The following is a 143,298-nucleotide window of genomic DNA, read 5'->3' as shown; positions in this document are numbered from 1 at the left end:
AAGCTTGAGTCTTCTGTTAAGGCGAATAATGACTTTAAGGCTCAAGTTGAGCTCCTCCAGGGTCAGCTGTCCGAGATGGGGGGAAAGCTTAATGCTGCTGAGGAGAAGTCGTTGTTTGTTGCGGAGAGGCTGAAGGCGTCCGATGAGACCGTGGCCCGGCTTCTTGAGCGTGAGATGACATTGGAAGGTCAACTGAACGCCGCTCAGGGTCGAGTTGTCGCTTTGGAAAAGGAGCGGGAGCAGGCCGTCTCGGAGGCGAAAGCCGCTAAGGCAGAGGCCGTTGATCTTAAGAAGAAGCTTAAGGTGGCCAAGGAGCAAGGGAAGAATGCCATCTTGATGACCGAAGATGCCCTGAAGGCCCAGCTGAAGATTGCTGCTCCTGATTTCGAGACGTCGTCAATTGGTGTTTTCAAGACTATCCAGGACGGGAAAATTGTCGATATGTCGAGGAAGTGAAGTCTCGTAACTTAGGATATTTTGTAATGCATTTGTTGAACAACCTGTTGATACTTTGTCATTTTGTTTGCCTTGAACAATTTTACTTGTCCGTTCTGTATTTTGACGCTTTATAAGTTATCGTCGTTTGATTGCTATGATTTTTGCTTGTTTCATTATTTTGTCGTGTTGCCGTTATCGTGTTACCGTTTATTCTGGGCGGGCTTATTTCTTGTGCCCGTCTCGCCGTTTTCGCATTTGGTAGCAGTTCGGACCGATTTGGTCGCGTAGTCGTCGAATTGGTTGAGGCCTATGAGCCGTCTGGCTCCCGGGGTGATCAGTCCCGGGGTGCCGTTTTAGGTTTTGGTCACGAGGAACAGATATGAAGTAAGAAAGTTTTAACAAGTAAAAAATTTGAACAAGTGAAAATTACTCGTCAGTTGGGTAAGTATTTGACAAAGTAAGTAAACGAGATGAATTAACATGTGGATGGGGCAAATGCTAACTATCTGGCTAGGCTCCCTGGTCGGTGAGCCGGTGGGTCAGGAGTAGAACCTCTTTAGGTTACCTGCGTTCCATGTTCTGGGTATTTCCTTGCCGTCAAGTTTTTCGAGTTTGTAAGCGCCCTTGCCGAGTACCTCCCTTACCCTGTAGGGACCTTCCCAATTTACCGCCAGCTTGCCTTCCCCTGGGGTCGGGACGCCGATGTCGTTGCGTCGCAGGACGAGGTCCCCTTCTTCGAAGTCTCGTTTGAGGACTTTTGCGTTGTAACGCAGGGCTATTCTTTGTTTCAGCGCCGTTTCTGTTAGGTGAGCCATCTCCCTTGTTTCCTCGATCAGGTCTTTCTCAACCGCTTCGCTCATGCCCGCGAGTAGTAGTCGGGGGCTTGGTTCGCCGATTTCGACTGGTATTACCGCGTCGACCCCGTATGTTAGGCGAAAGGGGGTTTCCCCCGTGGCGCTTTGCTCGGTTGTCCGGTAGGACCATAAGACGGAGGGGAGTTCGTCGGCCCAGTTTCCCTTCTTACTGTCTAGGCGCTTCTTTAGACCAAGAAGGATGACTTTGTTTGCGGCCTCTACCTGCCCGTTTGTTTGGGGGTGTTCTACTGAGGAGAACTTTTGCTTTATCCCCAGGCCAGAGAGGAATTCCATGAACTTCTTGTCGGTGAACTGGGTCCCATTGTCCGAGATAACGACCTCTGGGATGCCGAAACGGGTTATCACCTGTCTCCACATGAACTTCCGGCAGTTGGAGGACGATATCGTGGCTAGTGGTTCAGCCTCTACCCATTTGGTATAGTAGTCAATGGCTACAATGAGGTATTTGACTTGACCTGGGCCGACCGGGAAGGGTCCCAGGAGGTCGACTCCCCATTGTGCAAAAGGACGTGTAGTCGTTAGCGAGCTTAGCTCGGAGGCTGGTGCATTGTGGAAGTTGGCGTTTTGTTGACACTTTGTGCATTTTGTGACAAATTCCTTCGAGTCCTTCATCATTGTTGGCCAGTAGTATCCTGCTCGGATGAGCTTCCTTGCCAGGGCTTTGCCCCCGATGTGATGTCCGCAACACCCTTCGTGGACTTCTCTAAGCACGTAGTCCGTTTGGTCGGGGTGCAAACACTTCAATAGGGGCTGGCTGAGTCCCTTTTTGAATAGTTGTCCCTGTATGATTGCGTATCTGGCCGCCTCCCTTCTTAAAGCTTTGGTCGCCTTCTCATCTTCAGGCAACTTGCCGAGTTCCAGGAAGTTGGTAATGGGGTCCAGCCACGAGGGGCTCGACTCCGTCAGGTGGAGGGCGACCGTTGGTTCCTTCACCATGCCCTGGATGAGCGACCGGTTACCCGATCCTGGCTTTGTGCTCGCAAGCTTCGACAAAAGGTCTGCTCGTGTGTTCTTTTCTCTTGGAACGTGCTGGATAATGACCTCCTGGAACTGGCTTGTTATTTGCTTAACCTTTTCCAAGTACTTTTAGAGGAGTGGGTCCCGGGCTTGGTAGCTTCCGTTTATCTGCGAGGTGACGACTTGGGAGTCACTGCATACTTCGACCCTCGTCGCCCCGACTTCCCGAGCCAGCATTAGTCCGCCTAGGAGAGCCTCATATTCTGCTTGGTTGTTCGACACGGGGAACTCGAACTTGGTCGATTGCTCATAGATGACCCCTGCTGGGCTTTCCAAGATGACCCCTGCTCCTCCAGACGTTTGGTTGGAGGCTCCGTCCACATGAAGCCTCCACCGTGTGCCCGTTTCCTCGGGAGGGTCGCCCGTTACCTCCACCAAGAAGTCTGCCATTGCTTGGGACTTGATTGCGTGTCGAGGCTCATACTGTAGGTCATATTGTGAGAGCTCGATGGCCCAGGTCATCATCCTACCAGCCAAATCAGGTTTTTGTAGTATTTGCCGAATCGCCTGATCTGTCCTCACAACTATACGATGACTCTGGAAGTATTGTCTTAACCTTCGGGAGGATACTAGGAGCGCCAGCGCCAGTCTTTCCAGTTTGCTGTACCTCAGCTCTGGTCCCTGGAGTGCCTTGCTCACGAAGTAGACGGGCTGTTGTGTCCTTGCTTCTTCTGTAACGAGGACCGCGGCAAGCGCTTCCTCGGTTACTGATAGGTAGAGGTAGAGCGGTTCTCCGGCTCTGGGTTTCCCGAGGACTGGTGGTGCCGCCAAGATTTGCTTGAAGTGGTTGAATGCCTCTTCGCACGCTGGTGTCCATTCGAACGTCATTCCCTTTCTCATTAAATTAAAGAAAGGTAGGGCCCTTGCTGCCGATGTGCCGAGGAAACGGGACAAAGCTGTCAATCTCCCAGCAAGTCTCTGGACGTCTTTGATGCAACCCGGACTCTTCATTTGAAGGACCGCTTGGCATTTTTCGGGATTGGCTTCCACTCCTCTTTGAGTGATCATGAAGCCTAGGAACTTTCCGGCCTCCATGGCGAACGCGCATTTGAGTGGATTAAGCCTCATGCCGTGTTGTCGTAGGGACGAGAAACGTCGTTAAGGTCGCTCAGGAGATCGTCAGGTCGGGCGGTCTTTGCAAGTATGTCATCTACATAGACTTCCACTGTTTTGCCCAGGAGTTCACTGAATATCTTATTCATCAACCTTTGGTATGTGGCTCCTGCATTTTTTAGGCCAAATGGCATTACCTTGTAACAATAGATGCCCCCTGGCGTTATGAACGCCGTTTTTTCCTCGTCGGGTCGGTGCATCGGTATCTGATTGTACCCTGAATAGGCGTCCATGAAACTCAGATATCTGTACCCTGCCGCTGCGTCGACGAGTGTATCAATATTAGGTAGGGGGTAGCAGTCCTTGGGACAAGCCTTGTTGAGGTCAGAGTAATCTACGCACATTCTCCACCTCCTGTTGTGTTTTTTAACCAGAACCACATTCGACAACCAAGTCGAGTAATCCAATTCCCGGATGAATCCCGCTTCTAAGAGGCTGGCCGTTTGCTTGGCTACCTCGTCCGCCCTTTCCTGCGACATTTTCCTCCTTCTCTGGGCCACTGGTTTGGCTCCTGCCTTTACGGCCAGGTGATGCGACATGAGCTGGGGTCTATCCCTGGCATGTCGGCAGGTGTCCAGGCGAAGAGGTCGGCGTTAGCCCTGATCATCTCCATCAAAGGCTCCTTTATTTCGTGTGGGAGGTTTCTGTTTATGAATGTGAACTTGTCGTGCTCCTCGCCGACTCTGAACTTTTCCAGGTCTCCTTCTGGCTCTGGTCTGGGTTTGTCATCTACCCTGGCGTCCAGGTCGGCCAGGAAAACCCCTGACGCCTCCTTGGATTTTTTTCTGAGAGAAAGGCTGGCATGGTCGCAAGCGACCGCCGTTTCCAAGTCGCCCCGGAGGGATCCCACGGATCCGTCATCGGTGATGAACTTCATCACCAGTAGTTTCGTACTGATAGCTGCCCCCAGGTCGTTAATGGTCTTTCTCCCCAGGATGATGTTGTAAGCCGTCGAATCTCGTAATATTACAAAGTCTGCCATGATTGTCCTTCGTCTTTGCCCTTGTCCCACAGAGGTCGGGAGTGTGATGATTCTGTCTGGCTTGATGAAGTGGTCTCCTAACCCTACCACACCGTGCTGGTGGGTCGTCAGGTCGGAATCTCTCAATCCCAGGGCATCGAAAACGTTTCGGAACATGATGTTTGAGTCTGCCCCCGTGTCTACCAGGATTCGTTTGACGAGGCCAGTTCCGACCCTAGCCGTGATGACCATGGGCGGACTTTCCGGCACTTCGTCAAACCATTGGTCCTCCGGGCCGAAAGAGATAGGTGGGAGACCCTTAAGACTTCTAACAGGTGGGGTGGAGACCGCTAGGACCTTGGCATCTTTCTTCTGCGCCGATTTCGACCTCGGGGCGGTATTCCTGGCCGTCACCACGTTTACCACCGTGAGACCGTGGTCGTCACCCTCTGGTTCCTGTCGTCGTCTTGTTGGTCGGGATCTGTCTTCGTTGTCGTTGTCCCGGTTGCGTCTCCTTGGTTCCCTTATAAGGTGGGAGAAGTCGGCGAGTTTGCCGTCCCTGATAGCTTGCTCGAGGGCATCCTTTAGGTCAAAGCAGTCTTGGGTCTTGTGCCCGTAACCCTTGTGATACTCGCAGTAGAGGTTCTTGTTTCCTCCCGTCCTGTCCTTCAGTGGTCGGGGCTTCGACAGTATCCCCTTTTCTGCTATCTGTTGGTAAACTTCAGTGATCGATGTCGTGAGGGGGGTGTAGTTGGTGAACTTCCCAACCCGGGGGAACGGTTTGGGTGGTTTACTCGGACCGCCGTCCCTGGCGTGTTCCTTTGGTCTTTCTCTGGCTTCGAAGTGCCGGCATTGGTTGTAGGCGGGCTGCCGTTTATTGGCAGCCACAACCCGGCTGACTTCCTCGTCATTAATGTATTCTTTGGCCACGCACTGGATCTCTTGCATTGTCCAGACGGGCTTCGTGGTGAGGTGTTTCCTGAAGTCCTCATTCGAGAGCCCGTTCGTTAAGCACAAACTTGCCACTGAGTCCGTCAGACCGTCAATTTCCAAGCACTCGTCATTAAAACGGTCCAGGTACTTCCTGGTCGGCTCTCCGGGTCTCTCTGTCACCCCCAGCAAATTGATTGGGTGTTTGGCTTTGACAATCCTAGTTGTGAACTGAGCCAAGAAGGCGTGGCTGATGTCGGAGAATTGGGTCACCGAGCCTTGTGGGAGGTTGTTAAACCACCGTATTGCCGGGCCCGCTAAGGTGACCGGGAAAGCGCGACATCTGACCTCGTCTCCCACCCCTTCTAGGTTCATCCTGGCCTCAAAGGCCGTCAAGTGTTCCAGGGGGTCTTGCGTTCCGTCATACTTCATGTCTGTCGGCTTGTCGAAGTGTTTTGGTAGTCGGACCTCGAGTACAGAGCGGTGGAAAGGGGTCGCTCCTATTATGACGGGTCCTCGGGCAGTTCTTCTCGACTCATTGTTCTCGCGGTGGGCTTCCTCATCGCCTCTGTTCGACGCGCGCCGCCTTTCGTGTCGGGCGTAGATAATGGGGTCGCGACTTCTTCTTCTGGGGCGTACCCGTCCCCCAGTGCTCTCCGACTCGTATTGGGGGCTCGGCGTGCGCCTCGAGCGGCTCCTTGAACGGGAACGGGTGGGGCTCCGCTCTGGGGAGCGTTGGTCGCGCTCTCTTTCTGCTAGCCTGCGCTCTAAGTCCTGCATTCTATGACGTAGTTCTTGCATTATTCTGGCGTGGTTATCACCCGTCCCCCCGAAGGGGCGTCTCTCGTGAGTCTGCGTCGCATCCCTCGGGGGCGACCGTTGCTGCTGCCGGGATTCCGTCGCAACGGCGCCTCCCCCGAGCACGGGAGGCGCTACCTCGGAACCTGTCCCAGTCTGGACCAGCACGAAATCCATGGACGATCCCCACAGACGGCGCCAATGTTCGGTAGGTCGGGTACCGGACGGTTCGGGTTAGGACCCTGAGGTCAACGTTTCGGATGGTGGAGAAGCTCGTCTGGTCGTGGTTTCCTGGTCCCGGATGAGCGAGATCCCGAGCACTTCAGATGGAGAGGGAGGTGCCACCTGCAAAGACACTCCGATGCCCTTGTCAGAATATGTGCAGGCGGAGAGGAAATGGTGTGTGAATGTGACGTACCTTGGGGGGAGAGCCAGTCTCCCCCTTATATACATGTCAGTAGTGGGCCCCTTCAATGGCCAGGCCCATACCCCCAAGGGCGCTGTCCTTCGGCTGTGTGCAAGCCGTACGGGACGCGTGTCCGGGTCGGGTGGAGGGCGTATTATATGGCCGGCGAGCTCGGGTCGGGTCGACCCGCGCGAGTTTGGACCAGGCCGTAACACATGGTTACATGCCTGCTCAGATTTTTTTATACCTCTCTATGCACTACAAATGCATTTAACTCTGGATACGTATTATATATAAGTTGGTCAACTTATGCCACATATTGATTGAGTGTTTTCATATTACGGATCTACTATATATGATAGAGAGATTTATGTCGGTTTAGAATTTTTTAATAAAAAAGAATTTCATTACAATAAATATAGTTTAAATTTGTAATAAATTTTTAATTAAAGTTTAATTTATTTGTCACAATACAAATTAATAAAAATTGAGAGTATTTAAATCTCAAGTCGTTTCTCAAAGAAATTGCAGTGAGGTATGCGTGTTATCAGTTATGAGTATAAAAGGGAATTTGCGAATAAAAAAACAAAAAACTAAGTGATAAGAAAGTAAAACTAACAACTAAGAAAGTATAAATGCTAAAAGACACTCTTGGTAAGAATTGAGAATTAAAGCTTCTTTTTCAAGTCATTAACCACGAACATGGTGATTATTCAAAATTAATTCTATTTAGTCATCTCTAACATCGGGAGAAAGTCAAATAGGCATAGTCAGTCTTATAACAAAAACAACTAACAACTCTAAATCACCAATTAATATCGGACATCAAAGACATCAAGGTCGCCTTAATTACTCAATTCCAAGTCAAGAGTGTAGAAATCTACTCTAAAACTAAAAGAGACATTTCTACAAACACTTGAAAAGTGTAAAAGGAAAGCATGGTAAAATTGCAATAAAAATAAAATCTAAAGCTATCAATTGCAAGATAACAATAAGAACAACTCAACTAAACATCAATAAACATGAAAATATCAAATTGCATTAATAGAAATCAAAAGTAACAAGAGTTCATCATGAAACTAAAAGTGACAGACATGAGAAATTAACAAGATAAACTAAGAGAATCAAGGCAATTAAACAATGAAAAGTGAATGAAACTAGATCAAAATAAGAATTAAAACCTAAATCTAAGAGAGATTAAACTAAATCTACCCTAATTCTAGAGAGAAGAGAGAGCTTCTCTCTCTAGAATATAACCTAAAACATGTTACTAAACTAAACCTAATCGCTCTCTCCTTGTTCCTTCTTGAATTTGGCTTCAAATACTTCAGAAATGAGTTAGATTTGGGTTTAAGAAGGTCCAGAAATTGCCAGCCACATTTTTCTTAAGTGAATCACGTGCTTCATGTCATGCGTACACATGAGGCATGCATACGTGCGACATGACAAAATCCCAAAGCATGCGTACGCGCAAACGCATGACCATGAATTACTCCAAAATCTCATTTCTTCATGAGCTCTCCACTTTGCATACTGTTTTCTTCACTTCTTCAATCCAATCTTTGCCTTTTAAGCCTGAAATTACTCAACAAACACATCAAGACATCGAATGAAATTAAAGTAAATTAAATTTAGCAAATTAAGAACCTAAAAAACATGTTTTCACTCCAAAAATACCCAACCCCGCTGCTCAATCTGGTGCGCAGTATACTTCCGCAGCTCGAGGGATATCTACAGTTTTCTCTCAACATGTAGGCTCCCCTTTTCCAGAAAGTGCGAAAACCTCAACTCTGAATAAAGGTTGACGAACTTAATCAGGTCAGAAGAGGGTGTATTCTGATTGACCTTATCCCTCTCACTTTCTATTAGTAGCTCATTCGTTGTTTCGGCGGTCTATGGCGTTCGCTTCCTCTTGCTTGAGATAGCCTTAGCTTTGCGCCTTTGTCTTTTTCTTTTTTGTCAGTCATCCTAAAAAATTACAAGTAACGGGGATATGAAATTTAATCTAAAACATACAAGGTAAAAACAATATGACAAGCAAGCAAGAAACAGAAAACAAAGGATAACAATTAAGTGCATGTGAAATGAGAATAAGAATTGATTGGAAGTTGAAAAAAAAAGTCATAAAGCAAAAATCAAGCAGAAATTCCAATTAATCGGAATCAAGTTAAAGCAACTAAGCTTGCTTGTTTAATCAAAAGGAAAGTAAAGGATGACGGCGTTATGCACTAAATAAAGAAAACAAAATAGTTAGTTAAACAAGAAAAAATGTTAATTAAAGAAGAAAAAAATCAAAGGTTAGGTGCATAACAATCAAGATCATAAACCTTGATGAGAAGTTTAAAAAAGAGTATCTCACAAACAAGCTTAGTTTCACATTCACAAGCAATACACTATGCTTAAAATGACCAGATTGAATATGTGTAGTGCACATAATAACTCAACCAAGCATTACATGTCATTCAAGCATATACACAAAACATTGATGACGAAAAAGGTGCCAAACGAGGTATAATCATCCATCAATGCTTTTGATCACTAAAATTGCAAAATTGGTCTGAAAAGAGCGAGATTAAAACTTAATGTAACCAAGAATCATTTAAGATGCAATAGTGTAATTGAATGGTTACAAAAGTGAAAATGCACCAATATTCTAAATATAGTCAAAAGAAAACCTCAAATAAGCAAATTTACAAGCTTTGGCCATTTGAAAAATTTAAAAACATTCACTTCAATGGTTGATGTACAAAGAGTTGAAAACAAACTTTGAAGAAAAAATTTGACCAAAACTTGACAAGGAAGTCATAGAGGTAATTCAAAACCAGTTTAGCAAACAAGAGTCTATTTGAGACAGAAATCTGTCAAATAGAGCTTTGTTGCTCCAAATCAATCAATGCAGCATACTAAAACAGAAACAGGATTCTCAACTTTCAGCAACAATCGATGAAACAACTAGCCGGACAATTGATTAATTGAGCTTAGTGACAATTCAAAACAAAGGTAACAAAACACCAAACTCAATCAATCAACTGGAAAAATTCGGACAGCATTTCAGCAGCAATATATATAGCATAATTCCAACATTTATTCAATCAAATCAATATCCATATGAATGCAATAACAATTAAGCAAACAAACCGCATATTAATTCATATGAAATAAGCAATGAAGCAACTATTGAGTGAACAAACATTATCAACAATTCACAATTTAATCAACAAACCAAATAATCATCATCATTCAACAAACAATATTCATGAAATAATCCATTCCAAACAACAACAGCAAAAATAATCAGGCCTAAATCCACTACAAACTATGTTCAAACCTACCTAACTACTTAAAATCAACTAAAACATGCATATCTAACTAGGGGCGGATTCATGCTTAAGGAAGTGGGGGCAAGTGCCCCAGTGGATTTTAAATTTTTTTATCTAATATATAGTAACAAAATTTATTTGTCCCCATTATATAATTAAATTTGACCCCATTATAATTAAACTTCACTCATCAACTTTTATATAGAAACAAATGGTAATTTAAGATTTAAATAAATTTGTTACAATAACCTTTAAAAAGGATTGAAATAATTATAGATTTGTTATTTTATAATTACAACTAATAAATAAATTTAAAATTTGAAAAAATCTGTTTGTATACTTAGTGAATATCACTATTTGTATCGTGTATGTATATTATATATATATATTTGATTATTTGTTCAAAACAGAGATAACTACCAATTTAATATCCAAAAGATTCAATAGATAAAATAATTATTGAATGATTTAAAAATTGCAATAAAAATAACTAATATATATTATATTTATTAAAAGTGACAATTTTTTTTAATATTTAATAAATGACATATCCATTTAATCTAACTATTTGATAGTTAATAGAATTCAGCCCAATATTTTATTAGATTTGATTATAAATATATAAAATTATCCTGTTAAATTAATTTCAAATTAAACATATTATCTTATTAAACTAATTTTAATATTAAATTTAAAATGACTAATAAAAATATTAATCTTATATTGACTATTAAATAAAAATAGTTAAATAATAATAATAATAATAATAATAATAATAATAATAATAAGAAATTAAAATAATACTGTTTATTCATTGGTATTTTTTTAAAAGTCAACTTTAGTTTTTTCTGGAACAATATCAATTAAAAAATTAATATTTTAATTTATTGGTTAGATAATTTAAAGACTAATTATATTTTATAATAACAAAGTATAGTTATAAAAATTATTATCATATTATGTATATTTTGTCCCCACTCACAAAATTTTCTGGATCCGTCACTGATCTAACTAATTCTAATTAAGCTAAATTAAACTAACTAACATAATTAACTAAACAGAAGCAAAGAGGGAAGAAAATGGAAAACCTGGAACAGGGCTGAAGAACAGGGAAGACAAAGGGGGTGGATTGGTGGAAGAGGAGCGGCGTGGCCGGCCTAGAGGCGGTGCCGACAGAAGATGGTGGTGGAAGAGGAAAAGAAAACAGGGGTGCCCTGTTTTGCTCCTTCGAAGACAGTGGAGAATGGAGAAGTAGCTAGCAGTTGCTATTGGTGTAGTGAGAGAAGGAGTTTAAGGAAGGGTAACGGGAGCTTGTTGTAATGGCGCCAGCGGCCGTTGGTTGCCACCGTAGTGGCAGTGAAATGGAAATGGAAGAGAAAAGAGAGGGGAAGAAGGGGAAAAGGGAAAGAAGATAGGAGGTGGGAGAAGTAGAAAGGAGTTGACGGTGACGCAATGGGTTCGCCGATGGTGACTGGCGGTATGGTGGTGAAGGGTGGCAGTAATGGAGGTGGTGGATTGTGGTGTGAAAAGGGGGAGGAAAAGAACATTGGAGGGAAGAAAGAAAGGTTGCGCGAGGAGGGATTAGGGCACTCACGTAAAGGGGATAAAAATTCAAATTCGTGCGTACGCTTAAGGCATGCGTACACGCGAGGTGGGGTAAAATTAGGTATCATGCATACGCATAAAACTCGCACAATGGTGCGGTATTTATAACCCACAAACTAACCGGCAAGTGCACCGGGTCGTACCAAGTAATACCTCAGGTGAGTGAGGGTCGATCCCACAAGGATTGAAGGACTAAGCAACAATGATTGATTGATTGGCGTAGTTAGACAAACAGAAAAGAGTTTTGAGATGTTCAAAAGGTTTAAAAAGTGACTTCAAAATATCAGAAGGCAAGCACGCAAGTAAATAAGTTGAAAACAAAATATGGGAGAAAACAATTAAGACTTCAGAGTTATCTATTTTCCTGATTGACTTTTCTTATTAACTACTTTAATCATGCAAGATGTAATTCATGGCAAACTATATGTGACTAGACCCTAATTCCTTAGACCTTCCTAGTCTCCTCTAAAATTCATTAACTGCCAATTCCTTGGTCAATTAATTCCAATTAGAAGCTGCATGATCAAATTCCAGTTTATATGCCACAAGAATCCTAATTATCCAAAAATAAAGGGATTATATGTCACGTATCCCGTTAAATACAAACAATTAGAAATTTAGGATAATATGTTTTCAAACTGTTGTTCAAGTAAAGAGCTTTTCCAAGTTATACAAGAACTCAATTAGAACATGGGTCATACTTCCGTTCCACCCAAATTCATAAAATAAAGAACGAAAATAATTATTGAAATATAAATTAAAACATGAATTAAAATAGAAAAATATAGTATCAATCCATACAATAGACAGAGCTCCTAACCTTAACAGTGGAGGTTTAGTTGCTCATGGTTCAGAGTGAAAAATAAGGATTGTAAATTGTAAATCGGAATAATGTTGTGTTGGAATCACCCTATTGGAATTCCCTTTTATATCTAATCCTAATTAATTTAAAATCTATCTTTTTAAAATTAAAATAATATCTTTTTCTATTTTAAAATAAAATTTAAATTTAAATCAGAATTAATTAAATAATCCGCGCCTTGTAACGTGGGGACCACTTGGCTTCACTGGATCCACGCCTAACTTGGCTAAGAGCTACGCTTAACTTCATGTTGTTCACCACACAAGGCGCCTTACTTGGACTGAAGAGGAGGCAATGCAGCTTACTTGGAGCAGAGCAAATGTTGTGTGTTGTTGTTGTTTCTTGCGCCTAACTTGAGAAATCTCAAGTTAGGCGCAGCCTTGGCAGAGTTGATTCAAAAGAAGTATGGACTATTATATATTGTTGAAAAGCTCTGGAAGTTAGCTTTCCAATTCCACTGAAATCACGTCATTTGGATTTCTGTAGCTCGAGTTATTCAGGTTTGAGTGCAGAGAGGTCAGGGTTGACAGCATCATTCGCCTTCTTCTCTTTTTCTGCAGAAACTCCATCAAATCCAGCCAAATGCTACCTAAAATAAACCGAATTGCACAAGACTCAAAGTAGCATCCATAGTGGCTAAAAGATAATTAATTCTTGATTAAACTCAACAATTTAAATGCAAATTTACTAGGAAAAGATAGGAAAGATGCTCACGCATCACAACACCAAACTTGAATTATTGCTTGTCCTCAACCAACCAAAATAAGTGAAAGATTAAGATGTGAATTTGCATGAGAAGTGAGAGTTTAGTCATGTTCAAGTATATTCTTAAAATGGGGTTTATTCATTGTAACTCTAAATAGTTTTGGCATCTCACTCTCCTTTGAATCAGAGGAATGTTACTGTCATTCGGAATTCGAATCCGAATAATATTATGAATTCTCTGATCTTTTGTAACTCAATTTAACCCTTGAACAAAGCAATTTTTATTTTCTTTGGTGCTTTGTACCTTGAGTCTAGCCGTGACTTTAAATGTTTTGTCTCAAGTTTTACTTGATACAGAAATACCACAAGCACTTAACAAGAGAAATCTTTTGAAGTTCTTATTTTTTTTCCGTTATTCCCAGACAGTGGTGCTCAAAGCCTTTGGCATACTCTGTTAATTGCAATTGATCTCGACTCTAAATGTTTTGTCTCAAGGATTACTTGACACAAGAACACCACAAGCATATAACTAGGGACATAACTCTTTAAGCTTTTAATCATGTCTGACCTCCCTAGTTATTGATGCTCAGAGCCTTGGACCTTGTTATGTCTGTCTTTTTTTTTTTTGATGTTTCTTTTGCTTCAAGGATTAAACTTTTACTTATTACAGAGACTTCATAATAGTTCTCTAAATTCCTGTTCCTTGTACATCAACATTCTTTGATTCAAATTTAAATATGCATTGTTCATGTCATGCATTCAGAGTTACAGAAAATACCACCACATTTAAGTGAATAAGACTACTCTTCAATATAAACTCAATTTCTCATGCAATATATCACTTCTTTTTCTTTTTTTTTTAGATTCAAGTTCAGTGAGCAATACATGAGACATATAATAGAACGAAACTAATTCTAAGAACTGAAAGTACTAAAGATCATGCAGGCAATCAAAGCAACAGAAAGTAGAAAACAACAAAATAAGAACGAAAGAGAAATAAAATGAAAGGAACTTAACCACCTCAGTTATGCTAGTGGCCATTTCATTCCTCCATGAAGAATATTCATCTCCCTTTGGTGCTTTAAAAACCATCAGCGAAGTGACAACACCAAACTTAAAGGTTTGCTTGTCCTCAAGCAAAGAAAATCTGAAAAATAGGGAGGGACATAAAAAATGCACGGAGGAGGAAAAACAAAAATAAAAAGAAGAAAATGATAAAAAAATAAAAAGGTTAAAATAAAGAATATATATATATATATATATATATATATATTGTATCTTTATTAGAGTGTTAAAAAATTTTTGCTAAGTGTCTGGTTCCTGTTTTAAAAATTTTGCATGATTAAAACACAAGTAAAGTAAAGGAAAGCAGTAAAAACTCATTAAAAATCAAACAAATAATATAATCAACTCAATGGAAAAATAACTAAGGATACAAAATCATCGGTTTGTCTCCCGACAAGCGCTTCTTTACCGTCACTAGCTTGACGGTCAGCTCCTCTAAGGAGGAGGATCATAGGGGCTCAGCTCTTCACCCCTTACTTTGAACTTCTTTCCTGTGTCTCCACAAAATAGCTCAATATGCTCTAGAGAGAGGATTCTGTTTACTGTATAAATCCACACTGGATTGCTAGTCAACACCACTTTCATTCCTGGGGAGAAACCTTCAGTGGGGATCTTTTTGTTTCTCCATCCTCTCGATACTTTCTTCTTTTTGGGAACCTCCTCCTTGGTGGATGATGCATTCTCGACACCAAACTTATGTTTGATGTCAGGAGGAGTTTTATTGATTGCCACCAAAGGAGGTTTGAGCTGCATATTTTGCTGTGCATCATCAGAGGGTTCTTGAAGGTTTGGATCAATAAGCTCAGTCTGCATGCACCTTTCTTCTTTACCTGCTGAATGTATATCTTTGAAGACATGAAAGACCAGTTGCTCATTATGCACTCTGAGCACTAATTCACCCACTTCTACATCAATTAGAGCTCTCCCCGTGGCTAAGAATGGTCTTCCAAAAATTATAGAGGCATTCTCATCCTCCCGTGTGTCAAGAATCACAAAATCTGTTGGAAGGAAAAACTTACCCACTTTGACCAAGATATTCTCCACTAATCCGTATGTAGGCTTCATAGATTTGTCTGCCATCTGTAATGCTATCTTCGTGGGTTGTGCCTCTTCGATTTGCAGCTTCTTCATCACAGACAAGGGCATTAAATTGATGCTTGCTCCCAGATCATATAACGCTTTCTCAAAGATTGTGCTCCTAATGGTGCATGGAATTTGAAAACTCCCTGGATCTGGCATCTTCTTTGATAAGTGATTCTGAATGATGGCATTGCATTCTTTAATTAAATATGGTTATTCTTGGGTTGTTATGGTGGAGATTGGATTGTAAATAGAGAGATTCTCTATGGCTAATAATGATAATTGCTCGAATGGCTATATTCCACTAAGAAAAAGTTGTCGCTAGAATATTTGTCGTCGTAATAAGTTGATGCTGTGTTGTAGAGTAGAAGACGATAAAATTAACATTCGTTGTTCATAAATGGGTAGCTGAAGGGAATAAATTTTGGAGGTGTCCATTGTTAGTGGTTGGAAATGTAGCGTTAATAAAGGCCATTGGTCTCTGAAATGGATCGCGAGTTTCCATGTGAGAATCAGAAATCACCAATGTTGCCGTAGTTAATCCTTCGATCAGTCTTCACTGGTCACCGCTATCCACCGGAGTTCGATCTTCTCCGACCACAAGTACCCGCTCGCTGTTACTATACCAGTTGCTACCGGTAATTTTGTTGACGGTGAATTTCTTTCGATAGATGCCCCTCTTTTGAGTTATCCCAAATGCGCTCCAAATGCTCAAGCCATGGTGCGATGCGCCGTCAACAAGCCAAAAACCCTAACTTAGTCATCCCTCATCCTTCATGAATTTTGGAATAAGATTAATGTTTTTTAATTTTTAAATTTTCTAGCACAAATTAATTAAAAAAGTATAGGTAGACAATGAAAATATTAAATAATATAAATAATAAATATATTGGATATTTATTTCACTAGTTATACGAATAATTATTTTAATATTAAGATTTAGATAGTTAATTTAAAAGTATAATATATTTTTATTTGATTAATAGTTGTTCATATTATTCAAAATAGTCATTGTTTACCTAACACTTTCCAAATTTATTTGATTTTGTAACTAATAACCTTTTAAAGAGTTTACTTTCTCTTTTATTGTTTTTTATCATCATTAACAATTTCAAATTCAAAGTCAAAAATGTTAGAATAAATTAATTTTAATAATTCAATATCCCAGATCATCCATATTGAATCACCAAAAATATAACATAACATAATGCGGAAGCGTACCTGAATTCATAAACATGAATCATACGATCGGAAGAGTTTGGATCTTGTGGTTCTTTCGATCTTCCTCAACCAAAGCCTTCTGTATTCCTAGGAGGCTGAACTGCAACTCTTTTGATGGGGAAAGAGTAACAAAGGCGGCTTTGGCATATTGGGGACCGAAACCCTGAAGGTCTATTTATATTTGAGCATGGCACCCATTAAACCCTTAAACCCAAATAAAATAGTATCTAAAGCCCAAAAGATAATATATCTAAAATCCATAAAGATAATTATCTAAGGAACAAAAGATAATATTCGATTTTATTCTCATTTAATTCCAAATCAAAAGTAATAATGACTTATTCAATTTAGCATTTATAACAATAAATGATATCACCATTATATAAGTCATTTAATTTGAAATAGCATAATTTGTGATTATAATTAATATATGTATTGCCCACAAATAAGTTAGGAAATCAAATAATTTCCTAACAATCTCCCACTTGGGCTATACATATATTATTTCTTGACATAATCACATCTTTATAAACTTTATGCGCGCATCTGAATGCTATTTCTCTCATTACTTTAACAATCTGGTCCGTCTCATACATTAGATATGGAACTACCGCAGCTTTTATCACATTAAATGCCGTGACTAAACCACGCCAATCACCATCCTAATATACTCAACGACATAGATCAAATTTGGATGAGTAATATGGAAATTACATGCCAAGTGATCTCATGCATGTCTATTTCCAGCTGGTCCAACTTTATTGAGATCAAACACAATACAAATATTGTAAAATGAACATTTCACATAATATGAAATAAACCATCAATTTAATTCTGCAGAAAATAACTCAATATCTGTCATAGGACATATAGCATAAACTCCCACTAAACCAAGGCATCACAAATATTGACACCCATCCGAGCAGTGTGCTCATGAAAAACTTTAGGGGTCAATCCCTTGGTAATGGGTCTGCTAGCATATACTCTGTTCCTATATGTTCTATGAAAATCTGTTTTTCTTAAACTTTCTCCTTGACAACTAAGAACTTGATGTCTGCATGCTTCGATTTTGTCAAGATCTTATTGTTATTGGAGTATAGTACTGCTGACTTATTGTCACAAAATATCTTTAATGGCCTTTCAATGTCATCTACTATATGAAGCTTAGTGACAAAGTTTCGCAACCATATGCCATGAAATCGAAATCGGAATCAGAGTTCCTAATGATCTCCAAATTTTCTGATCTCCGATAAATAAGCATGTAATCATTTGTTCTCTTTAAACAACGCATTACGTGTTTAACAGCTATCCAATGATCCATATCCGGATTGCTCAAGTATTTACCCAACACTCCCACTATAAATGATATATCGGGACGTGTGCAGACTTGAGCATACATTAAGCTCCCTAGTGCTGATGCATAAGATTTATCATGCATTGCTGTCTTCTCAAGATCATTTTAGGGCATTGCTTGAGGTTGAACTTGTCTCCTTTAGTTACAGGTGTGTCCATTGGTCTACAACTTTCCATGCCATATCTACTTCAAATCTTTTCGATATAGTTTTTTTTTGTGATAATCCAAGAATACCTTGAGAGTAATCTCTTAGTATCTCGATTCCTAATACAAAAGAGGCATCACCAAGATCTTTCATTTCGAATTTGTTCGATAGAAATTTCTTAGTTTCATGCAACAAGCCTATATCGTTGCTGGCAAGTAGAATGTCATCAACATATAAGACCAAAAAAGTATTTACTCCCACTGAACTTGCGGTATACACATTTATCTATAATATTTACCTCAAAACCATGAGATAATGACTTAATTAAACTTGTGATACCATTAACGAAAAACTTGTTTGAGACCATAGATGGATTTTCACCTTTCTCTATTGGATCTCCTTAATGACACTTCTTGAGGTTGTTGAGCTTGCTGTATGGATTGGGATTGAGGAGGATTCCCATTATTTTCCTGTGCTGTAGCAGTATCTTGAGAAACAACAATATTCTCATTGTTCTCTTGTACTGTAACTAGATCTACAGTAGAACTCTCATTGTGCTCTTGTACTATAACTGTGTCTTGAACAATAATAGATACAAAGACCAGATCATTGTCAGTTACAGAATCCTCATCAAAGGCAACATTCCTAATATTTCCTTCCCCCCAAACTCAACATCCTCAAGAAATCTCGCATTTCCCGTTTCAAAATAGACCTTGATGCAGGATTGTAAAATTTGTACCCCGTGAACACTCAGCGTAACCAACAAAGTAGCAACTAATTGTCCTTGGGTCCAATTTTCTTTCATGCGGCCTATAAAGTCGCGCCTTAGCTGGACATCCCCAAATATGCAAATACTTTATACTGGGCCTTTTCCCAGTCCAAATTTCATATGGGATTTTGTTAACTGCTTTGCTTGGCACCCTATTAAGGATGTACACTGCGGTCTTTAAGGCTTCTCCCCAGAGTAATTCAGGCAAGGAAGAATGACTAATCATACTTCTCACCATGTCCTTAAGAGTTCGGTTCCTTCGCTCTGCAACACCATTCATGCTAGGTTTGCCTGGCATAGTGTATTGCGGAACAATACCACACTCCTCTAGGAAAAGAGCAAAAGGCCCAGGACGTTGCTCACCTGAACCGTCATATCTTCCGTAGTATTCACCACCACGATCAGATTTGACAGCTTTAATTTTCTTTCCAAGTTGAAGTTCAACTTCAGCTTTGAAAGACTTGAAAACATCCAAGGCTTGGGACTTTTCATGAATTAAATATAGATACCCGTAACGAGAGTAATCATCTATGAACGTAATAAAGTACCGTTGTCAATTCCAAGAGACAGTAGGGAATGGGCCACATATATCGGTATGTATTAGTTCTAAGACATCTTTAGCTCTCTCGGCACCTAATTTCTTTTCGTTTGTCCTTTTCCCCTTTATGCACTCAATGCAGAGTTCAAAGTCCGCCAAATTTAGGGGTTCGAGAATTCCATCCGACATGAGCCTCTGAATTTTCTGTTTAGAGATGTGGCCTAGGCGTTTGTGCCATAATGATGCCGAATTCTCATTCAGTTTTTGTTTTGTACCTGTTTGCAGTATTTCATTATTATAGGAATTTAAGTTAAGCCCATATAGATTATCCACCAAATGACCAGAGCAAATATTATTCGAATTGTAAAAGAGACTGACTTTATTGTCTCCGAATGAACAAAAATAACCTGATTTGTCCAAACGAGAAACAGAAACCAAATTTCGTCTAAATGACGGTACATAAAATGTCTCTAATAAATCCAAGTAAAATTCACTCGTGGAACATAATCTAAAGGTTCCTATAGCTTCGACTGCAACTATATTGCCGTCTGCCACGTAGATGTATCTTTCAGCATCACTTGGCGGTCGGCTCCACAGGCAACCCTGCATAGTGACACTTACATGAATAGTAGCAGCAGAATCTACCCACCAAGTATCAACAGGTGCATAACTTAAACTAGCCTCAGAACAAACGAAAGTAAGAATTATACCCTTCTTTACACTGGTACAATTCTTCTTCATGTGTCCCACCTTCTTACAGAAGAAACAGGTTGAAACTTGATCCTGTTTCTTAGCCTTTTTCTGCTGAGAAGGCGCATCCGCAGTAGTATCACGCTTTCTTTTATACTGAGAAGATAAAGCCATGTGAGCACTGAATTTCTTAGTAAAGAATTTCTCAACATCCTTTAGGAACTGTTTGGCATCTTTATCCTCAGTAATTGAGCCCCGAAACGCCTCAGAAATTGAGCGTTTCATGATCATAATGCTCATTCGATTGGATCTCTCCCACTTCTCTATTTTAACCTCATTGAGATTTTCCGGAGTGGAAGTGGGTTTCTCCTCTCGAAGAGCTATATCCAGATCCATACAACCGAGGACAATTTCCATGATATCCTTCCAAACTTTAAAGTTTGAACCATTCAGCATAGGAATACTGCTAATTTGCGCAGAAACATTGGTAGCTAAAGCCATAGTTTCTGGATTAGAACAAAAAGAACATGCAGTAATATTAGTTATTAATGGGTAAAAATCCATATTGAGATATCTAGCACAACATTAATTTTCAATCTTTGGATAGAAAAATTAACTGTAAGTGATACTCTCATTGCAGTAATCAAATATTGTCAAAATTCCTGTCACACATTAAGCCTTTCTTTGGACCGACTTAATGCGCACATGGAAACTTAAACTTCGCAACCTATTTATTATCGCATATATTTTCTATTAATTGGCCAAACAATAACCTTCCTTTGGGCCGATTATTGACCGCATAATTAATAGAAAATAAACAGAAGTATGCAATGCTTATTATTTGGCCAAACAATAAACTTCCTTTGGGTCGATTATTGTTTGCATAAATAATAAACATTACTTTATTCTTAATTAGTTACCCAAATATGTATTTACCATCAATATGTGTATGTAATTCGGCCAAATATAAACCTTCCTTTGAGCCGATCAATATTCGTATGAATTACATAGCACCATATTCCTTATGTTTTGAATAAATCAATTTTCATAAAAGAGGCTACTTTGGCAGCATAATGTTCAATCAATTTATTCCAAAACCAAATCTTTATAAAATAGATGGGTATACTAATCCAAATTGTTACCAATTTTCTTATGTAACAACAAAAAAAAATACTTAAATCTCAAAAGGAAGTAAATCTTAATGATGTCTTTTGAGATCTTAAAAAAAAATATGATTATAATTCATATGCCAAGAATTCTTGATCCATTAAAATTAGAATCAATCTTTATAAAATTAGTAGATATAATAATTCTTATATCTCAAAAGAATAATCCATTAATTTTATACTAAATTAATGACACACATAAAAAAAAACCCGAGACCATTATAATAATATTTTTGTGCTAATGTTTCAGAATAAATCAATTACTATATCAAATAAAAAAAATTCGATACGGTAAAATATATATATATATATACTTTCGGCTGCTTTTTATATATATATATATATATATATATATATAAAGCAATCCAAATAGCAGTAATAACATGTAATCTGAAACAATACTAAAATCATATATATAGGCACAATCGTATATACATAATACACGCATATATTGATTAAGGAACACAAAAATATATATTTTTTTATATTTCTTTATATACATTATTGTCATCACGTAAAGAACACAGGAGGGCATATCGATGGATATATATATATATATATATATATATATACGTATCAATTTATATATACATTGACGCACACATACAAACTCAAACAAGTTCACATATATGCGTGCAACAATTTATATCGTAAACAATATATATATATATATATATATATATATATATATATATATATATATTAATTCGATAATAGAAAAATAAAAAACTGAATATTTTTGATGATTAAATTATGAATGGCTCTGATACCACTTGTTAGAATAAATTAATTTTAATAATTCAATATCCCAGATCATCCATATTGAATCACCAAAAATATAACATAACATAATGCGGAAGCGTACCTGAATTCATAAACATGAATCATACGATCGGAAGAGTTTGGATCTTGTGGTTCTTTCGATCTTCCTCAACCAAAGCCTTCTGTATTCCTAGGAGGCTGAACTGCAACTCTTTTGATGGGGAAAGAATAACAAAGGCGGCTTTGGCATATTGGGGACCGAAACCCTGAAGGTCTATTTATATTTGAGTATGGCACCCATTAAACCCTTAAGCCCAAATAAAATAGTATCTAAAGCACAAAAGATAATATATCTAAAATCCATAAAGATAATTATCTAAGGAACAAAAGATAATATCCGATTTTATTCTCATTTAATTCCAAATCAAAAGTAATAATGACTTATTCAATTTAGCATTTATAACAATAAATAAGATCACCATTATATAAGTCATTTAATTTGAAATAGCATAATTTATTATTATAATTAATATATGTATTGCCCACAAATAAATTAGAAAATCAAATAATTTCCTAACAAAAAATCCAACTACCCTTGCACGTGTAGACTTATTATTGGAAAACACCTTGTTGCCATTATAGCTACAGAGATAATACGGTCACCACAGGGGAGTGGATCTCTCCAGTGGAAAAAAAAACTGGATGGTATCCAGTGGAAGATCTCACCCTTCATTGCATTCTCTCTCTTATTTATTTTCAGTCCCACTTGTAGAATTAAAGGTGAGAGATTACACTTTATTCTCTCCAATGACAAAAAAAAATGGAGAAGATCCATTTCCGTCACCACAAAACGCAGCTAGGGTCAACATATACCATTACATTCTTTAGATGCTTATATAAAATTGTTTAATTATTTTATCGCTCTCTATAATTTTATCAAATTTTTATTTATATTTTTATATTTTTTTAATTAAATTTTTGTATCATTTAAGTTTTTTTCAATTAAATTTTTCCTATAAAAAAAATTAAAATAATAAAATATTTTATTAAAAAAATAAATATTCTAAAATTAAAAATAAAAAATTTAACCAAAAACACTTTAATATTTTTAAAATTTCAAAAATATCCTTATTATTTTCTCTGACTAAAAAACTCCAAACCCTTGTTGTATTTTTATTGAGAAGGAAAACTCTGATTTTCGGTTTGATTTTCCTCAAGGTTCCTTCAAGGTTCCTTTCCGCCAGTGGTGGAGATGGACCAGCAACGCCAAATATGAAGTGGTTCAGCGGCAAAATTGAGCAACAGCCGCAGTTAGTGCTTCTTTGTCGCTCTCTCTCTTTCTGTTAGTACATTTTGATTTTAGATGTAACAATTATTCTAATTTTGAAGGTGGTTTATTTGAAATTAATCTGTTTAAAATTGTTCTGGATTGATTTGTTTGAAATTAATCTTGTTTGTAGAAAGTTGATTTTTGTTTATTTTTTTTTGGTGACTTAAAAAAATAAACAACAACTAAAAAAGAAAAAATAAATAAAAAACTGTTTAAGAAATACAGTTTTGCTGAATACTACTTTCAAACTCCTTCCAAGCTAAGGCAACGGAAGCTCCACTTGGAGAGAAATAGTCCTAATTACAGTCTTTGCCATGATGTCTATTACTGTATTTGCATCTCTCAAGATCAACAGAAGATCAGCACGCCATTTCCAAAATATGATATCCCAAATTTTTAACACAAAAAAATCAATAAACCTAGAGTAATCCTGTAAATTATTGTCAATAGTAAAAACCTCCAAAAATACCATTCTCTCTAAATGGTATTGAAGATGCTGTTTGAATTTTTTTTAACTTTTTTATCCATATTATAAATGTATCATATGGATAAATAATTTAATTCATACTTCATTAATATTTTTTGATATTTAACATTAATAGGAACTTAATTAAAAAATAAAATAATATAAAAATCTAATTAAAAATTATAAAAATTTAATTAAAATTTTGGTAAAATTATAAAAACCTCCAAAAATAATTAAATCTATAAAAATTTATGTATCATTTAAAATACGGGCTCTTATGTTGAAAGCAAAAATCAAGTACACATCTTTATAAATTTTTAATCCATTTCTTATCAACATTTTTTTTGTGTGGAGAATATGTAAATATATGGACAAACTTATATTCGATTTTTTATTCAATTTTTTTCTTTTGGACAGGGTTCTAGAGAAACTTGAAAGGACATATTTGGATTAATTTGTAATGAGATAGTGGTAGTTAGCGTGTAGTCATGTTAATTTTTATTAGTGATTGTTAGTTTCATGCATGTATATTCTATTTATTAGAGTTAGTTTGCCCATTTTTTATTCATTCTTTTATTTGTATATAAATCTTTTGATATATTGATGAATAAAGATTCAACTAAACTTCTGTCCGTTCTTTGTTAAAAAAAGATATTTGAATCTTCAACTTTTTTATTTTAAGACAACATGACCTTTGTTAAAAAATTTATTAAATAGTAATAAAAATTAATTTTATGAAAGTTCTATTTGTAATTTTGTGAGGAATTTAAACTTTCACAAACTTTTTTTCTAATAATATAATTAACTATCACCTCTACTATTATCACCTTTTTTATTTTTATTATTATCATTTTTATCTCTGCTATTTTTATTGTGTAATCATATTTTATATTATTATTGTTATCTCATTTACTGTTATCATCACCATTCACCAATACAAATATTATTAATATTAATGTTATTATCTTATTTTATTTCTTGTTCTATGTTATTTTTTCTTTTTAAAATATTTTTGCACTGCAATTACTTTTTTTTTGTCTTGCGATATCCTTTTTAATAATGGTCTTTCTCTATTTAACCATCATTGGCGAAGGAATTTTTTAAAAATAAATTTATTAATAGTTTGTGAAAGTTTAAAATCCTAAAATTGCAGATAAAATTCTTATAAAACTAATTTTTATTATTATTTAACAAATTTTTTAGTAAAGGAAACATATTATCCTAAAATAAAAAAATTGATGGCCGAAATATTTTCTTAGACAAAAAAACATTTTATCTTTTCTAAAATTAGATAAAAACCAAATTGAGTCCTTTTTTTTTTATATTGATTAGGTTGAGATTTACCATTAACAGAATGTATAACTTTGTTAATAGAGAAGTGATAGGGTGCTAGTAATTTTTGTGTTTTGTAATCATCAATTAGTCATCAATAATATTTTTAATGGTGGGAAATCACTCACTAGAGAATGTGTAGTGTAGTGGGAGAATTTATACACCAATTTGTCTCCATAACTCTTTCACACTGCCACCAAAATAGTGGATTGAATTTGCAAAGATTACTTCCCCTTTTTCCTCTACAACCAGATCTCAATAGTAATGAACGTGCAGACGAGGAGGATGTTCCTGGTGATGTTGTTATTGCGGGGCATGAGGCTGGGGCTGCTGATGGTGCCACTGAGGGGGTTAATCATGGTGCTGTTAACGACGTTGTTCCACTGCGCAGGAGGTGAATGCATTCATATTCTGTTTTTAGTTCCTTTGGAATGTGGATAGGAAGAAGGCTGTGTATTTTTTTAGTAACTCTTTTTGTAGTCCTTTGGTGCTGTCTTTAGTTGATTAGTATTTTTGTGATAAAATGTAAGCATGCTTTTGTGATCGAATGTGTATCTAGTTCTTATTTTTTCAGTCTTTGTTTCTCGTTTTTCATAACTGAAACAACATTTGAATTGACTATTATTACAAATAAATTGTTTGGATTAATGCATTCATCATATACTTTGATGAGAAGAATGATCACTATGTCTTTATATTCTGAGTTTTTCTCTTCACTACTAGTAAGTACTTTAAATATTTTGATAAGTATATGTAAGAGGTGGCTGTTACAGTTTCTAAATGCATAAAATTATACAACTAAGTGAGAACAAGTAAGATAAATGCAATGGCCAATGAGTTATAACTCAAATGGCATAGTCTTTCCATACTCAATTAAGAAGTTGCGAGTTCGAGTCTCATATCTTTGGTAAAAAAAAAAAAAAGTAAGATAAATGCAATGGCTGGTTGGAACAAAACTTAAAAGTGCATATAAAGAGACTAAGAACTTCAGAGTTCTTAATTAATTGTTAATAGAGCTGCATCAAAGTCTTCAGCCTTGAAGTTACTGCTGCTATGAGGCCTACTCTGAAATCAACAAAATTCTACAGTTTACATATAGATGATCCAATAATAATTCACAAGTTAATATATCATTGTTTAAATTGATTTATCTCCGTGGTAACATTAGTAACAATATGGAGCAAGCAAGTTGCAAAAATTAGAGGTAAGCTTTGTTTTAAGCACTCCTTGATAGCAGCTGCTTAGTTTGCAAATTGTATTTTTTTTTCTGCACTAGAAAAATCTTTATCGCCAACTAAGGAAGCCTTTTTTTTGTTTTCATAAAATTATTTAGAAGTTATCATGTTATGTTATTTTCTTTTCCTTTTCCTTTTCATAGGAAATCATAGAAGCAGTTATGAATTTTTGTTGAACAATCAGCATGAAAGTAAATGAAGAGTGAGAATGGCTAGAGAAGTAGAGATAGTAGATAGTACTATACTAGATAATAGGATAACCTTACAAAGAGATCAAGGTAGCTTATTTTGCAAAAGATATAAACCACATTTATCAAACTAAACAAAGCACTTTGTTATATACAACTTCTAGAAGAATGAACAGAGAGAAAAATAGTACGAATATTATTAGAATAAATTGGAAAACTAAATGTGGAATTCGTTATCATGGTTTTTTACTTTTTTTTGTTCTGATTGACCACAGAAAATGCAGGTTGTACTAAATGCCTAAATGGGTTGGTAATGGCCCTACCACTGCCATTAAACGAAAAAAAAAAGTAAAAAAAAAAGTCTTTAAAATAGAAATATTTCTTAAGCATAATCATGTCTAAGGTATTATTTATCCACCATAATTATATTGAAATGATCAAGTAGTTGCAGATTTGTAGTGAGTGTCCTAATCGCTCGTGACTTGAAGTTTGGTTTTCTTTCCCCAATAAAATGCAAGTAAAAATCAGGAGTCCATAAAGTCAAGGTGTGCAACCAGGACACTCCACCGTTGACTGGAAAAGCGATGAACCACTTCAAAATTCAGATATGAGGATCACAAAAAATGTTGACCTACTTATATATATATAATTAATAATTAAAGTAAAAATTCACGTATAATTATCTTCATTTAACTTTAATAGTTGAGATTAACCGTTAAATAATTTGATCTATTTGACTAAATTATCATTTAATGATGATTCTCGACTATAAACTTCATAAGAAGACAACAACATGTAAAATCTCACCAAAAATTAATAAGCACTAGCGTGCAATTTTCTGTTACAAAAAAAAGAAAATATTATTTTCATTTTTAGAAAAAAAATACCAGGTGGATAAAGATTGGAGTTTGTTACAAGTTTGTATAAGAGCAATATTTGCAAAATAAAGTGTGACAAATAGCAGATTTTTTGCTTCAACTCATTAATAAAAGTAAAAGATAAAAGATAAATACTTGTACTACACACAAATTATTGACATTCACATATTCAGAAGCATTTCAGAGTCATATATATGATAGATATGTCATAGACTAATGATTTCAAATATAAACTACACTACACTATTGTGTTAAGCAGCCACTATTTCAAACAACAATCTCAATCAAGGGATCCTTTCATGGATTTCTAATCTGAGTAGAACTCTTGTGCAGCTTGATTTGCACGGTAACTTTCTTCAGGGTGAAGTCCCTAAGATGCTATCAAGAATTCAGAACTTGCAGAGTCTTGTCTTACAAGAAAACCAACTCAGTGGGAACTTGCATATTCATTAGGCAAGCTTGAGCATCTTGAAGTCTTGGATCTCAGTAACAACACCATCACAGGTCCTATTTTCCATCATCATTGGCGAATTTATCATCCTTGAGGACGTTAAATCTCGGTCACAACCAACTCAATGGGACAATTCTAAAGAGTTTTGGATTCTTGAAAAACCTTCAGGTATTAAATCTTTGCTTCAGATTCTCTAACTGGTGGTATGCCTGAAACTCTAGGAATTCTCTCAAATTTGGTGACATTAAAACTTTCATCAAATTTGTTGGAAGGACCAATGAATGGATTGAATTTTCTAAAACTTTCCAAATTAAAGGAACTTGGAATGTCGTCAACACTCAACAGAACTATTTTTCAGTGTCAATTCTAGTTGGGTGGCCCCTTTCACGAGCTCTTATGTTGAAAATGAAAATCAAGTACACATCTTTATAATTTTTAATCCATTTCTTATCAACATTTTTTTTTGGTCGAGCATATGTAAATATTTGGACAAACTTATATTCAATTTTTTATTCAACTTTTTTCTTTAGGACAGGATTCTAGAGAAACTTGAAAGGACACATTTGGATTAATTTGTAATGACCTTTTTCACCTAAATAGGAGGAAAGCATGCCGGGGAGCTATTGTTTTAGGTCATTATTTATTTATTTATTTTATGCTTTTGCTTTCTTGCTCTGGGCTTGGTTCCAGGATGAGTTCTTTCCAATTTTTTTTCACAGCACACACATAATATATGACTTTTTAATCATTTTCCAGTGTGGTTGGAGGCTTAGTTGAGTCACATATCATATGCCTCCTTAACAACCACACTTGAATTCAAGTCTCATGAGAAGAAAAATGAATCCAAAAATAAACTCATATAGTGTATGTGATACTGTAATGCATGGGTAATGCCTAGAGACTGTCGTGGCACCTTTGGGACAAACAACTTCTTAGCCACAGATGAGTTTCTTTTTGGGATAAGTATGATTTTGGTTCTAACACAGAGGCGCTGAAAATTTATTTCGTCTTCGACTTTTTTTTCACTATAAAATGGTTTCCAAAATTTTAGTTTGTTTTAAAATCGTCCCTTTTATCAATTTTATTTTTTTATTACTAAATTATCCTTCATTAAAATAAAATAAAATAAAATAAATATAAAATAAATAAATAAAAAAAGAAAGAAAGGGATAGACATCATCGGCGGAGGAAAGAAAGGGGGTGGGGCACGAGAGGGGAGGGGAGGGAAGGGAAGAAGGGGGAAGGGAGAGAGCACTACGGCACCGCCGCACCGCCGCACCGCTGCCTGTGATCTGCCACTGCTCCCTACACTAATGGCAAGAGAGGAGAGAGCAGAGGGAGAGAGAAAGAGAAGAGAGGAGCGCGGCAACCCCTCCTCCTCCACCACCGCCGCAACCCCTCCTCCTCCACATCGTTGTTCACCGCCGCAACCCTTCTTCCTCCACATCGTTGTTCATTGTTGCAGCCCCTCCTCCACCATCACCGCCACAACCCTTTCCATCTGTTTCAATTTTTTATTCTTTTTTCTTTAATTTTTCAAATTTAAAGGATTCTATTGTTGTTGTTGTTGTGGTAGCTTCTGTTTATTCCTTTTATTCCTGTTGTTGATGCTTTGGTCGCTTCTGTTTCTGCTGCTTTGGTTTTTATTATACTTGTTCTGCTGATTGTTATCCATTGTTGCCTTTTTTTTTTTTTTGCGTTTGTGCATCTGCTTCTGCTTCTTTTAATATTGAAGAAGAAGACGGGTGTTGAGGAAGAAGATGGGAGGGGAGGGTATTTTCGTCCGAAGGATGATTTTAAAATAAACTGAAACTTTGGGGACCATTTTGTAGCGAAAAAAAGGCGGGGACGAAATAAATTTTTGGACTCTACATTAGGGACCAAAATCATACTTATTTCTTTTTTTTGTTAAGTCAAGTTACAGAAGACGAGACTAAAACCTATTTTTTCTTTGGATGGTTAAGGCTCATACAAGCTATATATTATAAGGATTTGTATTTTATTTTTACTCTTTTTGAAATTATATGCTTTGCTTTATGTATTATGATATTTTTGAAAGACATGGCAGCAGAAGATGATATTAGGTCAAAGTTTTTATGATAAAAAAAGTGTGAAAAATAACAAATATTAATAATCATGTTAAATACTATTTTTACTCTTCATCTCAGAGCGTTGGTTAGACATGATGAATAAGATTTGAAATTACTTTTGCTCATGTTTTGATCTGTGAGAGTATGCATTAGAGTATATATATGTTTGTTTTCTTTTCAAATTAATTTTTTTTATTTGTGATTGAACTTATGTAACATATAATGATTAATTCAAATAATCACCCTATATTGTTGCACGGAGAGGTTTCGGTTAATTTTTTTGGATATTGGATAAGAATTGGTGTAATTCTTTAATATTGGAAATTATGGTATTTTACAAAATTTTGGGGCTATAGAATTCATTGTCAAATCAAAATTTTTTTAATTTATAAAAATAATACACAGACTGCTGCGTATTGTATTATTTTACAGTACACCTCCAAAACACTGTAAAATTCTATTTTTTATAACATTAACGTAAAATTCTATTCACTCTTCTATATTAAAATAAAAAATCCAAAAATTTCTTCATTTTATGGTATTATGAGTTTAAATATTTTAGTGATTAAATAATAGATTAAACAACATATTAATTATGTATTTGTTTTTTTTGGTATTACTCAAGAAAAGACAATGACAACTTTGGGTGAACAAGTGTGTGAATTTATGGTGATAATGTTGGAAAGACTATAAGCGCGAACCATTCACTGTATGCAGTTTTTATGCTTTCCATATGTGGTATGTGCAAGTCTTCCTATGGGTATGACAGGAAGGATGGGAACCAGGGCTGCCCCCGGATCATTCACTGTATTCACCACCATTCTTCATTTATATGTTGCAACTGTGCTAAAGATTTTTAGCATTATAAGATATTTTATCTATTTAATAAATTACTTTTAAAAAATAGAGTCATTGTGCTTCAAATGGTTATACTGTTTTCTTTTATTTTTTAATCTCTCTTTATATTATATGAGATATTCTAACTGTATAATTAACTGAGAATCAATAGTTTTGGCGAGATTATTTTATAGACTTAAATCTTAACTAAAGATTAAATACATATTATTAATAAACAATGGTCCAGTTAATGGAACCTTCATCCTCTTGGTTGATTTTTTTATTAATTTGAGTTTGAAATCTTAGTTTTGGTTTCTTTTAATTGGTACCAAACAGACATTCTATTTTGTCATTGTAATTGATTGTGATTTATGAGTCATATTTTTGTTTTGGCTTATTACTTAGTGTCTCAATAATTGACAGAATTTGATAGTTGATGAAAATTTTCTTAATGTGTGACTCGATTTTAGTTTAGTAGAAAATCTTACTTCTTTTAGTTTCATTAATAATATCATTTATCTTCAAATTATATGACTTTTGAAAGTTTATTATTGAAATATGGTGATAATTATATTGCACTATATTGTAGTTTTTTATTAATAAAATTTTGTCATTTTTTTATAATTTTGTTAATAAGTGGCATAACAAATGTTTTATTATATTAAGGTAATAATTTGTTCATTAAAATTTTAATTTTATAGTTAAATTTTTTACGAGACTTTAATATTAAATTACTTTGTTCACAATTTTATTATAAAATTATATTATAATATGCTTATTATAATTAAACGGTATTTTTAATTTTTTTTTATAAATTCTTGCATTTAAAAAAAAAATAAAATTATATAACTTTATTTTATAATCTAATATAATATAAAAGGTGCATATTAAGTACCTGATCTAATAGTATTTTAATATTAATTTTTTTCATTATACTTATCATACCTTGCATCACACGACACACTTCCCTCGTGAATCATAAAATTAGGGTGTGGACCATGTGGGGGAAGGAAATGTTTGAGGATAAAAAACAGCACCTCTACTAAATGTGTATATATAGCTTAATGGACAAATAAGAAATAATCCATTTGGTAATGCTAAAAAAAAATTTATTTAAATTAATACTGTGGTTAGTTTATTAATCTGCTTAAACAAATATTAGGTATGTGGTCAAAATTTTAATACAATGATAATTCACTTGTCTTTTGAGTAATTACATCCTCGTTCGATTATCAAAATCAATCTTTTTTCCTCTTCTCTATGTGTTATAGTGACAAAAAAAATGTATGTATTTAAATCTTGCATTGTGAATACAGTATGCTAACAACGTGATAAACTCTTAAATAAAATTACAATATATAATAAATTAATTCTTAGTTTACTGAATTAAAAAATACGGTAAAAAATCTAAAAAAAACTTAATATACATATATATTTTTTGGGGAGGGACGTTATCAGAATAGATCACTAAAGTTACTAAATGTTTGTACCAGCCCAAAAAAAAGTTACTAAATGTGTATCACTTTTATTTTTACTACGGACTAATTTGTCATTTTGTCTATTTATTTATATTTTTTATGTTGTCAATTTTTTCTTCCAAATTTTGTAACTATTTTGTAACACAACAAATTTTTAGAAGGTCTTGAATCTTAATAACATTTCAATTTTTTAAAAGTTATATTTTTGATAAGAATTTAATTTTCTTTTTGTTCAATAACGAACCAATTTGTGTTTTAAAAATAATTTAGAAATTAACTATTTTTAATCAATAATCAGTAAAAAAATTATTTGAAACTTATTTTTTACAATCCTTTATCTTTATTCATCTACTGCTTTGTTAATTTATTATTAATTAAAGAAATTTTGAATTTGTAACTGTACAAGATGTCACTTGTACGAATTGTGAGAGGAGTTGAGAATTAGCCAGTCTTGATGGTGATGGATTGGACTCTTGGAGCGGCAAGGGGTAGTACCTGTAAAGACACTCCGATGTCAAAGTTAGAATGGATCTAAGGGGTATAAGTGTAGATTAGGATTGTGTAACGTATCGTACCTGAGGGGCCTCTGACTCTCCTTTATATAGCTTGAAGTAGGTATCTTATCTTATCTTGTTCAGCTAAGATAAGGGAGGAATTTGAATTTGAATATTGGGTTAGGATATTGGTGGTTATTGATTTGCTTTGGGCCGTAGGGGTGGCCCAACCCAGGATAACTGGATTTGGTGACTGTTCCAAGGAAGGACCTGGAAATCGGGTCCAGAACAGTTGCCCCTAAAGTGAGAGAGTGATGGTGCTCAATCTCCGTTGTTGGAGCTTTTGTCTGGTCGTGTGATCGAGAACTCGGCGTGAAGGGCGTCGTTCGGGTTCTACGAGCGAGGTCAGAAAACTGTGAAGTGCCTTGGACGCCCCATCACCTGTCTGTTGCTTTCCCGAAGGGGAGTTTTGTCAGTTGCGATTTTCTAGGTGTTATAACTGGCGCTTTTAATGCTAAGGGATTTTTTGCATGGTTCTGAAAATCGGACCAGTCTAACCAGAAATCAGCGATAAAAATGGTTCGGTACACTGCTTATAACCATTTTTTTGCAAACCGCTAAGAAACTGTTAAACTGGCCGAGAACCGGCCAATTGGACCGGACTGAAAACCGACTAGTTTTGAATAAACAACACTGTTTTATGTTTTTTTTTAAATGAAAAACAAAAAACTAACCCGTCAGCACCCCCTTCCCCTAACACCCCCTCATTTGTGAACTCACTCCACCTCTGAAGCAAAGCAAATTAGTACCAAATCAAAACCCTAGCCCTAGGTTCTTCCGCAATAGTTCTTATGCTTCTCTCTGGGTTCTATTGTCAAGTCTTACATTTGTTGTTGTTTGCATTCTTGTTTTAGGCCTCTAGTGTCATGGATGATACATAAAACCCCAGAGGAACAACCCTTCAGTGAAACACAGATATGCATTGTGCTTATTGGTGTTATGATCTCTGCTTTTATCACTGATGCACTTGGGACACATGCTGTGTTTGGGAAGCTTGAGGGCTTTGTTTCTGGCCTTCTGCTACCTCTCTTCTTTGCTATCAGTGGCCTCAAGACTAATCTCACCTTGATCTAGGGAGCCGCTAGATGGAGATTTGTGATCTTGATGGTTCCTCTTACTTGTATTGGCAAGGTCCTTGGTACTCTTGTTGTTTCTCTTCTATTCCAAATACCTGTCATGGAACGTGTAATTCTTGGTCTGCTTATGAATACTAAAGGCTTCATTGAAATTATAGTGCTCAACATTGGCTGGGAACAAAAGGTATATTTATATGATGCATGTTTTAACTTTTTATAAATTAATTCACGTATACCCATGATGCATATTATTGATTCAATTCATTATGTATGTATGTAGGTATTGAGCGATGAAGTATTTTCAATCATGGTTCTTGTAACAATTCTGATGACAACAATCATCTCACACACAGTGGCATTGATCCACAAGCCAAGAAAAAGGCACATATCATACAAGAACAGAACAATGCAAAGTATAGGAACAGATATTTGATGTATTGTTTATAATTTATTTATTATTTTATTCTAAAACGATTTTTCTGGTTGAACCACCGGTTGGACTAGTAAACCAGTGAACCAGTCACTAGAACGGTTTGATGATTGGTCCGATTTTCAGAACCTTGATTTTTTGGACTCTTTTCCAACTTTTCCCTTAGACCCTTCGTGTTTTATTTGAAAAGTTGGGGGTTTTGTTTGTAACCATCTCTTTGTTATATACCTCTTCGCTTCATAACTCTCTCTTCTTCTTCTTTCATTTTCTCTTATTTTCATACCTTCTTTCTGCTGCTTGCATTTTGTCTGGTCTCATCCGTGCATTTGCTTGTCTGTTTTTCGTGCTATTCCTTCTTCTTTGCTTACTTCAGACAATCAAGTTAGTATTTTTCTCTGTTCCTTCTTTTTTGCTTACTTGCTTGTTTTTTCTGTGTTTTGCTTCCAATTGTTCTTATTTCTGCATTTTTCTATTTTGGGTTCATTTTTTTAGTGGGAGTTGGTAGAGAATCAGGGGGTGTGTGCCACTGTTTTTAGTGTAGTCTTATGATAAGCAGGAGGGGAGAATGTTTGTCTTTTGGGGCTTCCTTTGAGTGTGCTTAGTTTATGGTTTTCTTCTCATTTGGTCAGTAGGGCTGACAGTGGTGCCCTCCCCCCTTTTTTAGGTATGGCACGTCAGAGGAGTGAGGGCCCCTGGGCTCCCGTTGTCCCGTCAGCAGTGTCTCTAACATGTATTATGGGTGACTTCTGATGTGTGGGGACGCCATCGCGGGTGACAGAGGCAGACCTCCAGAGGCTCCGTGATGAAGGGGCTATTTGCAGGGGTGGTGAGGCGGAGTATTAGTATGAGCTCATGCTCCCCGGGATGGATGAGAGGGTCTGCTATATAAACCCTGACTCCCCCCAAGTTGCCGATTGGATGTGGGTCTACGAATCCATGTTTACGCGACTAGGGGTGCGGCTCCCTTTCTCAGATTTTGTACAGGTCCTGCTTAATTGGTTTTTCGTGGCGCCGTCCCAACTGTATCCTAACAGTTGGGCGGCCATATGGACTTTTGACTTGGTCTGTGATTACTTGGAGCTTCTTGCTCGGGTGGAGGTATTTTTATTCTTCTTCCTATGTACCCTTCCAACTAAGAAGGGAAAACATAAAAAGGGTTACGTGTAGTTCTGGGCTCAGCCGAATCAACAAATTTTTTTGTTATTTGAGGATTCTTTTCACGGGTTTAAAAGGGAGTACTTTAAAGTGCCCCCTGCTCATGAGCACCATCCTTTTTTGTTGACCCTGGAGGGAGAATGTCAGTTTGTGATGTACTAAAATTTCGGGGACGGTGTGTCGTATTTGACGCGTGTTACTCACGAGGGATTGTCTCCCGAGAATAAAGACATCACTAATGTTTTGTGGTCGGTGTTTAGGGAATGGCCGTTGAACCCTCGGGACGTCATGAATGCATCGCCGGACTTATATTGGTGTATGTTTAACTGCTTTCTTTGGTATATCCTTACTTCCCGAGTTTGAAACATATGTTCTTCTTTTCCCTTTTTTCAGTCCAAATGGGTGGCGGGTTGACCAACTTAGTGAGATTGAAGGTTGTCATAGCCCAGGAAGAGGGCAGGGAGGCTTCACCGTTGACACCTCAGTCTCGGCCTCAGGCGGATTCCCGAACTGTCTCTCAGGACCTGGTTTCGGCTAGGGCAGCTGGTGTCACTTTGCCTAGGCCGATTGCTATTGGAATTGAGGAGGAGGTTGTCATGGTTTTGCCTACCGAGGCATGTAGGAAGCGGAGAAAAGTGGTAGAGGGGAATAGCGGGGAAAATGTGGAGGAGGAAAGGTCGGTGCCGTCCGTGATTGACCAAAGTTTTGATGCTCCAGTCTTCATTGACCAACACATTCTTTCAGGTACAACGGAGTTGTTCCATGATTGTGATGTTGCCAGCCAGGCGAAGTCGATGTATTGGGCCCTCCTTCGTTCCAACTGTTATCGTCTGTGAGGCAGAGCCAGTGCTGAATCAGATGGGCTTTTGGATGGTAAGTTTCGCTAGGCTCAATCGACCTATTTTACTAGATATTTCATGGGTAGAGGCAAAGAGTGTGAACTGTACAAGTTAATAATATGAATAAAATCCGAGAAGGGGCGGACGTTGGTAAGCTTAAGAAGAAGCTGGAGGCATCCGAGACGGCTCATTTGAAGGCTATGAAAGATGCCGAGGATGCAGGTGCTGAGCTACTCCATCTCTCCGGAGTAGAGACTTCGGTTCTCTCTCAGCTTTTCAGTGAGCACAAGCGGTCCTTGAACACCAAGTTTAAGGTTGCCGTTCTACTGGCTGAGGCAGAGGCTTTGAGGGCTGAGGTAGCAAAGCTGAAGAAGGAGAAGGGAGAACTACTGGAAGATGTTAAGGGTGCTATCTCGGCTAGTGAAGAGATGATGAAGGCCCAAGCTCAGGTACTAACCTTGGGTGTAGATGTGTACTGTTAAGGATGGTTAGATTGTAGACCTGGAGTGACTTTGTTTATTTTCGTACTCTTTTCCTTAAGTTTGTAAGCCATTTAGGCATAACAATTTGCGGTTTTGTAAGCCATTTATTTGGTGTCTATGTTTTATAGGATTTTGTTTAAAAACTGTTAAGTTGTTATCTCGGCTTCTTCGGAGATAGTTGGCCCTTGGTGGGCCGTATTGAATACTTGTTTAATTTTTTGTGGATATCCGTTTGCTTTGGCCTCGGGTGTGATTGGTCCCCGGGGTAGCCGTGCTTTATTTGTGCCATCGGTTTGGTTAGAACGCAGAGTTGGTGATTTTGAAAGGAAAGATGTATAATGAATTTTATTAAAAATTGGGTCTCGCTAAAATCTCCCGTTGTTGGTAGGAAAGAGTACCCGTCAACAAAATTACATGACAAAATAATACGAAGAAAAAAAACTAAGCAACAAAGGAAAATAACAAAAATTTAAAAAGTTCTTGGTCTTACCTCTCGTGTGTTTGCTTGGAAGGATGTTCCTATGTGTAGTAGCATCGCATGCTAGTGGCATTCCAGGACCTCGGGAGCTCGGTCCCATATAATCATTCGTGCTTGTAGGCTCCTCTCCCGATTATGGTCTTTACTTGGTAAGGCCCCTCCCAGTTAGGTGTGAGCTTTCCTTCTCTTAGGGTGGGGGCCCGATATCGTTGCATCGTAAGACGAGGTCTCCATGTCTAAAGTCTCATTTCACCACGCCGCGATTGTACCTTAGGCTTATCCTTTGTTGTAGGGTGAGTTCCTGTAGGTGTACTATACTCCAGACTTCATCTGTGAGGTCCCTCTCGGCGTTCTCGTCATGTCCCCCCATAGTCCTCCGCGGGCTAAGGTCCCCAACCTCAGTCGGAATGACAACTTCAAGGTCGTAGGTTAATCGAAAGAGGGTTTCTCCTGTTAAGGCTTGAGGAGATGTTCGGTATGACCAGATGACGATCCAAGTTCGTCGGTCCATAGGCCTTTTGTCTCGTCTATCCGTTTCTTGAAACCCTTTACGATGACCTTGTTGGCCGATTCTACTTGGCCATTGGTTTGCGGGTGTTCTAACTAAGTGTTATCCTTCTCAGCCCCCCTCAAACTGATAGTTGGTCTTGGAACAACTCTCAATTTGCACCTAAACTTGACAAAAGAGGCTGCAGACAGGGGTTTGGTCAAGACATCCGCAACTTGGTCACTTCCTAGAATATGAACAACATGCAGCTGCCTCTGCCTAATCAAGTCTCGAACAAATTGGATATCAACTTGGAAATGCTTAGTCTTTCCATGAAGAACTGGATTTGCAGTGAGAAAACCGTATAGGAGTCGTAGCCAGGCCAATCCGCAGCTCAGCCAGTAGATTTGTGAACCAAACAATCTCAGCTCCACAGTCAGCTAAACTCCTGAACTCTGCTTCAGTGGAGGATCTGCTGATTGTACTTTGTTTCCTATAAGTCCATGACAAAATATTAGTTCCCAAAAATACACAAAAGCCAGACACCGATCTCTGATCCTCAAGATCTGAAGCGCAGTCAGCATCAGAAAAACCATAGAGCCTGATGAAGTCCTGACATTTATGAAAAACCAGGCCCTAGTTCTTCGTTCCCTGCAAGTACCAAAGGATCAACTTTACTGATTTCCAATGAGCCAGTTTAGGAGCATGCATAAATTGGCTTACTTTACAAACAGCAAACAATAAATCAGGTCTAGTAATAGTTGCATAGTAAAGAGATCCAACTACAGATCTATACAGTTTGGGATCCTCAAAATCCTCACAGCCCTTGCTTGTGAGCTGCAAAGTAGACAGCATGGGAGTTAGCATAGGACTAGCACACTGCATACCTACTTTTGAAAGAAGATCACTAATGTACTTAGATTGAGACAAATACAACTTATCAGCAGTCCTCACTACTTCGATGCCCAAGAAATAGTTTAAGTTTCTTAAATCTTTCAACGAAAATGTTTTGTATAGTTTCTTAATCATATCATCAATTTCAACAGCATCATTTCCAGTGATAATAATATCATCAACATAACAAAGAATATAAATAACAGATTTAAAGGAGATACGAATAAATAATGACATATCAGACTTTGAATTGTAGAAATCAAAGATTTGTAAAGTAGTACTTAATTTTAAAAACCACTCCCTTGGAGCTTGTTTTAGACCATAAAGGGATTTATTAAGCTTACAAACTTTTGTCGCAGCACCCATTTCAAATCCCAAGGGCTATGTCATGTAGATTTCTTGATGCAATTCTCCATTGAGAAATACATTATTAAAATCAAATTGTTGAAGTACCCAGTCTCTGGACAAAGCAACACTAAGAACTAACCTGACAGTGACTGGTCGAATCACTGGACTAAATACATGTTCAAAGTCAAAACCTTCACTTTGATAAAAGCCTTGGGACACCAAACAAGCTTTGTAATTCTGAATCTGTCCTTTGGCAACCTTTTGACTGCAAACACCCAACGACAGCCTATGATCTTAGCACCTTCTGGTGGAGACACAAGTGTCCATGTGTTGGCCCTAATCGGTGCTTGATATTCATCTTGCATTGCTTGAAACCAATGAGGAATGCTCAAAGCAGATTTGGCATTCTTAGGCAATGCTGCATCAATAACTTGAGAGTTCAGGCAAGAGGTAATTTATGCATTTTGGCACAGGCACAGTTATTACATAACACAGGTATAGAATCATCACTTTTATTAGAAAATTGTATAGAATTACACAATTGAAGAACAATTTTAACAGTGTTAGTAGTGGCATGTCCAAGTCTCTTATGCCACAACTGAAAATTGGAAGAGGAAACAGAAAATAGAGCAGGTGGATAATGTGTAGTGAGTCTTGGAAATGCAACATTGTGACATTGGAGGCGATTATTGTTAGCAAAGGAGGCACGACCACCTCTGAAGAATCTTCCACCACGCCCCCTTCTACCCCCAGCACTTCTACCAGCAGAGGATGAAGAAGGGATTGCAGACTGAGTGAGATGTGCTTGAGCAAGAAACGGATCAGATTTGCGAAATTTCTCAAGCATATCATCATGAGATAGAATGGACATCTCAACCTCTTGAAGAGAATACAACTCAGGTTTAGTAGAAACGGTAGTAATTAGGTTTTGATAATCTTCATTGAGCCCTTCCAAAAAAGCATCAATGTGTTTATCAGTAGTCAAAAGAAAACCTAAAGACGCTAAAGAATCAACAATTCTCTTTATTCTTGAGACATAATCAGCAGCAGGAAGACCTTGTTTCTTTATAAGTTTCAGTTGAGTTTTCAGCTGCTTGACCCTATATCGAATCGATTTTGAGAAATAATCTTCAATTATATTCCAAATATCAAAAGCAAAAACACAACCTATCATTTTATTCTTGAAGGATTCATCCATGGAAGCAAGAAACCAGGAAATAATATTGTAATCTTCTTGCCTCCATCGTTTGTAATCGGTTCATAGAATACCAGCAGCTCGATCAGTTTTGGACACAAATTGTGAGGGCATTCTGTCAGAGTGTAGATCCTCAAGAGCTTGCCCAAAAATTGCAGCCAAAGCCTGTTGTTGCCAAGTCTTATGATTATTTTTATTGAGCTTGTCACCTATGGGATGATCAAAGGATCATGGAGTGAATGATGAATTAGAAGAGGAAGAGGTGACCGAAGAATCTGAATTAACAACACTAGTAGCCATGAATCATGTACAAGAACGAGGCTCTGATACCATGTAGAGAATTTGGAATTTGATAACAATATCACAAAAGAGAGAAAAGAGGTAATTTTCTATTTCGAAAAACAAATCATGACGTACTCCCTTGTATTTCCCTGTATTCAATATATATAGCTACAATATAACATCAAGCATATAGAAGGATCTAGACTAATTAATAAATCTTGAGCTAAACATCAAATAACTGCTCAAACGACTAACTAAGTGTTATCCTTCTCATCTGGCACTAGGTGGCTGCGATGGTGGCCAGTGCCTCGGCTTCAATCCATTTTGTGCAATAGTCGATGGCGACTATAAGGTATCGAATTTACCCAGAAGCCATGGGGAAGGGTCCTTCAAGGTCGGTTCCCCGAGTTTCGAATGGCCGATTTATCGTTATTACGCGACGCTGATCTGGTGTGGGGCCACTTGGTGGAGGTCGGTGCGGGCTTGACATTTTAGGCAGCTTCTGACTAGTTGAGGAAATTTCTAATGATGGTGGGTCAGAAGTATCCCGCTCAGATAATCTTTTGAGCTAGGGTCATCCCCAATGTGATGGCCATAACATCCTTCGTTAATTTCACGAAGTATGTAGTACGTGCCGCCGGGATCCATACACTTGTGGAGGGGCTGTCATAGACCTCATTTGTATAGTTTCCCTGCTATGGTGGTGTATTTGGGGCTTCTCGCTTTACACACTTTGCTTCCTTCAGGTCCTCGAGTAAGCTTCCATCGGTGAGGTATCGGAGGACCGGGAAGATCTAGGATTGTTGGTTTGACATGGAGAGGTGTGTCGTGGTCGTGGCCGTGACCGATAGTGTTTTGAAGACTTCCTAGATGAGTGATCAGTTCGCTGGGACCGTCTTGGTACTTGTGAGTTTTGAAAGCAAGTCGGCCCTTGCGTTTCATTCTTTGGGAATATGATGTATGGTCACTTCGTCGAACTCGGAGGTTAGCTCCTTGACTTAGACAAGTATTGGATTAACAGGGGGTCTCGTGTTTGGTATTCCCTATTTATTTGGGAGCTAACTATCTGGGAGTCGCTGCATACTTCTTTGCTTTTTGCGCCGACCTCTTTGGCAAGTGCTAGCCCAGCTAAAAGGGCTTCGTATTCGGCCTGATGATTTGAGATCAGGAACTCATATCGAATAGATTATTTGATCGCAACCCCGCAATCATTTTCCAGTATTATTCCTGCTCCCCCTAAGTTGGTGTTTAACGAGCTGTCAACGTGGAGCTTTCATATTTTAGTGGGTTTGCTCCAAATGGTCATTTCGGCTATGAAGTATGCCATAGCCTAGGCCTTTATCGCATTCTTGGGTTCGAACCAGATTTTGTACTATAATAGCTCTACTGACCAGGCGAGCATCCGCCCTGCGAGGTCTGGTTTCTGCAACACTTGTCTCACCGTCTAATCCTTCCGGACCATGATGGGGTGGCATTAGAAGTATTTTTGAAGGCGTCGAGATATCGTGAGTAGTGCGAATGCAAGTTTCTCAAGTTTGGAGTATCATATCTCAGAATTTTGGAAGACCTTACTTATAAAGTATACGAGGCTTTGTGTCCTTTGCTTGTCTTGTAGGATGAGCGCTGCAGCTAGCGCGTCGTTCGTTATAGCTAGGTAGAGGTAAAGCGTTTCTCTCATTCATGGTTTTGAGTGTATGGGGGCTCTTCGCATTCGGGTTCCCACTTGAAGCTTATGCCCTTTTTCATGAGTCTGAATGATGGGATGGCTTTTTGAGCCGAGGCTCTGAGAAAGTGAGAGAGGACGACAAGTCATCCCGTTAGTCTTTGGACGTCTTTGAGGTTTGCTGGGCTGCTCATCTCGAGGATAACCTTACACTTGTATGAGTTTGCCTTAACGAGGATAACCTTACATTTCCTAAGTGTACCCAGTATGAGTTTTAGGTCGTCAACGAGTTCCTCGCCAGCTTGTGTTTTGGATAGCATATCGTTGATGTAGACCTCCAGTTTAGTTCTTGAGAGGTCTTTAAAAATCTTAGTGATGAGCCGTTGGTAGGTGGTCCCGACGTTTTTCAATCCAAAGGACATAACTATATAGCAGTACGTACCCTCGGTGGTCGTGAAAGCTGTTTTCTCCTCGCCAGGTCAGTGCATTAGTATCTAATTGTACCTGAAGTATGTGTCCTTGAAGCTGAGGTATTGGTGTCCCGATGCAGCATCTACTAGTCCGTCGATATTCGGAAGGGGGAAGGCGTCTTTTGGACAGGCTTTGTTCAAGTACCTGTAGCTGGTACTTGTCGTTTGCTTTTTTTACTAGAATGACGTTGGCCAGCCAGGTCGTATAAGGGAGTTCTCGGATGACGCCTACTTCGAGTAGGCTCTTGACTTGCTTTCTGACCTCGGATGCTTGGTCTGCAGAAATCTTTCTTCTTCTTTGTGCTACTAACATGGCCTTGGGGTCTACGGCCAGCCGATGGGACATTAATTCTGGGTCTATTCGTGACATGTTGGCCGGGTGAAGGCGAATAGGTCTCTGTTTTGCCTTAGGAGCTCCACGAGTTCACCTTTTAGGCTGAAGGGTAAGTTTTTATTGATGAATGTGAATTCCTCATTAGTCTCTCCTATTTGTAATTTGTTCATGTCTCCCTCTAGTTCCGGTCTTGGCTGATCGTCTTGTCGTACGTCGAGGTCGGCTAGGAAGATCACTGCCGCATCTCGGGATCATTTTCGGAGAGCTAGACTGGTGTTGTCGCATTCTATCGCAACTTCTCGGTCACCGTGTATGGTGCCGATGATGCCATTGTCGACTTGGAGCTTAATGATAAGGAATTTGATGAATATGACAGTGGACAGGTCATTAATCGTCATTCATCCTAGGATGATGTTGTAGACAGTAGAATCTTTGAGGGCCATGAATTCGGAGAGTATGGTTTTCCTCTAGCTTTCAGTTCCAATGGTTACTGGTAACACTATGGAATCATCTGATTTGAGGAAGTTGTTCTCGAGTCCGATCACTCCGTTGCGATGGCTTTCCAAATTTTTGTTTCGGAGACTAGCTTATCGAAGGCTCCTCTGAAGAGGATGTTGGAGTCAGCTCCAGTGTCTACCAATATTCTTTTCATCAGTCCAGTCCCAACCCTTGCTGAGATGACAAAGGGGGCGTCTTCCGCCAAGATGTCTACCAATATTCTACCGCTAGGACTCTGAGATCCTTTTTCAATGATGATTTTGACCTTTTTTGGAACATCTTTTCCCGTGATTACGTTTACTATTATGGTGGGTTCGGCCTCCAAACTTTCTTGAGGTGCCTGTCGTATCATCCTGGGATTGCATCCTTCACGTTCTGACAATCTTTCTCTTTCAGTTTTTCTGGGTTCTCGGATGATTTTGGCAAACTTGAGGAGTTTGCCGTCTCGGATGACTTATTTGAGAGCCTCCTTCAGATCGAAGCAATCTTGGATCTTATGTCCATATCCTCAGTGGTAATCATAGTATAGACTCTTGTTGCTGCCTGTCTATTCCTTCAGTTATCGTGCCTTCGGGAGGATGCCTCGCTTCGCTATCTGGTGATAGATCTTTGTGATTGGGGCTGGTAGGGGTGTGTAGTTTGTGAATTTTCCCACCCTAGGTGGCCAGTTGGTAGGGGCGGGTTTGAAGTGCTCTTTTGGGGTTTCTCTGGCTGGGGGTTGCTTCGTAGTGCCATGTTGCTGTGGTGCCATTTATTGGCGGCCACGTCCTAGCTTACCTCTTCGTCGTTTATGTATTCCCTTGCCACGTTTTGGATTTTATGTATTGTCCACACTGGTTTGGTTGTTAGGTGCTTCCGAAAGTCTTCATTCATGAGTCCGTTGGTCAGGTAGAGGCTAACCACGAAATCTGTAAGCCCGTCTATAAGAATCAGATTTTTGGTAAACATACTTTTCTGGTTTTTTTTTAAATAAATTATCTTTCAAAATCCCAAACCACGTCCCATTAAGAAATAGTAAGGCAGGTCCAAGGAATACAAAAATGAAAATTAAATATAAAAAGAGATTTATGAGGTCAAACTTAGCTTTATGAGGGTAATTAATCCTTCTAAGTCAAATTTGACTAATGAATATTAAATACTATCCTACCATTGGTTTAGTTACCACACTAGAAACTTTTGAGCGGCATAAACACTTTTAGTGACGATTTTGCGCGCGTCGAGAAAAACTCTAGTAATCGAAAACCTTAAAACTAGTGGTAAAAGTAATTTCTATCTAAGTAAATGTGTCTCTAGATTTATATTATCCATTCCTTCATGATTTACTTCTTTAAGAATAAATATCAGCCATTAATTATTTTACCGTCCGGTAAAAGTTATCTGAACCGAATTTCTGCCTAGTATTCTACAAACGACTCCGAGAGGCTCCGAATCCTCTTGCTTGCTACCCAAGTAACTCGGCCCCCTCTCTCAGCCTTTGGGCCAATATTATCTTAGCCTCTCACTCCTCTCTGCTGTGTTTTTAACCACGAGTAATTAACCGCAGTTAACTGTGGATAAACACATCATTATGACGCTGAGTCGCTGACTGTGTTTCTTCGAAATCACACCCTTCTCTCTTATTATCAGCCCATTCTTCTCTAATTTTTCTAGCCCTCTTTTATCACATTTAATTAGGTTAGACTTCAGATTTTATTTAAGACAATTACCAACAAAAAATTCAATAACATTTTACCATAAAGAGAGAGATAAAAATCGTGAGTGAGAGAGGAGAAATAGAGAAACTTCTGCACTTATTACCTGCGCTTTCAGCCCCCTATCTCACTTTTCATACACTATTCTTCAAGGACTCAAACCATACAGGCACAAACTCTTGCCCGTTTTTGCTAATCCTTGCATTCATACCGAAATATTGGCTAGAGAACTCCTCTTGAAGCACCCATGGAGCACGCGTAAGGAGTTAGGGAGTTTCGAGCTCAAAGTGGTTGAATTTTCACGTTTTGCGACACTTTAGGCCAATAAAATGAAACTCACCACCACCAGTTGTGTTTCTAACTTTGTGTGCATGTTTTCCAGTGTGAGAAAGGTTTAATAATTAAATTACATAAAATGTAAGGGTTAGGCTTAGTTAGAGTATGTTTATGCTTGTTTTCGGTGCTTATAGGAGTCACTTTGTGGCGAATTTGTGTTTGTTTTGATATTCTAAAAATTTCATGAGTTACCACTATTTTTGGATTGCTAAATATGTGTAATATATTGTTATATTACCTCTGGATTTTGTGTGATAACAGCCGAAAACATGAAAGCACTTGGAGTTTAAGTTTCAAGTTTTAAACGTTAAAAAAGTGAAGAAAAATATAAAAACTGCATCTCTAAAATTTCCAGTCACTAAGAACAAGGAAATTATGACGAAAAAGAGTTAAAATTTAATTAGAAAAATAGTTTTGATCCTATGAAACAAGTAGGTAAAAATAAAATGGGTATTATAGTCATTTTCGGATAAAAAGGAGATTAAAAACATAATAGAAACAAGATATGAATAAAATTATGAATTTAATAGGTTTAGAGGTTAAATAATAATTATATAAATTATTTGGGTCAAAACTTATATTTAAAATAAAGTTTTAGGCCTAAATGAAAATTTTAGTAAAAGTTAGAGGTAAAACAGTAAAAAACGGTCATTAGAGCAAGTAAATAAATTAATAAATCGTAAATTGGCTTTTAGGTCCTTAGTGGTAAAAATTGGCATTTAATAAAAATATTAGGAGTAATTTTGGTCATAGAAAATTATTAGGATTAATCTGATGAAATTTTGACACTAAAAAGGTTAAACGGTAAAACTATAGCACTTGGAGTAAAAATAAAATTTTTAGGCATAAGGCACAAATTAAAATTGATTAATTAACTCAACGAAGGAGAAAATGTCTATTAGGAAAAATATGAAGATACAATAGTAAAATAATAACATTAATGGTGAAAGCGTCATTAAAAACCTAATGAAAACGGTAAAAAGAGAAGTTAAATAAAAGGGACAAAATGGTAAAATATGACAAGGCTGAGATATTTTAAGAAAGAACTAGGCACAAGTTTTTATAAAAGAAGGGAGGAGAAGTCCCTTAGAAATAAATTTTGTTGAGATGTGCCACGAAAGAAGAAACTGTAAACTCCAAGGTGCTAAGAGATACCTGCCAAAGCGGGATTCCATCTCGCCTGGCCAGAGACTAGATGAACGTGGGGATGCCTGCCATATGGACTATTACTCACTGAGATCACCTTGTATTTTTGGGCCATACTTTATTAGTGTCGTGACTGTATTTCGGGCACCGGTGCACGACCGACCCAATGAAGTAGCCATATTCGGACTTGAGCTGGATAACGTCGGGTTGCGGGTAGCCAACCGACGCATGAGCTCATGACCTGTGTAGGACCAGACATGTATCATACTTGGTTGCTGCATTTCTTTCCTTGTGTCTGCTTACTTGTATATATGACTGTTATACTGATTTATATACTTGTGATTGCATTTGTTTATATGATTGATTACTGTTGTAACCTTATAAACTATTAGACTTAGGCTGCGGACCCCCTTAGATTTTTTCGTATAGTACCCTACTAGAAACCTTAGGTTCTCACCCCTTTTTTACTATGTCCACAGATGGGGACCGACATGATCTTCTTTGAGTACCCGGCATACGGCAACTACGTGGGCCCCACGACGAGAAGCGCGGTATTTTAGGGTTGTCCGTGTACACGCACCTACTATCTTTTCAACCATCCTTTCTCTCACTCTCTGCTCAGCCAAGAGTTTAACCCTGACATGCCCTATGATTCACTGCTATCTGAGCTTCACCCTGACAGAGGCCAGTATTCTTTTTTGCCTTACCCTCTGAACATGTGGCAGATCCAATACCAGAGTCCCCTATCGTTGGCGTACCCAACTATCCACCATGGTTCAACCCTGAAGAGGATCAAGTGGTTCCCGATATACCTATGCCCGATGCTCCACCACATCCCAAAAGTTTTGGTTCCGCACCTTCAACAGAATATAGCTCAGAGGTGTGGATCGATCAGATGATGGCAGATCTATTCTCTAGTTCTTTTGAGACTGGGGATGAGGACTCCACAGAGGATGGGAGCAGCAGCAACATCACGGGCATGTCAGAGTGATTCCCTTGCTTCAGCATATTGTGTCAGCAGTTTTTAGATATCCAGTATCAGTAGTAGAAGTAATAGTAATGGTAGTAGTCTTACTAGTAGTGGTCCTTGCCCTCGCTCTTGATAGTCTTTTTAGAGAGCTAGCTCTTTTGTATTTATTTAATAAGTAGATCGGGTCCCAGATTAGGGTGGCTTTTGTGAGTCGAGGCCTGTAGGCATTAAAATGAAGTATGTACATATTATAATAAGTAATTAAGTATGAACTTGGGTCTTGTAATGAATTAAGCCTGTGGGCGTTTCATGTATAATATGATTATGCTTTGCTATACTTCTGTTTCTTGTATTAACTGCTTAACTTACAATTATTCCAATATGCGCGACTAGATACACAATTCTCAACTAGTGCTATAGGCTCATATGTATACACTTAATATATGGTCTAGAGTCTTTAAAGTCAGCTAAATAGTAGCGCCTGATTGCTAGCCTTGGTCATGACGGGCTAGAAGTTGGGACGTTACACCGTCGACCGTTAGATACTTGTCGCGGAACCTGTCGAGGTACTTTCTCGTGGGTTCGTCTTGTCGTTAGGTGACTCCCAGCAGACTGATAAGGTGTTTTGTCTTTGCGATTCTAGCAGTAAACTGTGCCATGAATTTTCTGGAGATGTCGTCAAAACTGACAATTGATCCATTTGGGATAGCGTTGAACCGCTTGATTGCCGGGCCTGCTAGGGTCACCGGAAAGGCTCTACACCAAATCGCAGCGGCTCCTTCCAGGTTCATCCTGGCCTTGAAGGCCATTAGGTGTTCCTGGGGATCTTTGGTGCCGTCATACTTCATGTCGGTGGGTTTGTCAAAACCTTTTGATAATTTGGCCCTTAGGATTCTTTCGGTGAATGGAGTGGCTCCCATTATCACATATTCGGTCCTTGTCCGTTTGGGATCTCGTTGGTGGCTTCTATCGTCGTCATCTCATCGGTGCTCCGGCTCTCGAGAAGCGTTGCGGTCTCGGCACTTGCTGTGATGCCAATCGGGTGTCCTTTCATTTTTATCTCTCGTCATGATCGGGTTCTGCAGGTCGCATGGCTTGCATGTTTCGGTCGATATCGCTCTTTGGGAGTGACCTGACTTTTCAGGGTCTGTATCCTTTTTTAGAGTTCGTGAATTATCTGGATTGCTTTTTCTCCTAGGCCGTCGGCTACTTTGGGCTTCCCGAGTTGGCGGTCGTCGTCTCGCGTGTGCTGTTGGTCAGGAGTTGGCAGGCGATGACCTGTGTCAGTAACCTTTTCGTGGGTTAGGTTCATGGTGATGGCTCGAGGATCGCTCCTCGAATTCTTCCCTCGGCGCCAATGTACAAGAAGTCACTTATACGGGTTGTGAGAGGGCTTGAGAATCGGCCAGTCTTGATGGCGACGGGTTGGACTCTTGGAACGGCGGGGGTGGTACCTATAAAGACATTCCGACGCCCAAATCAAAATGAATCTGAGAGGTATAAGTGTGGATTAGAATTGTTTTACGTACCTGAAGAAAACTCTAACTCTTCTTTATATAGCTTGAGGTAGGTATCTTATCTTATCTTATTCAACTAAGATAAGAGAAGAATTTAAATTTAAATGTTAAGTTAGGATATTAGTAATTATTGATTTACTTTAGACCATAAAAATGACCCAATCCAAGATAACCAAGTTTGGTGACTGTTCCGAGGAAGGACCGAATATCGGTCCAGAACAATAACAAATATTTTTTTCTCTTTACAATAACAACGAAAATCATATTTGCTAATTAAAATGATTCTCTGTTTTTTTTCGTTGTCAAAACTAAATATTTTTGGACAAATGGTGGTTTAATAATAATAAATAAATAAATTGAAAGAAATGGTATTAGTATGGCACAAGTAACAAAAACCTCAGTGAATAGCGATCTCAATCTTGCTACACACAACGCAAAGCCACTATCGTTTTTCTTTCATTTCGCTCGTTGCTGCGAACCTCCACAAACTTAGCGGCGGCGACTGCAACCCTCAAATCCCTAACAAACCCTCTCTCACTCTCACGCTCACTCTCACTTTCAGTCTCAGTCTCATTCATTCTCCTTCGCACCACGGTAATGCCCTCTCTCACTCTCTCCTTCTCTCCTTCATTCATTACTATGCATCTTCTAATTTTATTTTTGTTTTTTCTGCTTCATCCGTCTTTTAGATCTTCCATGAATCTCTTTTCTCTGATCTGTTGTAATTCCTCTCACTAACTCCAATCATACATTCACCGATTCTCCAATTTGGTTTTCGTCTTTTTAATTATTTGTGTAATATGGATGGTTTGAAATTTAGGGTTTTGACTTAGCACCCAGTATGACATTTAGGGTTTTTGAGTCTCTCTATGTGCATTTCTGGATAGATCTGTGTTGTTTTCATTCAAATTATTGAGATTCTCATGTCATTGGATAGCTACCTTTTATTCATTTTTTTGGGTATAATTATGAAGTATCCTGATAGAAGAAATAAAAATGGCTATATACTCTTGAATCAATTTTATATGCATTTCGACGATGGGAACCTTGGGTTCTAGTTTGTCATGCTTCGTTAATGTTTTCAGTGAATTTCCTGAAATATTACATAGAAAAAAGAAGTTTTAGAAATGGTAGTTATGTGGATTTTGGAATATATGTTAGCATCTGGATTTTTATTTTTTTTTTTATAAAGAATTTGGATTCCTGATTTTCTTCTTGAATTGCAGAATTTGAGCTCTTGATGGCATCGAAGTTGCATCAGCTGCAGTCGAAGGCATGCCAAGCCTCAAAATTCATCACCAACCATGGAACTGCTTACTACAAGCAGTTGTTGGAGCAGAACAAGCAATACATTCAGGAGCCACCCACGGTGGAGAAATGTGACCTTCTGGCAAAACAATTGTTCTACACCCGCCTTGCTAGGTTATATTTTCTCCAATCTTGTTCTAATTTTCCCCGAAAGAAAAAAGTGTTCCCATGTGTGGATTTGCTGTATTCTTTAATTAAGTTTGATCATGTCAGTACCTTTGTTTTCAAATAGTATTGTAGTAGATGTTCCTTGCAAGAATCTGATGTTGCAGCTAAAACCAGCTCCTTCCATTTAAATAATGTCAAGTTTTCAAATAATGTTATCAAATAAGAGCTCCTTCCTTTCAAATGTCTTGACCGCTTTGGGCAAATGCATGACTGCTATTGTTCGTTCTTTCAATTGGCTTTTTGAGGGTATGGACTGTATTTGCATTTAGAGGTTACCTCAGAATTAGCTCTTAAAATCTGACATGGAATTCATGAATGCTATGATGGACAGTTTTATGATTCACCAAATTCTGCTATATTATGGGTTGACTGTATGACTTGCATATGAATATACTCTTTATGTTCTTGTGAGGCCTCATAAGCACCAGTATTTTATCCTATACTTCATTTTGACCCATCACATGTTTATTAACATATGTCAATGCTGTTTGATCTCTTGAAGTCCTTTAAATTTGACATGCATTTCAAAATTGTTGTGTTGTTGCTCCCATCTTCAGCGCATTTGCTGATTGAGATGCAGACATGTTCTCCCTACTCAATCTGGTCACTTATCAAGTGGACCTTCATTCTTAATGTTGTGGCAATATGCTTAACCCTTCCATTCTTTTACAGCATTCCTCGCCGTAACGAGTCATTCTGGAAGGAGCTTGATTACGTCAAGAATTTGTGGAAGAACAGGCAAGAGTTGAAGGTGGAGGACGCAGGTATTGCCGCTTTGTTTGGCCTGGAATGTTTTGCATGGTTTTGTTCTGGCGAGATTGTCGGAAGGGGATTTACCATCACCGGTTACTATCCCTGAAGATAAACTGCTCGGGTAGTGTATGTTTTTAGCTTGAGGTTTTATACTCCTAAGCCAGCTGCACTGGTCATTTACACATTGTGTGGATTATGGAGCATTCTAGACCATAATTTTTGTTATTGTGGATTTTTGTTTCTTTCTTTGAGAAAAAGCTGAGAAGCTAGCGGTTTAACTTTGATAAGCCACAATTAATAACCCTCTTGTATTTGAAGCGGGATGGACCATGCATTGCTCCTCTTATCATGTTGGAAGCTAGTGACAATCGAGAATGAATGATGATACCTTTGCAATAATCCTTTGTTTAAATTACTTAATGATTGAGGCAACTCATTTAGCTTTGCATGAAAAGAAGTTGAAAAATGTTTAGTTAGAATTTTGTGCATGCTTGTGAACTTCAATAAATGCTTAAGAACCCCACGCAAAATACAAGACAGATGGTTGAAATTTATTTTCTAAACCTTTTACAGGAAAAAATGGGTCTAATTATCTTTGGGGACAATCAAAAAATAGTGTTGGTTTATTACATATATACTGTTTCGTGTGTATTATTAGTTCTACAGCCGCATTGTATAGAACGCAAAAAAATTCTGAAGAAAATTTGTAAAGCGGTAAAATAAGAGATTAATTAATGTCAAATTTGCTATTAACGTGTGATTTTTATTACGGGTGATTAGATTTTCATTTTATCATATTTTTTTACTTAAGGAAGTTTGTTCCAAAAGTTGTGAACTCTGTTATTTGCTCGTGTATGCAAGAGATCCTCTTGAATTTGATAGTATGTGTCAATAAATTAGCAGGGTTATTGAAGATGTATTATTTCCATCACTTTGATATAACCCTAAATATTTTCATGGTCGTAAACTTATATCAAAACTAAGGTTTGGTTTGGTAAAGCCTTTACGTTTCAAAAGTAGTTTATAAAAGTTAACTTTTAAAAGATAGATTTTTAAAAGTTGTAACATTTATATTTGGTAAATTAAATTAAAAATAGCTTTGAATAAACACAAGCAATAACAATTACATTTCATAAAATAGTTTTTAAATTTTAAAAATACTAAAATAGACATAAATGCAAACATTAAATTTAAAAATTAGTTAACATATAAAGTTATATTGGACTTTTAAATTTTGAAAAGTATAAGTCAACTTTAAAAAGCTCTATCTTATGTACTTTTAAAAGTACGCTGATCTTTTAAAAACCGCAAGTATAAGTACATAATCTTTTTTACCAAATATAAAATAAAAAATTTGAACTTTAAAAAAGTACAAGCACTTCTTTAAAAAATTTTACCAAACAAATTTTATCAAACAAAGTCTAAATATAGAGAAAGCTGCATCGCAAATAGCAATTGGTAATTTCGGTAAGGGCTGTTTTGGTAATTTCGGGTATGCCCTCCCTGACATAACCTGCGTTATTTAAAACCAATGAAAAACAGAGAGCCTGCAACGACATTGGCTTACGGGACGTCTCGTTGTTTTACGTTTTCGTTATTTCGGTTTACTCGACGCAATATGTCACGCGCCACCGCCGTCGTCGTTGTCCTCCTCCTCGCTGTCCTTGTTGATCTCTCCGAGGTAACTAACTATTCTGTTTCTATCAAATCTGTAATGTCTAATCCCTAATCGCGTTTCGTGATGAATTTGATGCGGAGAACAGGTAGAGGCCAATGCGTGCAGCAAGAAATGCATTGCAGAACAATGCAACGGTAAAGATAAGATTAGATTTAAATTGAAGCTGGATTTGTTTCATGCATAGATTTGATTGATGAAATTGTTTTCACATTTCAGTGCTGTCAATCAAATACGGAAAGTATTGCGGGGTGGGGTACTTTGGCTGCCCTGGTGAGCAACCCTGTGATGATATTGACGCTTGTTGCATGGCCCATGACAATTGCGTTGACAAAGAAGGTAACCTTTTCATATTCTTCCTATTATCGAATTTCACGTACCAATTTACAATTCATCTGCGTATTGAAGTTGACATATTTCACATGTAGCGTACCATGTTTTCACATGGATGGAATCTAATGGAACCAATTAGGAATGGACTATGTTACCATTCATATTAAGCAAACGTGTATGAATATCATTAATTCCTTGTGTGGTTGGGTAAAGGGCTAAAGCCACATTAATCAATGTTACAGACTTATAGATTGAACAATGCATGGATCCGTTCTATCTTGTGCTGAAATTTTAGTTTTTATTCAGAAGAACTAAAGACAATGATCAAATACTAACCATTTTCTCGTTATATGACTTATTCCTCCCAAAAGTTCAAGTGTTTAGATAGAGAGATATGTGGTATTGTGTTCATTATGGATATGGAAACTGTTTCTGCTGCATGCCATAGCCCATAACTATCAGCATAGTAAACTTATTTACAGAAGATTGCTTCTGCATCATTAACAATGTAACTAACTAAGCATGGTGTTCTTGTTTTAATACAGGAATGCTTTCTGTGGATTGTCACCACAAGTTGAAGAAGTGCCTAATCGACGTTCAGAAATCTGGGAAGGAAGGATTCTCAAAGGAGTGTCCGGTCAGTGTAGCTGTCCCTACTATGATTAAAGGCATGGATTTTGCCATCTTGATGACCCAATTAGGGAGCAATATACATCATTAATTAACATATTCCTTCCCCGTCCAAATCCTAATGAACAAAACTAATATTGATTCTGAAACAGAAAATCTTAATGATCTGCTTCAGCCATTCTTTCTGTCCAAATATATTTACTGATATTTAATGTATATGATATCAGAACATTGAGAACAATGTTATCCAATATTTAATATTATATTTAACTATTGATGAGTACTTATTAACTTTTTGACTCACTGTAAGCTCAATGTATGCTCATAATATAATCTTAATATTATTTGTTGCTATGTTAATATACTACTTGCTATTCAAATTAAAAATGCTAGCTAGCTAGGTTACTAGGTACTTGTGTAACTTGGCATACATATAGGGCAAACTAACAACTACAGATAAACAATGCTTATCTTTTTAATTTATGTTCAATTGGATGACCTATTTACTAATCACTATTGAGAGCTTTAAGATTTAAGAATCCTAATTTATCTTCAAGTTAATTGATGTTTGATAATGTTTTTATCATTCTTATTTAGAAGAATCTAGTATAGTGAAAATATCTAATGATCTTCAACGAATCAGAATGCTTAAAGGAATTTAGAATAAATTTGGGGTGAAATTGTAAATATATTAATATAATTTTTTCTGCATAGAATACTTACAAATTTACAACATGTTCTTTTCATTTTTCATTTTTACTGATTTAAGCTTTTCCCATTTAAAGCATTTTTTAAAATAAATTATTTATTTATTTATATATTTTTAAAAAATAATTATATTTTTTATTATTTATATCATTGTCATTGCTAATGAGATAAATAATAAAAAATATTATACGATCAAATTATTTTTATAATTAATTTTAATTAAGTATGTTTATTTTCTTTTTTTATATGTCTTTTTTTTCTTCTCTGTTAGACCAATCAATTTTATTTAAAATAATAAAATTTATATTACATCAATTTAAATTTATTTTTCAATCCATTCCAATTCAAATTATTGTAATAAATAAACAAATAAATAATTTATTGATATGTAATTCTTAAAATATTTTAAAATTTAAAAAGATATGCGTATTAATAAAAGAAAAAATATAAATATTTCAAAAAATATCTAAACAACTAATTACTTTAATTAATTAATTTACATTTTTTTTTCTTATTAACGAAAATTTGTCGACCTATATTTATCAAACTATATTAAACAATTGCAATTTTTTTTAAATGAACTCTCTCTGGAGTTTTAATATTTTAAAATAAACATCAAATTTTAAATTGTAATATAATTAAATGATTTTAAAAATAAAATAATATTTTTGTTTTTTAATGCTAATACCGAAAATATTATTTTTTTGTAATATTAAAAAATATCTTTAATCTTTCCAAAAAAATTAATTAAAAAAATGTAAGTGGTCTTTAACTAACATTACTTAAAACATCAATTCTTTACATAATCTAATAGACCATTTTGTAATTAGCACAAACTTAAAGAGTTAAAGTCAAACTTTGCAAATTTATAACTTTATGTACAATACCAATAAAAAATTAAATTGGTCCATTACGTTTGGATATACTTTTATTTTGGTCTTTAAGGTTTAAAATATTCTATTTAAATCCAAAAAAATTTCATTTAGTTTTATTATAGTCCTACTATGATATTAAAGTTAAATAATTAACGGAATTTTTTATATGACAACAATACAAGAACAAGGTCGATAATTTAGAGAACAAATACAAGCTCCAAAGGCACAAAATCAACCGTCGATGCATAAATATATTTATTTATTATTTTTTTATAATTTAAATGAAATATTTTTTATAAAACTAAGAAAAATGATAAATAAATATATTGATGAATTATTAACCTTGTTCTTGTACTGCTGTCATAAAGAATATTTTGTTAATTATTTAACTTTAACCTCACATAAAAATTAATTGAAACTAAATAAAACTTTTTAAAATTCAAATAAAATATGAGTAAAATACCATTTCTATCCATGGAAGTTGAAAATGCTGACAAATCTACCCACAAAAGAAAGAAACTATCAAATGTAACCATCATTCGTGACATCCGTGGGACGAAACTAACCAAGCCTTATTCTGGCGTTGACTCCGTTAGTAACGCTACCTACGTGGCACTTAACGGCGTGACATGGCTTGGGGGGCTTCACACGTGGATTGCTAAGCTGTGTGACCGTTATAATATATCCTCAACCCCAAAATTTTCCAAATTCAAACCTTCTTCCATCCCAAACACGAACCCTAGCCCTAGATTCACAAAAATCTTCGAAATTATACCAATGTCGAGGCGAAGACTCTTTACTCCACTTTCGAATGGCAGTGGTAGTATGTCTGGAAGCTCAATTTCAAAGCGAGTGCATGATAGGAAGTTCAATGGCAGATGTTTCTGTGGGTTAGGGGTGATGCTGTTACAGTCAGGGAGGGCGATGAATCCTGGGAGGTGGTTCGTCCGTTGTCCCAATTGGAAGGTAACCCGTTGTACACCCTGTTCTGTGTGAGTTGAATGTGTATCTGATTTTAGTTTTTTTTTGCCATGGATAGAATTCGGACTGCAACTTCTTTGCATGGGTAGACGAAATCGAAAGACAGTGAGAGGATTTGAGGAGAGCACTGTCAGAAAGAAAGATGCAGGAAAACTTAAATGAGGCTGAGGCTGAAGTGAAAATGCTCATGAGATTAGGGAGGTTTGAAGCTGAAGTTAGTAAACTTAGGTTTTGGCTTGTGATTATGTCAATGGTGGTGGTATGTAACGTTGTGTGCACTTTGTATCTAATTCTCAGGAGGTTTTGAGCCTAAGTAGTTGTTAGTGTTAGATAAGGACAAAAATATCCATGCTCGATTTTGAGTCTGTCATTTGTAGACATCTGAAATCCAGAAAATGTCAAATAGAGTCTTATAAGATATGTAACTTGCAGAAATTATCCAGTACTAATTGCAATTCTTGTTTACGTTCTGTTCTAAAATAACATGAAACACGGACAAAATAACCTCATAAGTACGCAGTAATTGAGTTACTGAATTGTTCAAGTTATAGGTATGAGTTATCAACTACGAGTATGCACCCATACCGAAAATCAAAACATAAGCAATTGAAGGTATAGTATGTGACATATCCAATAATTGTAAGATAAACTGCCATGGACAGTACAAAAAAAACATAATATAAAGACTCTTGCTTCATGGATTTGGAGTGGAGTTGCTGCTTCCGCTTGACCCTTCTTTCAAGTGTGCAGTTGTTGACCCCTTGCATGGTTTGAGGTGTCACAGTGGGGGACACATCAGAGGCCAGGGGTGATGGACTAGTAGTAGTTGGTGTTATTGGCCTGACAATAGCTGGAGCAGATCGTGGTTGCTGAGTAGTTGGTGGTGGTCTTCACAGATTCTTCTTCTTCTTTGATTGCTTTTTTGCAGTTGGTGGCCTAGTTGAAGGAGGCCTGACTGGATTAGGAACGGGTTGAGGAACTGGGGTGGTATCGTACAACAGTAGACATATATGAGTGATTTGCTTAAACAGAACTTGTAAAATGAAGTTGTAAAATATATCACTAGACTTACAGGTGGTGGCTGAGATGCTGCTGCTTCAGCTGCTTCAACAGCTTTCAGAGTTTTCTCCCAGAACATCTCCTCTAGTCTTGCCGCCTCCTCTTCATCATCATCAGCAGCTGGGTGTTGACTTGAACTTTGTCCCCCAGCACTCCCAGCCATTGCCTCCTTCTTCTTGGAACAACTACGACTGTTGTGTCTAGTCTACAATACATATATCATGAAATAAACGTGGAAATTCAAAGCACAAATAATGTAAGCATACGGATTATGGTTTACCTTTAGGCAGTACTTGCATGTGATAGGGCCATACTTTCTGGGGGGCCTATGAGGATTTGGGATGGGTTCTTTTGGGGTGTCGTTCTTTTTGTCTCTTTTCAACTTTGGTCTCCCAATCTGCTTCTTGTATACTGGGGGTAATATAGGAGGTAGATCGACATGCTACCAGTATTCTTGACTAGGAACAGGTTGGATGACAAACTGGTATGTGCTATTATATGCCCCATAGAGAGCCAATTGTGTGCATGTTCCTCTGGCCTCCTATTCTGGTATGCAGGGCAGCACATGCATGCCTATACGGCAAGCCAGTCAGTTGCCAAAACCTGCAGGAACAAGTCCTCTTTCCTATATCCACCATAACCTTATGTGGGAGGCACTGTACTTCGTACACATTTCCAGGATCATCTCCGGTGGGAAACGGCCGCCACTTGTTGCTCTCCTTTTTCTCTTTTTCCAGCCTACTCTACTGCACAGGAGTGATTACTCAGTTATATCCCACCAACGCCTTCTTGTTTCTTGCAATGATGCTCATCATATAACACCTCACCTCTTCCAGCATAGTTATAATAGGCTTTCCTCTCATTTTCTTGATCCTAGAATTGAATGATTCACAGTTGTTGTTCGTGTAATTGTCAGACTTTGGGTATTCGCTAAAACCACTCCTACTTCATTGACTTGGAGGGATCCTGTTCAGATACTCCCAAGCATGGGGATTAACCCGTTTGATCCTATCTAATACAACATTGAACTCTTGAGAGGTTGTGGCCTTGACACATCTCCACATTGACATTTTCAATTCTGTATCCCCCCACTGTTTTCTAAAGTTCTGCTATATGTGCATAGCACAAAATATATGATGTGCTCCTAGATTCACCTCACGCATAGCAGGGATGAGGCCCTAGTTGAGAAAAGTAAAACAACTATATGATTATACCCTATGAAGGACAATAACTATGACATCAGTAGGTATGCACAATACATTGTAAAAAGCTAATAATGAAGACATACACAGAGAATAAGAATTTAGTCATTACCTTCTGCATGTCTGACATGAAGTTGATTCCATTGATTGCAGCGTCACCTAAGTCTTCTTGGAGGAGTTCGAGAAACCATTTCCAGCTATCCTTGCATTCGCACTCCACAACAGCATATGATATAGGGTATATGTGGTTATTGGCATCGTGGCCGATTGCAGTCAACAACTGGCCAGGGTAGTATCCCTTTAGAAAAGTTCCATCTAACCCTATAAAAGGCCTGTAGCCAACTGAAAAACCCTTTTTACACCCTTCCAAGCATATATATATATATATATATATATATATATATATATATCCTTTTGAATTTATGCCCAGTTCCTTCAACATAATCAATACTAATCCTCACAGTGGAGCCAGGGTAATTTCATTAGCATAGTCCCTAAGAGCTGCATACTGAGCTATTTCTGACCCTTCTATTAGTTCTTTCGCCTTCACCATAGCCCTGTATATCTTCCTCTCGTTCACAATCACGTCATACTCCTTCTTGAAAAAATCTTGTGCCTGCCATTGAGTCATGTCTGGATGATCACGGATCTTGTCCTCAAGCTCCTCTACAACCCATTTACCATCTACAGATTTATTCTTATTAACTCTGCTGCAGGTATGTTCATTCACAAACGTCTTCACCTGAAAGCTTAATGGATACAATCGTTTTGCACAGTATATCTGCCACAGACAACTCTCGTTATAACATATGGCCTTACACCTAGTTGAATCCACTCTTGGAAAGAATATGCTTCGCCCTATGTTGATGTTGAACTTCCTAACTGCCTTCTTGAAATGGTCCAGATTTTCAAACTCCATGCCAAGCTCCAACCTTACTTCCCTTACTGGAGCATCTGGATTCGCTTGAGAAAATGCTGCCTGCTGACTGCCTTCATCATCACTTGCAACAGAATCCAGCTCTTCCGACTCGTAACAATGCATCCTTGTACTTGCCTCCGACATATCTTCACCCTCCACAGGTATAAAAACTGAAGGATGCTTGTTTGGATCCTGGTTAGGTATGAAGGTTTGCTCTGAAGGTGGAGGCCTAACTGTTGATCGTCTCTTCCTCTTCTTTTGACTACCACCACCCATATCTGGATTTATATCTGATTCGGGCTGTGAATTGTTGGGTTGACTACCACTACCGGGTGTTTCCTTTTCATTTTGTATGCTCTGCTCCTGAGACTTTGGTTCTTGACAAGGCTGTGTGATGTACTGTGTGAAAACTTCAACAGATTCTGCAGGCCCTTTATCAACAGTGGGAGCCACTGACTCTGCAGAAACTGAAATTCGGTGTCCAATTTCTTCACTTGCAGCTGACACATTTGGTTGTTCAGGGTGTGGAGGAGTCTTCTCCAGCGGTTGATATGGAGGTAAATTGGGTTCGGTGGGTGCATTTGGGAGCTGGATGATCCTTGGTGCCTCTTCGAAGGTTAACTTTGGTGAATGGGTGGGTATATTTGATTGATCATTGCTTATATTTGGTTGTTGTGTGTTTCTTGTGGTAGGATAGACGTCTTTGTCTAGCACATCATCCTCTGTTTGAGCATCCGGTCCAGGCGCACCTCCTACAGTCTCACTCGATTTCACCAGTCTCTTTCCCTTCTTCTTTGGGGTTGGGGGTCTCCTAACACACTGTTTGATTCTGTGCTTGACTGGGGTCCTATTAACAGTTAATATCTCAACCTCTGGTTCAGGTTCATTGTTTTTTTCTATGAACTCAGGAAGGTTTACTAGATGCTCAGTGAACACCTCAACTCTCCTCCCATTAGTAATGACTACTTCGTACATAGTCACCACATCCATGTCTAGTCTAAGCAACTTCAACCCACCATCCAATTCCTTCCCAGGTTCAAGCCAGTAAAGCTCGCTCACATCAGTGTACCCTATATCATTTACTAAGTCATTCATGAAGAACTTATTAAGGGTATCCACATTCACTCGTTCAATCTCTGTTTTCTCACCCCCAACATATGCCAGTTTGCCATCATCATCCTTTTCAAATTTTTCTCTGTAACTAATGACTAACGTAATGTGGATAGTTGCCATCTGCAAACATACATATACAGAAAACAAAACCAATTCACAACCACATCATAGCTACTACAAAGACACCCTAATAAAAACCTCATATCCACAACCATGCACCGAAAATTCAGAAAACCATGAGGTAGAGAGATCAAAGGTTACTACTTACCTATGGATAACACCACGCAATTCAAATAGCTGACACGATCCACACCAACAAGCACCCTCTCTTCAACACGGAGATTATCGTCGGCACCGGAAGTTTTCTGTGAGTGGAGAAGATGAACAATTTATTCTTAAGGCTCTACCCTCTGTTATGTGAAATGCGCAAAGAAGTGTACCTTTGATAACTGTTCAATTCTAATTTTCCTTTTTTTTTTTAAAAAAATTAAAATTTTGAAATCCAATTATATTTTTAGATAATTGTAATTACAATTTCCACGTATGAAGTCTTGTCATGCCGTGAAGTGCCACGTAGGTAGCATTACTAACGGAGTCAACGCCAGGAATAAAGCTTGATTAGTTTCGTCCCACAAATATCACGAATGATAGTTATATTTAGTAGTTTCTTTCTTTTGTAGGTAGATTTGTTAGCGTTTTCAATTTTCATGAGTAGAAATAGTACTTTACTCATAAAATATTTTAAACCTTAAAAACTAAAACAGAAAAAAAACAAAATATAAGAAACTAATTTATACTTTACCCTAAAAAATACTAAATTGAAATATACTCACCTGATCCATTAAAAACCAATTTCAAATTTTTCCACAATAGACGATTCCTTCTTACAAGGATCTAACATCTAACTATCTAATATTCATTTGATGGACTCAGATCTCTAGTTTGGGAGAGGCATAGCGACTTGCAGTAATATAATAAATAATTGAAAGAGACGGTGACATGATTTAGCTTTCTGGGACAAGGAAGCATGTGGCCGAGGTTAGATCATACATTTATCTAGGCGGTACATAAATTGGGTGAAACACGGGTTTGTCTTTATTCGATTTTAAATTCAGTAAAATTATATTATTTTTTACTCATATTAAAATCAGATTTACATCGGTAAAATTCGAATTTTAATAAATTTTATATCAAAAAATTATGATATATTTATTTATAAAAAAATATTTATTATCAAAAAATTAATATTTAAATTTAAATTTAAATTTATTTATAAATTTTAATTTGTATTTTTTTATTTATTTTTTAATTTAATTAAGTATGATTAAAAATAAAATAATAAATCTATAATTAACATAACATAATATTAAAATTAATTTAAAATATATATTTTTTAATTTTTTTAGGGTGCATATAAGACGAAGTAAAATCAGATTCGTTTTTATTCGAATTCGACTCTAAATAATAACAGTTTATTTTTGAAATTTTTATCCAATTTTACATATAATAAAATTACACTAAATTAACTCATAAAATGTTCGAACTTGAGTCGGATCTACATACTAGAACAAACCGAGCCATATATACCCTACATTTAACCATTAATATGACGCGTGGGTTTTCTAAACTAAATTAATTAATATAGTTGCTGTAGACTTTGAAAATTTAAAAATAAAAATAAAAAATTTGAAAGAATGAAAGTAAGCATGTATGTATCGTCAAGTCTACATTTCTATTGAGAGAATGAATTGTCTAAACTATTTGGGGGGGGGGGGAATTACATTGATAATGTAATACTTTTCATTGTCAATATTACATCATTTACTCTATCTAATTATAATAATGTGTTCTGCTTGAATTATCTATAAAACTTTTGAAACATTAACGTTCTTTCCAAAGACCAACAGTAAATGGAAGAAATAGTATAAATAAATATACAATTAACCATGCAAAATTCTATTCACCAGTCACCACAATAAAAAGAAGCAAATCTAAACTCTTAGTAGAGTTTGATAGGGAGATAAAGATGGAAAAATTGAGACTAAGAGACAAAAATTAAGAGACAGATATTAAAATATATATTAATATTCTATTTGGTGTAAGATAAGAGATAATAATTGAAACAAGAATGAAACTCTAATTTAATTTGTACAAAAAATAAAATTAAAATTAATTAATTGAAATGAAGATATTTTAAGTATAAAATGTTATTAAAATTTCAGTCTCTATCTCTAAAAATTTTAGTCCTATATATCTCTACTTTTTAAAATTACTGAAATACTAAAATTTTGAAAACAAAAACAAAAATTTTAGTATCAATTTTTAAATTAAACCAACAAATATGATACTAAATCTCAATATTTTCATCTTTATCTCAATACCTCAAAACAAAACACACGCTACCTTATTCTTTCTTAATCATACAAGAGGAAAAAGTACCCATTTTCATGATTAATTATTGTTAATTACCCTATCAAAACGGTCGACATCACATCACATCACAGGTAAGCCATTAGTTGTAGTCATCGCTGTTACTATTAAATTAACAATTTTAGGAGCCAATATATAATTGCCCCCTAAAATATTTAATGTGCTGGTCCGTTCAGGTTCTAACTTCTAACCTAACTTTCAATAGGAAGAACTAAGAAGAAAAGTAGAGAACCACATCAAAATTGAAAAGAAAAAAAAAGCAGGAAAAAGGCGATCACTTTGACTCTCAAAATTTGGTTTGTTAATAAAAAAAAATTAATTTAAAACTATTTTATAGGATCATTTAATCATGTTCATGTCAATTGTTTAAATGATCATTCACATATTTATTGTAAAAAATAACTATTTTTATTAATATAACAATAAATAATTAAATACATGTGTAAATATAAAAATTAAAAAAAAAATCTGATAAATAAATTTGCTGATTTCGTTTCATTTCCATGGACCTTCTCGCACGCAATTACGCGCTATTAATAGCGTAGGAAGAAAAAGGTTTCTTCCAATAAGGATTCCATTGTCGTCTTTCGACGAAACTTCAAATTTTTTTTTTCCCCTAATTGTAACAAAAATTACTCTTTCCTTCGCCTGCAAGATCCATTCTTTTCATTCTCTATCTTCCACATATATTATTTTAATTCTAATCTCTTAATCATCAATTTCATTTTTGTACAAAGCACAATTCGAAAGTGATTCCCTTTCTTATAATATATCAGATAGGTAGAATTACAGTTAGTAATTAGAGTCTTCATCTTCATCGTTGATTAATCCCTGCAGAAACTATGTCTTCTATGTTGCATAGAAGCTTCAAGCCTGCAAAGTGGTACGAGTAACTCGAAATCAGTTTCAATTTTCTTTCTTTTTGTTTATTTTTTTTTCATATGAATCAGTAATCTTTTAATTTCTCTTTTTAGTGGAGGTGGTTTTTTTGTTTGTTTGTTTGTTTGTTTGTTTGTTTGTGTTTGGATTCTGAGTTTTGAGTAATTTGAATTTGGATTATGGTTTTGGTGCAGCAAAACTGCATTGAAGCTTGCGGTTTCGAGGATAAAGCTTCTGAAGAATAAGAGAGAAGCGCAAGTTAGGCAGCTTAAGAGGGAACTAGCTCAGTTGCTTGAGTCTGGTCAAGATCAAACTGCTAGAATAAGGGTAATAATCTTGAGGAATTTCATTTGAGAATATGTTTCATTCATTTACTATTGTTGTTGCTGCTGTTGTTTTTCTCTATTTGTTAAATTTGGTGTAAGATAGCACAGTTAGGATTTTTTCTAGTTTGATAAAAAGAAGAAATTTATTTAGATTAAAGTAAATAAGGGGAGAGATGGAGATAATGGTATTGAGATATTGGATTCACTACTTATGAATTATGAACGAAACAGAGCTGAAATGTTGTTACAGCAGCAAGCTCCTTAATCCATTTAGTGTTCTTTGAACATGTAGCCTACTATTGCTAGCTATATATATACATACATAAACTGAGACTTTCATTTCACAGTTTAGTTGCTCTGAAACAGAATCAAAGCATCAGATTCAAAAGTTTATTAAGTGATCAGTTCAAATAAAATGTTACTTCTATATGTACTAGTAAAAGAATCACTGGATAAACAGTAAAACTGATCATGGAGTCTTGTCTTTTCTTGTTCATGATATTTGATCCTTCCACATTACCTGTTTGCTGAAATTACTGGAAGCTATACATGCTGATACAACAGAAATGTAGCGCGATATAATTCAGGAAATTTCACCTTTTTATTTTCTATCTTTTGCTTTCCTTGACGTGTCTTCTGTTTTGTGCTTAGGTTGAACATGTTGTCAGGGAAGAGAAGACGATGGCAGCTTATGATCTTATTGAGATATACTGTGAACTTATTGCTGCACGCTTGCCAATGATCGAGTCACAAAAGTATTTGAAACCTCTCAAATAATATTTTCTGTTATACTTTGCCTACATTTCTAAGTTTTTCATTTATTCTTTTAATGCGGGAAAGTCTACATCATTAAGGCCATGTCACTTGATATATCTATTCTAGTTGATCTTCCAGAGACTTCATATCATTCTTCATCCGGGAAATATGATTAAGTTTTCCTGTATCATTATTTTGTTAGGCTTTTTCAAGAAAAATGGTGATTAGAATAGGAGAATCTAATTCTATTATGTGCTAAAGAGTAACAGATGATTGTTTAGGTGGTTCTAGTCAAGCTAGGCTCCGATTGTAGATATAGGAAATTATTCGAATAAAGATTAGTAAATGCAATTAAGTAAACAAGAGGTTATGGCATCCTAGTATAAGGTAAACCCTTGGGCCAAAATGTGTTCTCACTACTATCTCAGTCCTTTTATCAATGATCTTTTATCATTATATATTAAAAGATATTAATATTATGCCCTTGCACAAATTATAATCTTTTTGACAACAATGTTGCTTTCATATACTAGCAGAGGCCCTGGATAAAAAATCATGTTCAACTAATTATGCAGCATTCTAGTGTCACCTTTAAGGTTCGTTTAGTAATATTTGGCACGATTTGCAGAACTTTTGGTGTTGATTTGTTTTTTCTTCTTTTCCAGAAACTGTCCCATCGATTTAAAGGAAGCAATTTCAAGTGTAATATTTGCATGTCCAAGATGTGCAGACTTACCTGAGCTCGTAGATGTGCGGAAGCATCTTACAGTGAAGTATGGGAAAGAATTTGCATCGGCAGCTGTTGAATTACGCCCTGACTGTGGTGTAAATCGCTTGGCAAGTTTTTCTACCCGTCCAAAGTTTGATAGGATCAAATTTTCTCAGCCTTTTTTTTCATCCCTCTAATAAAATGGTTTTGTTTCAGTTGGTTGAGAAATTGTCTGCCAAAGCACCCGATGGTCCAACCAAAATAAAAATACTGTCTGCAATTGCTGAAGAACATAATATCAAATGGGAACCCAAGTCATTTGGAGAAAATGATGTAAAGCCTTCTCAAGACTTGTTGGTATGCTGTTTATTTTCTTTAATTTATTATATGAAATTTGAGTTTGTTATTTTTTATTGTTTTTACAGTATTTAATTATTTTAGCCAACTCCACCAAATGGAGTAAGGGTTGTTATTGACTTTTCTTTTATTATTATTTATATGTTAAGGCTGGGCCAAACACTTTTGAGAAGGCAACTTATGCAGAACCTTCTCAAGTCCATGTTCCAGCAGCTGTTCGTGATGAAAAGGGTCCTCCTATCGTACAGGCTTCCTCACAATTTAAACCAGTATATGATAGACCAACAGGTTTGGATGCACAGAATACAAGTGATGCTACTAGAAAGGACACTGGAAATCAGTCGAGACCATCAGGCATGTCTGATCCCAAAATTATGCCTTCAGGTATATGTTTAAGGCAATAACTGTGGATATATTTCAGGCCTTGTGTTTTGTCTATTACCTAAATATTTGTTGTCCTTTCTGATAGGAACTGGAAATCAAGAAATGCATTATAGAGATTCATATTCTGAAAACAGGAGTGCTTTTCCTACTGTAAAGCAGAATTGGAATATGGAATTTAAGGATGCTGCCTCTGCTGCACAGGCAGCAGCAGAATCTGCGGAGCGTGCAAGCATGGCTGCAAGAGCAGCTGCGGAACTTTCAAGTCGTGAAAATGTAGCAAGGCAGCATTCAAGTGAATCACATAGTTCTCCCAGAAGCCAGCTAAGAGATGAAGTACCTCAAGAATATTCTTTTAATGATGACAAACACCTTTCTACAGGTTCTGCGTATACCACCTTCCATAGAGGCAGTTCTGGGATGAACAATGAAAAAATTAATACAAGAGAGCAAAATAACTCGGTAGGAATGCGCAATGAATATTACAGGAATAATCAAGAGAATGTAACGAAACATGTGCAGTCTGCATCATTGACATCTGCTAGTGCTTTTGATGATGAACACCTTTCTACAAACTCTGCTTATAGCACCTTCCATAGAAGCAGTTCTGGCATGAAAAATGAAAAAAATAGTGCCAGAGATCAAGATAACATGGGAGGAGCTCCCAATGAATATTACAGGAATAGTCAAGAGAATGCAATGAAACATGTGCAGTCCGCATCATTGTCATCTGCTAGTGCTTTTGATGATAATCCATTTGCTAGCAGGTCTCAAATGGCTGACATAAATCAGCATCACTCATTTGAGCAAGGGAGCAGTGACTTCCGTGATGTGAGAACAAAAAGGCAGGAAAGCAGAACTGAAGCAGATTTTGTAACTAAACTGCATGGTGATAGTGATTTGAAGACTGAAGACAATTATGATTTTGGTGATGCAAGTACAGATAGAAAATCTAGACAAGCTTCCTCTTCTCACCTCATTTCTCCGAGTGATGATCGCCATGATAGTTTGAATCTGAGTGGCTGGGGAAGGGTCAGTAAAGATGTGGAAGATCGGTTTGTCACTGGTGAAGGGAACACCATGGAAACAAGTTCTTATAAAGATACTTCCGTTGTATTTGATAATTATGGATCAGAGGATGATGATTATAAATTTGAGTTTGATGAAAAACCCAATACAGTATTCTTCCCATCTCCGGATAGCAAGTCACATACTGATTCATTAGAAAAGAGAAATTCTTGGAGCCATGGACAAGATATTAATGAGGAAGTGCCAATTTATAGTTCACAGTCACACTTATCTACGTTTTCTGAAGGATTGACTAAGTCTGCAGTTTCTTCTGAAAAAGAAGACATGTTGCCTGTCACTTTTGATGATTACGATGACTCGGGTTCAGATAGTGAGGTGAATTTAGTCAATTCTAAGGTTCCCGGGAATTTCGGTTATGTAAATTCTGGTGTTGATCACAGTACAAAGCTTGGGGCTTTAGGGTCTTCATCAAGAACTGATAAGACTGCAGGTTCTGACAGAAATCCTAGGTTATTATCACCATCTTCATTTGGTTCGGATACTCTGGAAGAGCATTTTGAGAGAAAGGCGGATATTGCTAGTGTTTCAGGGAAGAACTTTGGCAACAATGACTCACCAACCAGTCAGCCATCTTCAAGGGAAAGAAGCTCTGTATTGGATTCGGATCTTAAGGCAAATATCCATGCATCACAGTCACCAAACACTTCCATTGATACTGAAAGTTTTCAGGAATCTGAAATAGGAAGTGCCAGGGAATTAAACTATGGAACATTGAGGGGTGGTTTTCGCAACAAGGGTTATAGTCGACCACCTTATGTTAAGGGTACATTGAATAGGGTTCAATCTCCACCAGATGACATGTCGATCCGGAATGAAAGATCTTTGCCTACTGCAAGGACTTTAGTCAGTTCGGATTCAAGGGAAGCGAGCACTGGAAACAGAAGTGTGGGTTTGAGAACACAGAGCACTTTTTCTGAGTCTGATAACTTTGAACTGTCTTCAAACTCGCAGCAGCCTCTGACTAGTACTTACGAACCTCGTATTCGGATGGGGCAGAGTGAGACAAAAAAGAAATCAAAGACATACTTTGATTCTGATGATAGTAGTTCTGAGGATGAACAGCCTAAACAAAATTTAGCTAGTTCTGCTCGTCCTGGTAGCGGAGCATCACGAAGAACATCTGTTCCCTCGAAAACTGCGACTACTCGTACAAAACTTGGATGGAAATCTACTAGAGCTTCTCAGGAGAGTGAAAATGAAGAGGCCTCATCCATGAATAGCTCCGAAAATCGAGCAAGTTCTGAGCCTAGATCATCCACCAGTGTGCAACCTTCAAGTTCTCTTCCTAAGAAAGTGATGCAAGATTATGGTGAGGAGCAAGAGGCTTCAAAAGGTGGAAGTTCTGAAGCAGATAGTAAGGAGAAGGCTGGTCATGTTCATCCAAAGCTACCTGACTATGACTCCTTTGCTGCTCATTTCATGTCTCTTAGAAAGGGTCGCCAATAAATTTTGTTTGCTTTGCATATTAGTTGCGTAGCCACACTCAGTATATACTATATAGTACTCCTTAGTGGTTCATCATTCTTTTTACAGCTTGTACTGGTATTGGTATACATAGATGCGTGAGTTTAATATTCAAATTACTTGAGGAACATAGATGTCACATGGTATTTTTGTTGTATAAATTGAGTCACAGAATTCATCAAATATTCTTACGAACCAGCCCTGAAAATACAAGAAAAATTCATATTTCATAAGCGGTGATTATAATGCCTAGATGGGTAACTGGGAAACGTGTTAGCAACTTAGCATGTATGATGCATGTTCTCTTGACTTTATATATTCTAGAATGGGACTTTATTGTATAATATAGTCTAATATTGTTTAATATTGTTTAGAGATTAATTAGATAATGAGTTTTGTTATACATCTTAGTTTTTTTTGGTAATTAAGTTTATTAAGTTGGTCTAAATTCAACAAAATTTACTCACAACATTAAGGTGAAATCACGCTGTTCTTCTTCGCATTTTTTTGTATTTCTTAGTGCGCCTCTTCTTTCTATTGGTATTGTTATTGCTGCGTTTTATTTTTGTTTCTTCTTTTACTCCTCTTCCTCAGGTGCAGTTACTTGTTCTTTTTTTTTTCTTCTTTTTTGCGATTTTATTCTTCTTAAGAGAGTGAAATAAGAAGAATTATGAAAAAATAAAATAAGAAGATGAAAGAAGAAAAAAAAAATAAAAAGTAGTAGTGGCATAAAATGAGAAGGAGGAGGAAGAGTTATGAATTATGCAGAATTTATCAGAAAAACAACACAAATTTCTTAATAATAACACATAAATTTTTTAATTTTGACACCAAAATTTTGTTACAAAAGCACAAAATATCTTATTTAATGCTGCATTTTTTCTTCTTTTTTATTTCTTTCTTTTTTTTTTTCTATTGTTCTTATTTCTTCTTTTAAGAGCATAATTGTCAGAATCGAACCGATTAAGTTACTGGTTTATTGGTTTATTAGTTCAACCGATAGATTACTAGTTGAACTGATAGAACCAGTCCTATATAAATAAAAAATATAAAATTAAAATTTGAAATATATATATTTACTGATATTTTAAGAATAATTAAGTCTCAAATTCTAAAAATAACTAGTATAAAGATAAAAATTAGTCAGTGTTACTACAATAATATTTTAATTTGACACAATAATAACAATCCATGAACTATATTAACTTTTATGTAATTTTTTCTCATAACAAGTAATTTTTATTTTATTTTTATATTAAATTAATTAATTTTTTATTTTAAAAATTTATTAATTAAGTTATACCTATTACATTATATTATTCATAGGTAAATAACCATGTAATTTGTTTGTCCAATTGAAATCGATAAATAAAAATTATTGTTTATGGTCTCTAAAAAATAAATGTTTAAATTTTTTTAATTTTATTTTTTCTAATAAATAAAACAATTAAACAAGTCCAACATGTTATTTTTCCATCACAAAAAAAAATTCAACAATATCTAGTTTAAAAAAATAGCAATATTCTGACAAAAAAAAGGGTCCAATTTAATCATAGCTGTTTGACATGTAATATATTTAAACACACATAATTTAGTGAAACACACTGTAGCTCAGTGGCTACAGGCATGCTTAAATCTTTTTTAGTGTGGGTTTTGACATGAATCCCACCTCAAGAAATTTTGCAAACTTTGACCGGTTTGAACACGATTCGAATGATTTTGACTGATTTTTATCTTTAAACGGTCAGAATATCAAATCAGATTGGATTAGGGTTTAATTTATTGGTCTAATTTAATTCTTACAACTATGTTTTAGAGTATTATTTTTCATATTAGACTTGAATAAATTACAATTTTATTTAGTTGAATGAATATAAGTTCTTCTTCTTCCTACTGATTTTGCATCATTATAAGTTCTTCTCCTTCTTTTTTTTTTCTTCTTCTTAAATCCCACCTCAAGAAATTTTGCAAATTTTGACCGGTTTAGACACGGTTCGAATGATTTTGATCGATTTTTATCTTTAAACAGTCATAATATCAAACCGAATCAAATTAAGGTCTAATTTGCTGATCTAGTTTGATTCTTACAACTATGTTTTGGAGTATTATTTTTCATATTAGACTTGAATAAATTGCAATTTTATTTAGTTGAATGAATATAAGTTCTTTCTCTTCCTACCGATTTTGCATCATTATGTACTTCTTCTTTTTTATTTGATTTTTTTTTATTTTTATTCTTATTAAGAGAATAAAAAAAGAAGAATCATGAGAAGGTAAAAAAAGTAGGAAAAGATGAATAAGAAAAAAAGAAAAAGAAGATGATGATGATAATGAAAAATGAGGAAGAGTTTTGAGTTATCATTAAGTAATTTCGGTGTATTCTAGATTTAAATAAGGTGCACTTGGTTTGAGCTTGTTTTAAAGTGAGTTTTTTGTGTGTCGTCATCGTTAAGGAATTTCGGTGCATTTTGAATTTAAACTGCTATACATATAAGAAAAAGACGACGATGACGACAATCACGATAACGATGATGATAATGACGATGATGAAGAAGATGGAGAAGAAGGAGGAGAAGAAATTCAAACAAAAAAAAGAGAGGAGTAGGAGGTGGTGAAGACGACGACAATGATAGCAAAAGAGAAAGGTGAGAAAAAATGAGAAGGAGAAGAAGAAGCTAAATAGTAACACTAATAAAGGTGAAGAAGAAAAGCATATCCGAAAATTTAAAACTTTTTATAACAACTTACTTGATTAGGTATTTTACTTGGTTGTAGAGCTTTTCTCTTGGATAATATATATACCAATGTTAAATTTAAAGTATTTTACATTAAAAATATTTTATAAAATATTTATTTAATAATTTATATATAATTTTATATAATTATTCAACAAAAATAGAATATAAATTAGATTATAGATTATTATTTTTAGGAATTTGAATTCATTTATTAAAAAAAACATAAGTTTTTTATATTAGAATCGTACAAATTTACATCTTTATTGTTTTCATTGTTTGTAAATAATTAAAAAAATTTTAAAAATAAATTTGAATAACACCAAAAATATAATATAAAGTTATGAATTAATTTTATAATTATAATATATTTAAATATATTTAATAAAAAAGATGTGCCAAATTTAAATTTTTTTGGAGTAATTTTTAATAATTTGTATAAAAAATTAAGAAATAAAGTAATAATAATAAGAGTTGTATATAATATAATTTTAAAATAGACCAAATAATATAGTATAGTAATAAGAATCTTATAGTAATAATAATATAGTATATTTTTTTTAATTTTTATAATAATACAATAAATTCTTTTAATAAATATTAAAAATATATTCTTATAGGCCATTGGATGGAGTATGGATAACATTGGAAATTTATGAATTAAAGAAAGATTTTATGCAAATAAGAATTAGGAATTTTGAGTCTCTCTCTTATCCCCACTCAAATCCCCGCACCTTCCTTGGGAGAATTTCGTCTTCTATCCCCTTTACAATTAGATTTTCATTTGAGACAGCTCCGGCAAAAATCCCGCATTTTAGAGAATTTTACCATCTCTATATAGGAGAATGGTTCTCTCTAGTTGATTTATTTTATCAACAATAAATTAAAAATAATCTTTAGTTAAAAAATAAAAACAACAAAAGCGTTTTTAAAAGGTTTAAATATGTGATAAAAAATAATCAAATATAAAATATGTATCATAAAAAATGCTATAAAATTTGAAACTTGATGCTATTTTTTATGAATATAGAGAAATTTTTATTTTTAAAATTTAGTAATTTTATACCAAATGACATTTGTTTGCTATTTTTATAGATGACATAAAATTTTATAAAATAAAATATAAAGAAGTCTGGAAATTAAATTTTAATTTGATTTTTTATATATTTGTTAAATTATTATCTAAATATCTTTACAGAAATTCAGATTAAATACAATAATCATTATTAAATATTAAGGTCATTTAAAAAGTATTTATTAATTATTATTGTCACATTTTATTTTATTTTTAAATGTTTTTATGATTTTGCTCTTTTAGAAGTAGTGTAATTGTTACTTGTTAGCACCAAAATTTTGTCAGAGGTATTTTTGGTACTTCACCTGATTTTGATGTGACCGTCGCAGTGCAAGAGAATATTATTAATGGAAGATTTTTCTTGCAAAAAATTGCAAAAAATCAACCAGTGTGATGCATAGATCTAGAAATCTTGGTGGACACAAGTAAGAATAAACTCAAAAAAGACTTTTATCATTCTCAACTAAGCCGCCTCATCTGACCGTTTAAAAAAAAAATTAACAAAATAATATTTGAAAGTTAACGTCGCTAAAAAAAAAAATTTTAAAAATACAAAAGACAAATATATTTATAAATTTTGTTTAAATGTGATAAAAAAATTAGATATTTTATATATAGTTTAAAAAAATTTTAAAAATTAAATTTTAATGTAACTTTTTACAATTATTATTAAAAATATAAAATTTTTTTATTTTTAAAATTTGATAATTTTATATCATGTAAATTTTTTTAAAAGATTTATTTTCTTTTATAAATTACCATATTTTTTCAAAAAATAAAAGAAAATTTTAAAAATGAAATTTTATTTTGAAATTTTTTATTTAATTTTTAAATATTTATTTAAATATGACCACAAAAATTCAAATCAAATAAATAAATCATTTCTAAATACAAAATTTTATTTTGTTACTTATAACAAATATAATAATTATTGATTATTTTTGTTGTATTTTTAAATCATTCAAAAATTATTTTATTAATAATATTTTTTAAAAAAATTTGTGATTGAATCTTTTAAATACTAAATTAATAATAAACCATTGACTAACTTAATGCGTATGATTTGTATTCTTTTGGTATCTGTGTATGATTTGTATTTAATACTTAAAGAGCATATCCAATATTAACTTTAAGTTGAATTTTATTTTAAATTTTATAAAATGATATATCAATATTAATGTGATCATATATTATAAATAATAATTTAAAATACAAAATAAAATTTATTATTTTAATATTTGGTCTTAATTTTAATTAAAATTTTATATTATTTTTAATTATTCTATCAAAAGAATAATTATATAAATAACAAGATTTTATTAGTTTTACGTTAAAGTGATATTATTTTTTTAAAATAATACTAATTTTATTTCATTTATCAATTCGAATATAAATTTTAATTTTAAATTTATTTATTTTTTAAAAATACCAAAATTAATGCTCTAAAAATATTCTATTAATTAAAGTGGTACTAATTTTGAATTGAATGTCAGTGGCACCCTAGCTTGCTCTCTATATATAACACTAACACTCACACTCTCATCCTCAGATTATAATACATACTTCTCCAACATCCTAGGATTCTCAAGTGTAAGCGTTGTCACTGAAATATTATAATACACTCTCTCATCTTTCACGTATTTTTTCTTCTATTAATAATTCTATTCATTTATGCAACTAAGTAATTAATGTTTTGAAATTATTAGCACATGGTTTAGCTAATTTAGTATAATAGGGTGTTTTGAACATGATGTTTGGATTGCAGAGAACTGGAAAACATAGAAGAACCAATGGATTCCGATGCTCCAGTCATACTACAGAGCGAAAAGTTAGCAAAGGTTTGTACAAATCATATCAATTGTATTGTTTTGGATTCGTTCACAATTTCACATAGTTATTATCATTAGTAAGATAGATGGAATCAAATTAAACGAATAAATCTAAGGTTTGGAGCGATTTAATTTATAATATTTTAAAACCTGAATGATCATTCCTTTACTTCATTCAACATACGATTTTATTTTCATTTTTTATTTCCCAAAACTTTACACTTATTGTTTTTGAACTATGTATTTATTAAGTATATTATTATTATTATAAAACTTCACATTATTTGTTGTGCGAAAAGATGTTTATTAATTTCTTTCATATTCAAAACCCAATCCAAATCAACCTCATTTTATGGTCATTTGGTTTGGATTTTTTGAGATAATAATTACTTCAATTTTTTTTAAATAATTGTCGCATTTTCAATTTTAAAATCTTAAATTATTTTTCTACTTATAATATAATAGTAACCATTAATTAAGAAGGATTTAGCTATTTTATATCTTAAAGATGTATTTTATTAATAATAATAATAATAATAAAATTTAAAATTTATTATATATTCAATACATTAAAGATATAAAAAAAATATTTATTTAATAAATTTTAATAAAAAAAATTTATGGTATTTTATCAGTGTAATGTCTATTAATAAAGTTTCAGTTTAAACAACTTTTTGGTTTCTATAAAAAAAAAAAAACTAATTGCTTTTTTATTTTGGTTAATAATAAATCTTTTATAGTTTTGGTCCAATAAAATTTAAAATGTTTCTATTTTAGTTTTGTCTTAGCTTAATTTATTCCATTAAGTATTAACATAACATTTTCAATAAATACGTCTTTTCACAATAACAATTCTACTTGTCAAGACTACTATTTAAATTTTACCGGATCAAATAAATAAATAAATAAATAAAAGACCAAAATTTTATTTATGCCTAAAATTTTCTATTATTAACAAAATGGTTTAATATGTGTAATTTTTTTTTTTTTTTTACAGTATATAGTGGAAACTGCTGTTTACCCTCGCGAGCCACAGCTTCTTAAAGAGCTGAGGGAACTGACTCAGAATTATCCTAGGTTACTAACATATATATGTAATATACTTAAATGAATAAAAATTATATATATGTAATATTTTTTAAAAATATAAAAGATAAAAAAGCTCAAAACCTTTTCTATTTAAAAATTAGAAGGATAAAGAGTTTAAATCATTTTTCATACTAAAAAGTTTCGAAATTTATTATTAGGGGTTTCATGGGTACTAGTCCTGAATCAGGCCAACTACTGTCAATATTGTTGAAGCTATTGAATGCCAAAAAGACGATTGAAATTGGAGTGTTTACTGGCTACTCTCTTCTTCTTACAGCTCTTAACATTCCTCTTGATGGAAAGGTTTGCACAATTTTTTATATTTTATTTAGAGAAAAAAATAAATAGATTTCTAATTTTTTAATTCAAAGATAAATAAATTATTGACTAATTGAAAATACAAAAATGTCTTTCATCTTTTAAAATGTGAGACATATAAGTTCTTTTGTCCAAAATATACAAGGACAAATAAGTCATCGAGAGAAACTTATATATTACATGTTTTAAAATGTGAGGGACATTTTTATATTTTTGATTAGTTAGTGGCTTAGACTTGGTATGATAAAATTTTTTAAACATGTACTCATATTTTTCAAAAGTACAAACACCTCGTTTTGTGTTTGATAAATTAAAAAGTCCACGTGCTTGTATTTACGGTTTTCAAAAGTTAGGGTGCTAAAATCTATTTATCGTTTTCTATTTTATTTATTATGTTTATTATTTAGTCGTCTGGTTATTATATTTTATAAAACTTGAAATTATAACAATATTTATTTATCTTATTATTTAATTTGCTATAGTATCTTTTTACTTGCTTCAACGTCTTACTTATGTTAGGAATAAATATAGTAGGAAATAAGATAGTTTATAATTGAGATGAAATGTCAATATAAACAACAAAATAAGAATATAGTTTTGATATTGCTTTAGACATTGAGCAAATAAGGAAGCTTAATAAAGTATTTAATAGTCAAGATAAGAAATTATTAAGTCTTGTAAATCTTTCACAAGAGAGAATTCATTCCCTATATGAATTAAATTTAAAATAAATCCAGCATATATATTTCAATTTTCTTTTTATAAAAGAAAGACGTTATAATTATTGCAGATTACAGCCATAGATATTGACAGAAAAGCTTATGAGGTTGGGTTACCATTCATCAAAAAGGCTGGAGTAGAGCACAAGATTGATTTTATAGAGTCTCCAGCTCTGCCAATTTTGGACAAACTATTGCAAGATGTAAGCATTTTTCTTTGCTTGGAGAAACATAGGTTTTGTGAGAAATTAAGGTTTATATGCTCTAGCAGCAAATCAAATCATTTAATTTTTATTATTCATTGTTTGTCATACAACAATGTAAATTTATTTATTTTTAAAATGATATCTATATCCATACTTTCATACTATATATAATAGCAATATGATTTATTATATATATATCCATATATTTTTTCTTTTGTTATTTTGAAAACTTAAACCCAAAACCTATTAATTAACTTATAATCAATTTGTCATCTCAACTAATTCCATTTTTATTGCTTTTACACAGAGTGAATAGAGCAAGCAAACGACTTGATTTGTTCACAGAACATTTAAAGAATTTCTCATATAACCTTTGTTCCTCTAATAATTTAACTCTGTCTTTTTCTTTCCTTGATTTCCAGACAAAAAAAAAAAAAAAAAAACTTACTAATTATTTCTTCTTCTTCTTCTTATATTCTTGGTATGTTTTTGTTGTAGCCTTCAAACTTGGGAACTTATGACTTCGCCTTCATTGATGCTGACAAATGGAGCTATGTGAAGTACCATGAGAGGCTCATAAATCTGGTGAAGGTTGGTGGGTTGCTTGTCTACGATGACACACTCTTAGGTGGATATGTTGTGTGGCCTGAAGAGGATGTTGAAGCTTCTCACAGACCATATCGAAAAGCTTTAATCGAAGTCAACGACGCACTCGCCACAGACCCACGCGTTGAGATCGCTCTTGCTTCTGTCGGAGACGGACTCACTATTTGCAGGCGCATTGCATGATATACTTAAATCATACTTTCACTTTGAATGTCAAACCTTAATAAACTATATACGGATAAAAACGACGAGTTATTTGATTATTAGTACATGGTTACTCACATGAAATTGTCTTATGTGAAGACGATAAATAAAAACGGTTAGATGACATTTCAGTCAAACATGTTAAATCATCTAAAGATTCTCGTTTAACAACTTCATGTGGTGACCACCTTATTAGTACTATGATGTTTCATTTGTACGTGTGGTGTCATATAACAGAATCTTAAGAGACAGTTACTACTGAACCATGGGATAATTGATTTGTAGTAACCATATATATATCAAACAAAATAAGGTTGTATGCTTCGTGTTTGTGGCCTGCTGTTAAACGAAAATGATGAATTAATTTACTATTTTGGCAGATATTTATTTTCACAAATTCTTCATAGATTTCCAAAAGATAAAACAGACAAATGTTGGTCAAAGAAGAGACTGTTAAACATTTGGTTAAAATGAAGTAAAAGAAAATACCATTGTATCATTATATTTGATTCAGAACCATATATACAATCAAGAACACAAGTACAGGCACAGCAATATGATTCAGAAGAACAAATAAGGTCTGAATTGTGATATATCTTTTCCTCCAACATGAAATTTGGCCATCAGTTGGAAAAAAAGATAAAAATATACTGACTTGCAAAGTTGATGAACTTTCAAGTTTCTAATGTTATTTGTTTTAGAAGTTACAATCATCCTCATCCCAAAACTCACATAAATCAATGAAAATTGGTTACTGCATCTATAATTCCTGTCTCTCATGCAGTCAGAATTAGTGTATTACTTTTTCTTTTATGGTATAACATAAAATGCACACGATAGTGATGGAGATACCGATCGAATACAGGCATGTTGACCTAATCGAATACCAACGGTGAACACGTTCATCAATGTCCTCAAACAATGCAATTTACGCAAACTTGACAGTTAGTTTGTCTTAACCTCTATTGATTGCAAGGTTTCACTCTTGGGGCAAATGTTTCGGCAACAAGCAAAGGGAAGGCGATGGTTGCATCGCAGTGGACCTGGTTTAATGAAATCAACATATTTGTAAGCATAGAGATTAAGACAAATATTTATTCATGACTTACGTTACATAAATCTTTAGAAGTCCAACAAATATAACAAGAACAATGGACATCAGCATATTTTGCAATTCTGCTAATGTTAGTAGAAATCATGGTTGTATTTTATAATATAAAATTGGATGAACCTTGGAATTTTCAGTCATATTCTAAATCAGGATGATGATTGATGATATTAGCTGGCTACAATAATCCAAAAGTATGAAACTATAGCCATAGCATTCACCGCAGCAATTTAGAGAATTCTGACAAGAAGAAAAGTAATTGTGAAATCATATAGACGATGTACCTTAACAGTTTTTGCAGATCCTCGTATTTTTCCCCAGGAAACAGCTTCATCTGGACGAGCTCCCGAATCACTACCATCAAATTCTTGTGCGGTATTAATAAAAACAGCGTAGTCTGCACCATTACGCATCATATTGGCATTGCAGATGTGATGCTTTGGAAGACCACCTCCTAAAATAATCATGCCGGTCTTCCTAGGACTCGCATGTACAGCTTCTCCATTCATGGCCCTTATATCTGTTACATTGAAAAGTTGTCATTCTACACAATTCAGATTCACTCAGGAAGTAGGAAGGCAAAAGAGAGTAGAAAAGACCTTGCACTATGTCTACAATCAGACCCGGGTTGCGGAACGAATGGAAGTACAGCATGTCCCCCAATGAGCCATCGGTTAAGCCCGGACAAAATACTGGAATATTGTTCTGGAAAACATGAAAGAAACTCAACAATAATTGTGATTTTCTAAATCAATGCTGTTTAGAAAATCAGGAAATTTACACAATAACTACGTTTCATCGTATACATACATGATACAAGAAATATAGAGAAACAATAACCTAATGCTCGGAAAAGGAACTAGGCGAAGACTTGAATCAGGAACAAAATGCAGGGAATAACATGATTATAAAAAAACCTTTGCTCCCACAGCCTTACCTTGTATGCCCAATAAAGGTAAGAGCTTTCATTCTTTATTTCTTTACCCAATCGAGCAATCAACTTGGATGGTGTCCATATCACATTCTGTCAAAAAGGAAGAAGAAAAAAGAGTAAGATGAACAAGTGTCGGGAAAAACAAGTTTCAAGTAGCACCTGCTTCATCAGAGGTATGCCATTCAATTTTAAAATGTTAATCTATTTTAGTTAATTTTGTTAGCAACTTACCATAAACAAAACATATACAGAATAGTATAATACAAATACAGACGACACTAATATTGAAAAAGGAAAACAAAGACAGATGGTAAATAAGTCCCCATGCATCCACAAAAACTTACACACACTACAAGACAGCTATAAAATAAAGTACCTCATTATTTTGTTCTGTCAACATCTGATCAAAAATGGGAATAATCCAGTCCTCAAATTTGCAATAATTGTCATTAGGGACCAACAAATTACCAATACGATTCAATCCCTTTGAGCGCAGATAGGCTCCATCCAGAGAGAAATCTCCTTTGTATGTTGGTGCAAGGCACTTTATAAGATCTTCCTCAATGCCGCCAGTAGTTGTCACAATTACATCAACCTGTAACAGATCAAGAATTATAATACTATCACAATTTGAATTTAATTTATTTTTCCAAAGGAAAAAAAAACACTTCCTTTTGAAAATTACTTTTGGAATTCAACAAGTACACACTCTATCATTGTTCAAAGGCAATCAGTTAAATTTAAATTTATCTCTAATCAAGGGGATTAGCAACAATCAGTCAATGTGATGCTTGTCACCCTATTGATGAACAATCTAACAACAAAGTCTCTACTTTCACGATGCTATGCTACAAAATACTTGGTAGTGAACTAGAGATACTATATACATTATATGCACCAGCTACAAAAGTTTTTTCAATTCTTCCATCTTACAATCATTTTATGACACTACAAACAACACACTAAAACAGATATTTTTCCAGATACAACCGAAAACCAAACATTTATCATGTTAACACAAATTAAGGGGAACCAACTTCCCAATTTACGCTTACAGGATACTCACCATGTGATGTTGAACGAGAAACCGAACAGTGTCTCTAACACCAGAGGAGATGAGATTAGAAGTGAATCCCAGAAACACCTTGCACGTAACAGACCTTCGGTAACCCAAATCCCTCTCTTCCTCACTGCAATCATCGACTACTGGTTCATCAGCGAGCCTCCAATCTAGCTTCAACCCAGTTCCCCAAAAGTTGCAAAGACAATAACTTTATGAGCAAAAAGTCACAAAAACAAACAGATGGGGGGCACAAAGAAAAGCAAACAAAACAAACCATTTGATTAATGACTTGGATTGCGTCTCCTAGGTTTGAAGCTTGAAAGCCAGTGGTGACCATGGACTTGAGAAGCTGATGATAATTGACGCCTTGGTTGAAGTCATAGCCTTCAATTTTGGTGCATTTTCCTTCTAGATTTTCGGATTCTTTGAAGACTGTGGAGTGAACTGAAGATAGAACAACATTATCTTCCTTTGCCTCACCCATCGAGCTGAATCCCAAGCTGAGAAGTTCTTGTGAAAATTGCAACACAGTACGAGGAGCACAAACGTGCTATGATACTGGGATAAAGTTTTATAACAACAAAACTCAATTCACAGATGAAGACAGAAGGAATATTTATCTAAACTAAAACACACAATATAAAAAAAAAAAAAAAGAGACAGAGAACAGATGAAGAGTGAAAGCTTAAGCACCTACCTGAGCTTCTGAAAGAGGTGATAATCGTCGCGGTGCCGGCGGCAGAGAGTGGAATATGATGTGTTTTCACTTTTCAGTGTTTTTGGTTTTAGGGATTGTGATTATGGTGCATCGTCTGGTGAAGTATGTTCTGTATACTTCACTATGAAGTATAGCAGTTGATCAATGAAAATATGACATGTGTCTCGCTTTATGGTGAGTGTTACTATGACTTTATATAATTTTCTAAGTAATTTCATTTGGATTAATCTCATAATAAGATTTTATCGGGTAACAAAACAAGTTTTTAATCAGTGAAAATCATAATTTTCTATTCTATTGGCAATTAAATTAGGGCAAGTTTTACTCTGTAGATAGTCTATTGATGTTTATAGATATAGATTTGTGGTGATAGCTTATGGTTATAATAAATTAATAATTGTCATAAACTAAAACCCCAAAGTGATCTCTGAGATTGGGCGAGTTATCCATAATCGTCCTTGACTTTCAAAATTTCCTAATGGTATCCCTCACATTCAGCTCCGGGATCCATAGTCGTTCTGCGACCCTTTCCGGCGCACAGTCAGCAAACGGAGTAATGATTTGGCACCTCCCATGCCATGCTGGAGCCAGCAACGACTAGCTGACGTGGCAAATCTTAATTTTTTACCCAATGTGGTCCTGGTCCCATTAAACCCTAGAAAATAAGAATGATGCAGTATCTCTTCTTCCCTTCTCCTCCGTCCCATAATTGTGGTCCACCATAATTGTTGTTCCGGTGGCCTAGGGCCTCTCGAGGTGGAGACGCTGTTCTGGAAGGCGACCGTTGACAAGCCGTTCTCGGTGGAGTATGTGAACGACATGCCGGGCTCGGCGTTCAGCCGGAAATGCAGGGAGGAGTGTGCGGCGGCGCTAGCGGAGTCAGCGTGGAATATGAGGGAGATTTCGAGGGCGAATGGTTCATTGTTGAGGTTCATGAAGGAGGAGATACATGGTGTTACTTCTCCAATGGTGTATTTGGCTATGTTGTTCAGCTGGTTCGCTTGGCATGTTGAGGACCATGACCTCCATAGCTTGAATTACCTTCACATGGGTTCTGGGAAGACCTGGTATGGCGTGCCGAGAGATGCAGCCATGGCGTTCGAAGATGTTGTTAGGGTTCATGGATATGGCTCTGAGATTAATCTTCTTGGTGAGTTTTCTTCACTTTTTGCAAGGGATAACAGAATGTTTGTGTTTTTGGACTTTGGATTTCAATTTGCATTGTTACTATCCCCAACTCCCAAATTTTAGCTCCAAGTATGCAATTTGAGCTTCGAGCTTCCAATGGATTTCAATTTGCATTGTTACTATCCCCAACTCCCAAATTTTAGCTCCAAGTATGCAATTTGAGCTTCGAGCTTCCAATTTAGGTCAATATGTTCAGCGAAATCAAGTTGAATTGTTATAGTTTTGACCAGAAGTGAAGTTAGGGTTTAGTTAGCTTTCTGCTGGACCAGAGCATAGTTTGTTAATTGAAGCAAGCAAAATTCTATGCAAGCAAAATTCTATGGGACGGAGGAGAAGGGAAGAAGAGATACTGCATATAATAATCATTCTTACTTTCTAGGGTTTTAATGGGACCAAGACCACATTGGGTAAAAAATTAAGATTTGCCACGTCAGCTAGCCGTTGCTGGCTCCAGCATGGCATGGGAGGTGCCAAATCATTACTCCGTTTGCTGACTGTGCGCTGGAAAGAGTCGCAGGACGACTATGGGTCCCGGAGCTGAATGTGAGGGATACCATTAGGGAATTTTGAAAGTCAATGACGATTATGGATAACTCGTCCAATCTCAGGGATCACTTTGGGGTTTTAGTCATTGTCATAGGAAGAGACAAGGTCTGAAGTTTGGCAGGAATTTGTAGAAAAAGTTGAATGATATTCATGTAAGGAGGCTAATGCTTTGGTTTGGTAATTATATTTTATTATGATTAATTAAGTTAACTTAATTAGGGGCGTATCTTGGACTTTTAACGTTTTGGACAAAAAGTTGTTTTCATGTTTAAAACCGAAAAATATATAAGAAGAATATCATAAATTAACATTATTGTTACTCAATACCTAAAAAACAAAAATATCACTACTACTATAATTACCAAAAAAAAAAGGATAAACATCACTACTACAACTACGCCGTACCATTTTGGGCTTTGGAAGGTTATGAAAAAATCTACTCGACCCAAAGAAAAAATATATGACCCACCATTCAATGAGTTAAACCCATTCTCAGCCATTGTTTACCCCACGTACACAGAGCTAAAAACTGAACAAAATGACCATCACTTGAAGTGTTGCCTTTCTTCGTCCAGTGACTCTAATTGGATTGCGGAGAGAAGTATCGCAATAGACGCATTCATCCTCGACGCCATGAGAGAAGTTCCACAAAAACACGCCTTCTTCTTTAACGCTGCGAAAGAAGGACCAGAGGAGACGCCTTCTTCTTGGACACCGTGACCTGCGTCGGGGATGACGGAGAGAAGAACTACAAGAGGTGCCATCATCTATGATGTCGTGACCCACGGCATGAATCTGATGTGACTTGCTTGATCGACATAAAACAGAGAGTTGCCTATTGAAGTCTTCTTGTGTCTTTCGCGGTCGACAAAGAGAACAACAATCGGGCAGTGGCGCAGCTTCAGGTGAGCACAGAAGTTAATTCCTATTGTGGATGTTCAATTATAAATTTCTAATCATGTAGATATGCACCGTGTTTGAAACAATTCTTATAATTTCTCTGAGTTCCATAATTGTTGATGACAATGTTATTCTCTAAAATAATAAATTTTGCAATTTCATTGGCGAAATGTGATTTAAATTTTGTTGAATTTTTAGTTGAGGTAGATTGTTACAATAGCTTATCTCCTTCTTTGGGAATCGAAGACAAGGCAAAGTCAGAGATCTTTTTGTTTGGGGGCTTGGCTTTGTTGATTTTTTCTTCAGCTTTTTTTCAGGCTTGTGGTTGTTTTCCTTTAGATCCAGTGGGAGGATATTGGCACCGGTGTGCGGTTGAGGCAGTAAATTTTTATTCTGAGATACCATTTTCAATATGTTTGTGTGTGAATATTTATGTTTTACGGCGGAGTGTAGAGTTAAGCTTCACTTAGGTTGGCTTGAAAATTGAGTTTTTTTAATTTAGCAGTTGAATGTGCTAATAGCACCAGAAGATGTAGTTTTTGTCCCTGTAAAATGTTAGGAAATAATAACTGGTATTTGTTAGAATATATATTTATTTTGTCACTTAGAATATTTGATAACACACGGTTTAAGGTATACAGTATAAAAGGGGTAAAGGTTGGATTTAGAGCGTGTATTCTGTATTGATATCATTGAAATTTATTATTTTTGTTGAATAAATTGAAAATGGTTGTCTAAGTTTTGTTCCTGACAGTAGAAATGGACAGTAACCCTTTTGGATTAGAATAAAATAAATTGCATGATGTTTTGTCATTGTCATAAATGTGAGAATGCATTTGTTGACCCTTGAAGTGGAGTTAACATTTTTGCAACTAATGTTTGGGTGAAACGTATAATATTTCCACATCAATCATGTCTCGGCACGATGCAATTCTTTTGATTAGTTGGTTTGAATCCTACCTTTAGTTTTGCTAATGAAGGTAGAGTAGCTATTTAATAATCTTGTTATGTAAAAGTAGGATTTTGTAGTTAGTGTTGTTGACTTTGTGGCTTAAATACCGTATGTGATAGTGTTGGTCTATGTATTGTTCGCTTGTTTTAGGAATTTCTGTTCGATTAAAATTTGACTGATGGAATGCTATGGTGGGATGGACAAGATAATCAATTTGTCATCGGATGAAAGTCAATCTGAGTTAGGCCTTCCAAACAATGATGTTGTTGATGAGGATGATTTAGGAAAGGCTGAGTTGTTGTCGGATGAGGATGGTCGTGTGTATGGAGACGTGATTGGGTTGAGTGTCGAGGACATAATGAAAATGGTGTTTCAAAGTGAGGAGCGTGCATATGAGTTTTATTCGAGGCTAGGGAAATGCAACGGATTTGGGATCTATAAGGGAGACTATGCGAAGGATGAAGATGAGACTATAATGAGAATAAGGTTCTTCTGTAACAGGGTTGGCCTAAGGGATGGAAAGCAGTACAACAGATTAGACAAGAAGAGATCTCACAGGCCTGAGACACACACGAATTGTCAGGCCTTGATGTTTGTATACCTTGATAAGGGGAGCTCAATTTGGAAGGTTCGGAAAGTAATCCTCGAGCTTAACCATGAACTGATGCCTAGGGGAATGGTTCACATGATCCGAAGTTGCCGGGTGATATCTGGGTTCGCAAAGGGCCACATGGATGGAATGCATGCGTATGGCTTACCGATATCTAAGATACTAGGGTACATGAGCTGGGATTGAAGGTGGTTATTCTTCTTTGGGGTTTACGAAGAAGAACACATACAACTACATTGATCGTAAGAAGCGTGCAGAGGTTGGTATTGGAGACATGAACGCTACTATAGTCTACCTAGAAGGCAAGGCAGCTGTTGATCCCATGTCGATGGCCCGGTACAATTTGATCCCATGTCAACATTTTGGGGACGTGGTAGCATTCGATTCCACAATGCACCCTATTCCTCTAACATCTCTCCAAACATTTCAACTTGTCCCAAAAGTTCCTCGTTTTCCTTCTCTAGTACATGAATTTGCGCATTCAATCTACCAACTTCTTCCACCCTGTCCTAATTCAAATGTTCTTTCACACGTCGAAGAATCTGGTAGTTGTAATTACGAACGGTATAACCAGTAGCAGAAAGAATCTTATCAAGCATTGTGAAAGAAACTTCTTGATGAGCAAAGCGTTCCTCATAGTACAAAGAACCATGAGCCACAAGATCAAGACCTCTGCCATTGTGGGGAAAAACCACCACAAACCCAAACAGCACTCGTTCATCGTTTGAGTTGATTTCCTAAGGAACAAAGAGTAGGGAACCAATTCCAAAGAATGAGGATGCTCGCATCAACATGAGCTCCATGTCTTCCACATACATGAACTCACCCTCTGCCCCTGGCTCTGCAACTGCACGACCCAATTCTGTATTAGTTCAGAATCATGCACATCAATAACATGACAGTTGCTTTGCCATTACAAGATTGCTATATGAAAATCGTGACAGAAGCTTAAATAGAAGGAAAGGAAGTTAAAGCTCACCATCTACTTAAACAGGGTTGCTGCTACCACTACTACTACCTCCACAGTGCTGGCTGTTGGCTGCCACTCCCATGGAAGAAACTTGCTGAGGGGAAGGGATTGAATAGAAAGCACCTTCTAACAATCTTGACGGTCTTCTTCTCACCGGTTGAACCTGTGGTGTTGGCTGACGAGAAAAAGGAGATGCGGTGCTGCGCATCCAAGCCAAGGCCTCCGACAAGTCATGGAAGCCACGGTGTTCATTATTTCGGAAACCGTTCACTTGTTGGTCGCATTCCTCTCATGACCTGTAAACGCTAGAGACACAACCTCTACAAACCGCGTAAAACTGAAAACGTCCGGCTTCGGTTGTCATGACCATGAACGCATACGACTCTCCTTGTATATTCGAAGAAGAATGGGGGATAAACAAGGCTAACACCACTAAAGACATTTCATTTAAATATGTGTCACAATAAATATCCTCTATCTCATCTACGGAGTACTACAATACAAAAGAACAAAGAAAGCATTTTAGGAAAAACAACCATTTGTACCCATGAACTTTACGAACGCTGACAAAAATACACATTAAAGAAGGAAACTAACGTTGTATCCATCAAAGATGGATTTCGTACGACAAAAGTATCCAAATCCTAAATTTATGTTGGCTTTTTAATAAAATTCCAGAATTACCCCCACAATTATCTTCAACATCAACTTCCAACCATCTCTTCTTTCCCACTCAAACTTTCACATCCCTCTATTACCACCACCTTAACCACCTTCTTTTTTCTCTTCTACTCCACCACTGCTACCATGACGGCATTTCCATCTTCATGAACCCATCTCCAAGAAACTTGATCACCGACACAACCTCTCCAACCGGATCCTTCTCCCCCTTTTTCTCCCCCTCTTCCCCAAACCCCGCGTCATCTTCGTCACAATCAACGCCACGCACCTCCATTGCCATTGTGGTTATCGGAGTCATTCTCTGACTTGACAAATATCCTAACATAGATATGATTGGAGATTTCTAAGAGAATTTGAATAATGAATACACTCAATTGGTTCAATTTGGGTATAGATAAAAACAAATAAATTATTAGTTACAGGAGATTTGTTCAACTTCGTTAATTATATAATAAATTTGTAATTTGTACTGTTGTATATATAGGACCTTTCTCCATGGAGTCCATGAGTTTGAAGTGGACCTAGGAGGAGTTGAATCGCACCACAGGAAGGGACCTTGCGCGTTAGATCTCGGTTCAGTCTCGCTTTCGGAGCTTCTCCATCTTGTGGCGACATTAGACGGGGTCTTGGCCGGAGAGGCATTGCGGCATCTCTGTGTAACGGCACTACTGGAGCTTGAATCCGGTGGCTCTAAACTCTGAACTTGCCACTATGCCAAGGTATAGATGATATGTGCATGGGCTTGAGGCGGCGTTGGGACCGCCGTAGAGTTTGGGTGGCTGCAGCTGAAGGTGGTAGCATTGCGTGGGAACGGATGGATTGCCTGGTTGCCTAGTTGTCGTCTTTGTCATCGTCAGCGTGGAAAGATGGCGGCAGTGGTGGTTAGTGGAGTAGTAGAGAATAGATGTTGGTTAAGGTAGTGGTGTAAGACCCAAGACTTTTGAAAAGTCCTATTTTGAAACTAATCTCAAATCATATATTTATTTACAGTTTTAATTTCAAAAATTCTTTGTATTGAAAATAATTTAAGGTAATTTTGATTAATTGGATTTGAAATAAATTAAGGTTTTTATCCAAACTCTATACTTATGGATTATTTTTCTATTTATGATTTAAAGTTTTAGAAATTCAAAAATAATGAGGTTTGGCTATTTAAATCAGAATTTCATATAATTTTATGACTATTGAATTCATTTCTATAATTAAGTTATAAAGTTGGTAGTTATGAAATAATAAGAATTTCATATGATTTGATTTTAGATCAATTATATTTATATCATTCAATACTTTAAGTTTTAAGGATAAAGAAAATTAATTATACTATGTATTTCCAATTAGAGAAATTGATTGAGGATCAATTAGTATTTTTATACCACAAATAATATTTTAAAGTAATTTTAGAGATTAAATTAGTTTTCAAATTAAGTCCCAAAATTAGTAATATTCACACCACCCCAGCCGCGTCCAGCTCGCACCACCATTGTGCCACGCTCAGCTGCCGCCGTCCCTGCGCCGTCACCATTGTGCTGTCGCGTCACCACCAGGAGGAGGAGAAGAGGCCGTTGTTGTCGTCGAGATTGCTGTCGTCCATAGCAGCTGCCGTTCGTACTCTAGCTCGTCGCCACCATCGCTGACCGCCGCTGCCACCGCGCCACTAATCGCCATCGCGAGGGAGACCAGGACCGAGGGAGAGAGTCGCGCGAGGAGGAGTCGCCGTCGCTGCCGTTCGCGAGAGAGAGCGAGACGCGTTGCGCGGGAGTCACCACCGTGGAGTGTGTCGCCGTTGAGAAGCCGTTACCGCCAGATCCACCGCTGCCGGAGCTTCTGGCCGAGCTTCTACCGCCGGAAACGCCATTTCCGGTAAGGGTTTTTAAGTTGGCTTTCGTTCCTTTTGAGTTTCCAGAAGATTTTCATCGCTGCATGTTTGTTACAATCGTCGTCGCCAGAGTTCTGGTCGCCACTGCCGCTCAAGGTGGTTGCCGGGGCTGCCGCCAAACCGGTGCAGCTATCGCCGCTGTTTCGTTTTCTTAGTTCGGTAAGTATTTATGTTTCGAAAACTCCTGCGTTAGTATTCTATTATGTTTGGTTATAAACTCTGAGGTTTGGTAATGTAGGTTCAAGTTCTGTATGTTGAATGCCGCTTTTAGGTTGCTGTGAGTGCTGCGAAAGTGATAAGGGGCTGAGTTTGTGGTTGTCGTTGGTTCCGGGCTGAGAGGAAAGAGTTCAGTTGATGCGTTTGGGTTATGGTTTCGACGAGTCGAGGTAGGGGCTTTTTATACAAACTAATTTATTTTAAATGGGAATTGTTAGAAATAGATATGCTGTGCGAAATGTATTTCTGGTGATTAGGTGAGTCTTATGAATTGTCTGATTTTGTCTTGAATGAATATGGTTGCCTATTTGATTGAAACAATGTCTGATTTTGATAAATTGGAGATTTCTGAATTGGTTGATTTGGATTGGTTTTGATAATCTGAAAGTTGAGTTTTTGTTTTATTTGAAATTGATTTGGTCTTGAATCTGTTGGAAAGAGTTGAGGATTGGTTTGGTTGGAACCCGGAAATGTGGCAAAATCGAAGTTTTAGGGGAGATGCTACCGAAATTTCTATAAAATCCGAGATTTTATTTGAAATGGTATTTTAAAAAAGGAATGGATTATGCCTTGAACTGTATTATTGATAAATGGATTATGTTTGGACCCTTTTATTAAGGAAATTATTATATTTTGAATGTAAACTATTTTAGAAAAGAATCATGTTTTAAAGCCGATTTAAAGATGAAAATATTTAAGTTTTGGAATTTGATCAAGTAAGTAATTTGAGGGATGTTTAATGGAGTTCGATTAACTAATTTCACTTTACGACATTTTAGGAAAAATTTGAAGTATTTTTTGAAACTTTGATTTAGTAAAGCTGAAACAATTTCTGAGCCTTTGGAAATAGATTTAAGAATGAAACTGAAACTGGTTCTCGGTTTAAATGATTTGGTTTTGATTTAAATAAGTTGGTTTTGAAATTGGTTCGGAATATTTGGATACATGACTTGGTTTTGGTTTAAATTCAATTTTATTTATTCAAATCAAGAAGTTAAGGTTTCAGAGGTTTTCAATGAGTTTAAGAAATGAGTTAGGTTATTCTCCCCTGAAGTCTTGAGACTCCGCTGAGGAATTTTATGACCAAATCTTGATTTAGAAATGAATGATTCTAAGTCTTTCAAAAGAGATTTTGATTTTGACATGGTTTTGTGATGGTTTGGAAGTGTTAGAAAGATGTGGAATGTGGCTCCGTTTTGAAAAGTGATTCTTGGCAAGATGTGAATTGAATACATTTGTTATTTAAAAAAATGGGCTAAGAATGAATTTGAAATAAGTTATTGAGCCTGATTGATTGTGGATATCATCGAGATTGATGAGTTATTACTTGGTAGGCATAAGGGCCGGGTTCGTCCCGCTTATGCTGAGATGAAATTGTTGATAAGTCGCTTGCGCCTGGCAAGGATGGTGGTTAATCCCGCTTGTCGAGGGTGCGGCGCCCGTGTAAGGACAGTGGTTAATCCCGCTTACGGTGGAGGCAAGGACGGTGGTTTAATCCCGCTTGTCTATGGGACCTACGGATAAGGACGGTAGTTGGATCCCGCTTATCCTAGTCGGCTTTGGCAACATAACCGACAATGTGATATCACAGCCAGTAGGACAGATATGCATCATATGCATTTATGTGACATTGTTTGGGTGTGCATGTTGTAATTGGTTTGCCTATGTGAATACTTATGTTAACTGCTAACTGCTATAATTGTTGTAATTGCTATTAATTGTGTTTGAACTACATTAATTGTGATTGTGTTTGATTGGTTGGTTTGTGATGAATTGGTTGAAGATTGAGTTGTTTGGGCCAGGGGCCGTGTTGGATTGGATGGGCTTGAGGCCGTGATTGGTATATTGAGTTCTAGTTCTGTATAAAGTATCTGACCGGTTCAACATAGACTTAATGAACCTATGTTAGGAACGGGATGATCATTTATACCACGTAAGTAACTGCTTTCATGGTTGTGGTCTAGAAAAGTATGAAAAATCAAACTCTTACAGCATAGACTTAATTGATTCTATGCTTGGGACATGTTGGTCATTCATACTATTTAGGGAAAAACTTTTCAGATTTTACAAGAAAGGAAAAGGTTTTGTTTTAAAATAATTGAGAAATTTACCAATTCTTCGAAAAGGATTTTCTGAATTTTGAATGTGGACCCATGGTTTTTGGAAAGACTCATAAGACGAGCACTGATCACTGTACTCTAAGAATAGTTTTATTTTACGTATCTTGTTATAGCAATTTCTGTAATCCTATAGTGAGAACAAGTGAGGACGACGTTCTCACTCCCCTACAGGTTATTCCTTTTCAGGATATGGACGTCGAAGCTTCAGAAGAGTTATGTTCATTTTTCTGTTTATTCAGTATTTTGTATTATCTTAGCTATTATTTTTCTCTCGCCTTATATCTTTATTAAGTTTGTAAGAGGGATAGAAAATTATAATATGTATGTATGTAAGCTAGTGTTTTGTGTGTGTGTATATATATATATATATATATATATATATCTTAAGCTATTGTATCTGGTTTGTATGTACATTTATGTTTATGCTTTCAATGAAAAAGTATTTTTTTATTAAGGTTTTGCGGTTTTAAGTTTTAAACAGGCTTTTATTTTAGTATTAAATATGTTTAGAGTTGTCGTAATGCCTAAGCTATCAGAGTGGAGCAGTTGGAAGCGTGACATTCGGATAATGAGGGTGTTACAAGTGGCAATGGAGGTATTTGAGATTTGAGAAAGAAGAGAGGAAGGGTTGAAGATAAAGAATGGGATAATTCTAAAATTTTATTAAAAAGTTAATATAAATTTAGGATTTGGGTACTTTTGTCATACGAAATCCATCTTTGATAAATACAACATCAGTTTTCTTTTTTAATGAGTATTTTTATTAACGTTCGTAAAATTCATGGATACAAATAGTTATTTTTATAAGCATTTTATAATCCATCAATAAAATCCATCCCCTCACCTGCACACCCAAACCCACGTGAGTGTGCGCTACCTTAAACTAATGCATAAAAAACTCATTTCAAATAAAATAGTAATCACAATAATAATAACACTAATAATAAAAATTATATTTACAATAACAATACTAACCGTGATCAACAAAAATAACGATTGTCATAACTTTAATAATGTTTCAATGAACAATAATAATATTTAAATTACAATAAAATAAAAATATTAGTGTATAGTATGTCCAACTTTTTAATTTATACAAATATTGCTAAAATTGAATGAAAAGAAATAAAAAAAAAAAGAAATAGAAGTGAAATTTAATTTTTATGGGTGTGTTTGAATGGAAAAAAAATAAGATAAAAAGATATTGAAAGATAAATAATTTATGTTGTTTGTTTGGAAAGAAAAATAAAAAAAATGAATTAAGTTATATAATAACAATATTACCCTTCATATTATATAGTAATATTATTATGTATATAATTATTATGTAAATATTTATAAATGTCATTAAATAATAACAACAAAATTTAATTATATTTATAATATAACAAGTTAATAATAATAATAATAATAATAATAATAATAATAATAATAATAATAATAATAATAATAATCACAAAATTAGAGTGATCTATTTAGATATAAATTTTATTTTTGTTTAATACTCATCCCAATACATAAACTGGAGATAATTTCAAGAAGAAAAAATATCTAAATCAATAAGTACATGTACATCATTTTAAAGAGGCTAACCGATCACATTATATCATTTGATTAATATATTATGTCTTATATTACACTTACACATACACATCAAATAAGTCTTACATGATAACACGTTAAGGTCAGCTAAAAACAAAATTTACATACGAAACTAACAAACTTAATACTGGGACCTCTTTGATCAAGTCATTACTAATAGCATAGACTTCTTTGACTAACTCATTACTTATAGCATAGTTAACAATAGTTATGGTTATGAAAGTCACAAAATACAAAGACATGAGGTATTTTCATTATAAGCCTTAATTAAGTCATAGATATGTTACCCACAAAATATAAAGATACTAGTACATTTCTTGATCTTAAAGTTATATTTGTGCCCGTCTCAAAATATTAGCCACATTACTAGGACTATTGTTCCTAGAGTGCACCTGCTTCTTTCATCAATTCATATAATGTGGCAAGACGTATGTCAGCTGGAACACCAAAAAATTCTCTCAGCTCTATCTTCTCTGCATAAAAAGCGGTAACACCTCATGCGCAATTCTGGCATCACACCTAAATTCTCTAACTCAGTCCACACGTCATTTTCAGAGTAAATTCGAGGCCTACTTTGCTCAAGAATCACAAGACCCCTTTCAGCTATTTGCACTTGTTGTTTAGCAATTTGAACTTGCTCCTTAGCTACCTGCACTTGTTCTTCAGCTGTTAACACTTGCTTTTCAGCAATATTAATTGATCTCTCATAAAAATAATTCCCATCTTTCATCATCTCAATCAATGCTTGAATGACTTGACTCATTCTTTCCATTTCTGATTCTAATTTATCACTCATGGTTGTTTTGCGTTTAGTACCTCTTGATGATGTTCCTTGAGAGCCAGTTGATTGGTTAGATAAACCAATTTCAGGACTATGATCCATTGTAAAATTAGTAGCATGAGGAGTAATTGGCTCATCATTCCACTCCTCTTCCATATTTAAGAAACTATCATCATCATTCAAGTTAATTGTTTCTTTATACTTCTTCTACCTTTTCACTTTTTCTTTGGCACTTTCAGCATATTTTCCTGTTGTCCTGTCTGTACCATATATCTCAAATAGTTTATCATAGTGTTTAATTGAAGTACGCATCCACTTTTTCACTTCTGGTTTTGTCTAAATTAAATAGTAGAATATTTACTATGAGTATGTCTATATGTAAATATATATTATTGAAATAATTCTTCAATATTTACTAGTGAAATTTAAAACAAAAAAAGATAGTAAATGCATAAAGTTTACCTTAATCAATTCTTCCCAAACTTCAACTTCAGCCTCAAATATTTTTGTAATTGAATTCCAAGAAAATCCACTAAGCCCATGAAAATGATCATAACAAACTCCAAAATGATCTTTTAGAGTCTTGAGTCTATTCTTAAGATTCTCTTTGCGGAGGTGATTACCATAGATAGATCTCAAAAGTGAAAGTATATTGTCATATGCCATTGTAGTAAATGTGCCATTCACTCTATTTCCTTTGCGACATTCTTCAATCAAAGCATCAATGAAGGTTGTATCCATTTCGTCGGTCCATCTTAAGGTATCCCGACTAGTGGCCTCACCTTGGCACGATGCTCTTTTTGCCATTAACACTTGTCAATCTACAAAACAAGTGGATAGAAATAACATCCATAATCTTAAATCAAAATTTTTGTAAACTATCTTATCAGTTATTCAATAAATAAAGATTCAATACACTCCATAAGTATAACATGTGACAACTTGATTCAATAATTGCACACCAAAGTCATTAAACAGAATATAATAACACATCAAGAGGTAACATGAATTCAATAATAACAAATCAAAGTTATAATATCAACTCAGCGCACACATAATACAACTAATAACTTTATTTGCAAAATTTTTTAAACGAGTGATCAGAGCCCTAGTTGATAGTTAGCCCACATTTGAGCAGCTATTTCATCCCTTAACATGGCTCCCCGCCTATAGTCTTCATCTTGTTCATGTCGAACTATTTCATCCTCTTCTGGATTATTTTCTTGTAGTTCTCGGTCAACTTGAGCTATGAGATGTGGATCAGGATCTACACCCATTAAAAAGTTATGTAATATGCAACAAGTTAGCACAATTTTAGTCATAGTTTCAAAGTCATAATGTGGTTCAATGCCACTTGTGATTATTGCAAATCTTTTCTTCAAAACTCCAAATGACCTTTCGATAACATTTCTCAATGAAGCATGATGAAGATTAAATAATTCCTTTTCATTTTATGGGCCACGTCTTGCATACTCTTTTAAGTGATACCTTACATCTTGATATGGGATAATTAATCCATGCTTCAGCATAAATCCAGCATCCCCAAGATAAATTTTTTCTACAGAATCCATCATTTAAAATGATTAATTTAGTATAAACACACAAACTACTAATCTTTACCTACTAATGAGACAATATAGTTTTATGTACATGCTAACCTCATGGAAGTTTAAGATTATCATCCCTCGATAATGCATTCTTAAGAACTTTTGAGTCAAATGTTGTTCCTTCCCAACCTGTTAATACATAAGTGAACTTCATATCGAAATCACATGCAATTAATACATTTTGTGTCGGCCAGTCTTTTCTCCTTCGAAATTTGGGTTGATCTACTATGGGTACTTTGACACGAAAATGTGTTCCATCTATAGCTCCAATACAATCCTAAATAATAGTCCATTATTTAATAAAGTAACATGAAATTGTATATATCAATCAAAATTATTTATTCATGTAATTGTACATGTCCATACCTTAAAATAAGGATAAAATCTATGATTGTGAAGGATCGCTGGAGAAATAATGGATGCAGATGGTTGTCGAAGAAATTCATCTTCTAGTAAAATAATTGCCCGTAACACAGCATGGAAGTGGCGGCTAACAGTTTCTCCAGACCGGTGGTAGAAAAAAGAAACGGTTCTAGTTTTCACATTATGAACTATTATATACAAGAACCTAGCAACTTGCTCCTCTACTGTAACATGTTTTGTATCTCTCACTTGACATATTGCTCTTAATTTCTCACACAATTGAAGAAATGCATCAGGGCCCATGTGTAGGATGTCACGACACCTATGAGTTTCTCTTAACTGTTGCATTAAAGTAGCTCGAATTTGTTCTCGTCCAACCAATTTATGGGAGATGGATTTGTCAACCCACGTAGACATAAATCTCAATAAATATAACATGTGCACGATGTAACATATCATTGTTATTGTGCATAATTTCTATCGTCTTTTCCAATCCTCCCTCAAAACTATTAATATATGTTCTTCGTTTTCAAGGGTTAACATATTTTCTTGATTATCGAGCCCAAACTTAAAGGAAAGGTTTAATGGAAAATCACAATTAAAGATGTCTTCCATATTGGCGACCAAAAAACTTTCTTTATGATCAGCCTTATCTGTTTAACAAGCACTTTGTAGTTTCAAATGTATATATCGTAGATTTACAGCACCAACAAAAACAAAGAAATATAGCATCATATGTTAAGCATAATCAATGCAGTTAAATAACTAGTATTTATATATATGACCTCCTAATCAAAGAATATAATTAATTGTAAAAGAATCTCAACCAATTGAAAGATAACAATTTTTTATACCTTTCGAAAAAATTTAAACATAAACTACATATGAAAGAAAAAAAAAATAAAAAACACAGAAAACGAAAGCAACTAATAGGTGTTAATGTGGTTGTGGGTTTAAATTTACATAAAAATGAAAAAAATTATAGATATATAGAAAGGAGTATTTTAGAAGAAAATTATTAAACACTATAAAAGAGAATTTTTTTTATATATAAAGACTATTCACATTAAGATAGTAATTAATTTGTTATATGTTATATCATAAATTAATTTAATCAAATATTTAAAATTGTTTAACGTTTTTTTAGCTGTCCTTTTTATATAAAAAAATTATTTTAATCATCTTCATCACCTATCCATGTGAGAATTATTTATGAATTTTGTGTACAAATAAATAAAATAGCTGAATAGTTATAAAAGTGTAGATTATGGATCAAGTTTGCGAACAAGCGCGGTGGACCAAGTTTACTTTGCCGTGAAAGGTAAGTTGTTAATTTCTATCGTTTAATAACTTAGCTCTCTAATAATAATAATTTGTGTCTCCTGCGAAATCAATTAGTTTATTTTAAACCAAGTTTACTTTACCAGTTATATTTTCGATTGGAATATTTTATCGAACTGTTTATAGACATAAAAGTTAACAAACTATGAATCAGCAATTTTTTATTGGAGCATTTGATCAAACAGTTTACATACATGAAAATTAACAAAGTAATAAATCAAACCAAAATATAATCTCTGTCCATATACTTCAAAATTGAATCACAAACACAGATCCATCAATATATAGCGTCAAATGTGAAATAAGAGCAACATCAAAAACTTATCTATAGTCTATACACATATCAATTCTTTCAACTCTGATTAACTTATGAATTAGTAAGTTTGCATTTTTTCATTGGAGTATTTTATCAAACAGTTTACATACATGAAAATTAACAAACTAGTAAATCAAACTAAAATGTAATTTTGTCCCTATACTACAAAATTGAATCTCAAACACACAGATCCATGAATCTAAAGAATGAAAGGTGAAATAAGAGTAACATAGAAAACTTACCTAATTTTACCAGTAGATGCAAGACGCTGTGACCAGAATGGTTGAGCAGTAGTGGAAGAATGGACCGTTGGTAACAGTTGCAATGGTTGATAGTGTTGGAAGTGGGTAGCATACACGGCTGAGTCCCAGGTTGAAGAAGAGTCTTCGAGAAAAAGAGAAGGGTAGGGTTTGGAATGATGGAATGGAATGAGTTTTCTTTCCGTTTTCTCGCCTTACTTGGAGAGAAAAGTTTTTGGTGGGTCCCTTTCACTTTTTGTTACTGTTGTATTTTTCCCTTTACATTTTCTTTCAAAACCAAACAAGTGAAAGTACACATTTTCCTTCTATTTCTTTCTGTCCATATTAAATTCTCCCTATTTTCCATCTAAACAAACATAGCGTTAACACAAATGAACCCCTTACAAGACTAGGTAATCATCTTTTGAATTAGACCATATTTCCAACACAATTCACTCTTAAAATAAAGATCTTGTTCACTGTTCACACACCGCATCACAAACCATCGTTGTCAATTCATCGTAATCAGTGTCCTTGGAAAGGATCAGATTAACTTCTTGGTAACCCTCACTTCATAAACCCTACACCCTACTACTAGAACTACTATTAATACTATATATTGTTATCGCTAATTTTATGCCTTTTTTATTTACGTAAATATATAAAATATTTTAATTTCCTAAATATACACAAGGCAAATGTGTTGCCAAATTTTGCATTCCCAATTTAGATGAAGCGTCTACAAAATGGATTTTGTCATCATTTCAGACGCGGCGCCCAAGATTAGGTGCATTTTATTTAGAGGTCGCCTTGTCCTATTTTAGAATAGACACGGACCGGATTTGATGTTTACTCTTTTTTAACACTATAACAAGAATAATAATGCATATTTAATGAGATTCAATTTTTAATTTATAATTTAAAATTTTAAACTTGATTTATTTAAATACTAATTTAACAATTTATTAATATCTTTTGTATTAGTATTTTAAATTCATCCTAAACCCTTAACCTTAAACCCTACATACCCAAACTTGAAGTATCTATTACACACAACTAACAAAACCACACTATCAAAATTACACATAGCTTATTACTGAACTACATATAACGTATTACTGCCTATTAAACACCCCTAAAGTATGAACGGAGCATGCTTGTCCTCTGTTACATTGTCCGATATCATAGACCATATTTCTAAACTATCATAATATTGTACCAAGTATTCTTTTTAAGGTCCTAACCCTAAACCCTAAATACCTAATATTACATCGCATATTATTCGACTAATTTCAGCCTTTAGGTTAACCCTAACCTAATTACGTAATTGAATCAATATATAAACTTTTTAAATTTTTCAATGAATATCTCCAAACACTTAACTACTTGAATCAATATATAAACATTGTAACTTCCCGACAACGATGCCAAAAACTTGATGACGGCTAGATACTGGTTTAGAATTTATGAAATTAAAAACAACAAGATTCGTTATGAGTATAGTCTTAAACCAGTAACCAACCCTATCAAAGTTTAGAAAAATTGTCACAATTCAAATCAAATACCACAAGTTTTAAATCCCAAGTCATTCTCCCATGGAATTGTAGTTGGGTGTGTGTATTATTGACTATGAGGGATCGAGATTTTCATATCACTAAACAAGAAATATAAATGGCAAAAAAATTAAAGAGTAAAACAATATCTAAATGACAAAACAAATTAAACTAAGAGCAATAAAGCAAATTAACTAAGAAAGATACTGGCAAGGGTTGATGGTTAAGGATCAATATTCTTGTCACTAACCACAACATGATAATTACAAAGAGCAAACACAATTCATCAACCTCTAAATGGCGAGAAAAGTCAACCAGAATTAATTAATCCTAATATATAAGTTCTAATCAACTTACTAATTGAATTAGCAAAAGATTAGCGTCAATGAAAATAAGATTAACTAAAATTTTTAAATTATCAATCAACTTGGACATTAGTAACTCAAGGTCACCCAAGTTACCAACCCAAGCCAATAATACAAAATTCTATTCTATAACTAAGAAATGCATTTTATCGAACACTCAGGAGGTATAAAAGCAAAGCATCATAAATTACAATAATAATAAAATTTACAACTAACCAAGACAAGAAAGCAATAATAACAACTCAAATGAACATCAATAAACATGAAAAAATTCAAACTGCATTAAAAAAAATTGAAAATTCAACAAGTGTTCATAAACTAAAAATAGCAAAAAAAAAAGGAACTAACAATTAAAACTAAGTCAACTAGGATGGTAGAACAAGAAAATATAAAGAAAATTAAGCTAAAACAAGACCAAAATCAAAAACTAAAGAGAAATTAAACTAAAAAATCCTAAAAATCCTAAAATTCTAGAGAGAAGTTGGAGCTTTTCTCTCTCTAGAATCACCTAAACTGTAATAAAATCTAAACTAAAATTACTTAGTTGATCTCCTTTGATCCATGCTTTAAATGCTTTAGAAATGAGTTGGATTGGCCCAAAAATGGGCTTGAAATTGCGAGCCACGTGTTCTTTTAAGTGAGCCACGTGCTTGGAGTCATGCGTATACGCCTATGGTGCGTACGCATGAATGAAGATGATGCGTGTGCACAGCCCATACCTACGCACGACTTGGAGAATTTGCAATCTTTATTTCCTCATGAATCCTCTACTTTTGCATGCTTTTTCTTTAACTTTCTAAGTCATCCTTACCTTCTAAGCCTTAAATCACTTAAACAAACATATCAAGGTATCAAATAGAATAAAAGTGAATTAAATTTGGTAATTTAAAGTATAAAAAACATGTTTTTAACAATTAAGCCCAATTAAAAGAAAATTCACAAAAACATACAATTTCTAAGAATAAATGTAAGATAAGTTAATAAAATTCACTCTTTTCAATTCAAAAATCATCATAAAATATAGTTTTATCAGCATGCTCTTAGTCTCAGCCACTCAGGCCCGTCGATAATGAAAATAGGTTTTGTTTTCTTTAAAGTGGTTTTCCAAAATGTAACGCCCATGAATTTTAATATTATATATATTTTCGTTGTTAAATATGACTTTAATTTTTATGCATTGACAATGTAAAATATTTTACACAGTCGTACAATCACATCCGTTCTTTTAGATGATTATTTACGCAGTCAAAATAAATGATAGTTATTTTTATTGATGTAACGTTATGTAATTAAATGTATATGTAAAACAATTTTATACTAACAATACATTAAAATTAACTTCTGTTAAATATATAATGAATATTTATATAAATATGTCTTTTATTTGAGGTATGCTTAAAAAAATTCTTTATTCTTCTATATCCAAACTTCTCATCCAAGTATATTCTATAATAATATTTTTAGGGTGCAAACATATATACTGTAATTATTAGTTTATCATTTGTCTACATTAGTACTTGGTACCAATAAATATTTTTTTTATAACAAAAGTTTAATAATTTTGTGGTCTTCAAATTTTTTGTTGGGTATAGTATATACATATTTTTAAATAATTTATTTATAAATTAAAATTTTATAAAAATATAATTAATATTCGTGATTTAAATCATATAAACAATTTTATCAAAATAATATTTTAAGCATACACATTTAATATTTATTCATACATATATATTTTTTTATTTATATTATATCTTAATAATAGTATGTTCAAATAATATTTTAGTTTTTATTCACAATTATGTGTTTTTTTTTCTTTTACTTATGCTATGTGTATAATAATATGTTTAAATAATATTCAATAATATAAATAATTTACAATTTTATAAGAAAATAATCAATTGTTTTGCAATTCTTATATATTTGGGTGTTTTTAGATTCAAATAAATATAAAACAAATCAAACTTTATTATAGAATTCGTATTTTGATTTAAATGATTCATTAAATTCATATAATTAAAATTAATTATAAATTATTGTATATAACACATGCAGATTCAAGTAAATGTTGCTTAAAATTATTTAATTATTTGTATTATTATTATTATTATTAGAATTATATAATTATTTATTTTAATATCAATTTTTTGCATATGGATGATGATGAGTGTATGAAAGACCAAAATAATACGGCGTAGTTGTAGCAATGATGTTAATTTATGTTTTTTTTATATATATTTTTCGACCTTAAACATAAAAACAACTTTTTTTTCAAAAATGTCGAAAATCCAAGATACGGCCCGTAATCAAGTTAACTTAATTAATCATGATAAAATATAATTATCAAACCAAAGCATTAATCTCCTCACGTGAATATCATTCAGCTTTTTCAACAGGTTCCTACCAAACTTTAAATTTTATCTCCTCTTATGACAATTATTGTAACCATAGGTTGCCACCACAAATCTATACTTGTAGACATCAGCAGACCATCTACACAGTAGAACTTGCCTTAAATTAGGCTTATTTAAATCAAGCAAATGCTAGAAAATTTAAATTATTGTGATAGTTCTAGGATTTGAAGTCAAATTGATGTGGATATAATACAACATTACAAACTGAATTTAGCCTTTCAAATTGCTCTTTTTTGGTGAGATTAACTCATAATTTTGAAATTTTCTTGAAGAGTAAATATTTCTAACAATAGTTTGAAATATTAGTGAGAAAAATAAAGGTGAATATTTTTCCAAAATTTTGCATGTCACTGAAACTTTTGTTGGAAACTTAATAACAACATTACTAGAAAACCATTATGGTAACTTTCCATCACCAATAGTCCTTACAAGAACAAGTATGGTATTTCCATCACCAATAGTCCTTACAAGAACAAGTACCATTTTCAAAATGGTGAAACCTATTTGTATCTCTCAATACAATCAATCTCCTTGTAACTCTTGAAACTGCCTTCATCCATGAGTGACAATCCACACAAACTCTGAGGTTCTTAGTAATCCTAACTGGCATTCCCTCACCAGTGTTGATGAGTGCATACACTGCTGCAAGCCTTTCACTGTGTCCACAAACCCACGTTGTCTTCATCTCTTCGTTAATATCATGAAGAACAACTTCTGTGTCAGGGACATATCCCACTTTCTTTGTAGCATTTGACAACTCACTCCAAACTCTGCAAAACTCAGCTGAATTGCGAAAATCGGTGCTCCCTCCTGCAACAAATGTATGAATTCTATGCTTTATTTGTATCCAACTACATCCGGCATCTTTCTTGATTCCCCTCATTGCCATCATTTCTCTAACTCTCTTCACCTCCTCCCACATCCCTGCGTTTGCATATATGTTGGACAACATCACATAGTTTCCGGAATTGTTAGGTTCAATCTCAAACAACCGCTCGGCCACAGTTTCTGCGAGAGAAACGTTGCCATAGAGCCGACACGAGTTAAGCAACGATCCCCATATGCTTCCGCTAGGCTTCATTGGAAGGCTTTCTGCCACTGCTAACCCCTCGTGGAGTTTCCCTGACCTACCTAACATATCTACCAGACAAGCATAATGTTCTAGAGATGGTTTCACCCCATAATTTTGCATCACATGAAACAACCTGTTCCCCTCACTTGTAAGTCCTGAATGGCTACAACCAGATAACAAGGCAACAAAGGTGATACCATCTGGCCTAATGTTATTACTTATCATTTCATCAAACAAAGCCATTGCCTCATCTATTTGCCCATTGATTGAATACCCAGAAAGCATTGTATTCCATGATGTTAAGTCCTTGTTCTGCATTCTGTCAAACACTTTTCTACAATAACCAATTGCTCCACATTTGGCATACATGTCCATAAGAGAGTTAAGTAAAGGAACATCACCTCTCTTCTTAGACTTCACAATTTGCCCATGTATCTCCTTCCCACTGTGAAGTGCAGTAACTTGACCACAAACCGGAAGAACCGTTGTAAGGGTGACCCAACTGAACCCCATCGCCTCTCCCTGCATAACTCGAAAAGCATCGAGCATCTCAAACACTCTCCCTTGACCAGCCAAACCCGCAATCAGCGTGTTCCAAGATACAACATTTCGTTGAGGCATTACCTCAAACACCTTCAGTGCCTCATTGAAGCACCCTCCACACTCCACATAGAACTTCAACAGGGCATTTTTCACAACTTGATCAGCTTCCTCATCATGCTTCACAATCTGGGCATGGATTGCTCTACCCAAGAAAGCATCAGAGGTATCCACACAGGCCTTAAGAGCCACCGAAAACGCGAAATTTCCGGGCTTCACAGAATGCAACAACATATTACTATACAGAAGCAGAACTTCAGTAGAAAATCCGTTTCTAGAGTACCCAATTGCCATGGCTACCCACACTGGCTCCGAGGGAGTGGCTTCACTGCTGGTTTGGTCATTGAAGACACGGCGAGCCTCCTCGAGTTGGCCGCAGACGGAGAAGAGCGTGATGAGCTTGCTCTTCAGGGTGGGGTTCTGCAAAAGGCTCGGTTTTGAGCGAAGAATGTGGGAACGGAGCTTTTGGGCATGTTCCAATGACTTTGTGGAGATGCAGGCATGGAGGAAGAGAGAGAAAACTTCAATGTCTTCATCATTGGGTTTGCGCTTTGAGGATTCTATAACGCTAAGGGCCTCCTCCAATTTTCCCAATTTGCAAAGGGATTTCAGGGTTGAACCAAGAGGTGGTGTTGTTTTGTGTAATTTCTGAGTTGTTGTGGTTCTTGGTGTTGGTGTGGCGGAAACTGTTATGTTGGTTTTGACAGTTATGTTCGTTGAGAGAGATATGGCGGGGAACATGACCATCATGATAATGATAATGTGAGTGTTATTTTCTTTTTATTGTTATTCATGAATTTGTTTCAACCTATATATATGCAATATAAGGTTGTCATAACATGAAGTACTTATGACGAGGTATATGAAATTTTTAAAAAACTAAAAAGTGGATATGTTAGGTCAATAGAAGTTCTCAAGAATAACCTCACATGTTTATATGTATATTTTTTTTCATATTTTTATCAAAAAATTGTGGAGTTCGTCGTTAGGGTAAAATATTATTTTTATACTTAACATTTAAGCTAAATTCTAGTTTAGTTCCTAATATTTAAAATGTCTTATTTTTGTGTCAAACATTTTATTTCATTCTATTTTAGTCTTTTGATCAAATTCTTTTCCTTAAAAAATATCCTTTTTCTACTATGATTTTCTTTTAAGTAATGGCAAAAATTATAATTGTATTGATTATAATAATAGTGGTAGTGATTTGAGAACGAAAATAGTAGAAAAATAAGACTTTTTAATGCTTTGAAAAGCTTCTTTGTACTTGCTTTAACTAAAGCATTTTGGAACAAGCATTGTTGATAAGGTAACAATGTATAAAGTGGTTGTAGTTAACCAGTTGGTAATGTATAAATAGAAAGGACGCGATGACGCATAAAAGTGAAAACATAAGGACAAATTCCTCAGGCGACCATTTCATTACATCAATTGCGAGCATCACTAACAACTTAATCTTAGCTCAGTAAATTACTAAATTAGAGCTCTCTGTTTGAAACTTTGGATTGACCATGTTTCCTCCATCTTTTGCACCTAGTTAATAGCAGCTTGGTTTCTCATGTGTTGAATAGCCCCAGATATTAAAGGTTCCATATGTTTTTAATCCAACACAAAACTCCGAGCTACCACTTCGTTAGTGTGTGATTGGAGAAATTTGGGGTTTACTTTCTCTGGTGTATAACTGATTTACAATCTTATGTATCAATGTATTTGGTTACCATAACAGCTTTGGCAAATGAATTAGCTAGTGTATATAGCTCACAACCAAAAATATATAAATACCTTGAATTTAAAGCAATCTGGCATTTCACAGAAACAAACCTATGATAATGAATGAAGTACAATACAAGACTGGAAATAATAACTTTGATTGAATTATAAAGATTCTATCCTTTCAAATGGATGTAGCAAAACAAAGAATAACCCAGCACATGTCCCAAGGTTGAGTTGCATCAAAACGTATTCACTAGATTTCTGTTTATAACTCCAACTACTTGTGGAATCAAATTGTACTAGTCACACATGCAACAGATCCATAACTATGATCATAGATCTGCCCTACCAGGATAACGAGGGAAGGGAATCACATCTCTAATATTTTCAAGGCCAGTTGCAAAAAGAATCATCCTTTCAAAGCCAAGACCGAATCCAGAGTGTTTCACGGTTCCATACCGCCTCAGATCAAGGTACCATTCATATGGCTCAAGAGGAAGCCCCATCTCCTTTATCCTGCAACATAAAAATGAAATAGTTATAAAAAAAATGAAAGAGAACACAATTTGTGATCTATAATGTATATAGCATTTATATTTCGAACCTTTGAACGATCACATCATATCGCTCTTCTCTTTGGCTTCCACCGATCAATTCACCAACCTGAAATTTACATTCATGCTTTAAGTTCACCAAGAGAAGAGGCACTAGGTATCTAAAAATATTACCAATAGCTACTAGCCAGGCACACAAGATATGTTTAAAAATCGAATCAAATACGCAGGACAGATACCTTTGGTACAAGTACATCCATGGCGGCAACTGTCTTTGAGTCGTCATTTAGTCGCATGTAGAATGCTTTGATATCTTTTGGATAGTTATACACAATTACAGGTTTCTGAAACTTTACCTCTGTAAGGTATCTGCATAACACCATGTCCCAGATATCAGTTACTCTAAGTCAATAAGAAAGAAGATCTTTGATAAGTGAAAAACACAAACCAAAATAAAATAAAACTAAAATACCTTTCATGCTCAGATGCCAAGTCAATTCCCCATTTCACTTCATTATCAAACTTCTTACCATTCTTCACAGCCTCCTCCAGTATTTCCACAGCTTCTGTATATGAAACACGAACAAATGGGGTAGAAGCAACCATTTTCAAACGATCAATGCAACCTTTATCAAACTTATCAGCCATGAACTTCATATCTTCTAGGCAATTGTCAAGTAACCACTGACACAAAAATCTCACGTATGCCTCGGCACAGTTCATGTCATCCTGCACAATAATGAAAAGTCGTGAGTTTCAAAAGCATAAGACATTGGCACTAATAATAGCAACAAATAATATAATTAATGATTAAATTTAGACATGGAAAACGTAAGAAAAGAATAGCCATATATTCTCCTAAACTTATAATAATAGAACAACTGAGAATGAGTTCAAGGCCGATATACCTTCAACTCTGCAAAAGCAAGTTCTGGTTCTACCATCCAAAATTCTGCTAAATGTCTAGAAGTGTGAGAATTCTCTGCACGAAATGTTGGCCCAAAGGTGTATACACTACTTAGAGCACAAGCATATGACTCAACTTGAAGTTGGCCTGAAACAGTCAAGAACGCTTGACGGGCAAAGAAATCTTTGGCATAGTCCACGTTTCCATCATCCTTCTTAGGAATACCGGGTTTAAGTTTGGATCTCTCCTCCAGCTTCGAAAGAGTATCCTTTGATTTTTTAAGCTCATCCACAGCAGCGCCAATTTCCTTCTTACTTGCTTTGGCAGATTTCAACTGGGAAACAATTTCCCCTTTCTCCTTAACAACAACTCTAGCAGCTTCCACCTCGGCTTCTGTTGGAGGAGGATTATGTACTAGTTCCTTCTCCAGTCTCTCGGCTTCACTGAGCAAAGTTGTTACTTGAAACATTTCACCAGCACCCTCACAATCACTAGTCGTGATTATTGGTGTGTGCACATATAGAAACCCGTGCTTATTGAAAAAAGTGTGTGAGGCATAAGCAAGAGCATTTCTAATTCGAGCAACAGCAGATATCTGCAATTGTACACAACAATCCAATGCTGTCAACAAAGAATCTTGATCTAAGAACAAGAAATATAATAAAATTTGATCTCAGGGTAAACACACAACAAAACTTCCCACTCTTGTCCATAATCACCTTCCATTCATTTGAACAAATCAAATAGAAAATTGGTACTCAATACTGATGCACATTAAACAGTAATGCATCAAGCACTATTTTTTATTTTTTCTAATCTATGCCACTAGATGAACTCCAACTAATCTAAGATTGATCCAAGTCAAGTTGAAACCCTAATTTACAATCACCAAAAACAAACAAAATAAATACAAAAAACTGAAACTTTAGGAAATTACCGTGTTGGTTCTAGAGCGAAGGTGAACGAAGTCCCTTAAGAATTCAAGTGTGAGCCTCATTTTCGGAAGAGGGTACTTGGCAGGGTCGACGGGTCCCACGTGAACAACCTTCTCCGCCCTCAGCTCCACCTTCTGCTTCGCCCCTTCCGGCGGCAACTTAAGCTCGCCGTCAACCACCACGCAGGTCCCCGTCGGTACCACCTGAGACAGCTCGCCGGCGACAAGCCCCGCCTCCACGATCACCTGCAGATTCCCGGGGCATGATCCGTCGTTGAGCTCCAAGAAAGCGAAAGCGTCCTTGTCGGCCTTCCTACCCGTCTTTACCCACCCGCCCACGCGGGCCTTCTTGCCCGCTAGGCCTGACCCACCATCGGCCCGCGAGATTATGGAATTGATCGGAACCCTATCCGAGAACTCCGCTTTCGGAACGATCCCGTCGTCGTTTATGGTCGTCGCGGCCAATTGCTCCGCCGTAGCTTCCGCCATTGGCTTCTTCCTTTCTCTATTTCTCTCTTCTGGTGAGAAAGTGAAAGTGTGAAACAATGAGACACAAATATCGGAAAAACCCTAGCCTTTTTTGTCAGAGAAAAACACTTTTTTGTCTGAATTTATGATTGGGCCTAATGGGCCTGGCCCATGAATTTCGCGCCACGTGGAGGGGGTGGAAATAAGAGACTGAGATAGACAAGGTTTCCGACCAAAAAAAAAAAAAAAAAAAGATAAAAAAAGACAACAGACAAGGTTCAAGGTTGCTTCTTTTCTCCTCTTTGAACCTCCAAACACCGAAACAACACGCTTGAAGGGAACTAAAACTACCGGTCTTTCTTTCCTCTTTTGCTTTTCCTTTACCATACCCAGATCTCAAGTTCTGATCTTTTTGTTGACTTCTCTATCGATCTCACTCCAAAATCTGATTTTTCTAGAAGGGGTTGGTTCATATCACAGCCACTTTTCTCAGTTTTGTTTTGGGGATTTATTCTTTCTTTGTTTGTATTGTAAATATTTCGCGATTGAAATTGTTTCCTTTTTTGACTTTTTCAGGAAGATCGGTTCTGCAACGAAGAAGGGTACTATTGTAAAGGAGTTTGAATCTACATCTGTATATATTAATCTATAAGGATCAACCATGTCTATGTTTGGGCGCATGTTTGGTAAACCTAAACAGGAAACCAATGCTTTAACCACTTTGGATAAGTTAAACGAGGTAATTCACTCATGATTGTTCATATTTATGATGGTTCACTGGTGATTGCTTCGTTTTTAAATGTTTCCCATGCTTTGTTCATATTAGATGAGTATGTAATAGTGCAACTGTTTGGATTGAAATTAGTTGTTAATTTTGATGAGTATGTTGTGTTTTTGAGCTCTAGCTTTATGTTGCAATTAAATTCCTCAGTTGCCTTGTAATTTCACTTAATCTTGTTCCTATGGCAACTTTGATTCAGTGATTCCTAGTACAAATCATTCCCCCCCTGATTATGGATAATGCCTTTTGAAATTCACGAGAATAGATGACAAGTTGTTAGTGTGCTCTTGCCAGTTTTTTCGACGATGTTAGACTCTTGTTTGTAGGGAGATTGCTTGATCATGGTTAGATCATAGATGATAAGAATTTTACAAAATCTTTCATTCATGGCTAGAGGATAATAATGTTTTCAAAGTTTAAACGCGTCATTATCCAATGTTTTCTGCATCATGTAGTATCATACGTAGATTTTTGTTACCCTTTTCCGTTTCGTATAGTATTAATTTTATGCCTTCGGGGAAAATTTTTCTTAATTTGACTGTTTTGGTTTTTGAATCTTATAGACGCTTGAAATGCTGGAGAAAAAGGAGAAAGTTCTCCTTAAGAAGGTTTCAGCTGAAGTTGAAAAGGCAAAAGAATTCACAAGGGCGAAGAACAAAAGGGGTATACTGCATTACTCTTGTGTTGTTGTTCAATACAATAGTTTTTTAATGCCTTCATTCCTCCCACCTTCACTTCTATTGTGACCTGAGATTTGTGCATTCTGTTTCATGCAGCGGCAATACAATGTTTGAAGAGGAAGAGGCTATATGAGCAACAGATAGAGCAACTTGGGAATTTCCAGTTGCGCATTCATGATCAGGTGTTTATCCGATATTCCAATAGAATTTGTCCATAAAATGTTTTAGTTTATTATCTTTGATTTGCATCTTATGCTGGAAACTTGTGTTCCAGATGATAATGTTGGAAGGTGCCAAAGCCACCACAGAAACAGTAGATGCATTAAGATCTGGAGCATCGGCTATGAAGGCTATGCAGAAAGCAACGTATGTAGTGCAACTTATGCTATGATATATCGGTTTTCTTACAGCTTATTCTTCACATGATGTCTTATATATTTTTTAATTAACTTTTTCTAGGAATATTGATGATGTTGACAAGACCATGGATGAGATCAATGAGCAAACCGAAAACATGAAGCAGATTCAGGAAGCACTGTCTGCTCCAATTGGTGCAGCAGCTGATTTCGATGAGGTGATCTTAAAATTGTTTACCATATATATTCTGCTGTAGGGTTTGCAAAATCTGTATTCATTGTGTAGTGTCACATTTTTTTAGCATGTCTTCAATGCATTCTGAATTTTCTGTCTTCTTCCCCTTTAGGATGAATTGGAAGCTGAGCTTGAAGAACTGGAGGGTGCTGAATTGGAAGAACAGCTTCTTCAACCAGCAACTACAGCTCCTGCTGCCCCGGTGCAAGTCCCAGCCGGCCGGCAACCTACTCGGCCCGTCCCTGCAAAACGCACTCAAGAAGAAGACGAATTGGCAGCTTTGCAGGCTGAGATGGCACTTTGAGCAGGTCCATATTCTCAAATGTAATACAATCCAATATCCACACCACGCATTAGTTTGTTTTAGTTCAATGAATGTCGCGTCGCAACCAACATTGCAGTTTAATGGCTTGTGTATTTATCATTTTCATGTTAGCTATCAACTTTTGCACCTTTGAGAGTGCACTTGTACAATAGTCTGAAAAAGTTGAACCTGAGATCACTTGTCAATAAGATAAATATCATTTTGTGCAGTTGTTGTTGGATTTGTTGGTGGTTATGATTAAGCCAGAATTTTGCAGGCACCATCCTGTGCATGATGGCCACAAGTATGTGTGAAACCATTGAACAGATCAGAGAATATATATATATATATATATACATGAAGGTGACAAGAATTGAACATAAAAGTGTCTTTCAAGATTACTCTCAAGATTAATCTTCCTTCAGTTCAATCAGTGTATATCTCAAAATCAAAATTTAAAGGTGGAAATTCATATCAGGATTGTACTAGTCTCCTAAATTTAAAAAAGGGGCCCAAGATTAGTTTATCAAAATGTTGGTAATTGAGAGACTAATATTATTGAGCATTAAACTAGTCTTGTATAGTATTTGGCATCATATAAAATTTAAGTGAGACTAAAAAGCATGTGAAAGAGAATCCATTTTCAAGTTATATATGAATTATATTATATTATATACAAACAACTGAACAAGTTGTTGACGAAGCATTTGTATTTTGCTATTTATGTGCCATTCAAATTGGACTTTAATGTTTATATTTTCCTTTTTGTTATTAAGTAAAAGTCTAAACATAAAAACTAATCCAATTTATCCAGGAAAAGAGACGTCCCTATAGCACGTTAAGTTAACTTTTATGTCAATTCTTTGAGAAGACATTATTGCAAATTCATCTTTTGTTACAACCTAAACATAAGCTAATCTGTATTGCTATTTGTTTTGTGAAAGCGAATTGAGCATTGCAACTTGCAAGTTGTTTTGTGGAGAACAGGTTGTAAAACTATTCTTCATTACTAAATTGAAAAAAAGGAACCAGAAGAAAAAAAAAGGCAAAAGCAAAAGCTGTTTATTACTATTCCACACACCCCCACCACCCCCCTTCCCCTACCAAATCCCTTGAAGAGATTCTGACTCACTTTCATTTTTTTTCAATGGGACTAAACTTTTCTACAATTCATAATGTGGAATAAAAGTGGAACCAAGAATTAATGGCAAAAATATACACTAGAGGAGAGAAAGTGAATGTGACACACCCCCACCAATATCAAATAAGTTTCATTCAAAGAATAGACTGCAAACAATTAAATACAGACAAGGGAGCTAAGTATAAACAAAAATTAAAAAATAGCCCAAAAAAATATCCATAGTCAATTGATGAATCCAATCCAATCCGATCCGATTAATTAATTAGGCCTTCCGAATTTTGCAAAAGCCTAATGAATTATGTATGTAAGAACCAAAGCCAACAACATTAGCACATAGGCAACTCCTTGGTCCACAGATATACCTGCGTAGAATTCAAATAGCAGGTGTATCCGTTACATGAATCAAACGATATTATAATAATTAAAAAAAAACATATAGTATATATAATTAAAATGTACCATCACTAGTTGGAGCTGGGGCAGGAGCAAGAGGTTGAGCATCAATGGAAGGAGCCAAATAGGCAAAAGCAAGAGCCACCATGGATACAACAAAAAGCTGAACTCTCAAGACCTCCATTGTAATGAAATGAATTGAATTAGAAGCAAGAGAAGAGAAGAGAAGAGAGTGAAACTTAGTTGAATGAGGAAATGAAGAATGAGATGGTTTATAAGGGAGAGAATTAGAGACAGCAAAGACCAAAGAGCAAAGGTGGTTTGGTTTGGTTTGTTTTCTTTTGGGTTGGGAGAATCTTTGGCAATGAAGTAGCCACTCTGGCTAATTATATAGCTACTCACTACTAGCCGTTGATTTATGCCACGTGTACGGCTCTTATTTCCTGCACGTTACACAGTCTAGCTGTTTTTGTGTAGAGAGAATCGAGGTCCAACCAATCATGAATCAGATTGGGTTTTTTGAAATTTCCAAAACGTTAGATTATCAAAATCAAATATTCATAAGTACAATTAATTATCATAGTCTTTATTTAACAAAATTTTAGTGAAAATAATGCATCATCATAATAATCATAATTTGTAAAACATAAATACCTAAGAATATTCGTGGTTTGATTTGTTTTGGTGCCAGTGTGCCACATGGTTGTGTTTTGAGTGATTGGTCCAATATCATATGCACAACTGGATTCAACCGATTTGAATTTTACTTGATTTTTTATTAATCAATTGAACTGAAATCAACGACCTAAAATTTAAACACGAGTTTTAATTTATTTTATTTATTCTTTGGTTTAGGGTTTCTTAAAATTTGAAAGATTATTGAACCGTTGTAAATTGCAATGGACGGCAATGGTTGGCTGGTTCTGCATGATGTGGGGCCCACAAACAAACCCAATTCACAAATCACATATCACAAACTGACAGCAAGCTGATAATACGTTATTTTTATAAATAAATTTTTTTTTTTTCTTTTCTTATGTGTCTTCTCATTGTCTTCTCATTCTTTTCTTATCGTTTAATTTTTTATTTTTATCATTAACATTTATTATAATGAATGTGACTTTAACGTGATGTTGCACTTATAAGTACTCAACTTTTATTTTATTTTACTTTACTTTTGAGAAGAATCGATATTTCATTGATTAAAATTGAAGACAAAATTCAAGAACACTGATAAAGAAGGATAGGTGAGTTTCTAATAGAATACATATAGAAAATTAACTTTTAATTAACAAATATTAATCAATTTTTAATTATAAAATTACCTTATTCTGTTTTTTTTTCTTGGACAGGGATGTTGATACTTGTAATTAAAAGAGTTTTTTCTTTGTTAAGACTTGTAATTAAGGTTGCGTTTGGTTCTAAGAATAAAATAAGACAATATACTAAGAATAAGATATAAAGAAGAGACACAAAAATTAATATACTTATATTTTGTTTGGTGATAAATTAGAACAAATTATAAAAATTTAATTTATTCTTATTTTTTTATTCAACAAAATTGTAAAAAAAATTATAATAATAAAAAATATAATTATAAAAAATTAACAAGAATAATTAAAAAAAAAATTATGTTTTTGTCTTTCAATCAAGATAAATACAAAATATACTAATTCAATATCTCGTGATATAATGTCTTTGTTCTTATCTCATTTGTCAAATACAATTTTGTGTCTACGTGAACGCAACCTAAAAGTTAAACTTTGAAAACTAAAATTAGTGAGCCACAAAAAATGGGATATGGCCCCAAAATTTTGTCTGCTGGCATATATTTAATATTTTTGGACAGTTTGGCCTATTTTAGTTGAAAACAGTTTTTATCAAAATTAAATTAGGCCTTAAAGCCCATAATTGAGATCGGCCCATTAGGATTAGGGTTTTAGCTTCTTGTTATGATAGGGCGATAGCTTCATTCACTCTCCTTCGTCTTTCAGCTTCTACGCTGCCTCTCAAAGTTCTGGAACCAAAGGTACCTCGACTACTATCTTGCAGAAATTTTTGGAAGTTCGGATTTGAATTTATAAAGTTAGGGTTTTTAATGTGATTGATGGATCAGTGTTTGTTGTGTAGGTAAGTGAATCGTGGTGATCGAGAATGGTGGAGAAGGCGAAAGGTAGGAAGGAGGAGGTGGTTACCAGAGAGTACACCATCAATCTGCACAAGCGCCTGCATGGCTGGTATTCCATTTCTTCTCAATTTCAGATCTGGTTTTTCTTTTTCTTTTTTCTTTTATTTCAGTGTATCATGTTGAACCCTAATTACCTAGTGTTTCCCATATGTTTAGCTCAAAACATGTTCTCACGATCTTACAGTTTACGGTGGTTGTAGAATAAAATTGATTAGGAACTGCAAAAAAATAATACGAAGAAAAAGAATGATTAGGAACTCAAGTTTGAACATAATAATTTCAGTTGGAGCATAAGGTGATTTATAATATGGAGCCAAATGGTTTGTTTTTCAATTACCTGGATGGATTATTCATACAAAAATTGTTGTGCCCATGCTCTATATTGATTATTGATAGATGGTTTTTACCTAAGCATATAACTCTAGATTTTAGCTTCTGTTTTTATTCTTTTATTATCAACACTATCCATAATTTCTGTTGTGTATTTGATATATTAATGAGTAACATCATAAAAGTTTTTGCTGTTATTTATTTTGTTTATATGAATATTTAGTAATTGAGGCATAATTCATGTATGTTATTGAATAAGACAATGTCTGATACATGACTAGTTTTTGCTTGGATTGTCGTTGTGTATGGACAGCACATTCAAGAAGAAGGCTCCCAATGCCATTAAGGAGATAAGGAAGTTTGCCCAAAAAGCAATGGGGACCAATGATGTGAGAGTAGATGTGAAGTTGAACAAATTTGTCTGGAGCCAGGGTATCCGAAGTGTCCCAAGGAGGATTAGGGTTCGCATTGCTCGCAAGAGGAACGATGATGAAGATGCAAAGGAAGAGCTGTACTCACTGGTCACTGTTGTTGAAATCCCCAAGGAAGAGATCAAGGGGTTGGGCACCAAGGTCATTGAAGATGAGGATTGATTCTTCATTTCTGTTTGAAACCCAGGGACACATGTAGTTTTTTATTGTCTTTTGCAATCAAATTTTGCCTTTTCTAGATTTTTCCAATTAATTCTGATGTTGCTGAGACGTGGTTTGAAGTTTTATGATGATGTTACTTTAGTATTTTATTGCAACCGTTGCCTTCTAATTTATTTTTTACCCTACCGATTTAGTTGAGACTAATATGTGGTAAGCATGTCCTAAAGTTCTAGAGTTATGAATCAAATTGATGTGTTATATTGTATTGTTGTATACAGTTGGATATGGCTAGTCTACAATGCTATATTACTACTGGATTCAGCAAATAAACCAAATTCACATCAACAGACAGCACAGGGATAAAACCTTTATTTTGGTACTTATTTTAGATTTAGTTAACTTTGTTTAAATTAATTTACATGATCAAACTATAAATGCTTTATTGTAAAACCTTTGCTTTCGAAGACTCTTAAGTGGCATTATGACGGTGCAAGCCACCTCATTTTAGTTCTTTTTGGGGTACAAAGCAACATGAATGCCAAGACACTACAGACCAATTAAGGATCAGACATAAAAAATAACAATTTTGGGAGCATGTTAATTAAACAACTTCCAAGTGGCCAAGTGGTAAAAACTAATTAGTGAGCAAGGAAAATGACATCTTATTAGACTACTTAATTGATTATTATGATATAGAGCAAAGAGCATTACACAAAACTATGGACTTGTCATTGAAAGTATAAAATCGTTAAGGTAGTTGACTAAGTGATAGTTACAGAGAAATATATCATACAACCCTGGTGGAAATTTACAGTTAAGAACAAAGCTAGCTTTGTATGATCAATTTTAGAAGGGAATGAGCTGCTGTTGGCAAGGTAGATTGCAATAAGTAGAAAAAATGAAATTTGGGAGGCTCTAGGATTGCAAGTAACCACCAATTCAGAATTAAGAAAATTACTTAAAAAATAAGATTTTCTAAGGCTAATATAGATTATTAAGAAAAAGAAACCATCAATAAATCACACTGCAAATCCTCCTTAAAGTGAGAAATACCAACCTCAGTCAAGTTGGGAAAACAAAATAGAGGTAGAAAAAGATGAAAGCAAATTACATATGTTGCATCTCGAAGCAAAAAGTCTCTGGAGAGGTCATTGGTTCAAGACAACAAGAAAGAAGAAAATAACAAACCATTTCCCTATAAATGAGGATGTCATTGGCATACTTGATCAAATTTTATTCTAATTGTCGGTGTTCGAGAGAAACACTGGAGTCAGCAGTGCACAACTACGCATTTCGATAGGCTATGTAATTAATCAGCAACTTCTTTGAGTGGAAGAGGAGCTAACTCCAAATAGTCAAAATCGTCTGTTATACCAACCTGCATGGAGACGCAAGGTGCGAAACAGAAATGAAAAACAAACAGGAGAAGACAATGACAACAAAGCATGTTTAAGATGGGGCACACTGGAGGATATTTTATGTGGTAAGCTTGCTGCAGTTACCAAGCTATATCATTCCATTCAATTGAAACAAATATTTGAAGCAAAAGAAGTCCCAACAAATTAGCTGATGATTAGGTAAAATCAAATGACTGACCTCCCTGTACATGTTTTCAAGTTGCTCTTTAGCCTGTGGGAAGTTGTTTGAACACCATTGTCTCAGGGTGAAAATGTTATCTGCATAAAATATTGGGCACAACAAATAAATATATGTATCGCCATCACCGTATGATATTTAATTATACTAGACATGCCATTTCTCCCTCCTATCCTAGAATCAAAACCATGCAGGAAAACAGAAACATAAGAAAATAATTTTAAAATAAAACAAAATAGAAAGTTAAACATGGAAGGTAATACCTGTCCATCTGTTGGCTGATGCATGAGCAACTTCAATTGCTTCCTCTGCCAATAATAATACCAGAAACATCAGGGTCCAAACTTCCAAAGTATACCAAGGTATGAAGATTATTAATCTTCTGAAACGTTAATGTATTGTACATATAAAGAAAATAAAAAAGCATATCGTAACTCATTGCTTCAAAAGCAGCTGGATCATTATCTCTGTACTGTGCCAACTCATCCTGAAATAGTTAAAAGATATTCGACTGTTACAAATAAGACAGACTTTATACCCATGATATACATTACCAACTAATAAACTATAATCCAACCTTCAACTCATTATGCTTCAGCTCAATTGCTTTGAGATCTGCTAGGGCCTCCGCTCGTTCATCCTGTTTCACATTCAACATAGAGAAATACAATGACACAGAAGTAGAACTAACTGGAATATAGGTGGGGAAGAGACTATAACCCACGGATTCCTCTCGCCCCTTCTTTAGTGCCTCGCATTGGTCAACAAGTTCAGCATGCCGCTTCTTACTGCTTTGTAGATCAGAGTCGAGTTTGTTACGCACATTCCTAAGCTGTGCATTGAGTTTATTTGGTTACTTTTACAGCGACATTTACAATCATATCAAACATTACATGGCCAAAGACATTGTAGCTCTGGTAATTGGAACTTCACCTGATTTCCAGCACAGCTAGGAAGACTCCAGAAATATACCTGATAGGCAAAAGTATAAATATGCATTATAGAAGCATAAATAATAAGAAACATATTTTGTGTCTTTGACAATGTTCCCATGGCAATGCATACATAACATTAAGTGATTTCAAAACTTACAGAAGTTCCTATCTTATCTTTGGAAACAAGATCATCATCCACTAAACTTTGAACAACGTCTTTCACAGACTGAGTGATAACACCTTTCTTAGGACCCATCTTCTCCAGCTCCTTAAGCTGAAACAACAAGAACAACGATAACAAAACTATTTAGTAATTGGCAATGAAATAAATGATCAAAGCAACACTCATTCAGATTAACATCAAAATGTGCAAGCTAAGTGTGAATTTTATGCCAACCAGGAAGAAGTCTTGAGACTCATAGAAGATTTCAAGCATCTTCTCGCGCTTCTCTTCCAATGAAAGACCCCTTTTCTTCGACTGCAGCAACACAATGAGAACACGTCAACCAAATTGTAATTTCACAAACACCACAACTGGCATTTTCACAAACACAAAGAGAGCACTCCAACTCAAATAATTCGAAACTCCAAAAGGGGAAAATAAAAAAAAAAGTTCCATTTTAGGTTTCGCTTCTCGTTAGGCCTAATTTTGATCCTTCTCTAATCCAAATTACGGCATCAAATAGAATCGAACAGAAAAACAAAAACATAAACAACGAAGGGGAGGAATCCAAGCGATTAAGATGCAAACGCAGATCAACAAAGATAACAGAGGAATCATTCCAGCGAGAGAGGAAAACGAATTACCATTCCGACGGCGTCCGGTGGCGGAGGAGTGACGGAGAATATTCTGGAAACGCGTTTCGTGCGTAGTTGCGGTTCTCTGGTTTTGGCGGGAAAATTGCTTGTAAAATTTTGCGCTTTATATTTTTAAGTTAGCGGAAAAAAACGAGATACCAAATTATTATCGGGGCAAAAAACACAATTAAGCCAAGAGAGGAAAGACATGAATAAGCCAAACTCAAAATTGATTCACGAATCAGCCAAAGCACATTACTATATAATTCGAATCAGTTTTGTTCGAATTAGAAAAACATGTAATTCGAACCAATAGAGCTCGAATTATGATGGAACACGTGATGGATGTAATTCGAATCTATATGGTTCGAACTACAATGGAACATAATTCGAACTAGGTGAGTTCGAATTACTCAAGAAGACGACGTTTCATGTAATTCGAAGTAAGTTGGTTCGAATTACACGATGATTTGAATTAAACCAATAATAATAATAATAATAATAATAATAATAAGGTTTAAACATACTTTATTATAGTAGGTTAGATAAAAATTAAACTATTTAAATAAATAATTTGGTGTCTAGAAGTCAAGTTTTAGAATAATTTTTTAGGGATTATTTATCATATTATAAATTCACAATTATGTAAGTATGTGAAGGATTTATTTTTTAAATTAAATGGCTTTCAATATTATTAGATTGTTTTATTTTTAAATTGGTCAATTCATTTTATATTTATATATTGTAATTATTTATTTTATAACGAGTACAACTAAAATTTTAATAACAATTATTAAATTAAACATTGTTACTATGAGTACTATAAAAGTTTGTAATATACTCGTTACTAACCTATCACATAATAAAAATTTTTAATTGAATGTAAATTTTATAGCATAAATCTAATCCATGTAATTATTTTAATACACCAACCATTATATCTACATGGAGCCAATGCTAAATCGAATTCAATTAGTTCGATAATACTAGTCTATGAAAAAAATTACATTTTATAAAGTTTAAAAATTTTTATTATGTGATAGGTTAGTAACGAGTACATTATAAACTTTTATAGTACTCATAGTAACAATGTTTAATTTAATAATTGTTATTAAAATTTTAGTGATACTCGTTACAAAATAAATAATTACAATATATAAATATAAAATGAATTGACCAATTTAAAAATAACACAATCTAATAATATTGAAAGCCATTTAATTTAAAAACGTAATTTAAAAAATAAATCTTTCACATACTTATATAATTATGAATTTATAATATGATAAATAATTCCCAAAAAAATTATTCTGAGACTTGACTTCTAGACACCGAATTATTTATTTAAATAGTTTAATTTTTATCTAACCTAATATAATAAAGTATGTTTAAATCTTATTATTATTATAGTCACCAAAAAAAAATCTTATTATTATTATTATTATTATTATTCGAATTGGTTTTATTCAAATTATTATTATTATTATTCGAACTGTACATCATGTAATTCAAACCAACTTACTTCGAATTACATGAAACGTCGTCTTCTTGAATAATTCGAACTCATCTAGTTCGAATTATGCTCAATTGTAGTTCGAACCATATAGATTCGAATTACATCCATCACGTGTTCTATCATAATTCGAGTTCCATTGGTTCGATTTACATGTTTTTCTAATTCAATCAATTTTGAGTTTGGCTAATTCATGTAATTTCTTTCCTCCCTCGACTTAATTGTGTTTTTTGCCCATATTATCAACGCCTTAAGCCCTTTACATTTTTTTTTCCCTGGGAAAATTAGTACCAACTCCTTAATTGTAGTGTAGAATACCATAAAGAAAATATTTACTAGTTTACTAATATCAACTTAGGCATTAAATTAAAGTACTTCTCTAAAGTTATGCTACTATTTAAATGAAGAAAAAAAAAAAAAGAAAAGATATACATAAAAACTAAAGAAAATCAATAAGAATAATATTATAAATCTAAATTAAATTTATCTAGTATTGAGATTTTTCTTAGTCCATTTCTTATTTATATATGTATTTAAAGCTAATCAGTTATTTCTAATTGGATGTTGTAATATTCTTTTTCAATTATTTTGAGAGAGAACATAATTTTAATGATTAACAACAGTTAAAATGATGATAGAATGATCTATAAAAATGTTATTTGAACAAAAAAATTAGTCGTTATATATATATATATATATATATATATATATATATATATATATATATATATATATGTTTTAATTTATTTTTTATATATATTTTATAAATTTAATTTGCTCACTGATTTTATTTTACATCTAACTAACATGTTATAGCCTCTATATTCTATAGCTAATTAACTAATTAAGTATAAGGCTGTTTTCTTAATTACAAATTCTAATTATTTTGATAAATATCCAAGATCAAATTAAAGTCTCTCTTTTCATTGCTCTAAGTTCAACTTCTTGAGAAGATTAAAAATTTTGTGTTGGAAGAAAAATCATAACGGATTTCTCCAAATGAACTAATTGAATTTTTGGAAATAAAATTTGGATATCAATTAAAAAAAAAAAAATTGAAAGGAAGCTAGTTATAATACACTTGCACACACATGATCAGTGCTTATTGTTAACAAATTTAGAAATGAAAGAAATTAAGAAAATGTGTATGTTGAACATTATTATTGTAAATGAAATGACAAAGAGAAACATATATATATATATATATATAAGTCAATGGTAAGTTGGTGACATAATTCCTCGTCTGACAACTCAGTGCTTATTGTTAACAAATTTAGAAATGAAAGAAATTAAGAAAATGTGTATGTTGAACATTATTATTGTAAATGAAATGACAAAGAGAAACATATATATATATATATATATATATATATAAAAGTCAATGGTAAGTTGGTGACATAATTCCTCGTCCGACAACTCTATCGTCATACTCTAGATCATAGGTCCTAATTACTAACTTTCTTAATTAAACCCATTTGATAATAAAGATAAAATAATGCTGAATTCTACGTATAGTTAGTACTTAGTAGCAGGTTTCTGAAATTTTAGGGTCCATTCCAATTGCTTTACGTAATTAAACTCCTTTTTTGTTATCGCTAAGAGTACTTTTTATATCAATCTTATTTTATCCTTAATCAGGATGAAGAATCAAAAGTAGGTGATAGACATGCCTTTCTCATCGGTTTTCTCATTTTTATTCACTAACTTATTAGAATCATTTCCCTGTCTGGTTGTACTCTTTTTCTGACACCTTATCTAATAAAAAACCAAGTTTTAATTTGTTGTATCTTTGAATCACATAAAAATTATTATACCAACTTAGCAATTTAATTTTTAAGAATTACTTGCATGTCTCTAATAAAAATGTAATGCGTCTTCTATCAAATTAGTATTTATTTTCAAAAATTAAAATGGACACTGAGTGATTAAAATTTAATATTATATTTGGTAATAAAAGATTGAAAATTTCAGTCTTAGAATACAAAATTTTAATTCATTTATTATTTCTAGAAAGTAGAAATATATTATATTAAAAATTTTAGAAATAAAAAAATAAAAGTTTAATAATATTTTTTTAATTTAATCTCTTTAATATCTTCAAAAAGCGAAGATACATATTTTTTTCATATACATATTTATCTTATACTAAATAAAATATTAAGAAATAGTTTAATATTATACATTTTGCATTAACCATAATGCAGAGACTTAATTTAATTTCAGTCTCTTTCTCTCTGTTTCTCTTCCAAAAACAGCAAAAAATACAAAATCACTCATTCTTATCTTTTATGAATAACTCTAAAATATTATACTAATAAAAAAATTAATTTATTTTACACGTGTATCCAATTAAGTATAAATTTAAAATACATCGTTGTTGGGGCATTAAAATTACAAATAAAAAATTTTGTAAACAATAATATTCATGTTGTAGTTGTTTTCTTAATTCTTTTATTGAAATAATATTCATAGAGGATTTCCAATATCTTTAAATTTTACAACATTAAAAATGAAATGCCAATACTCCATTATTGTTAACTTACATAAAATTTTAGTGCTTATTATAGAGTTGAAATTCATTTTAGCCATGAAATTTTTTACCTCAAATTTATAGTTACTCAATTAACACCCCCAAATATTGAATCGTGTTCTATATTTGTCTATGTAGCTATCCCTATTAATAGAGATATGATGTGGCACGTTAAGTTAACAAAGTGTATATTCACGTGATATCCAATTTATCAGAATAAATGTGTGACGAGTGAATGATGTGACAAAAGTTGAACGAATTCAATTTCTCCATCAAAGTCTCGAACGTATTGAGAAAAGAGGGCTGTAAATTGAGTTCATTCAACTTTTGCCACATTATTCACTCATCACACATTTATTCTCGCAAGCTGAGTACCACGTGGATATAAACTCTGTCAACTTAACGTGCCACATTAGATCTTCGTTAACGCAGATAGCTACAGGGATAAACATGGGACACTATCCAATATTTAAGGTGTTAATTGGATAACTATAAATTTATAGGTCGAAATTCAAGCCGATCGAAAATTTCAGCGCCAAAATGGGTTTTAATTCGCTTATTACATCTTGGTTTTCAGCATTTCAGGGGCTGGTTTTGTTCAAAACTAGCAACTCACATCCAAGTTGCCAACTTGCAACTAAAATGGTTCCCAGTGTTTGACTTAACGCTACTCTCACTGTTCTTATTCAATCACAACCATTTTAATACTTTAGTTCATTAAAGGTCAAAAACAAAATTAGTAGTTCGTTCATTAGTTAATTAAAACCAATTAGCTAGCTATCTTATTTGACTTGACTGCACAACATTGACCAATATATACATAATTTGTTCATTTACCAGCATCACAAGGCTTATTTTCTATTCTATGTCCAGAAACATGGCCAATTCCTCAACATTCTTCTTATTGTGGATGCTTTGTAGTGTTGCTCTTGCAATCTTCATTCAGGCACAACAACAAACAGGTTAGCGTCATAACAATGTAATTAGAGTGAGACTAAATTTTACTCTTTCTGCAACACTATTATTGGACATGTTTGTGTTCTATGATCTTTGTTCTTGTTCATCATCTTGGAATACTGTATAAAATAACTTTCAGTGCGATTCAAGCCATGAAATCAGCCAACTGATGTAATTATCAGGTTAAGCTGCCTACATTACACCCTTTGGTGCAGCACTTTCCTGAACCTTGCGTTAAGGTGGAATGCTTGTGCACCATGCTGCTCTTATATGTATAAAATGTGGTCTAGGAGCATTTCATGGTTTTACTTTGAAGGCTTTCATATCTCAGATTTTTGCATGCATGTCAATTGGGGTGCTTGTGTTTTTCAGTTTCTTAATCTGCTTTGTCTTTCTGATTTTAGGGTTCATAAGCATTGATTGTGGTAGTCCTGAGAATCTTTCATACACAGATGATGTAACAAATATAAAGTATAGCAGTGATGGATCTTATATACAAACTGGTGTTAACAAAAACATTTCCACTGAATATGCATACCCGAAAAATCCCAATTTGCCAGAGCCACTCTCTGATCTCAGAAGTTTCCCTCAAGGAGTGAGGAACTGTTATGGCTTAATAGCTGGAAGAAAAGGGAATTTACATTTTATCAGGGCTTCCTTCTTGTATGGAAACTACGACGGCGAAAACAATCTCCCTGAATTCGATCTTTATGTCGGCGTCAATTTCTGGTCATCGGTGACATTTAGAGATGCTTCAGAGGAAGTTGTATTGGAAATTATCAGCATGGCAGAATCAGATGTTACTAATGTTTGTCTTGTAAATAAGGGAAAAGGAACTCCTTTTATCTCAGCATTGGAACTTAGGCCTATTTATAGTCCTATTTATAATGCAGAGTTTGGTGAATCTTCTTCTTTGTTACTTTTCAAAAGATGGGACATTGGTTCAATGATCAATGCAAGCGGAAGATATCAAGATGACGTCTATGATAGAATTTGGTCCCCTTATGATTCCCCCTCTTGGGATTCTGTAAAAACTTCTTCAGAAATCAATGTCAATGCTAATGGTTATAGAGCACCGTTTGAAGTCATGAAGAATGCTGCTAGGCCTAGGAATAACAGCGATGCTTTGGAACTTTCTTGGACCCCAGATAAACCGAATTCAAAGTTTTATGTCTACTTGTACTTTGCTGAATTGGATCAGCTTCAGAAAACACAGTTGAGGAAGTTTAATATATCTTGGAATGGATCTCCCTTGTTTGAACCTTTAGTTCCACGCTACTTATATGCAACTGTTGTTTCTAATTCGAAACCATTGGTGGCGAATGAACATCATGTTTCTATACAGAAGACAAAAGATTCAACCCTTCCACCTATTCTTAATGCGGTTGAGATTTATGTTGTAAGAGAGCAAGACACAATTCCAACACTTGAACAAGATGGTATGATGTGAAAGTGCATCTCAAATGTTTTCTTATTTTGTGATTATTCTTAAAGTAAATTTAGTTTTTATTTATACACAGTTGATGCTATGGTGGACACCAAAGAAAGATATGGAGTTCAAAGAAATTGGGTGGGCGATCCTTGTGAGCCAAGGAACTACTCTTGGGAGGGCATAAGATGCAACTACAGCGCTTCGCTTCCTCGCCAAATTATATCACTGTGATTACTCTCTAGCTTTCTGCATACCATGTTCCTTATTTCATATTTTGGCTAGAACTTAAACTCCAATTCATGGTATATATACTTAGTAAAGAACATATTGTTTTGATAGGAATCTAAGCTCAAGTGGTTTGAGTGGAATAATAGCTCCTTCCATTGCCAATCTCTCTTTGCTGGAATCATTGTAAGTACACATCTTGAAAAAATGAGAATGTAATATGCTTAGCATATTTTTTGCGTTACTGAATAGAAGCTACATTATCTTGAACATAGGGATTTATCTAACAACAGCTTAACCGGAACAGTCCCTCGGTTTTTAGAAGAACTGAGATTCCTTAAATATTTGTAAGTCTTTCAGTGACTGATGCTGGTTTAGTCCTCAGCACCTTATATATAATGATAACTTGTTAAATGGCTGATGCAAGAAAAAATGAAAATATTTGTAGGAACTTACAAGGTAACAAATTATCAGGTTCTGTCACTAATACTCTTGAAGAAAGATCAAGGGCTGGATTACTAACAATGAAGTAAGTTCCTGCTATATTTGCCTTAAAACTAATAGGAGCCAAGGTGTTATGTATGTATGAAGCATTTGAAGATGTATACTGGAGGATCTGAGCATTTTGTTTTCACCATTTTCAGGGTGGATGATCAAAATCGATGCGCCTGGGGTGACAAAAAGAACAAAAAGGTTGTTGTTCCCATAGTCGCCTCATTATCATCGGTTTTAGCTCTATTGGTTGTTTTCATCTTGATTTGGAAGTTTATGAGAACTAATAACTCAGGTATATTCTAGATTTAATGAATCTAACCACTTCCATATTCCTCTCAAAAACTGAAGACTAGATAGGAAGTTCACAAGTTGCAAACAATAACCACACTTTTGCTTAACCAACAAGATTAATTTTTTTAAGCTAAGCTCTATATAGCTTTAATAACCTACTTTATTTCTTCGTGAACTAAGATGAGGAGATGAGCAAGCCCATCAATGAAGTAAGAACCGTAGCGTCAAGGAACTGGCAATATACCTATGTCGAGGTCTTAGAGATCACGGAAAACTTCAAAATGGTCATTGGGAAAGGAGGATTTGGAACTGTGTATATTGGTAAGACAAAAAATGGCAACCAAGTTGCAGTTAAGGTGTTTTCTCCATCATCATCATCACAGGGCCCAAAGGAATTTCAGACCGAGGTAATTACTAATTAGTACTTTATACACAACATAAGTTCAATGGAAATGTTATTCAATTCAACATGGGAAGCATCAAAAAAGAAAGAAACTAAAATCATGGCTTGCAGGCTGAGCTCTTGATGACTGTTCATCACAAAAATTTGGTATCATTCATTGGTTACTGTGATGATGATAATAAAATGGCACTCATATATGAGTACATGGCGAATGGCAACCTAAAAGATTATCTCTCAGGTAGACCCTTACAATGCTTTAGATTGCACCTTATTTCTTTGTTGTATAGCTTTACGGAATTACTTAATATCATGGTTGCAGTTAGAAACTCACAAAACTTGAGCTGGGAAAGGCGAATTCAGATAGCGATTGATGCTGCAGAGGGTATGTCTACCTTCAATTTTTGCTTTCATATTGTCCTATTTTACTAACATCATTTAAACCAGTTTAATTGCTTCTTCTTTTGGTATATATGATTTTTTTATCCATGGTTATGTTGCTAGGATTATATAATTTTGCAATTCTGTAGTGATGATTGATGAAGAATGTCTTTTGACTTGAAGGATTGGATTACCTACACCATGGATGCAAGCCACCTATAATACACAGAGATGTCAAGTCGGCTAACATTCTTTTAAACGAAGACTTAGAAGCGAAGATAGCCGATTTCGGCCTCTCTAGGGTGTTTCGCAATGAAAAACAAAATGTAGAAGTATCAGCAGTCCATCAGAATGATAACAAAAATACAGAATCAGCAGTCATGGGAACCACTGGTTACCTTGATCCAGAGTAAGTCCCTAAGAATCACAACTCTAATCTCAGAAAACTAGTACATGAGAAAAAATAACAGAACTATTGTTTATTTTCTCTTATCATGGAATTTAGTTTCCTAAGTAACACAAACTACATTGTTCCATTTATTCAGATACTACAAATTGAGGAACTTGAATGAGAAGAGTGACATCTACAGCTTTGGAATTGTTCTATTGGAACTAATCACGGGGCAGCCGGCCGTATTAAAAGGCGAGCAGCGAATGCACATTCTTGATTGGTTAAGGCCAGAGCTTGAAAGTAAAGATTTGAGCAGAGTATTGGATTCAAGGCTGCAAGGGCAATATGATGAAAATGCTGCATGGAAAGCATTAGGAATAGCAATATCATGCACTGCATCAACCTCCATTCAGAGGCCTACAATGAGTGTTGTGTTATCAGAATTAAAGCAGTGTTTGAAGATGGAATTGCCTAGGCCTAGTGAAACAATTATGGTGCCAAGAAATGTGTATAGTGAACTTTATAGTTCATCTGAAGCATATTCCATGGATAGTGAATCAATCACCTACCCTTTCCCAAGATAGTGTAATTAAGCATTCCTAAAGCTTCTTCAATTGTTGTACTAATGAATTACTGCATATATCATGATTTTTTCTTTCAAATTAAGAACCAAATCCATGATTATTAATTCAGTGGCATGTTTCTCAAGGTAGCTCTTGAGTGAGGCATTTTCTTCAGGTGACCATGGCCCTCTTTTCACCTCTGATTATTCAAATTCTTAGTTTATGGCTTTAGAGAAATCACAAAATTTGCATGCTTTTATAAAAGCACTTACACAAACACAAACCACCTTCATGACTTTGTTGTTGTCTTTCTCTTTATTTCGATTTTGGTCATGTTTTACCACTTCTTGTTCCTCTCTTTTTTCAAGTTCTAATAATGCTTACTGTTTCTTTACCTACTTATTAAGAAAACCAAAAAAAAAAAGTATTAATTATTAAAGAATATTAATGCCAAAATAATATCTTCTGTAAAAACTAAAACTACTTAATGAAATAACTACTTATTCAAATGCCGTAAAAACATGCCATTTTTATTGTGTATCAAACCCATGCATATCAAGAGTTCTTATATCACAGTCAACATTTCAAGTTTTCAACTCTTCAAGGGTCTGCGTTACTGCATGTACAAGGCGGGTTTTTAATTCCGATACTTACTTAAGCGGACGAGTGGGTTGATTACTGAACCAATCCAAGTTGGTTTACTAGTTGTAGCTTTTTTTTTTTTGTTTTTGTCTTGCTAGTTGTAGCTTTAAAGTGCTCAGTTCAATACATTTTGTTTTTCTTTGGTGAATTCTCAAGTTTTTTTTTTTTTTGTGTAAGTGAATTCTCAATTTTGTCATGGTACATTGATCCGGTTTGATGTCTGAATCCGGAGCACTTCTGGGCCTAAATTAGCCCAAAGTTGTAACCGACGACCCAAAGTTTGAAAAGTTTAGGCCCAAAAAATGCAACTCTTTTGAATACCCCAGAAAACAAGTGTAAGAAGCTTTGGTCAGGGCAAACTTCTTATCTAACTGCATCAGGTTCAAATCCCAAAAATAGAATGTAACAGACTTTTTAGTGTGTGTGTATGTGATGAATGTGTGTAGTGTGGACAAAAAAAAAATTGTAAGAAGCTTTAACAATCTTTCTGACTAGTGAAATTCTGAGTGTTACTGTTAATTGAAATAATTATAAAAGAATTTGGTGAATAAATGAAGATAATAATATTGATGGAACTAAATAATGACTCATTTATCCATTTAAATTTTTTTTTTATAATTTTTACTGTAGCATCTGTTTTAACTTCTAATAAATAAACCAAACGCAAGATATTCATTTTCATGAATATTTGATAAAATTTGTATAATTTTCATTTATCTACTAAATTCCCCTTAAAACTTGAAATTGAAAATATCTTAACCGGAACACAAACAATCATAATTCATAAATCAAAGTGGAATATTATTACCTCTAAAGAAAACCCAAGAGAATGATATATGATTATAATTATAAACTAGGAAGGCACATAAAATCCAAGCCAAAAAGACTGGTCCTAAGATTCTGTCTTTTGGGATAAGGCCAAAGACACACTAAAAAGATATTGTATGCTATGAAATAATATAAATAAATTAAGGTGTGTTAACAATATCTGTAGTGGTTTAATAGTCAATTCAATCAGCATCTTATCTCCAAATTTCTACCACAAATTCGTCGATCTTGTCTCCTGATTTAATAATCCATTTCACATAAAAATAAATAAAAAGAAATAAATCAAATGCCAAACTTGTTGGCACACAACCAACAGTCTTCCGTCAACTTGGGGATGCTACAAAGCTTAGGATGTTCTAGGGAACTTTGATAGTGACCTCCGTACAATATGTAACTGCATCGTTGAGGTTCTTTTCGTTAAGTGCCCTAAAACCTAAAAGGCTGTCATAAAAAATGTGAAAAATAAAAATAAATAAAAACATTAACCATCACAACAGACTAACAGAGCTCTCTTGCTTGGAAAAATTGGACATTTTGTGTACTTTTAAAAATTGGTCATTAGACCTTCGGATGAGAATAAGGCTTTCTTTAAATATTTAAAGATGTTAAAACCGGACCAAACCAATGGTTTGACTGGAAAATCGGAGAATTGGACCTTACATCGGTCCGGTCTAAAGCTAGGGCCCTTTAAAATAAAAAAAATTGGTACCAATCGGTCAAAACTAGAGTGAACCGACAAAAACCGATCAAATCTATAAAGATCGGTCCGACTAAACCATTCGGTTGGAGATGAGGGTAAACCTACGACGCATCAACAGTTTGCAAGTCCACCGTATCCCAACATGTGTGTACCATACGATCCTTCATGATCCGCGCTTCTGATTTTGGAATTTAAAATTAAATTCCAAAATACTTGATATGGGGTTGAAACCACTCTTCTCAAAGAAGGAGGCATCCATATGTAAATTATAATATATATATATATATATATCATTAAATAATTTATTTTTATTTAATATATTTTAGTCTTAGTTATAAACTCATTTTTTTTATAATTATATAATATTTATTAATATTATTTTTTTAATAAATGTATGTAATATATAATAATATAATAAATATAAACTAATTAATAAATTATTAAAATTTAAAAATAATAGTTATTTTAATATAAAAATAATAAAATACTTATTATTCCTGTTTCATATTATTTTAGAATGATTTGAATTTTTAAAATATTAGTAAATATATATATTTTAAATTTTAATTTTAAATTTTAATTATTTAATCTTTTTATTTATGTGAGACCGATTCAATTAATAATCCATTAATTAAACCAATGACCTAATAATTTGATTAGTTCGATCACCCATTTGTTAGCAATTGATTTGTTAATTAAGCTTCTTTATATTGCCTTGGGTTAACCTTCCTAAGCTAACAACTCACCCAGCAATGAAACCCATTTTCTTAGTCAATCATGTTTTGATGGACCATATTGCAATTTCACTATTTCAACACTTTATTAAATGAACAGAAAAGCTAGATTAGAAAAATATTTATGCTGCTGCGTGACAATGATATATATAAGATAATATTGTTTCTCGAAACGTTACTTTTCTACTGAGTATGACAACAGATATACAGAGTTGTATAATTGCTTTTCATATTTTACTTTTCCAATTAGAATTGTGACATGGGCAACGAAATAGAATACAATTTCTTCCTATAAGAAGCAAAATACCATTACTACCCTGAAACATATTAACACACCATTTCATAAAAATTGTGAAACAATAGAATTCAATTCAAGCACAAGAAGTTGAACACAGAATCTTACATAAGTAGGCATGTAATTATTGAATAACGTTTGACGGCATAAAAGACAAGCAAAACTAAATGCACACAAGGACCCTGTGTCCTCAAATTGGAACTGCCACAATGGGGCAAGAAAGAAAGGGGAAAAAAACGATACCTTTCATATCAATTAAAGATAATGATTTTTGTTTGTTCCTCACAACCGCCAACACAAACAACAATCCAAAAACATACGTGGCAATCTTGCATTAACCATCCATGTGTGTATTTGTAATGTTCCCCCCAAAGTCCATTTCACTATGATAGACCTAAGATTGCTATATGGCCTTATTTTTCAACCCAACTATTCATGCAAAATTACAATGACCATTCAATGTTGCTAATAATTCATCTTTATCAATCACACACACGACTTGTTCAACCTTGTTACTTGTTGATTGATGTTAATCTTAATTTAAAATTGAATGCACACATAAACCTAAGTACATACTATAGTGATAACCCTTTTATAGAATAATGTTTTCCCCTAAAACAAGTAATGAAAAAGAATAGCAGAATAGTGAATGGGGGGATCCAAGTGTTACATCACACTACATCAGGGTATAGAAACCCTTTTGCAAATAGACAAAACTCAAAAGGGGAAAACGCCGAACAAGTTATTATCTTTCGTATCAAGATGGGTTACCACCAAGATGAGGATGAGGACCCAGTACCTAGTCACACTCATAGTCATAGTCATTTCTTCTATATAGTCAAAACCAAATCTCAGCCCTCCATCTCTCAATACATTAGCTTCATCACAAACCCCTATTAAGATGAGCATAATGGTTTATAAAAATATTATTTCAATATTTAAATCAACCATTAATAATTAATATAAATATATGTATAATTTTAACTTGTTTTATATAATATGGTTGGAATTGTTTATTACTTCAACACACCATACCCATGCTTCACCTTCATCTATACCATAAATGAGATATTGGTATCCTGGATACTCAATCTAATAAAAAATCTATGTACTCTTTTTTTATGTCTTGGCCAAGAGGATATCTATCTGTTGAATAAAATAAAATAAAAATATAATCAAAAGTCTTGGTTCATACTCTAATTTCTAAATAAAATAATTCTTAATATTTTCAAAAAAAAATAATATATATATATATATATATATAAAATCAAATATTTAATCATTTAAATATTATAAAAATAAATTAAAACTTCTAAAACATTCTAGATTCACTCTTCAACCTAAGATTATCACAAGACACAGGAGAACAAACAATTTATTTTATTTTAAAAGAAAAATTGAAGAGAAAATTCATAACATGCAATGAAACAATTTACAGACTGAAAAGGTTTCTAGGCTTCTAGCATCTTCAATTCTCCTTACCTAGGTGCAGAGCCACAAAAGATTGCAAATCAAGTGGAACATAAAGAGCAGACCCAATAGATTAAGCATAATGCATATAACATTGATAATTTGAATTACAGGAGCCATAGAACTTGGTTCCTACATATTAGACATACATCAAATGAGATTAGTAAAATGCAAGGGGGGAAATAGATGCGACAACAATAACAATAACAATAATAATAGTAATCCATAATAACAATCTGCTAAATATAAAAACTATACAAAGACCTTAGGATAGTTTTTCTTCCCCATATATCAATGCATATATAACGGCCTTGATTTTTCCAAAAGAAAAAGCTTCCCCCCAAAAAAGAGATTCTACTCTTCACCCCCATTACCTTCGGCGATAAAATATTTACAGAAAAAAAAGCCACCATTCTTGCTTGGATTAATTGCTTCCCCAAAATAAATCTTCACCCGTTCCTCCCCCACAACTTGAAATAACTCCAACTCCACCCCCACTTTTCTTTCTATCATTCTATGCACAATGAAATTGGCAAAATCGGAGAGAGAGACGAAACAAAATGATCAACCCGATATAAAATGAAATTAATGGGCCAGGCCCACCGGACCCAAACGGCCCATTGAGCTTTTCACTTTCTTTTTCTCACTTAACAAGCTCAGAGACCCACCCAAGATCCGGGACTCCACCCGATTGACGACCCGAACCAGAACCGGACCTATCCAGAGAATTCTCCTTGCTCAGCTTCTCAAACATCTTCGCCCTTATGTCCCTTCCAGACTCCACCCTCTCCATAACTGGCTCCTCCTCGAAACTCTGCTCCCACAACTCGAAACAATTCGACCCGAACCGAACCGGTGCCTGTGTGGGTGTTGTTGGTAGACTGCAGAATCCGGGCCGGATAACAGATCCGCGGGGAGATCCGAAACCCGGAGATCCAACCGTCACGTTCCTGTTACTATTAGGCATCGATTTCATCTTCCCAAGCTGCAAGTTTCTCAGTTGAGCAACAACCATATCAGACATGTTACTTGAGCCGAGCGACCTCATCATCGGCGACATCGGCGGAGAATCCACCGGAGAACTAACCGGCGGCGAAACTGAAGTCGGTGACGACACGAACGGCATCGAGACTTGTCTTAATGGAGATCCGTCGTACGAATCCACGCTTCGAGGACTCTGTTGCGGGAGGACACGAAGCTGCTCCGGCGTGTGCGCGAAGAAGCACACCCTCCGGCGGCAGCTCGTGCCGTCCTTGCACGGCTGAGTACGGTACCTCGCTGGATGAAGCCAGCACTCGAAGACGCCGTGCGCGTACTCGCACGAGTCACCTTTCTTACAGTTTCCCTTGCGGAAATCGGGACACGCCGTCCCGGAGTAGTGAAACTTCCGTGGATCACGACGGCGAGCCTTCTCGCCAGGATGAGCGTACGGACACTCCGTCCAGTCGTGCGACCTCCCGCGCGCGCATCGCCTCACTTTGAACTCGTACATGCGGAACTGGTCACACGAGTACGCGTCAACCGGCGCGTCAGCCTGAGCCTCCCCGTCGGAATCACCACCGTCGCCGGCAGCATCATTCGACGGCAGGTATCGCTGCAAGGCGGACAGAGCTTCTTGTAGATAGTAAGGAGAGTAATCGCCTGCGCCAGCATTGCCTTCGGTTACGGAATAAGGAGAGTACATATCAGCCGTTTGATCATCGAGGATCGGCCACGGTGGCACGTGAACCGTAGGATTTGCACGATGGTGCTCCCCGAGCATCATTTTTTTTTTCTTCTGGGGTGATACTATGGATGTTTACGAAAACTCCGGCAGGGTTGGCACCCTTTATAAACTGCGAATTAACCATGGTTTAACTGTGGTTAGGTTTGGGTTTACCATGGTTAGGTTAAAAAAAATCAATGAAACTGCGATCTTTTCCACTGCGGTTAAAGTAGACGAGGGTTTTTCTCGGTCACCGTGCACATTTGAGGGATAACGTCACGGTTCGCTTCCGCTTGTGCCACGTGGGTATACTAACGTGGCGTTATTAGTCCACGTGGAACGCTGTAATTGAGGGTCACTTGGATTAGGTGACAGCGGTGTAACGTATTCGACTTTATTATCTGTGAGACGCCCCTGGTCTCCGGAAAGCGGTGGAGCGTGCGATACGACTCGTTTAATTAATTAAAAGATCTGTTCCTGAATAATTACGATACAATCTTCTTTGGATGAAAAAGGAAATGGTGGAATATTTCATGGGAAAATTAATAATCATCATCATGGAAAATAATAATTGGATATAGTCCTCAATTCTTATCCACTATCGTTTTCTTTTTTTCTTTTTTTATTTTTTGAGATGGCCTGGTGGGGAAAATTAATTGGGAAGCCCGTGGTGTTTGAACGAACGAATCGTTCAATTTTGTTGCCAAATTGAAACAATGGGTTTGCCCTTAAAGTTATTGGAGTTTCTCGTTATTGAATTTCTTTTTATATGCAACTTGATGAATATGAATGACTTGGAAAGTAACGCATAAAACGAGTCTTGAAAATTCTATAAAAATGAATTTTGATAATGGTATGTTATTAATTAATATAAACTCTGTGTAAGTCTCTGCTATATAACAAATGAGATGTTATTATCTGTCTGATTAATATATATAGTACAATTACGTATTGTTAATTAGTTCAGTACATTCATCAATTGCTTTAATTTTGCTGTAAAACTATATAAGTTTAACTTTTTAAATTGGTTGGAGTAATATGGATAATGATGATGGATTCGATCAGATCTACTCATATATAATCACATGAATTATTATAATTGACGATGATGATGATATTTCTCATTACTCAAATGACCATATAAATATAAATTAAAAAAAAGACTAAATGAAATTAAAACATTATAAAATTATATCCTCAGTTCATCAAAATTATTTATAATTCCATTTCTAGACCTTATATCCCGTCAAACCAAAATAAACATGGCCACACAGCGTGTTGAAGTGAAGAAAAATGAGTTCATTTTTAATTTGAATATTATTTTTAGATAAGAATAGTTCTAATTTGGATAAGTATATATTACTATAGATTCGCTAATGTTAGTTTTGTGTCTAAACCCTAAAGCCCAAAGTTGAGGGTTTAGAACCAATTAAACGCTTATTGCATGATGTTAACGACGTAGAATAAACGACAAGTTTAATATATTGATGAATATACGAAACGACTGTTTTTATTAGGCCTATACGTACCTACACACTCAGGGTGCAATTATACCATGCGGGCACCTTCACAATGCTTCTCATGAGCTCTAAAGAAGGTCATGGAACCATCGATAAATAGTTAAACAACTGTTATATACAATCGTATAGTATCCAACAAACGGATCAGTATAATTATGGTAATTAGTGTGTGATTATTGATAATAAATGTAAAATAGTCAAGGTAATAAATATATTTTTATAAATATATGATATTTTAATTTTTTTTTTAATAAATATTCTAAGCTTACGAGTATTTTTATAAATAAAACTGTGTTAAACTATTAAGATTGTTCTCAATTTTCCGAAAACACGGATAAAATATCCTTTAAATTTGATAACGAAAAGAATATTCTTAAAATATTATAAAAAAGTAAAATAAAAAATATTATTATATCAAAAATAAATGAAAAGTTTTATTTTATATAAAATTATTAAATTTTAAAAATAAAAATATTTTATTTTTTAAGAATAAATACTTAATATTAGGTATTTTTATGATATTTAAAATATTTAAAAAAGTTTTGCCCTTAATAAAATTAAACGTGTTAAAAAAATAAGAGATGCTTTGAGTAGTTTATCCTAAAACCGTAGTTTCTAATTTTTTTTTATTTTTTATTTTTTTGCTAAATAGTATTATTAATGTAATGCACGGATAAAGCGGGTAATGAGTGGGGTTGGATGCAAAATGATAATCGTGAGATTAAAGTCTAACTTTTTGCAAAAGAAAAAATCAAATTGATGAATTCTCATACCTCATACCGAAGAAGAAATCATAACCGATGATGAGCCATTTTCTTGCATGATGATCTATTGATATTGAATCTACCGCTAAAAGATATGTTGCGATGATGTATGTGAATACATGATATATAATATTTTAACTTTCTTTATGAAAACTATTTTTAGTTTAAAAACAAATAGAGTTAGAATTTTTGAGAATATTTTAATGTGTTTACATCATGACTTAGTAGATATATTCTAACAATACAAAATAAAAAATTTAGGAATGAATCGATTTTTAATTAGTTGATATTAGTTAATCTTTTTAATTTTAAAAATATTTAATTTTCAATTTAATATTTAAAATTAAAATAAACAAGATAATTATAAAAAATAATTGATATTAATTAATAAAATTATTTTCTTAATATTACTCGATACAAAATAAGAATTTATGTACGTGCATTCATATAATCGTTGAAATGATTAAGATAAATATGGTAATTTTTTATTTTTAATATTAGAGTGGTAGTGGTATTTTTTTTAAATGTGGATTGTTGGGGTGTTATACTTAAATGTGAGATCGTTTAATTAGAGAAGTAGAAATCGGACCGACCGATTTGTGAAAGATACACAAATCGATCCTAGGGATTTCTGAAAGGTACACAAATCGGTTCAAGAGATTTGTGTTGGTACACAAATCGATCCCAAAGATTTATGTTAAAAAAAAATTAAAAAATTTTAAGTACAAAAACCGGTCACAGAAATTTATGTACTTTCACAATTTTAAAAAATAACAAAAATTACCATATTAAAATATATCACCACTTTTACTTCTATTCAAAAAAAATTAGCCAAATATGGTATCTGAAATTTATTTATAACGAAAAATCAATATATCAATATTTATTTTAAGAGTTTTGTCTCACATCAATATCTTAGCTTCTCGGAGTTGATGGCCATCTAATCCATTACTTGACTTTCATGTCACTTGTCATTTTTGCCCCTCACCATATCGTTCTTATCGTTTCTCTACTTACCCACCGTCCCTTTTTTTTTTTCTTTTCTCTTTTCTTTTTCATTCTCTATTTTAGTTAATTTTATTTAGACAGAGACACCACCGCACATCAATTCAATTCAATTAATTTCTACTATGGTTTCCACGTCCAAAAAAAATAAAAATAAAAATAAAACTTTGCTATGGTTTCAGATAAAAGGAAACTAATCTTATTTGAAAACGAAGGAAAAATCAGAAGAAACGAATATGTATTCATTTTTAAAAATTTTGAAAAATTGTTGCCTAAGTTAATAAAGTATAACAATTAATTTATTAATATATATTTAAATAAAAATATAATATACCAAATACATACTAAAATAAGCCATTAACATATAAAATTAATATTAAAATATAAAATATATATTAAACTTAAATTAAATTATACATATCTATTTATATATAAATATATAAACTGAAATAGATAATTTATAACATTTTTACTGATTTACATTGTCTTATTTATCTCGAGATCTCGTTTACAATAAAAACGAAATAAGTATCTGTATATCTCGTCTACACTATAAAGTGTAAACGAAATAAGTTACGTTTATCAATGTACATATCACGTTTGTATACATGTTATGACATGTATTTTATCTTGTTTACAGTATAAACAAAATACACACACTAAACAAGATAAGGCTTAGACGCGCCTATATAAGAATTTTCGTTTATAGTGCCTCTTTTGTCACTTTCATTGTATATTACCTTCATTTCTTCCTTTCTCGGATGTTTCTCTTAATACTTGTGAGATATTCAGATTTTATGGCGCGCGTGGATGCACAAGACAGATACATCAATCGCTTGTACCTGACTTGGCACATTGTGGGAGTGATCGACTTCGAGGTTAACGTTGTTGTTTCCTCTTTTAACTAAATGAACATGTAATTATAGTTAGGATACTTTTATAGATCCAATATTGTTACACACGTAGAATAGGTTGTCATGTTATTAAAATTTGTTAGGTTGTGAAATGTAGAGATTAATACATGTTAATTAATTAATTTAATTAAAATAATTAATTATATTTTTTATGCATTTAAATCAAATTTTATATTTTTAATTTTAATTTTGAATATGTTGCATTGATGTTTGATAAATTTTTTAAATATCTGATTTTTATAATTAATTATTCTAAAATATGAAATAATTGTTTATTGTTAATTTTTTTTATTTCGAAATAAAATTCTTTACAAATAAAATAAATTTGTTATTGAAATCTTTATATTTTTTAATAGAGGTCACGCCTACTACTTTTTAGGCGAGTGAGCCACACTCTTGTACCACTGGACGCATTCTTCCTTACTTAAGGGAAGCTAGCTATGGCAACACGGTGCAGCTCAGGAACTTTGTCTTTGACAAATCCTTAATTACTACATTCGTGGAGCGCTGGCGTCCGGAGACTCAGACTTTCCACCTGCCTTGGGATGAGTGCACCATAACCCTACAGGACGTTGCGTATTACCTGGGGTTACGCACACACGGAGAGTCGGTGGGTGGGTGCTTGTGTGATTTTCACACATGGTACCAACACCCGACCTGAGAGTTGGTAGATGAGCTCCTTGGTGCCAGGTCTCCTCATGTTTAGTAGTAGGGTGCGTAAAGGAAGGAGTCATTCTCCATCAAGCTGACATGGCTTCGGGAACAAGTCTAGCATATGCCCGCTACTACAGATGCAACCACCCTCCGTACACGAGGTGTTACATCCTGTTGCTGATCGGAGGTTACCTGATGACCGACAAGTCAAACAATCATATCCATATCAGGTGGTTGCCACTATTGGATGACTTCGAGAGGTGTCGCATACTTTCTTGGGGATCCGTTGTACTTGCATGGACGTACCACTCCAAGGAAATCCTGCTGCCTTTTGCCTGCAATGTACATGGTACTTAAATCGATTCGACTCCATGACTCAGCACTCAGCACTTCTACGGATATTGTAATTCTTCACACTTTGCAATACTTTCTCTCTGCTTTTGAATATATGGCTAATCCTAAACTTCACATCACCGTCTATATTGAAAGCGTCCCCACCCATATTCGAAAATAGAGTTTTCTTGTGCATCGTGTCCATATCCAAAGTATGATAGTGACTTGGTACAATTGATATGGTCGAAATTGGTTACAGCACAAGCAGAAGATACCGAACTACTGTGTCCACTGGAGTCTCTGGTACAAACTCCTCCTTGTCATCATCCTCAGAAGAACCACTATCATAGCTATCGGCAACATACTCCTCATCAGACTCCTCACCATCCACATCCATGTCTACACTACAAGAAAAACGTTGAGTATCGTCGAATTTACAGTCGAATTCTTCAAATATATCTGACGGTAACTAATTTACCGTCGTATTTACCATTGAAAATAATCAGACGGTATAAACTTCGCTGTTAAATGCTTATCGTCGGACTTATTTCATTAGCTGGTAATTACTGTCGAATTTTGCGACGGATTACCAGCTCAGTAAACGAATTGGTTACTGTCAAATTTTTTCGACGGTAATGTTGGTGCTAAAAATGTTGTTTTGTAATCCAACTATAATTCCGATGATATTATCATTTTAATTTTTTTTAAGTTTGAAATAAATGGTAAATTTAAATTTTAAATTTAAATTTTTTTCACACTATTAGTGGTCAATTCATAAATGATGAGAAATTTTTATTTAAAATAAATAAATAACATAATGGGCAAATTAAATAAAAGTCAAGTACACCAAATAAATGTATGAAACAATAAATCAAAAACCTAATATCTACAGATCCGGGTAGTCGTCGTTGTCGGTTCTATGACCCTGAGTCGGCGGTGCAGGAGGCGATGATGATGTCCGTGTGACACCAGCGCTACCGCTGCCACCTGCAGCAGGACCGCTGCCATCAACAGCGGTGCTGCCACCAGCAGGGTCGATGCCAACGGCGCGCATTTGGGTCTGGTACACCTCCATCTAAGCCATCATACGCTGCATATGCTCCAGCGACTCCCTAAACTCCAGCCTGAGCTCACCTGTAGACGTCACGCGGGTGAGGATCTCCTGATAATTGTTAAACTTCTGAGCCTGCTGGTGAAGGCTGCGCTGGAGCTTCTGCACCTGGAGCTTCAAACCCAGCAACGTTCCAAATCAACCTAAATCCATTCAATAGGAATCAATTTTTAGAAAATATTAGCAACAACGGGAATCATAATCAATAAAACTAAAAAATAATAACTAGCAGCATTCCAAATCAACCTAAATCCACTAAACTTAAATCCATTTTCAGGAAATCTCAGCAACAACAAACTCATAATCAATAAAACTAGAAAATAATAACCACCAGCATTTCAGATCAATCTAAATCCACTAAACAAGAATCAATTTTCAGGAAATCTCAGCAACAACGAAAATCATAATCAATGAAACTAGAAAATAATAAACAGAAAATACAAGAGCATTGAACGTGATACATATCCCGTGTTACCATGAGGCCAAATGCGCAACTGTACGATGGTGGGTGGTGGAGGGGCATCAGCTGCTGTCGTGGCTAAACTCCGAAGCTGTGGCATCAAAGCTGGACTCAGCATCGCCATGGATGTGGGCTGCTGAGTGGTAAGAGGCGGCGTCATCTCCGTGGACGGCGGCACATAGTTGGGGTTAGGGACCATGATGAACGACTGGTCCACTAAACCCGCAACATGTGGCGTGATCGGGATGGTCAGAGTAGAGGGAGAGGATCCAGATGTCCCGGGGGTACCGGAGGAAACACTCCCTCTACCCCGACCACGACTGCAACCATGACCAACAGCCTCCGCAGCACCTCTTCCTGTTGCCATGTCTGCATGTATCAAAACCAGCCGTAACACAGTCAATGCACTTCTTTCAGACAATGTCAAACAACTCCAGCAACAATATTCAGTAATTCAGTTCAATAATCGAAACATTTTTCAAAGTTGAAATTCAAAATCAAAATAGGAAAAACCAATTCAACAATCAATAAAACCTTGGGCATATTCATAAACACAAATTCAGCCGTCTTCAAACACGTATAAAAACACAGTTTCCATGCTCATCATATACATCATCTAACCAGGTTTTCATAGAAAAAAGGAAAAAGCTATTAAATAGAAAACAAATATTTTTTCACTCTACTAACAAAATCTGTTAGGATAATGTTTCATTTAATATATAGTTTACATACATGTGGATATAATCTATTAAAAGAAAAACAGTTGGATATAAACAACCAGACATAAACACCCATCTCCACTTTCATCAAATAGAAGAACAGGTTAAACTAGTTTTTTTTTTTTTCAAATATGCATCCTTATTAAGCAACATATGCTTCAATATAACTTAATTTCTCAATCATTTTTGAATTTGTTAAAATGGACAGCTTGATAATTTTTTCAATTTACAACAAAATATTTTATCCTAATATAGAGTTTCAATTAACAAAATAAAGTATAATCTAATCGAATTTCAACATGCATCATCATTAAGCATACAAGCTTCTATTTTTAATATTTGCATTTGAATCTGTTACCTATTATTGCAGAGACAGAGTCGATTCGAAGAGGACAAGCTAGGCAGCGATGGTGGTGGTGGCGATGACGAGCAGACACCAGAGAGGTGAAGTTGGAGAGCTGCAGTGGTGGCTCTGTGGTGCGGCACAGCAGTTCGGAGAATAGAAAAGGTTAACGATGAAGTGGTAAAGAGAGAAGAGGGAGAAGAAGAAGAAGAACGAGGGGGTCTTAGGGGTGGGTGGGTTAATGGCGACAGAGAGAGGGCTGTGGTGGTGGCGGTGTCGGCGGTAGAGGGTCGTTTTGGGAGAGGGAAGGAGATGGTGGTTTTAGTGGTTTAGTGAGAGAGGGAATGAATCTGAATGAGGGGGAAGAGGGTTTGCGTTTTGAATTTACGTCTCAGTTACCGTCAAATTTATTGTCAAAATTTTCCGACGGTAAAACTTTGCGGTCACCAAAATGCATCGTTTTCGCTAATTGGCTTTACTGTCAGAAAAATTCGCTAATAAATTCGACGGTAAGAAACGCGCCATTTTTTTTGTTTCCCTCAAATAATTATCGTCGGATTCCAAAATCCGCTGATAATTACTAAACCTTACGAATTCGACGCCATTACTGCCGATAAATTCGACGGAAAACTCGCCACTAATGGCCAACGCTAAATCCGATGGTACTCAACATTTTTCTTGTAGTGCTACCATTGGACTAGCACAGTGCAACTGTGGTGGTGCAAGAAGTGGGTTATCCTGGACAAAATTCGAATTGCCAGACCACCGCCACCAACATCACCAACTTTCGCAGAAATCTACATCACTTGTTCCACCATGATTTTTCCGTGGATGTCAAACATGAGGCGTACATGCTCAACGCCATAGAGCCAAAACAGACAAAATAAAAAAACTCTATTTCCCATCGGTGTTAGCTAAGGGTGGCAAACGGGAAAGCCCGCCTAATGAGGCGGTCTTGAATTCCTCCTCCGCCCCGCCTAACGGTGGGCTGGCGGGGCAAGCCCGCTAAATATCTTTTTTTAAACCATTAAATATT

General features: G+C 34.9%; 13 protein-coding genes across 20 annotated transcripts; 8 read left to right on the top strand and 5 right to left on the bottom strand.

Annotated features, from left to right (window-relative positions):
* Positions 1 to 49,326: 49,326 nt before the first annotated feature.
* Positions 49,327 to 51,578, top strand: LOC112751324 (uncharacterized). Its single transcript, XM_025800416.3, has 3 exons — positions 49,327 to 49,544; positions 50,177 to 50,372; positions 51,099 to 51,578. The coding sequence occupies exons 2-3, from the start codon at positions 50,191 to 50,193 to the stop codon at positions 51,283 to 51,285; spliced, it is 369 nt and encodes a 122-aa protein (XP_025656201.1). The 5' UTR covers positions 49,327 to 49,544; positions 50,177 to 50,190; the 3' UTR covers positions 51,286 to 51,578.
* Positions 51,579 to 52,639: 1,061 nt separating this feature from the next.
* Positions 52,640 to 54,108, top strand: LOC112747244 (probable phospholipase A2 homolog 1). Its single transcript, XM_025795206.3, has 4 exons — positions 52,640 to 52,860; positions 52,943 to 52,991; positions 53,074 to 53,193; positions 53,733 to 54,108. Exons 1-4 carry the CDS (start codon positions 52,711 to 52,713, stop codon positions 53,906 to 53,908), a joined length of 495 nt encoding a protein of 164 aa, XP_025650991.2. The 5' UTR covers positions 52,640 to 52,710; the 3' UTR covers positions 53,909 to 54,108.
* Positions 54,109 to 63,607: 9,499 nt separating this feature from the next.
* Positions 63,608 to 69,295, top strand: LOC112751323 (uncharacterized). Its single transcript, XM_025800415.3, has 7 exons — positions 63,608 to 63,987; positions 64,178 to 64,310; positions 64,961 to 65,064; positions 65,731 to 65,902; positions 65,991 to 66,131; positions 66,281 to 66,515; positions 66,601 to 69,295. Exons 1-7 carry the CDS (start codon positions 63,947 to 63,949, stop codon positions 69,045 to 69,047), a joined length of 3,273 nt encoding a protein of 1,090 aa, XP_025656200.1. The 5' UTR covers positions 63,608 to 63,946; the 3' UTR covers positions 69,048 to 69,295.
* Positions 69,296 to 74,379: 5,084 nt separating this feature from the next.
* Positions 74,380 to 78,170, top strand: LOC112751320 (cation-dependent phenylpropanoid and flavonoid 8-O-methyltransferase 1). Of its 2 annotated transcripts, XM_025800411.3 has the most exons (6): positions 74,380 to 74,465; positions 74,641 to 74,713; positions 75,702 to 75,781; positions 75,952 to 76,096; positions 76,902 to 77,033; positions 77,535 to 78,170. In XM_025800411.3, exons 2-6 carry the CDS (start codon positions 74,666 to 74,668, stop codon positions 77,823 to 77,825), a joined length of 696 nt encoding a protein of 231 aa, XP_025656196.1. In that variant the 5' UTR covers positions 74,380 to 74,465; positions 74,641 to 74,665; the 3' UTR covers positions 77,826 to 78,170. The 2 variants fall into 2 exon arrangements, with proteins under 2 accessions (XP_025656196.1, XP_072074002.1); XM_072217901.1 differs by lacking the exon at positions 75,702 to 75,781 and having other exon boundaries at positions 74,400 to 74,465.
* Positions 78,171 to 78,322: 152 nt separating this feature from the next.
* LOC112751318 (deoxyhypusine synthase) lies at positions 78,323 to 81,835 on the bottom strand. 4 transcript variants are annotated; one of them, XM_025800408.3, is made up of 8 exons: positions 81,649 to 81,835; positions 81,226 to 81,509; positions 80,955 to 81,122; positions 80,265 to 80,483; positions 79,892 to 79,978; positions 79,554 to 79,659; positions 79,239 to 79,474; positions 78,323 to 78,889 (listed from the first exon to the last, which is right to left on the bottom strand). In XM_025800408.3, exons 2-8 carry the CDS (start codon positions 81,433 to 81,435, stop codon positions 78,809 to 78,811), a joined length of 1,107 nt encoding a protein of 368 aa, XP_025656193.1. In that variant the 5' UTR covers positions 81,436 to 81,509; positions 81,649 to 81,835; the 3' UTR covers positions 78,323 to 78,808. The 4 variants fall into 4 exon arrangements, with proteins under 4 accessions (XP_025656193.1, XP_025656195.1, XP_072074000.1 ...); XM_025800410.3 differs by having other exon boundaries at positions 80,955 to 81,118; positions 81,649 to 81,830; XM_072217899.1 differs by having other exon boundaries at positions 81,645 to 81,811.
* Positions 81,836 to 83,891: 2,056 nt separating this feature from the next.
* On the top strand, positions 83,892 to 92,182 carry LOC112751321 (protein FAR1-RELATED SEQUENCE 5). Of its 2 annotated transcripts, none has more exons than XR_011872843.1 (2): positions 83,892 to 84,308; positions 91,900 to 92,182. XR_011872843.1 is itself a non-coding variant. In XM_025800413.2 (2 exons), exon 2 carries the CDS (start codon positions 85,434 to 85,436, stop codon positions 86,049 to 86,051), a length of 618 nt encoding a protein of 205 aa, XP_025656198.1. In that variant the 5' UTR covers positions 83,892 to 84,308; positions 85,406 to 85,433; the 3' UTR covers positions 86,052 to 87,460. The 2 variants fall into 2 exon arrangements, 1 of the variants encoding a protein (XP_025656198.1); XM_025800413.2 differs by lacking the exon at positions 91,900 to 92,182 and adding an exon at positions 85,406 to 87,460.
* Positions 92,183 to 102,636: 10,454 nt separating this feature from the next.
* Positions 102,637 to 104,833, bottom strand: LOC112751317 (pentatricopeptide repeat-containing protein At3g14330). Its single transcript, XM_025800407.3, has one exon. It carries the CDS (start codon positions 104,729 to 104,731, stop codon positions 102,761 to 102,763), a length of 1,971 nt encoding a protein of 656 aa, XP_025656192.1. The 5' UTR covers positions 104,732 to 104,833; the 3' UTR covers positions 102,637 to 102,760.
* Positions 104,834 to 105,833: 1,000 nt separating this feature from the next.
* LOC112751315 (asparagine--tRNA ligase, cytoplasmic 1) lies at positions 105,834 to 108,808 on the bottom strand. Its single transcript, XM_025800404.3, has 6 exons — positions 108,093 to 108,808; positions 107,157 to 107,750; positions 106,721 to 106,977; positions 106,488 to 106,617; positions 106,299 to 106,357; positions 105,834 to 106,210 (listed from the first exon to the last, which is right to left on the bottom strand). The coding sequence occupies exons 1-6, from the start codon at positions 108,576 to 108,578 to the stop codon at positions 106,027 to 106,029; spliced, it is 1,710 nt and encodes a 569-aa protein (XP_025656189.1). The 5' UTR covers positions 108,579 to 108,808; the 3' UTR covers positions 105,834 to 106,026.
* LOC112751316 (vacuolar protein sorting-associated protein 32 homolog 2) lies at positions 108,792 to 111,142 on the top strand. Its single transcript, XM_025800405.2, has 7 exons — positions 108,792 to 109,020; positions 109,134 to 109,296; positions 109,902 to 110,001; positions 110,115 to 110,200; positions 110,293 to 110,384; positions 110,478 to 110,592; positions 110,722 to 111,142. The coding sequence occupies exons 2-7, from the start codon at positions 109,219 to 109,221 to the stop codon at positions 110,911 to 110,913; spliced, it is 663 nt and encodes a 220-aa protein (XP_025656190.1). The 5' UTR covers positions 108,792 to 109,020; positions 109,134 to 109,218; the 3' UTR covers positions 110,914 to 111,142.
* Positions 111,143 to 114,228: 3,086 nt separating this feature from the next.
* On the top strand, positions 114,229 to 115,713 carry LOC112751314 (large ribosomal subunit protein eL31). Of its 2 annotated transcripts, none has more exons than XM_025800403.3 (3): positions 114,229 to 114,476; positions 114,564 to 114,684; positions 115,279 to 115,713. In XM_025800403.3, exons 2-3 carry the CDS (start codon positions 114,602 to 114,604, stop codon positions 115,556 to 115,558), a joined length of 363 nt encoding a protein of 120 aa, XP_025656188.1. In that variant the 5' UTR covers positions 114,229 to 114,476; positions 114,564 to 114,601; the 3' UTR covers positions 115,559 to 115,713. The 2 variants fall into 2 exon arrangements, with proteins under 2 accessions (XP_025656188.1, XP_025656187.1); XM_025800402.3 differs by having other exon boundaries at positions 114,233 to 114,476; positions 114,578 to 114,684.
* Positions 115,714 to 116,569: 856 nt separating this feature from the next.
* LOC112751313 (meiotic nuclear division protein 1 homolog) lies at positions 116,570 to 119,068 on the bottom strand. The gene is made up of 10 exons (XM_025800400.3): positions 118,897 to 119,068; positions 118,487 to 118,567; positions 118,247 to 118,363; positions 118,088 to 118,126; positions 117,879 to 117,986; positions 117,732 to 117,794; positions 117,590 to 117,641; positions 117,418 to 117,462; positions 117,155 to 117,234; positions 116,570 to 116,936 (listed from the first exon to the last, which is right to left on the bottom strand). The coding sequence occupies exons 1-10, from the start codon at positions 118,897 to 118,899 to the stop codon at positions 116,868 to 116,870; spliced, it is 657 nt and encodes a 218-aa protein (XP_025656185.1). The 5' UTR covers positions 118,900 to 119,068; the 3' UTR covers positions 116,570 to 116,867.
* Positions 119,069 to 123,638: 4,570 nt separating this feature from the next.
* LOC112751312 (probable LRR receptor-like serine/threonine-protein kinase At4g29180) lies at positions 123,639 to 128,239 on the top strand. Of its 2 annotated transcripts, none has more exons than XM_025800398.3 (12): positions 123,639 to 123,892; positions 124,292 to 125,326; positions 125,408 to 125,546; positions 125,659 to 125,730; positions 125,820 to 125,891; positions 125,993 to 126,073; positions 126,189 to 126,331; positions 126,511 to 126,737; positions 126,845 to 126,971; positions 127,053 to 127,115; positions 127,295 to 127,520; positions 127,657 to 128,239. In XM_025800398.3, exons 1-12 carry the CDS (start codon positions 123,796 to 123,798, stop codon positions 128,084 to 128,086), a joined length of 2,712 nt encoding a protein of 903 aa, XP_025656183.1. In that variant the 5' UTR covers positions 123,639 to 123,795; the 3' UTR covers positions 128,087 to 128,239. The 2 variants fall into 2 exon arrangements, with proteins under 2 accessions (XP_025656183.1, XP_072073332.1); XM_072217231.1 differs by having other exon boundaries at positions 123,677 to 123,909.
* A 4,568-nt stretch (positions 128,240 to 132,807) lies between these two features.
* Positions 132,808 to 135,208, bottom strand: LOC112751310 (zinc finger CCCH domain-containing protein 20). Its single transcript, XM_025800397.3, has one exon. It carries the CDS (start codon positions 134,497 to 134,499, stop codon positions 133,378 to 133,380), a length of 1,122 nt encoding a protein of 373 aa, XP_025656182.1. The 5' UTR covers positions 134,500 to 135,208; the 3' UTR covers positions 132,808 to 133,377.
* Between the last annotated feature and the right edge of the window lie 8,090 nt (positions 135,209 to 143,298).

Source organism: Arachis hypogaea, chromosome 15 (genome assembly GCF_003086295.3).
Source record: "Arachis hypogaea cultivar Tifrunner chromosome 15, arahy.Tifrunner.gnm2.J5K5, whole genome shotgun sequence".
NCBI lineage: Eukaryota > Viridiplantae > Streptophyta > Magnoliopsida > Fabales > Fabaceae > Arachis > Arachis hypogaea.
The sequence above is the reverse complement of the archived record's forward strand: the minus strand, read 5'-3'. Positions and strand labels throughout refer to the sequence as shown.

Bases quoted from the DNA above. Each gene is read 5' to 3' on its own strand.
- LOC112751324 (XM_025800416.3), top strand. From the start codon at position 50,191: ATGGCATCGAAGTTGCATCAGCTGCAGTCGAAGGCATGCCAAGCCTCA. The intron at 50,373-51,098 runs GTTATATTTTCT...ATTCTTTTACAG, and splicing joins TTCTACACCCGCCTTGCTAG to CATTCCTCGCCGTAACGAGT.
- LOC112747244 (XM_025795206.3), top strand. From the start codon at position 52,711: ATGAAAAACAGAGAGCCTGCAACGACATTGGCTTACGGGACGTCTCGT. The intron at 52,861-52,942 runs GTAACTAACTAT...TGCGGAGAACAG, and splicing joins TCCTTGTTGATCTCTCCGAG to GTAGAGGCCAATGCGTGCAG. The intron at 52,992-53,073 runs GTAAAGATAAGA...TTCACATTTCAG, and splicing joins CATTGCAGAACAATGCAACG to TGCTGTCAATCAAATACGGA.
- LOC112751323 (XM_025800415.3), top strand. From the start codon at position 63,947: ATGTCTTCTATGTTGCATAGAAGCTTCAAGCCTGCAAAGTG. The intron at 65,903-65,990 runs GCAAGTTTTTCT...GTTTTGTTTCAG, and splicing joins ACTGTGGTGTAAATCGCTTG to TTGGTTGAGAAATTGTCTGC. The intron at 66,132-66,280 runs GTATGCTGTTTA...TTATATGTTAAG, and splicing joins AGCCTTCTCAAGACTTGTTG to GCTGGGCCAAACACTTTTGA.
- LOC112751320 (XM_025800411.3), top strand. From the start codon at position 74,666: ATGGATTCCGATGCTCCAGTCATACTACAGAGCGAAAAGTTAGCAAAG. The intron at 76,097-76,901 runs GTTTGCACAATT...TAATTATTGCAG, and splicing joins ACATTCCTCTTGATGGAAAG to ATTACAGCCATAGATATTGA. The intron at 77,034-77,534 runs GTAAGCATTTTT...TTTTTGTTGTAG, and splicing joins TGGACAAACTATTGCAAGAT to CCTTCAAACTTGGGAACTTA.
- LOC112751318 (XM_025800408.3), bottom strand. From the start codon at position 81,435: ATGGGTGAGGCAAAGGAAGATAATGTTGTTCTATCTTCAGTTCACTCC. The intron at 80,484-80,954 runs GTGAGTATCCTG...GATCTGTTACAG, and splicing joins TTCTCGTTCAACATCACATG to GTTGATGTAATTGTGACAAC. The intron at 79,979-80,264 runs GTACTTTATTTT...CCTTTTTGACAG, and splicing joins TGACAGAACAAAATAATGAG to AATGTGATATGGACACCATC.
- LOC112751321 (XM_025800413.2), top strand. From the start codon at position 85,434: ATGGAATGCTATGGTGGGATGGACAAGATAATCAATTTGTCATCGGAT.
- LOC112751317 (XM_025800407.3), bottom strand. From the start codon at position 104,731: ATGATGGTCATGTTCCCCGCCATATCTCTCTCAACGAACATAACTGTC.
- LOC112751315 (XM_025800404.3), bottom strand. From the start codon at position 108,578: ATGGCGGAAGCTACGGCGGAGCAATTGGCCGCGACGACCATAAACGAC. The intron at 106,358-106,487 runs GTATCTGTCCTG...TGTAAATTTCAG, and splicing joins TGGATGTACTTGTACCAAAG to GTTGGTGAATTGATCGGTGG. The intron at 106,211-106,298 runs GTTCGAAATATA...TTTATGTTGCAG, and splicing joins TATGATGTGATCGTTCAAAG to GATAAAGGAGATGGGGCTTC.
- LOC112751316 (XM_025800405.2), top strand. From the start codon at position 109,219: ATGTCTATGTTTGGGCGCATGTTTGGTAAACCTAAACAGGAAACCAAT. The intron at 110,002-110,114 runs GTATACTGCATT...TGTTTCATGCAG, and splicing joins AAGGGCGAAGAACAAAAGGG to CGGCAATACAATGTTTGAAG. The intron at 110,593-110,721 runs GTGATCTTAAAA...CTTCCCCTTTAG, and splicing joins CAGCAGCTGATTTCGATGAG to GATGAATTGGAAGCTGAGCT.
- LOC112751314 (XM_025800403.3), top strand. From the start codon at position 114,602: ATGGTGGAGAAGGCGAAAGGTAGGAAGGAGGAGGTGGTTACCAGAGAG. The intron at 114,685-115,278 runs GTATTCCATTTC...GTGTATGGACAG, and splicing joins CACAAGCGCCTGCATGGCTG to CACATTCAAGAAGAAGGCTC.
- LOC112751313 (XM_025800400.3), bottom strand. The intron at 117,463-117,589 runs GTTACGATATGC...TATTATTGGCAG, and splicing joins AGCTGCTTTTGAAGCAATGA to AGGAAGCAATTGAAGTTGCT. The intron at 116,937-117,154 runs GTCAGTCATTTG...GTCTCCATGCAG, and splicing joins TTGAAAACATGTACAGGGAG to GTTGGTATAACAGACGATTT.
- LOC112751312 (XM_025800398.3), top strand. From the start codon at position 123,796: ATGTCCAGAAACATGGCCAATTCCTCAACATTCTTCTTATTGTGGATG. The intron at 125,547-125,658 runs GTGATTACTCTC...TTGTTTTGATAG, and splicing joins CCTCGCCAAATTATATCACT to GAATCTAAGCTCAAGTGGTT. The intron at 125,731-125,819 runs GTAAGTACACAT...TCTTGAACATAG, and splicing joins CTCTCTTTGCTGGAATCATT to GGATTTATCTAACAACAGCT.
- LOC112751310 (XM_025800397.3), bottom strand. From the start codon at position 134,499: ATGATGCTCGGGGAGCACCATCGTGCAAATCCTACGGTTCACGTGCCA.